Genomic DNA, 144,179 nt, shown 5'->3' with positions numbered 1-144,179 from the left:
GGTTTATAGTGTTTCCACCGTAAACACAGGCAGCCACTGTTCTGAGCACATTATTCTCACTTGCTCATTTATGCCTCAGAGCAACCCTTGGAGTTGGAGTTACTATTTTTCCTATTTTGTAGCTGAGAAAAATAAAGTTCAGTTCAGCTCCCCAAAGGTGGCAGAGGTGTCTGGGTGTCTGTGGGTATGTTCCAGTACAACTTGGTTTATGGACACTAAAACTTGAATTTCATATGACTTTATGTGTTACAAACATATTATTTTTCCTTTGAGGTTTTTTTTACAGTTACTTTAAAATAATCACTTTCTGATAATAGGGCTGTATAAAAATGAATGGTGAGCCTGATTTGACTTGCTGGCCACACTTTGCCGACTCTTAGTATAAAGTTAAAAAAATTCTCAACACAGTTCGAAATGAAGGCTTTTTGTTTTTGTCTCTTATACCTTGATCAGCAAGGATATTAGTGCCAAACAACAAAATTCAAATCATCATCAATTTGTAGGACTTAATTTTGAATCTACAATTGACCCTTGACAATACAGGAATTAGGAACACTGACTCCCGGGCAGTCTAGAATCTGTGTATTGCTATTTCTGCCTCAAAAATGAAAGAATTGATCAATGACTCATGCAAGGGCAGGAACCTGAAACAGTTTGAATAGAATCAGGCCTCAAACTTTAGTTCTTTTGATACTACATATTGGGCTCCAAAATCACTGCAGATGGTGATTGCAGCCATGAAATTAAAAGACGTTTACTCCTTGGAAGGAAAGTTATGACCAACCTAGATAGCATATTCAAAACCAGAGACATTACTTTGCCAACAAAGGTCCATCTAGTCAAGGCTATGGTTTTTCCAGTGGTCATGTATGGATGTGAGAGTTGGACTGTGAAGAAAGCTGAGCACCCAAGAATTGATGCTTTTGAACTGTGGTGTTGGAGAAGACTCTTGAGAGTCCCTTGGACTGCAAGGAGATCCAACCAGTCCATTCTGAAGGAGATCAGCCCTGGGATTTCCTTGGAAGGAGTGATGCTAAAGCTGAAACTCCAGTGCTTTGGCCACCTCATGCGAAGAGTTGACTCATTGGAAAAGACTCTGATGCTGGGAGGGATTGAGGACAGGAGGAGAAGGGGACAACAGAGGATGAGATGGCTGGATGGCAACACCGACTCAATGGACGTGAGCTTGAGTGAATTCCGGGAGTTGGTGATGGACAGGGAGGCCTGGCGTGTTGCAATTCATGGGGTCGCAAAGAGTCGGACACGACTGAGCGACTGAATTGAACTGAACTGAATGGCAAGGGCTTCCCTGGTGACTCAATGGTAAAGAATCGGCCTGCCAATGCAGGAGACTTGGGTTTGATCCTTGAGTTGGGAAGACCCCCTGGAGAAGGAAATGGCAAGCTACTCCAGTATTCTTGCCCGGGAAAACCCATGGACAGACGAGCCTGGTGGGCTACAGGCCATGGGGTCACAAAAGAGTTAGACAACACTTAGTGACTAAACAACAAGGAAATACAAACTTTTCCTCACACTCAGTTAATTTAAAGATCTGAAAATGAGGACACAGGTACTATTATTTATTGAAAAAAATCTGCATATGAGAGCACCCACACTGTTCAAATCTGTGTTGTTCAAGGACCAATTGAAAAACTTGAAAAGGTACCACCTAGGTGCTGGAGGTGGAGAAAGGACCTAAGAAACATGAATAAAAAGATTGGTTTGCTCTAAAGACTCTTACAACCTAGTAAAGGAGATAATAGTTGTGCCATGGAAGATGTTATTCCAGATGAAACACAGGAAGTCTCATAAAAGAAGCACAGAGCTCTCTTTAACCAGGAATTCTTTTGGTTTCTGTTTGCAATTTTGTTTGTTATCATTATTGTTTTTAAATTAGACTATATCTTGCTTTCTAGTATTTGTTCAGTTGCTCAGTTGTGTCCGACTCTTTGTGACCCCAGAGACTGTAGCCTGCTAGGCTCCTCTGTCCATGGAATTCTGCAGGCAAGAATTTTGGAGTGGGCTGCCATTTTCCTCCTCCAGGGGATTCTCCCTACCCAGGGATCAAACCTGTGTCTCTTGCATCTCCTTCATTGGCAGGCAGATTCTTTACCACGAGTGCCACCCGGGAAGGGCTTTCTAGAGAGACCCACAGACCATTGCCCAGGTTTCTGGTTCTTATTTTCTCCTATCCCAATTAGAGGGCCCAACAGGAGACAGAAAGTGACAGAAAGAGAGGGTAGAAGAGTGGAGGGCTGTTGGAAATGGATGCTGTGCAAGAGATCAGGCAGGTGGCGCATGTCCCCTGCTTCCTTGACTGGTAGGCTGCTTGGCTGGGGGAGGTGGGTGAGTGCAGGGACAGGATGGGGCTCTCCCGGGCTCTCTTCTAGTATCAGGCAGCTTTGGGGGACTAGGGGACCTGGCCAATATAACTTGGCCCGAAGCATTCAGAGGGAATGGTCCCCATATGGAGGTGACCCAGGGCCTGTGGTCAGCACTGAGCTAGGACGGAGCATACTGGAATAAACAGTCCACAGTCCAGCATGCTGGAGTGACCGTGGTACCCTGGGGATCACTCGGAGAGCTCCAACCCCTGGGCTCTTTAGCATCCTCTCTGGCCTTTGTCACCAACCTGCTCCTCGGAGTGTCCTAGGATCTGCGGAGACTCTGGCTGGGCCTGAGATACTAAGAGACAGAGAGACAGAGAAGGCAGAGACCTGGAGAGATTAAGGAAAGAGAGAGATTCAGAGCAACCAAAACAAAGTGAAGAGGGTGGCAGAGAGACTGGGGGAGGGAGAGAGGAGGAGGAAAGGACAGGGGCTTTGGGAGAGAAAAGGAAATATGAATCAATCATGGAGGAGGAGAAAGAGAGGGAGGAGAAATTCCAGGAATAGAAATAAAAATGAAAGAACGGTCGTGTTGCTAAGTTATGTTTCAAAACAGTGTCAGATGTTAAGTATTATTTGTCAGAAATATGGGGGCCAGAATTTGGGTTGGTATCTCTTCCCCCTCATTTAACACGTTTTTGAGGGAAGATGTCAGTGGTTTTCAAGTTCAAGTTCCACTTCACCCTCCAAGGTCTCTCTGCTGTGGATGAAATGCCACTTCCCCTCTCTTCTGTAATTCCTCCTGTCTGTGGCCCTGTATTCCGAATCTGAGTCTTGACAGTTGTTTCCAAACTTTTCGGGCTATTTCTCTCCCTGGGCCTTTGTTATGCTCAGGCATTCTCAGAGGGGGGCGATAATGCTCCCAAAAGGGGCAAAATTGGTTCTTAGAGGCTGAAAAAAAGAATCCAAATCTTTTAATGTAAATGTAACTATGTCTATACATAAGGAACATAAACAGATATACAATGTACGCTGTGTTAACGTTTCTTGGAGGGGAGTAAAGATTAGGAAAAAATGAGGTCTAAAAAGGCTCCCTCGTGCGGGGATCGCTAATTTTAAAAAGGTTGGGAAACCTTGTCTGGTACTGATGTGGTTTTTGTGCAGAATTGTGCTTTGGGGGTGTGTTTAAGGAAATAAAGGCCTAACTCAGGAGTCTGGAAAGGACTTGCTAAGGCTCTGCTGCTGGGTGACCTGTTGCCAAGTGAAAGTGTTAGTCACTCAGTCGTGTCCAACCCTTTGCAACCCCTGGACTGTAGCCCACCAGACTCCTCTGTCCATGGAATTCTCCAGGCAAGAATACTGGAGTGGGTAGGCATTGCCTTCTCCAGGGGATCTTCCTGTCCCAGGGGTTGAACCGGGGTCTCCCACATGGCAAGCAGACTCTTTACCATCTGAGCCTTTACCATCCTTAAAAAGGAGCTGCCCTACCCAGACCAGCCCCTCCAGGTCCCTTCCAGACACCGCCCTAAGCTCTCCGGAGGCACCGATGGCAGAAATAGAAGCTGCCGACTTCCCTGGTAGTCCAGTGGTCAAGACTCTGCACTTCCACTGCAAGGGGCATGGGTGTGATTCCTGGTCCAGAAACTGAGATCTCACATGCCCCACAGTGCAGGAAAGCAAAGATGGAAAAGGAAAAGACATAGAAGCCACTATCGTTATTGTGTTTTTATGAAAAGAAACCGACTGGAGCACAGCACAGTGTCCTTCCACAACGTCTGGGAAAGCAAGGGCCATCTCTGTAGATACACCCTTAAAAAAAGTGATCTGTTGATGACCTCTGTGGTGGCAAAACAAGAAGGTGGAGCCAAATGCGTCTTACCTCAGCCCGGGTCACAATGATGTCAATGAGGGTCTCCTCGTCGGTGCCCGCCCCCTTCATGGACTTGTACAGACGGTCAGCGAAGTAGCCCTGGAGGTCCCGGGTGCTCCTCACTGGGCAGGACAAAGGGAAAGAGAGCATGAGGCGGTCACATCTTGTTCAGTAACAGGGAGACGCTGGGGAGGAACAGAGCTGGCTTGCCCTCGGAGCGGATGGAGTCATAACCTTTGAAAGGAGCAGACTTCACACTGTTGATAAAGCGTCTGGAAGATTACCCTGGGGTCAGGGCACCCGACTCTTCAAGCAAGTCGCCTTCAGACACATAAGAACCTCTCCTATTCTCTGAAGACCCTGGGGAGGAGGAGGAGCTTTGTGGGCACCCTCAGGCTCTCCCTGCAACGTTCACGATTCTCACCAGCAGAAATGCCTTCTCATCTTTAAGAGAAATCTCTGATGCCAGAGTCAGGTGTGGAGGGGAAACACAGTGGTGGTTTAGTCTCTAAATCGTGTCCGACGCTTGTGACTCCATGGACTGTAGCCTGCCAGGCTCCTCTGTCCGTGGAATTTTCCAGGCAAGGATACCAGAGAGGGTTGCCATTCCCTTCTCCAGGGGATCTTCCTGACCCAGGGATCAAACTTGGGTCTCCTGCATTGCAGGTGGATTCTTTACTGACTGAGGCACCGGGGAAGCCCCCGAGGGGGAACACAGACTGGCCTGCAACCTCTCCATAACAAAACCTGGTAATCTTGAAGACTGGCTCAGTCGCACTGTGATCCTCCTGCCTGCGGTGCTAAGCAAACTTCCTTCCCTTCATTTTTCATCACTGGGTTTTAGGTGTGAGCTTCATCTCTGAATCTTTTCCGAAGTCTCCACAACCTTCATCGTGTGTGGCCTGGGATGTGGGCTTGATGAAATGTCTGGTCCTGTCTACACAGCATCTTCCTGTGATGCTGCTAATTGCGCTTTTCGAGCCCTGCCCCAGTCAGAAATGAATGAAGTATGAGCTAGTCCACAAATTAACAAAGTATGGTCTCTCATCACCACTCAGGGGATGGGGTGCACCTCTGCTCCTGGGGATAAATCTTGGCTTGTCCTCCCTCCTCCCAGGTTCACAGGTGTCTAACACTTTGGGGGGAATGAACTCTTTTCTGTTTATGTTGTTGATGTTTTGCCTAGAACAATGAACATTTTTTATGTTAGGGATAAGTAATAAATTCAGCATAAGTGTGGAATGCACATCCTTACCATGTCCTGTAATGAGAACTCTTGTTTTCTAGGTAATTGCCAATGGGATTGATGCTTACAAGCCAGAGGCAGGAACAGAACTGGGGAAGCAGAGTCTAGTTTGGGGGTCTGTCTCCTTATTTTTTAGGTTATGTGGTAGTCACCAGAGTGTCAGTGGAGAAGCCCAGACCCAGGTGTCTGAATCCACAAGCTGCTGAATTGGTGGTGGTTTGGGGGGTGAACCTGGCAATTTGAGGAGCAACATATCTGAGACTCACTGTGGTACCCCCCTTCCCAGGCATTCTGAGCTGGTGACCTCACAAGATTTTCCTGAGGACCTTCTGCCATGCATTTGTATTAATTGATGTTGAAATAATCATCTGCCTGATGTCAGTGTGTTCTGAGACTCACTGTGGTACCCCCCTTCCCAGGCATTCTGAGCTGGTGACCTCATAAGATTTTCCTGAGGACCTTCTGCCATGCATTTGTATTAACTGATGTTGAAATAATCATCTGCCTGATGTCAGTGTGTTCTGAGCCTACACTAGGGGTGACTTCTCCCTTGAATTCCTTCTTCCTGATATTTTGGGGAGAAAATTCTCAACTTTGCTGCTGTATACAGGCTATGCCTGGTGAACAAGCTCTGCTGGTCACAGCTGCAGGAAGGCCCCAGAAGTTTGGATGGGGCTAGGAATTCCCAGATGGCTCAGTTGTAAAGAACCCACCTGCAAAGCAGGAGTCATAGGAGATGCAGGTTTGATTCCTAGATCGGGAAGATTCCCCGGAGGAGTACATGGCAACCCACTCCAGTATTCTTGCCTGGAGAATCCCATGGACAGAGGAGCCTGGTGGGCTATCGTCCACAGGGTCACACAGAGTCAGACATGACTGGAGCGACTTAGCATGCATGCTCACACAGCTCAGGAGGATATGGGAATAAAGCTGTTTGTCGCTGTGGGTGCAGGGCAGCCAGATGCTCTGCTGTGTCCCCTGCTCCTCTGGGCATGCAGAGCAGGGATTCTCAAACTCCAGGGAAAGTAAGACAACCACTTGGGGAGCTTGTAAAGGTGTGGCTTTGGGCTGAATTCCTGCAAGTTCTAAGTGGGTGGCCTGGACTGGGACTCGGAAACTGCATTTTCACATCCCCTTCCCCGGGGTGCTTCTGATACAGGGGGTCGTCAGACTCCAGTTCGAGAACTGCTGTTCCAGAGACTGTGAGCACTGAGAACCATTTGGTCTCATAAACACCTCCTCCTCAATTTTAGCTTCACACTGGCATCTTTACTAGTTAGGTAGGAGCAGGGTGGGGAAGTGTCTAGAGAATTTAGTTATGGAATCATGTTCCACTCTCTTTGTGGTTCATTTTCAAGGTCTTTTCTGATCTCTGTTTAATTTACTACCAGGGGAGTCCACTTCGCTCCTGCCTTTCACGGTCCCCCAACTGCAGGGCCGGGCCCTTTCTTCCTCTGTACTCGCTTTGCTCTGATTGCTTTTATCTTTGTGCATTTGTGCTTGTGCGTGCATGCTCAGTCGTGTCTGACTCTGCAACCCCATGGACTGTAGTCGGCCAGGCTCCTCTGTCCATGGGGATTTTCCAGGCAAGAAGACTGGGAGGGGTTGCTGTTTCCTTCTCCAGGGGAATCTTCCTGACCCTGGGACCAAACTCGTATCTCCTGGGTCTCCTGCTTTGCAGGTGGATTCTTCACCTGCTGAGCCATCAGAGAAGCCCATTTTATCTTTACTATAGCTCAGTCCATTGGTTTGTGTGTTTGTCCTGACCTTGACGCTTCTTAAGAAGAGGAAATGGACCTGTTTCCCACTGATTCCCATGCCTGGCACAACCCCTGGCCCAAGCAGGTGCTAAGTAAATGTTACAGACTTGAATGGTTTTATTACCATTAATACTTAATATCAATAAGGATTGATATTAACCTTTTGACTGAATTCTGGTGTTTTCCTAATTCTTTACAAATGCGAGTACAGAAAGGATATGGAGCCTTGTAAATGGGCCGTGAGTAGATCTCTCTGTTTACTTGAGACAGTCATCCTTAAAGCCCCAAGGACAGACATCTGTGTATCCATCTTGGGACAGGGGCAACATTAAGGATGCTCAGGCCTCTGCACTGGATCACAACAGCAGAGCTGCTAGTTTGAATGCAAAATGTTGATGGATTAAAAAAAATAATCAATTGCTGACATTGCTCCCAAAAGTCCCATAAAAAAAAAAAAAGAAAGAAAAAAGGCAAAACAAAAGAGTTTGGCAGCGAGAGGACATTTTTTAAGCTTCCAGGGGCTGCTTTTTTGGTTCTTCCTCTTCTTCTGGGGATATTCTCTCCATTTCTTGTGCCATTTGGGATGCTGCCCTGGCCTCCGCACCACTGGAGTGTGGACAATGGACAATGCCTTCCTTCCAGGACTTGCAAAAGTGAGAAAGGAGCCTGCCAGTCACAGCCCAGTACCCATCACTCTGCTATTTCCTGCCTCACGGGCAACACCTGGAGAGAAGGGCCTGGCGTTTGCTTGGCATGGCCATGATCTGGTCTCCTCCCCCTTGCTTTCTAAACAGACCTCATTCATTCCAATGTCGAAGGGAACCAAATGGAAAAGGTCACCCTCGAGCCATCAGGCACCTGCGAAAACTTGTCCGTGGATCCAAACCTGAGTGCTTTCGAGTGTGTGTCACGTGAACCCATGCTGCCCTGGGACTAGACAATGGCCCCAGGCTGTTGGTGGTTGCTGCTGGGGACCCACAGTCTTAGTGGGACTGTAGTGGATGCTGTGATGTGTCCCCAAGCTTCTGTCTTCAGGACCATGGCACTCAGGCAAAGTGTTACGTGCTGGCTGCTCACAGCTGAGTCACTTTTCAGGAGGGAGGGAGTGACTGGGTCATGCACATTAGGAGTCAAAGGAGGGAGCTGGCTTCCCCAAGGTTGCACATGCCCTGTGGGTTCAGCCAGCCAGCTGCTTGATGAGGGGTGCGAAGGCCTGGGACCCTTGCCTACGCTTCAGACATCTCGAGTTCAGGGCTTCCTGGGGACCAGAAAAGCTCCTGTTGCAGCTGCATCAGACCCATTCTCTCCCTTCCCAAGGCTGCTTAGATGTGTTGTGGTTCTCAGACTATTACCTGAAGTCTTCCTGCACACAAACCTCTATTTCCGAGTCTGGTTCCAAGGAGCCTGGCTGAAGTCAGGGGCTCTCCTGGCTTTACTCACCAAGCGTTAAGTAGGCCTTCTGCAGGTCTCCTGATGTTTCTGCCTCGATGGCCTCTTCGATGTCTTTGCCGATGAGCTAGAGAGAGAAAGTCTAGCTGTTAGTCCAGCTTTTGCTCTTGGCCATGGTGCCCTGGAGGCTTGTTCCTCCACAAAAAGATTCATCCAGATTTGGTCATGCAAGGACCAAGGAAACTTTGAAACTCCCACATGGCCTCATCCCTTGCAGGGCTGGGAGTGGTACCCCCCCCCCCCCATTTGAGTGGGGACTCTCGGGGCCCAGGGAGTTTGACCCCTGTTGGACGTGACCGCAGGCAGGACTACCCCCTAGGCCTCAGTTTCCTCTTCTGTAAGAATCAGAAAGTGGAAGAACAATGAATAAATACCGAAACAACATTCTTTGTATTTCTATAGTACTTGAGTTTCCTATGTGTTTATAAAAATTCTTTCCATTTCCAGTTTTTCAGGAGCCTGTGGTAATAATCATCTCCTCCGTTGTAAACTGAGACGGGGAGCTCAGGCGGCTACAGTCTGGGCGACATAGGTAGAGGCTGTGAAATTCACGGCAAGGACTTGGTCTAATGTTTCTGATACGATGGGGCTACATGGGCTAGGAGCAGGGTGGGGGTTGTGTAGGGGGCCTGACCACGTCAAATGCCAATTTCCTTCCCTTTGGGGAGACTCCGAATGATCTTATATTCACCCCCAGCTCGCCTATCATTCTGCGTAGCATTACACGTTAGGTGTCCTTCCGAATATTTATAGAAGCTGAAGTTTAGAGTAAATTGTGACCACAGTTAGCACAAGTACCGCCTGGGCTGAGCTCAGAGCAGGCATATAAAGAGAAAGGAGAAACTTCAGGTTTGGGAAATGCAGTTAAGCATTAGAAATACTGAAACTTCTTCCTTAGAAATTATCTTTTGAGGCTATGACACAACTGTGAGTCTATAAATAACTGGGGCCTTTGAGGACACAGCAGGGGAGTTTATTCTGAAAATCCTGGTAAACAACATTTTCTTTGTGGTGGGAGCACAATGGATGCAGGGGGAGGAGGGTCTGAATTCAGTGAAACCCGTCGCTTGATCTTCTCATCATAGCTGGCCCATCTAGAGGTCTGGTGTGGAATGGACCTAGATAAGATGGGAGTTGGGTTGGGGGGCTTTCAGTCCTGTCCCTTTCTTAGCTGTCCTCAGTTGTTTAGGGGTTGGATGTGGAGCTAGTATTTCAGAAGAAACTGCTCTCCTTTTCAACCATGAACAGGGTTCTTGTTCTGTAGACAGAGGTTGTGTTACAAAAGGAGATTGTATTCACATAGGTCTGTGTTTACTTAAAAAAAAAATCCTCACACTAAACCACTTTCTGTTTTTATTGTTAATACTGGGCTAGAACAGTATTTTTAAATTTTCTATAGCATCTCACTCTACATGACAGATAAAAGCAGGAAAGCAGAGCTGTTCTAGGGAGGCAGGAGAAGGCTGACCCCAGCCCTAGACGCCAGGCTCCCCTCCTCTTAGAGTCTCATCGCTGCCCGTCTCCAGGGGGCGCTATTTATGAGCTACAGGGAGATGGCATTGTCCTTTCTTCTCTGCCTGTCTCTTGACCCTATCCCCTCCTGATAGCTCCCAAGTCACCTCCAGAGGCTCCACTGAACACAAATGGAAAACAATCCACTGGCCCAAGGTACTAGGACTCTCCTTTGCAAATGGCATGCTCCCCACTGGAACACTTAATTCTCAGAGAGCTCTTTGAACAAAACCAGGTTTTGTGATCTCGGTGCAAAAACACATTGCCAAGGTGGATTCCAGACAAGCCTCAAAGGCTTCTAGTTTACCAGGTAGCATTGTCTGTGGAGAGATTATTAGAAGAATAGGGGAGACATTTCTTTCTTTTAAAACCGATGCCCCTGATTGACCACATGCCCACAGCAGAACCATAGGCACTCTGGTTTTAGTTATAACAGCTAAAGGGCTAAAGGCTCTGGAATGGGCTTAGAAAAACTTTGTAAGGGGAGGGGAGAAGTGATGAGGGGTGCAGTGGGGAGAAAGTGACCTGGGGCTGAAGGTATGTATAGCTACAATTTATACTGAGCCCTGTTTGGGAACATCAGAACTCTATAAGCCTCTCATGTTTGGTAGACTTGTGGAGAGTAATAACTTTTCACAGTGCGGCACAGTTGGGAAGCTTTGTTGTTTGGGCTGGGATTTCTGAGAGTGTCAGCAGTTAAGATTCAAGTTTAGAGGACAAATCAAGGGCAAAGTTTTTGTGCCAAAAATTAAAATTCAACTCTATGCCAGCAAAACCTATGTCACATAATAGACTTCAATGATCTGACTCTAGCATCTTAGTGCTTTTAGCCAGAGACCATGAGGAAATTTATGGAGCCAGATTCCCAAGATCATGGTCATGGTGAACCCTCAAAATCAGTGATAAAGATCAGGATGAATAACGTCCCACCAAGGTTTTTGGAATAGATGAATAGGTATTAATAGCATTTTAAAGCTGGTTTCATGTAAAGAATCCTCAGATCAGTAGATTATCTTGTTTTCCATTTGAGTTTCAGCTGTTTTTTGTTGCTGTTGGTTCACACAGGGAGACTCCTACCAACTGCTAATGTTAGCTGAGCACCCACTGCATGCCAGGCAGTGCTTTAAATCTGTTATTCATTTAATCCTTACTAACTCTGTGAAGCAGGTACATTATTATCCCTGTTTTGCAGTTGGGGAGACTGAGGCACAGAACCCTTAGTAATTTGCCCAGGGTCATACAGCCTAGAGCAGACTTCTTAAACTTCCACATGCATCAGGATCTAGAGGACTGATTAAAACACAGATTGTAGGACCCCAACCTCAGGGAATCTGATTCAGTTGATCCAGGGTGGGGATTAAGAATTCTTGTTTTAAGCATGTTCTCAAGTGATACTGATTCTGCTGATTCAGGATTAATTTGAAGAACAATTGGCTTAGGGAGTATCCTTAGGTTGTCAGTAACTCATGTGTACACACACGCACACACACACATGTATGTGTGTTTCTATAGTGATGCCCAATGACAACCACCCCAGAAACTCCATCCATGGCCCCTGTCTAATGGGAAGAGGCTCTAGGTCATAGAGAAGGCTTCCAGCTCAGTCTACTCAGCTCCAGGCCCAAAGGCCAGGGGAGTTCAGGGTGAGCTGCCTTTGATCAGGACTCTGGGCACGATTTGAAAGCAGAGGGCCCTAAAGGCTTATATACAGCAATGATAAAATTCCAAAGCTTTCTTGTCTTTTCATCTGCTGGCAACACGTCGGAAACGCTATTCTGAGTGAGGAGCGGCCAGCTGTAGCCGAGGTAGGAGCTCAGGCTGGGGAATCTTGGAGCTCTCATCCACTTTCTGCTACTGACTTGCTGTGTGGTCCTGATAAGTAACAGATGGCTCCTTACTCATAACACACTTCCCTTGTCCAGCAGTTGTGGGTAACAATGGCTGTTCAGCCTACATTCGAGTTACAGTATTGCTGTGAAATTGAAATGAGACACAGGGTACAGATGTGCTTTGAATAGTTAAAAGCACTCCACAAATAAAAAATACTAGACAAAAGAATATCTGATAGTCCACAAAAGCCTTCCTGAAATCAAAGACTGATTTTCAGGGAAGGACTAACTACTAAGTGTCTTGAAATAGCTAACTCACCTTGTTGGCTTAAAATGATCATCAGATTAAAAAAATAATTGTATAAAAACAATTTATACACATCTTTTCAGGAATGTATCTCTGAGGTGTTATTGCATCTGTCTCAGGCACTGTTTAGCCAGTTGTCAATTGGAATGAAAATAAGGGCAAACATTTGTATGCTTACTACAAGCCAGATACTGTCCTGAGCCTTTTATATTCATCTTATTTAACTCTTAAAATAATCCCTTGAGGTTGGGAAGATGATGTTCAGGGTCTTTTTTTACAAATGAAGATGGAGACATCTGGTCACTTGTTACAGTAAAACCAGGATTTGAACCTGGGCCCTCTGACTCTAGGGCTTTGCTCGCTCCTAAACTTGACCTGCTGTCCTAGCCTTTGCTGCAAAGTGGGGTTTCCCAGCCTCAGCACTGCACTGGGGCCGAATGGTCGCCTGTTGTGGGGAGCTGTCCTGTTCATCGTGAGATGTTTAACAGCATCCCTGGTCTTGACCCTCTAGATGCGAATAGCACTGCTCCCCCCAACACATCTGGTTGTGACATATTTCCAGGCATGATCAAATAATCCCTTGTGTGTGTGTGTGTGTGTGTGTTCAGTCATGTCCAACTCTCTGTGACCCTATGGACTGTAGTCCACCAGGCTCCTCAGTCCATGAGATTCTCCAGGCAAGAATATTGGAGTGGGTTGCTGTGCCCTCCTCCAGGGAATCTTCCCAACCCCGGGATCAAACCCGAGTCTCTTCCATCTCCTGCATTGGCAGGAGGATTCTTTACCACCGCGCCATCTGGGAAGCCCCAGATATCCCTAAGGGTGTGCAAGATCATCCGTGATTGAGAACTGCTATTGTAAAAGACACCCGCCGCCCCTGCTCCCACCGCTCAGTTCCATATCCCAGATCTCAGCTTCTTTTGGAGATAACTTGAGACTGTTCCTGTGTGAACTCCTTGCCTTAGTGCTGGGTCACTTACAGTTTGGTAGGCTTCAAAGGTGGCTCGTAACTGCTTGTGGCTTCTCTTGGCCAGGAGTTCATTGAAGGCAAGCTCGTCTGTGCCCCAGCGGCCTTCCCCTGCCTAGAGAACCAAGTGCAAACATTTTGAAAATGACTTTTGCAAAAAGACCAAATATACACAGCTGTGACCAGGCCTCACTTACAGGAAACAATAAAACATGAGCCGAAGAGAAGCCAAATGGATTGACCTAGCGCTTTCAATTTCTAACCCACAAGTATACCTCACCTATCTATTTATATTATTTATATGTCCCTTTATTTCAGAATGGATCTGAGGTGGTTAACACGAGAGTAAAATAATAGAATAAGCAATTCTTTTAGGTTCATGAAGACAGTATGGATGAAAAATACTTTCAAGATCATACTTATTTCCCAAGTAATTCCGATTGACATAAAAGAAAGACATAATTGTTGAAAATCGTGTTAAATAACAGAAAACCATTTGCAGAGACTGGCACACCCGCATACTTACATCATACAGCTCTTTGGCATCCTGCCCAGCTAGATCTTTGTCCACATTATCTCCTTCATCACGATTAGCCTAGAAAAATCAACACGTTGTTATTAACTTGAGTTCCTGCTTGAGCAAAGAAAACAAAAAAGGGAAAGTCCTTGAAAAGCGGTGATTTCAGAGCAGTGGCCTGAAAATTAGGCTCAGCCTGGCAAAGGGGCAGCACTGCTCTTTGCTGCCATCTTTTGGGCACAACTGATAAACAGAGTAGCTTCTGTGACAAAACATTTTTCCTTTTTTTTTTTTGTAGAATCCAAGGTCACTCACAAACCCCTCTGACCTCTAAGAAACCTCATGATGTCCCCTAGAATGAGTCTGTTGGGAAGGTATCTCTTTCCTTCCAAAATATCAAGTTGTACCTCTCAGGGTCCCTGTCCTAAAGAATCCTGGATGTTGGTCATGGAAGGTCTTGGAGGTCTCACTTAAGCCCTTTAGTGGCAGGTGGAATTCTAAGGTGACCCTGATGGCCCACACTAATCTCCTCCCTTTGAGTGTGGACAAGACCTGTAAACATGGTGAGGTGTCACCCCTGTGATCGTGTTATGTTTATGTGGCAACAGGGATGTTTGCAGATGTAACTAAGGTCCCTAATCAGTTACCCTGGGTAGGTCTGACCCAATCAGGTGAGCTCTGAGAGGTCAGAGATGGAAGAAGTCAGAGAGATGAGCTCATACTGGTCTGGAAGAAACCATATAGCCATGCTCTGAACTCTCTCTGGGGCCACATGACAGGGGACTGTGGGTAGCCTCTAGGAACTGAGGGTCTTTTTAGTTAGCAAGAAAACAGGAGCATCAGTCATACAGCCCCAGAGAGCTGAAATCTGCCAACAGCCAGTGAGCTTAGGAGAGGACCCCAGGCCTCACAGGAGATGGCAGCCCTGGATTCCAGCCTATAGAGATCCTGAGCCAGGGACTCAACTAACCTGTAACAGGAGCCCCGGCCCGTGGAAACTGCTGGGTCATAGATGTGTGTTGTTCTAAGTCTGCAGCAATTTGCTACGTAGCAGGAGACCATTCGTATAGTCTTCCTGCTATAGCTCAAGCTTATTCTATGTGTTCTCTGCTGTCAGTCTATCCACATGGAAAGTAATCAGAGGAAACACACAAAGCTCAGAAAGACGGGTGTGTCAATGAGAGGGCAGATGCCATCTGGCTGGAGGCCCAGGGGCTGCATCCTCGCAGGGCCAGTTCTGAAAACCCTGCTTTCCTGGCCAAGAGGTTCCTACAGGCCTAGACTTAGGGTGAATCCTGGAAGTTAGTTGTATCATGAGAAGGACCCTATTTGGGGTCAGATGAGTTGGCTCTTGCTCCCGTCCTGTATGTTACTGTGTATACCCCTAGAGGTTCCTCACTGGCAAAGTGAGATGGCAATGCTTAATGAGATGACTCCCTAACAGAAAGGGATTGTAGACTGCTAATGACAAGGCAGATTGTTACAAGGGGGGAAATCTCCAATGAATAATTTCAGAAGAGCTAGATGGATGGAAGACAGGTTGGTGGTTCCTCAGTAGCAATTTAATAAGAGAAGGAAATGTTTATTATCTACACTGCCTTTTACAGCATGGTTGCACGTTGCCAAGGGCTGTTTCTCAGGATCATGAAGCAGGTGAGGCCTCTTCACTCTTACCTGTAGCAGGGAGACCAGAATTCTTTTTAGGCTCCCACTTGTATCCCCTTTGACATCTGATTCAAGGCTCTTGTCAAACACTTCAGCGGAAGAAAGGAGGAGAGGAAGCAGATTTAGTTTCCCAGAGGTAGTTTGCAAGAAGCATTCTTTAGTATCTAAAGTCAGAACAAAAGGTCACTTACACCTTTGGTAGGCCTCTTTAATGGCAATGATTTCCTAGGAAAGATAATAAAAAAAAATCAATCCTTCAAGGCGGGGTTTATTGATAAGATAGGCAGAGCCTGTTTCTGGACACAGGATGCCTTCATGACTTCCTCCAAAGGGGGCAGTCCCTGCAGCTCAAGGTCCAAACCTAGAGCAAGTCAGCAAGTCCCTGGCTGTGTGGAGATAAGGGGTTTCCCTGGTGCTTCAGGGGGTAAAGAATCTGCCTGCAATGTGGGAGAGTTCAATCTCTAGGTGGGAAGATCCCCTGGAGAAGGGAATGGCTAGCCACTGTAGTATCCTTGCCTGGGAAATCCCACAGACAGAGGAGCTGTTGGGTCAGTCTATGGGGTCGCAAACAGCTGGACACGACTGAGCGACTAACACACACACAGACACACACACACATCCTTAGTTAAAAGTGAAAGCATTACAGCTAAGCTGATTTATTTTTTAAAGATTCCTCGATGTAGATCATTTTTAACGTCATTATTGAATTTGTTACAATACTTTTTCTGTTTTCTGTTTTGGTTTCTTGGCCATGAAGATCTTCGCTCCCCTACCCAGGGATCAAACCCACACACCCTACACTGGAAGGCAGTCTTAACCACTGGACCACCAGGGAAGTCCCTAAGCTAACAGAGTCATTCACTACCTTCTTGCTCCACCTCACTCCCCATCCTCCCCACAAGGGAGCCAGTTTTAGAAATTCTGTGCGCATTTTCCCTTTGCATTTGTACATATATGTTTGTGCTACTGAAAATATATAGAATTGTTTTGTGTATGTGTTTAAAAACTGGAATACTATATATATTTGTTCAACTTATTTTTTTCACTCAGTAATAGGTCTTTAAGGTCCTGCTATGCTTATGTACTATTAGTCACCTAGCATTTTTTTTTAATGGAAACAAAATGTTCCATCCTACAGTAAGCCCCAGTTTATTTAGCCAGCCTCTGACTGATGAACATTTAGGCTGTTTCCAATTTTTCTCTACTTCAAACAAGGCTGCACTCAGTCAACAATTTTGCTATGTGCTGCAATGCAAGTCTCTCTCTAGGGTGTGTGCTGGGAAGGACTGCCTTACAGGCACACGCCACCCTGATAAAATGAGTGTCGTAATAAAGTGAACTACATGAATCTTTTGGTTTCCCAGTACATACAAAAGTTACATTGATGTATATGTACGGTTGAGTCCCTCTGCTGTCCACCTGAAACTATCACAACATTGTTGATCAGCTATAATCCAATATAAAATAAAAGGTTAAAAAAATAAAAAGAAAGAAGTTATACTGACACTCTACTGTGGTCTGTGAAGTGTGCAATAGTGTCTAAAAAAATAATGCACATACCTTAATTTAAAAATACTTTATTCCTAAAAAATGCTAGCCATCATCTGAACCTTCAGTGAATCATCATCTTTCTTCCAGGGGAGGGTTTGAAATATTATGAGAATTGCCAAAATAGGACACAGAGACAAGAAGTGAGCAAACACTGCTGGAAAAATTATGCTGATAGACTTGCTCCAAGAAGCATTGCTGCACACACTCAGTTTGTAAAAATGCAATAAAGTGAAGTGCATAAAGCCATGTATGGCTATATGTTTCCCTGGCTCGTCCCGAGGGGGCCGCTTGGGAGCTGCCTCAGTCTACACTTGACCCAGCAGCATATAAGAGCCAGTGTCTCCCCACGGTGTCTCCCACAAACTGTTTAAAATGAAGGTCATGAGGCAGCAATGGGGAGAAGCGAGTGGGGCTGATGGAAGGTGAGGAGCCAGGCCCGTGTTGCTGCGGTGGGCGGGAAGGGGGTAGGAGGAGATGGGGGCTGAACACCTGTGGCTCTGCAGCCCCCTCCCCTTTCTCCTTCCAACCCACTACCAGGATCTGCCTGAACCTGTTGCCTGCTCCCTCCCTGCTTTTCTCCTTTTTACTGTCAGATCTATTTGATTGGGAAAAAAAAAAGTCTTGCTCATTGTTCGAGACCAGGACCCAAAAGAAACTAGGTTGAGAGTGAGCCACATGGGGACAAATGTGATTAGAAAAAGAATGACCAAATTAACCTTCTGGCCAAGGGAGGCTGCCCGGATACTGGCTGCCGGGTCACTGGCACTTTGGTGCTTCTGGAAAAGACGGGGATACTGAGTAAGGAGAGTTGTGTGGTTATTGGACAGAGCCAATGCCATCCGCCTGTGCTAAGGCTCCTCTAAACCACTATCCTAACCCCAAATAGAGGGGTTTTATTATCTGTGGGAAGAAGAGGAGTCCAGGGATGTTCAGGAGAAGGGTTTGCTCCTGTAGCCTGGACGCCGGTGGTGCCTCGGATAATGGGCTGGACAGCACAGGCTGAGCAGAAGGAACAAGCCTGGGTTATCGACATTTGAGGCCTAAGTATTAATAGCCCAGCAGCATCAGAGCGCCACGGTGGTTTTCCTCGCCATCTGCTCCAGGTGCTGCTTCTGTTTCCTCCCTGGAGGAATCAAAAATGTTGGGTTTTCTTGGCACTTTCCTTGCTGGACCTCCCCACTCTACATGATGGATGTTGCAGAAGAAGAGGACATTTCCAAAGAATGACCTGGGGACCCTCTTTACTCTTGATGAAGTCCATGGTCCCTGGGCTTCCCTGGTGGCTCAGATGGTAAAGAATTTGCCTGCAATGCAGGAGAGTTGGGTTTGATCCCTGGGTCAGGAAGATCCCTTGGAGAAGGGAATGGCAACCCACTCCAGTATTCTTGCCTGGAGAATTCCATGGACAGAGGAGCCTGGCAGGCTACAGTCCGTGGGGTCGCAAAGAGTTGGACATGACTGAACAGCTAACACGCACACATGGCCCCTATGGGTTCTGGAACCAAATATGAATGGGCCTTCACAAATGCCCTTTTTAGCTCCTGACATGATGGCATGTACCCAAGGGACAAGGGGAGAGGGCTGCTAACAGAAGGACATGGAAACCTCTGGGGAGGTGGTGGCAGCCCCAGATGTTTCCTGGGATCCCCTTGGCATTCCCACCCGCCTGCCTCATTCCTTTGCTCCCTGCATCCACACTTGGATTGCTAATTGCAGTATTGGTGCTAGGAGACCTGCAAAGTCAGGCTGGGCAGGTAAAGTAGGACTCGTATCCCACATATGAAACTGCATCTCTTTGGAAAAATAAAGCTGGATTGACACAGCTCTTCTGGAAGGCTCTATCCTGTCAAGCCAGGGGCAGTAACACTACAACCGACCATCAGAATATTGGAAGAGGCATCTCTCCAATGTGAACCAAGCGGGCAAATTGCTTGCCCAGACACTTGCTCACCACAGGGTGGAGGGCTAGGAGGACTTTCCCTTCTGGCTGCTGTAACCCTCTCTGACAGGCATGTGGACGCTCCCTCAGGGGCTCGGCTGGGACTCACCTTATTGGTTCTTGTGCACAGGACCTCGATGAGTACTGCCTCACTCGTGCCCAGGCCCTTCATGGCCTTCTGCAGCTGCCGGGCAGCATACTCATCGGGGCGATCCAGAAGGGCCAAGGCTGTCTTCTCAAAGTTTCCACTCAGCTCACTCTTGAGCACCTCCTCCAGGTCCTGTGGGAAGATGGCAGGAGTCCTGACCGAGAAGGGCCTGAGGGCAGGGGGACAGGTGTCTGCTTTCCGCGCGGCACGGCCCCAGGGGATATTGGACACTTGCCGTGGATGCCCAGGGCACGCCCTAGACAGGAGCTCTACAGGGGTGAGTGACCTTCTCTGGAGGACCGTGGTCACCCGACTGCCCATCCATCTGCTGGGGACACTGAAGATGAGTCACAATGACAACAAGCATTTGCAGAACACTTTAGGGTTCAGACAGCTTTCTCATTGATCCTCGAGACAGCCCCAAGAGGAGAGGTATTTATTGCTTTATCCCCATGGACTGAACCTTGGTAAGATAAAGGACTCATCTGCAAACACTTGGCTAGAGAGAACTAACACAGGTTTGTCCTCTCCAGGAGACTGGCTCATTCACTGGCTGGATGGGGGTGCTTTGAGCGTGAAAGCACATGCATGCTCAGTTGTGTCCAGCTCTTTGCAACCCCGTGGACTGTGCCTACCAGGCCCCTCTGGAATTTTCCAGGCAAGAATACTAGAGTAGGTTGCCATTTCCTTCTCCAGGGAATCTTCCAGACCCAAGGATTGAACCTGTATCTCTTGTGTTTCCTGCATTGACAGGCGGGTTCTTCACCAGCTGAGCCAGCAGGGAAGCCCTGAGAGTGGAAGGGGGGCACTACCAATAGTCGTCCCCTGTTGTCACAGGGGGATGACAGGAGTAACGTGAGACTGTCCTGGGCAAGCTCCATGGACAGCCACTTTGGTGTTTTGTTAAATCCTGAAAGGGACACACGTGAGAAAGAACTCAGGTAGGGGGAGGGAAGTTCATGAAATTCTCCCTGGCATCGGTTTTCGGCAAGCCCCCTCTAATCGCGAGTAGACTCCCTGCTCCCACCTGCTCCCTCTGGCTAGATGGTTTAATGAGAAAAGCGTCAAGAATGAACGTTCAGTCCAGCTAGAGCTGTCCACATCCCAACCAAAATGAAGGACCTCAAAGAAGGACTTCCATGCGAGAGATTGCTCCGTGTGGGTCAGAATGGAAGCCAATAGACCAAGCTACAGCACGGAGTGGGCCTGGCTACTCAGCTCCACGCATGATGGCTAACAACACAGCCACGGAGTTCTGTGACCTCGGAAATGCGCTTAATTTCATCATCTCTCGGTTTCCTTTCTTGAAGAATGGGGAGAATAGTAAGACTTACTTCCTAGGGTTGTTGGGAGAATTAAATGAGACAGTCCTTGTAGACACTGAACACAGTGCCTGGTACATTTTCGATGTTCAGTAAGTGATTATTATTGTTGCTGTTATTATTATTCTATGTTGGTGAAACTTTCAGAGAGAAGGCAAATCAACTATTCCTCAAATGAACCTTTGAGTTCCAGATCTGGGAGAAAAACCCAGAAGATTTTTGTCCAAGGCCCTGGGATCTGCTGCCTCAGTAGTGGGTTGTGATGTTAATATTAGTAGCTTCATTCCATAGCAGCTGCTGCATCTAACCCTGACCTTGTGAAGACAGGCCTCTGGTCAGTGCTCTGGTGTGGATCCGCCCGAAGACTGGAATCTTTTTTCAAGTCAGATGGGCATTATATAGAACTGCAGAGAAGAGAGATTCCAGCTGCCTGCTCTTAGAAGCCACAAGCATGAAAACAAACCCCTGTGTGTTTACATTCTATTTGGACATAGGAGCCAGCTCAGGATACCTTGGCTCTGACCCTGGTTTCCTGCTAACTAGCTGTGTCACCTTGGGATGCTTATTCTCTTTGGAGCTCAGTTGACTTGAGGATTTAGATTTGTTTATCTCTAATGAACTGAACTGAACTGAACTGAATGTCTTCCAGGGTTTCTGTGATGGCTCAGTGGTAAAAAATCTGCCTACTGATGCAGGAGATGCTGGTTCAATCCTTGGGTCAGGAAGATGCCCTGGAGAAGGAAATGGCAACCCTCTCCAGTATTCTTGCCTGGAGAAACTGCATGGACAGAGGAGCCTGGCAGACTACAGTCCATGGGGTTGCAAAACAGCTGGACATGACTGAGCAGCTGAACAACAATGACAAGAGATGTCTTCTAGCTTTGTAATATGATTCTGGAGGTCTCAGTCGTCTGATACACAGCTGAGAATTGGAAAGTAAAAAAAAAATGATTGGCAGATGTAGGTATTGCAGATTTTGTGCTATAGAGTGCCCACTTTAACAAAGCCCGAGGGTCTGGCTTTGAACCCATTTTCTTTTATTTTACTGCTTCCTAAGTGGTGCAGTGATCAAGAATACTCCTGCCAATGCAGGAGACACAATAGACACAGGTTCAGTCCTTGGGTCAGGAAGATTCTCTGGAGAAGGAAATGGCAACCCACTCCAGTGTTCTTGATGAAAAATCCCATGGTCAGAGGAGCCTTATGGGCTACAGTCTGTTGGGTTGCAAAGAGTCAGACATGACTTAGCACACACACACACACACACACTCTTATTTTACACCAAAGCTCAAGAAGCCTGTGTCTGACTTTCCATATTAGCAGGATAGAAGTAGACACAGTGCTTGAGGGGCTGCTACAGTCAGGCACACTGACAAGGATGAAAGTTCAATGTCATTCAATTAAGTTTAAATCAGCTAAGCTGAAGCTTCACTTATCTTGCCCAGTGTCATCAATGAACGACATTGACAAGCCTCATCGTGAGGAGAGAAGCAGGAAAAACTACAAAAGCACAGCTCCCTGGGCCACTTAATGTAGAAATAAACTGCTCCTCCTCTTATGGCAACAGGTTCTCCAGAAGTGATGGCTGGCCCTGGAGGTGGAAGGCTTAGACTCGAGGCCTGGTTCTTTTTCTTAGTAAGTGTGTGGTTTTGCATCAGTCATTTAAATAGATGAGCTCCACTTTCCTCTCTGTAAGATGGAAACAGCCATCCCTTATTAGGGCTTCCCTTTGCTGGAAGGTGCCAGCATTCCCCTGCCTGATTCTCCCAGCAACCTGAGAAGGGAGGCAAATTTATCATTGTATTTGTGAGGAGACCAAGCCTGGAGAGATAGTTGCCCACCCAGTGAGAAACCTGTAAGAAAGTCCATTTCTATCTCTCTATCTAATTATACATAGGATTATTGACACTGTAAAGATTTTCTAAATTTGGAATTAGAATGCAGCATAATTAATATTTATTTTGTAAACTGATCATTCTAATGACATTAAGAAAATGTTAAATTTCGTTCATGCTATATTAATGAAGAAAATACTGTAGAAAGGCTAGTGTATTCTTAAAGATTTCTGTACATAACACTATCAACAATAAGAATAAAAGAAATGTGTAAAGAAAGGAAAAGGTATAGATGCTTAATGAAACAGAGAGTGTTTTCACTTTTTGGTTTTTAAATTTTTGTAACAGTCATTTATGAAGAATAAATCATTATTGAAGACACCTGAATAAATAATTCTTATATAAAGACCCTCCCGCAAAAACTGATTTTCAAATTAGTGGCCTATCTATACGTTAATGTGTGAAAATAGTCTAAAAGAATGGGGAAAAAAATGACTGAGGGATTAATTTATAAAGAAGTCAATTTAAAAAGCAATGAGTTAATATTGATTTTACAGGCTGTTAACAAGGCCATTTCAGTTTTTCTGAAGTCAATTAAAGCTCTAAATAGGTGTCTTCTTTTGTTTCTCCTGGGCTAACTAGATAAAGCTTTAAAGGTATCTGTCACTGTCTTGGGAACATAAAGGAAACGGAAGAGACAGTTAAGGCCAAGGCCGTGTGCGCGTGGCTGAAGGCCCTCGGGATCACCTTGCCGTATGTCGTCTTGTACTTTTGTTTTATTTGTTGCCTCTCACTTGATGTCCTGCTTGATAAGATTTCGATGATGGCGGCTTCATCAGTTCCTAAAGTGCAAGAGAAAGAAACAAAACCACGGTGAGCAAGAAACAAGCTGGAAGTTTATTTTAGTCCAGCTGGAGAAAGCAGGGTAGAGGTCACAGACTTTGGTGTAACCTAGATGGACCATTTGACTTTAATATCTTGTGCTGATAATTGTATTCTCCTTATTCACTTAACAAGTATCCACTGAGGTCTCACATTGCATAAAGCACAGTACTAGGCATTGCAGTGGAAGGAGGAACAAATACAGTAGATCCCTTAATTTCACTGCTCAACATAAACGTAAGAGAAATGAAAACTTATGTCCGCACAAAACTTGTATTCAAATGCTCACAGCAGCATCATTCATAATGGTCAAAAGGTGCAAACCACTTGAATGTCCATCAGTGGATAATGGAAAAATGAACCGTGCCATGTTCATTTCGTGAAACGTTACTTGGCCAGAAAAAGAAATGGAGACCGATACATTTGACGATATGAGTGGACCTTAAGCACACTATGGTAAGTGAGAGAAACCAGTCACAGAAGATGAAGTATTATGATTCCATTCATATGGAAGCCCAGCACAGGGAAATCTATATTAAGACAGAAAGAAGAACAGTGGCTGAAGGTGGGGTGGGCAGAGAGGCGATAGCTCAAGTGTAGGAGGTTTCTTTTTAAGGTGATGAAAATGTTCTAAATTGACTATGGTGATGGTTTCACACATCACCACATTAAAAACAATTGAACACTTTAAATGGGTGAATTGTATGGTGTGTCTTATACCTAAAAAAAAAAAAAAAAGCTGTTTAAAAAAAAATGGTATGTTCCTTGGCCTCCAATTACTTAAAATGGAGTAAAAGAGGTTAAGACAAAAGGCCCAAATTGCTGCAATATTAGGCCCATTCATAAACTTGTTAATTTCAGAGAGAAGTCCTAATCGGGAGCTTGAGGGGTAGTTACCCCTTAAACTCCTTTGAACCACACTTTTCCCCTGATGCTCAAAATAATCCTTGTTCATCATAGGTGAAAGTGAAAGTTGCTCAGTTATGTCCAACTCTTTGCCATCCCATGGACTATACAGTCCATGGAAATCTCCAGGCCAAAATTGGAGTGGGTAGCCTTTCCCTTTTCCAGGGGATCTTCCCAACCCAGGGATCGAACCCAGGTATCCCATATTGCAGACGGATTTGTGATCAATACTGAAATGATAATGACGAAGAAATAAGGGCAGCTTATCATTTTTAGAACCTGGACGCAGGATGGGAAGGGGCTTCCCAGGTTGTGCTAGTAGTCAAGAACCCTCCTGCCAATGCAGGAGACATAAGAGATGCAGGTTTGATCCCTGGGTGGGGAAGATCCCCTGGTGGAGGGCAACCCACGCCAGTGTTCTTGCCTGAAGAATCCCATGGACAGAGGAGTCTGGTGGGCTACAGTCCATAGGATCGCAAAGAGTTGGACATGACTGAAGTGACTTAGCATCCTTGCATGCACAGAGTAGCAAAGATGTCCCAGGGGTTGCAGGTATGGGAATGAAAAAGACTCCTTGATCAACAAACCGTGAATTCAATTTCTTCAGACTGGGTTCAAGTCCTGGCTCCACCCTTAAACCACACAACAAATCATCAGATTCTGGAGTGTTCCTGCCTGTTCCTAGACCTCCTCTCATGCCTGCTGCCTGTAAATAGTGTGCGCTGGCAAAGGCTTGAAGTGTTTGGCCCCAGCCCACATCGCTTTATTTGGAAAGTCAGTGCTGGGACTTAGAAAGACTGCGCTGACCCAGGGGTTGGAGGGCTGTGCGCTGCTCCTAGGAAAGCCACAGCTCCATGTCTGTGGACTGTTCGTTTGGTCTCAAGGACTAGTTCCACCTTTACAATTCCAGGAAGATCTAGCTCTTTGATTCCAGCTGGAAAACCAGAAAATTTTAGGATGAGCTCACTTGCAAAAATAACGTCCGCTGCCTGCCTCATTCCAACTCACTCCCAAAGCTATTTCTGCTGTCCCTCCTCATTTCCTCCTGCAGCCTCGCCTACGGAATCTGTATGCAGTTACTTCCTCTGCGACATGATGTCTTTTTAACCTCTGAGTGCCGGAAATCTCACCTCAGAAGGGATTTTTTTTTTCTCATAAAAAGAAATCTCTGAATCCAACCCCTTCCTTTTTTTTTTTTTTTCCCATGTGGGCTGCTCAATGGGGATCCTGCCTTACTCTCACCTTTTCTGGTCAGAATTCGCTGTCCTCAGTGGCCTTTCTGCTGAACAGATCAGGCTGCTCATGCTTCTGCTTCAAGCCATTCCATCTAGGCCCCTTTAGATCCAGAACAACAGCCTGGACTCTTCTCTGCCCACAAGCCCTTCTGTTAGCTTTGCGCCCCTCACCTTCCCTCCCATTCCTCCTTCAGGACTCAGCTCGCTGGACTCTCCTGGGAAGAGACAGACACTCCTTCCTGGGTCCCTCCTATTGCCCTTCCTCCTCCTCTGCCATCCCTCACTGCAAGTTCCATGGGAGCAGGAGGCACTGCTCATTGCAATCTCCACACAGAAGGCTCTCAGTATTCATCAGACCTGACTTGCTGAGTGAAGGAATGTTTGAATGCATGGGGCCGTTTGCACTGCCTTTTGACGGCGCTGGTCTCTGCATGGATGTGAAGCTGTGTGCTCTACTCAGGCGCCCTGTTCATAGCAGGTGATGTGATGTGTGTGTGTGTGTGTGTGTGTGTGTGTGTGTGCTTGTGTTGGACTCTTTTCAACCCCATAGACTGTGACCTGCCAGGCTCCTCTGTCCATGGAATTCTCCAGGCCAGAATATTGGAGTGGGTTGCCATTTCCTCTGCAGAGAATCTTTCTGACCTGGGAATCAAACTCGAGTCTCCTGTATCTCCTGCATTGGTAGGCAGATTCTTTACCCCTCAGCCCCCTGGGAAGCCTGTATGTAGCAGGGACCAACAGGAAATCCTCTGCTCCGATGCTTCAGTCAACCTATATCTGCATAATTCAGGACGATTGAGTTAAAAAGTTAAAAGTAAGGCTTTCAAGACTTTGCTTCCTGCAATACTTTTTAAAAGGAGAGCAGAGCAGTCTGGGGCTGGCCCAGCAGCAGCCTGGAGGTGAGAGGGGAGCAACTGGAAGTGACTTGATTTCCCTCAAGCTCTTTGAGTCCAGGCATCACGTTTATGTGGGGAACTGTTTCCACTACTGGACCAAGAAGCGATTTACTGAACAGTGACCTCATCTTATATTTCACAGTATGTGTGTCATATAAGCAGTCTGGGCAGGGGAACCATTTCCTGTAAACATTTACAATGGTTTGAGGATCAGGGCCAGTCACCAGGGATTCTGGGAAAGACTTTTTTTAATGAGGAAAGAAGGAACCTCAGCCTTGACTGTGCATAGGACGCAGTAATTACACAGTCGAGGTCAGAAGCCGGTGACCGTCAGCCTTGGAGGGCCAAGAGCTTCCTGACTTTGGCTTTTCCAGCAATTTCCTGGGAAGACACGGAGCTGAGTTTCAGCAGGGTGGTGGGGAGCTGAGTTTCTGCTGGGTTTGAAGCGACCTCCCTGGTACCCTCCCTGATGAGTGACCACTTCTCAGCAGGCCCCAGAGCCAGCCAGAGCCACCCTCCAACAGTGCCATGGCAGCTTCTCCAAGACCAGTTTCTGTATTTTTCAGGAGGAATGGCAAACCTCCTTTTGCATTTCCAGAAGGATAATGAATGTTGGGGTCCATGCGCTATCAGATTAAGGCATTATCTACAGGAGGGATCTGCTGGGATGGGGGTTCACAGAGCCCCGAGAGGAAGGCCTAACGGGGGTCAGTGTCAAGGGATTTGGGTTGACCCAGACCAAGGGTCCAAGGTACTTAGGAGCTAGGGAAGCATAAGCACCAAAGATGTGAAAAGGAAATTTGCCAGTTTAGCGTTATTTGGAAAAATCAGTTGTTATTTTATGGTATAGCATTCTTTTTTTTTTTTTCAATTGGGGTACAGTTGTTTTACAATTTTGTATTAGTTTCTTTTTCTGTATCAAAGTGAATCAGCCATACTTATACACATATCCCCTCTCCCTTGGATTTCCTTCCCATTTAGGTCACCACAGAGTCCTGAGTAGACTTCCCTGTCTCTGCAGTAGGTTCTCATTAGCTCTCTGCTTTGTACTGTAGCGTATATATGTCAATCCCAAGTTCCCAGTCCACTCCACCACCCCTTCCCTGCTTGGGGTCCATATGTTTGTTCTCTATGTCTGTATCTCTATTTCTGCTTTGCAAATAAGTTCACCTATAGCGTTTTTCTAGAATCCATATATATGTGTTAATATACAATATTTGTTTTTCTCTTTCTGGCTTGCTTCATTCTGTATGACACACTCTAGTCAATCCATGTCTCTACAAATGGTCCAATTTAATTCTTTTTTTATGGTTAAGTAATATTGCATTCTTATAAGTTTGACTTTCATAGTTGGGTGAATGAGTGGGAGCCCACATAACCTTTTTGATGCCTAGGGCCTCTAACCCCTCTCTATGCAACATAGTGGATGCATGTGGTTACTGAGGATGCAAAGTGTGGCTGGTCCAAGTTGAAATGTTCTGTAAGTGTAGAATATATATAGTCCTTTGATGACCTAATGTGAAAAATGGGATGTCAGGTATCTCATGAATAACTTTGAAATTGGCTATCAGTTGAAATGATATTTGCAATACAGTATTAAGTTAACTAAAATATATTGTTAAAATTAATTTCACCTGGATTTTAAAATATAGCTTCTCAAAAATTAAAAATGATCCGTATGTCTCACCATGATGGCTATTGGACAGCATGGCCCTAGAAATTTAAATCCAGCCCTGGCAGGGATGGTATAGCAATAAGATAAGTACGTGATCTTACAGATGAGTTTTGCCAATGATACCATTTTGCTTGGACTTACTAATAGAGGTTGGAATTCTAGACCTTTATCTAAATGATAGCTTTTCAAGATAGCTCTAGGTCCAATCACCCCATCCTCATTTCATAACTTTTTGACTTTGGACAAGTATTTAACCTCTGAGCCTTGGCATTCTCATCTGTTAAGTCATTACAGTACAACCTTACAGGATTGTCAGGAAGTTACAAAAGATGATGTGTGTGGTACCCAGTTTAGTACTTGGCACGTAGAAGGGACTCTCCAACAGTCACCAGCGCAAGAGAGGTTCCACCTCGTGGCCACACCCAATTGGAGGCGGGAGGAGAACACAGCATGACTTTGACATTCAGTAAGTGCTGCATCTGTGCTTGGCAAACTAAATTCGTGTGGTAGCTAAGAACTCAGGGATTTATCATAAACCACAGCTGACTCATTCCACACCCACTTCAGCCCCTGTCTCCAGCCCACATCCAGATGTCAGGCCCTCATTCAGGAGGCAGCAGGGAAACACCTGTGAGGCTGGCTCAGACCCTCAGAAATATAAACATCCTGACACTCACAGGCAAGCGTGCCTCCTGATCAGCCAGCCAGGATGTAAGCAAGGACCAGCTCCTCTCTGCTGAGCTCACCTCTGATGCCCCCAAACCGAACAACCTGGTTGTCACCCTTCATTTCCAGCCCTCCCACCTCTGATTTATTCAACAATACTTACTATGTAGAAATCCCTTCTACTTCCCACCACGTTGTCTTCAACCCCAGCTCCTTTGGGATTTCAGCGTTTCTTGGGCAAGGTAGACTATGCTATAGTTGGATAGTTCCTTCTACGGAAGCAAAAGATGTCTTCCTAGAACTTCCACTGTGGATCCCAGGTCTTTCCCCTGGACTCACACAAAAAGTTTAAATGGCCATCTTCTACCACAATACCCATTCCTAGGAAAGTAAATCTCCACTGATTTACCTCTAAGTAAAATCTAGCACTTGTCTTCATAAAACATCATGCCAAGAGAAAAAAGCCAGACATAAAAGGCCACAGATTGTATACAGTGCGTCCCCTACAGATGAACCTTCATGTGTCGAACTTTCCAAGATCCGAACGTGCGTTCTGTTGACACCAGCTGTGAGTGAAACTGCAGCCTGCCCTCCAGGCTGCACTCCGGGCTCCCGCCTCGTCTCCCTCCTGCAGGGCACTATCTCTTCTATCCTGTTCACTCGGTGCCCCAGTCCCTGTGTGTGGGCTCTTGTACTGTACTATTCTGCTTTTCAAAGTACTGTCAGATTAAAATGATTTTCTTTATTTTTTGTGTTTGTTTTTATGTATTATGTGTGTGAAAAGTATTATAAATGTCTTACAGTACAGTACCATGTAGCCGACTGTGTTAGCTGGGTGCCTAGGCTACTTTGTTGGACTTAGGAACAAATTGGACTTATGAATGCACTCTTGGAATGGGACTCGTTTATATGTAGGGGACTTAATGTAATTCCAGGTGCATGAAATGTCCAGAATCAGCAAATCCATAGAGAGAGAAAGTGGACCAGTGATTGCCTGGACCTGAAGGTGGAGTGGGAGCAGCTATGAATAGATGTGGGGTTTCTTTTGGTTGATGAAATTGTTCTGAAATTAGAGGTGATGATTACAAAACCCTGTGAATATATGAAACCCCATTAAATTGAACACTGCAAAAGGGTGGATTTTATGATATAGAAATTATATCACAATAAGAAAAAGAAACATTTAGTAAAGCAGCTTTTGGATTCAGATGGCTTCTACCAGCCATGTCTTCTCAGGCCTGAACCCACCCATGGCCATTGTGTGGCCGAGGTGGCTTAGCTGTGATGTCTCTAAATTGTTGGCACTTGGAGGCAATGACAGAAATTGGTTCAATCCCAGGGCTCACGGCTTACTGGTGTCATGTCTTTGGGCACGTTACTTAACTTGTCATGCCTTTCCTCTCATCTGAAAAATGGACTTTTGTGAGAATAACTTAATGAGATCTTATATATAAAGTATTTGGCTCAATGTCTAGAATATTAAAAGTTTCCCAATAGGTATAAGAAAGAAAATTGAGGAAATTCATCAACCTCGCCCCTCCTTTTCCTCCCAAGTTATTGCCATTACTTCCTTGTTTTCCTGGAACCCTTGATCAACAAACCCAGGATCAACCCAATGACTTCCTTGGGTTCCAGAGCCTCTGTTTATGGCCCCAGCACTAGGTGCTCTTTCCCTCATCCCACTTTGTTCCTGGGTTTACCTTTCTCTTGATCTCTTGCTTGTTGTTGCTATTTAGTTGCTAAGTCATGTCCGACTCTTTTGCCACCCCATGGACTGTAGCCTGTCAGACTCCTCTGTCCATGGGATTTCCCAGGCAAGAATACTAGAGTGGGTTCCCATTCCCTTCTCCAGGGGAATCTTCCTGATCCAGGAATCGAATCTGCGTCTCCTCCATTGGCAGGCTGATTCTTCACCACTGGGCCAACAGGGAAGCCCAATCTCCTGCTTAGACTCCCATTCTTGGCCGTACTTAGGCCTGGATGTAAATAGCTGCTTCAGTGTGGCCCCTTGATTCTTGACCTTGGTCATAGTTTTGTCTTCACTTGTTCAGCTTCCAGGTGAAGTGCCAGGTCCCTAATTCAGTTCTCATCAGCCCTGACTCCCCACCACCCCCCATGAAAGACATCAGAGGGTTTAATGACATTAGGATTGTAGAAACTACACTTCTCATGAAGCTTCCCCCAGCTCAAGTTCAAATTAAATGTCATAATTTTCAATCTCTAGCTATTATGTTGAATCCTGAAATGTAATAGGATCTGATAACTTTGAGAGCTTTTATAAAGGGAAACTTAAAAATGATCAGTTTAGCTTGGAAGATATTAATACAAGATAAGTCAGAGGTCATCTTCCTGAGATCATGGGAAAGTCAGACGTGAGATCAAGTTTAATCAGTGTCAGGAGTGAATGAGAAAACAAAATATCTTTCATACCCATTCCTTTGCAGGCTTTGTTCAGCTTTTTGGCATCTCGATCAGCATCAAAACGCTGATGACTTTTTGCTTTGGTGTCTCGACCAGCATCCAAGCCCTGATGACTTTTCCCTTTGGCCTAGAAGAAAAAATAATTGCAAAGGTGAGTGGACAATTTGTTGTTGTTGTTGTTGTTGTTGAGTCATTAAGTTGTGTCTGACTCTTTGGGCATTAAAAATGATCTCTGGCTGAAATTGGCAGCTAAAAGGAAGACCAAGCAGACACCCAGATGAGGGAACAGCTGCCGCTGTACACATGGATATGTGTGGAAATCAGCTGGGGAAGCTCTGGCTGCAGAGAGATGGCTGGTACCTCCTGGAGCCAGCTGGACTCGGATGCCCACAGAGAATGGGCCCCTTTGTTCTCTGGGACAATCAGCCCGGTCAGCTCTGGGAGGAGTGATTTTCTCATCGACTCTTCCTCTGTGTGTCTGTTTCTGAAACAGAGAGTAATACAGTGGGCCAGTGTCTTGGAATGCTGGTTTTTCCCCTTTGCCTTGAGACACAGCCTGTCTAGGGAATAGTTGCTGCCTGCCAGAAACTGAGGATTCTAGGATCTTATTACAGATCCATTTTGTAAGCTGGGCTGAAGCTTTACCATTCACACAATGAGAGATGTACTGTTTAATTTGTTGGAGATAAGAGGTATTGGTTTTTACTGGTCCTTGGGAAGAGAAAGTTCTGTATGTATACTAATCTAATGTTTCCCATATTTTAGTCATTCGCATAGTACATCCACTAAATAAATGTCCACAGCTATCTAAGTCTACATTATTATTTGCTTATTATTTTTCTCTCAGTTGACCTAGTTTGTTTTGCTTAAAGTTATTTTCCAGAAAGAAACTTTCTGTTAGCACTGAAGTGAAAAACCAGTGTTGCTTGCTTAAACAGAAGGCAAGCATAAAAAATCTGCACCACTATTAAAAATTTAAAGACGTGAGGTTAATTGCAGTTATGCAACGAGTAGCTTTGAACACACTCTGGCTTTTCTCAGCTCTTTGTCTCTCCTCAGAGACCTTCTTTAATGACAAGTGTCACTTATTTGCCATCCTTCTGGGAAAGTTGGCTCAAGTGTTACTGTCTACACTCCCAGATTCTCCTCTCCCTCCTTTCATTTCTGTGGGCGCCTATTGGGAATGAGCAGTAAACCACATAAAGCACAGAGAAGGAGTTTCATTCATTTGCCTGGCAGCTCTGTGTCCTCTGAGGACATCCCCTCCCCTATTCCACGCGGTCTCACTGGGGCTGTCAGTCATGAGGCTTGAGCCCTGTTGTCTTGCCCTTGGGTGGACACGCACCCTGTCACTCAGGCAGTAGTGACTGGTTCCGGAGTGGGGATGTAATCCAAGCAGGATCAGTTAGAATTTTTCCTGCTTTGATATATAGATATTGGGAGAGAGATGTCTCTCCCTGGTGGGTTTGCTAAGCTCACTGAGCGTGAGTGTAGTGTGTGTTGGTGGCCATGTGGTCCACTCCATGAAGGAAGCATGGGTTCAGTATGAAGCAAAGCAGAGGTAATAAGAGTGGAAATACGGAGAGAGAGAGAGAGAGAGAGAGAGAATATAACTAGGGACTGGAGGAGGGCTGACTTTTAGGTTTTGGTTAATGGAGGATCATATAATTTTAGAGCTGAAGGGATATCAGGACCCCTCCCTGCCATTGCCTTTTGCAGTGTAGTGTATAGCCCATCTTCCCCGCCCCCCTCTATTTTTTGACCCCGTGTGACATAAGGGATCTTAGTTCCCCAACCAGGGATCAAACCCACACTCCCTGCAGTAGAAGCACCGTGTCTTAACCCCTGGACCTTTAGGGAAGTCCCACCTGGCCCATCTTAAAGTATCTATTCCTGAAACAAGGTGGAGAGGGACTCATATTTGTTGAGCACCTGCCACATGCTAGACGACTCCTTCACTGACAGACCTTTCTTCACGGGGAAGAGTAGGCGTTAGTCACCTGATTTACAGAGGAGGAAGCCTGGGTTCACGCAGGTCAGAGCACCTATCAGTGTTCTTGCAGGATGCGTGTGTGCGCCAGCTCAATTTGTCTCCTAAAGCCCATGCTTTTGTGTTTCCTGCACCATCCTCTGTGTGTGCATGCTCAGTCACTTCAGTCGTATCCAACTCTGTGCAACCCTATAGACCGTAGCCTTTCAGGCTCCTCTGTCCATGGAATTTTCCAGGCAAGAATACCAGAGTGGGTTGCCATGCCCTCCTCCAACCCATGGCATCTCCTGTGTCTTCTGCATCGCGGGCAGATTCTTTACTGCTGAGCCACCTAGGAAACCCTGCACCATCCTGCCTCACATCTAATTATGACTGGTACCTTCACATTCAGTGGAGGGATGGTGTGTCCCATTTTCCTTTCCCAATCTTTTGTCCTGTAAGAAAACTATCTGGGACTTAGGAAGGCTTGTTGGCAGGACCAGAAATATGATTTGTGGAGCTCAGTGCAAAATGAAAATGTAGGGCTCTTTGTTCAAAAGTGATTGAGAATTTCAAGTGCCATCCAAGCATTTAACCAAGAGCAGGGCCTTTGTAAGTGCGGGACCCTGTGCAGCTGCGCAGGCTGCACACTGACCAAGCTCACCCTGCTCTTTGATCACATTCTCAAAGGGCTGGTTCTCTGGGTGTGGGAGTGTGGGAAGGAACAGTCTCAAAGAAGTAGACTGTGTCTCTGCTTTTCATCAGGAGTATTATGGGTGGCTCAGGAAGTGAGATGGAGTTGAACCAGAGCAGCAGAAATCTCCTAGTAACAGGCTGATTCATAAACAGTTCTGTAGGTCACTTTAGCTTCATCCATGAAAGAATTCAGTGGAACTCTTATTATCTATCCCACTTCCCAACTGACAAGTTGAAACAGAGATGGGGGCCCTGTGAATGGTTTTGGTTATGCCTGGGGGTCCTGGCTGAGGGGTGGTGAGGGTGGGGAGGGGTCCAGGTGGGTTTACGCTTGCCCAGTTCTGTGCTGGCAGTCTGCTTCTTCCCCAGGGGGAGACTTTTTTCCTCATTGGCACAAAGATGCTGCCAGGGCTTGCAGAAGCCATGAGGAGACTTGTTCAAGATCCCCGGGCCAGGTAACTGCAGAATTGGAGCCAGGGCTTTAACCAGGACTGTCTGGTAGTGAGCTACAGAATGCCATTCCGTCTCTGTTTTAGTAAGACGGTTCCATGATACAAATATCATGGAGTTGTAAGAGGGGAGGGGTGTGGAAAGGAACCTCTGAACAGGGGCAGTTTGTTTATCCAAGACCAAAAAAGTACAAATAAGTGTCCTTTAGGCCAAAATAATATTGATGTCTGAGCAAGGTGGCGGGACCATGTTGGGGGGAAAGGAGGCTGGTGGAGGGTGTGCATTGGGAAAGGGTTGAGCCACATGTCAGGAATAAAGATGATGTTGAGACTTCATTTTTTCGTTTACAACTAATGCAGCGTGTAAGTCTCTATCAGACGTACGACTCTCAGCAGGGCAGGATAAAGTAACTGCCCCTTCTAGGAATGAGTCTTAGCTGTCTTGGTTATCTTTCCTTATCAGAAGAGAATTCCATCTTGTTGCTAGTTGTTTAATCACTTAGTCATGTCCAACTGTAGCCCGCCAGGCTCCTCTGTCCATAGGGTTCTCCAGGCAAGAATACTGGAGTGGGTTGCCATTCCCTTCTCCAGGAGATCTTCCCAACCCAGGAATCGAACCCGCATCTCCTGCATTGGCAGGCAGATTCTAACAGCAGGATATTCGATGTCAGAGGGAAGGAATTGTGTTTTATGATTTTAAAAAGAAAAACAAGAAAAAGAAAACAGTCTGTTTGGAAGGAATCTTCCCCTCGGCACGGCCGGGACTGCGTCTACAATGGCTGCATTCATCAGCCAGGGCCAGTGTTGATGCAAGGGCTGTCCTTGGCTTGTTCTGATGAGCCGGGTAACAGCTTCTCCGGAATGCACACGGAGCAGACATTCGTCCTCCATGGTTCATTGTTAATGGGCTGGGCAGCTGACTCTGGGGCCTTGGGCCAATTTGCTCATCAGAAGATTTTGTTTTGAAACCTGAGGCCACTGAACAGAACTTCCATACAAAGCAGGTCTGCAGGAATGTGAACCAGACACAAAATGGCAATGCAGGAGACCCCAGGATGGGGACGAAAGGTTGCGTTTGCGACATGGTTATTCTATCTGCTTTCTACTGCTGCTGCTGCTGCTGCTAAGTCGCTTCAGTTGTGTCCGACTCTTTGCGACCCCATGGACTGCAGCCCACCAGGCTCCTCCGTCCATGGGATTTTCCAGCCAAGAGTACTGGAGTGGGGTGCCGTTGCTTTCTACTACAAGGCATCAAAGAGCTGGGGCAACATTCCTTTTTTTTTTTTTTTTTAAATAGCGTTTGCACTGATACTCAGGAGACACGTAAAAAGGACATGATGCTAGTTGTTAATAAAAATGATTACAGAGTCCGGGTTTGAGGCCACACAGATTCAAGTTTGAATGTGGTCCTGCCCCTCTGCAGCCATGTGAACCTGAGCCAATTAAACTCTAAGCCACTATTTCCTCATCTGTAAAATGGGGGCAGTGTCTGCCTTCTGAGATCAGAGACTTACTTGAAATAACATTTCCAGTGCCAGATAATTAGACAAGCCGCAGACATGTTAGTCTTGTCTCTGCTACTTTGGGCAAACTCTTTTTTGTTGTTGTTTCGTAGTGACAGTTAGGCTTTCAAGTCTGTATTTTGACTTGGCAAATTTGGAAGGTATACACGTATTTTCTAAACTTGAAATTATGAGATTCTATTATCTATCTATTCATCCATCTATCATCTATCTATTATCTAGCTATCTATTCATCCATCCAGCTATTATCTATCTTGCAGTGCCCCAGAAGACATCATGTTTATAATAAGTAGCCACTGAAGATATGTTAATGGGCTTCCCTGGTTGCCCAGTGGTGAAAAATCCTCCTACAATACAAGAGACACAGGAGACACGGGTTGACCCCTGGGTTGGAAAGATCCCCTGGAGGAGGGCATGACAACCCACTCCAGTATTCTTGCCTGGAGAACCCCATGGACAGAGGAGCCTGGTGGGCTGCAGTCCATGGGGTCGCAGAGAGTTGGACAAAACTGAAATGACTTAGCACACATGTACAGGGATATAATAGTCAACTTTAAGTACACACTTTTCTAGTCAGACTGCATTTGAATCCCATGGGGACTGCTTATTTCCTCTGTGACCTTGGGCAAGATTGGGAAACTCTCTGTGCTGTGGCTTCCTCATGGCGAAATGTAGATAATATCGCCTATCTCATAGGTTTCCTGTGAGAGTTCAAATAAGTCATTCATGCAAAGCATCTGAAAGGAAGCCTAGCAGAAGGCATGTGTTAAAATAAATGGAAAAAATATTTGTTGAAGGCAGATTAGCTCTGACCTTTCTAGAATATTCGAAACCTTTCCTGCTTGAGGGGTTTTCACCTTGTAAATGGCTCTCTAAAGATCAGTTTTTCACTCATCACCTGCAGCGAGGCTCGAGTTCTAAGCATGCACTTCACTGCGGGCAGTAAAGTGGTTAATAATTCAGGCTGTGTGGAGTCCAGATGATCTGGGCTGACACTACAACCACATTCTGGCCAGCATGACAGTTCGCACCCGCTGGGTGTGAGGGTCCCATTGAGATTCAAGGCTGGTGCAAAGCCAACCATCGCACTGCTCAGTCCAGGCTCAAAATGAAGCAAATACTTCCAACACTACAGAGAGCACTGCCTGGTACATGATTCCTCTGGGAGATTTTTGTTTTTTTCTTTCTTGTCTACATGTCATCTTTCTGTGTTTTCATGTCCTTGCATCTCAGGATCCATTTTTCTGGAGGAAGGACGCAAAGAAAGTAAATCGATTCCAGGAGCCTAGGAAGCAGTGTCACCTAGGCAGAAAAAGGGTTGAGAACATCACTCTGAAATGACTCAGGTTTAGCACATTGATTGTCCAGGAGGAAAGGTAGCTCTCTGTTGAGTTCTGACATCTTTATCGAGTTTTGATATCTTTATCGAGTTTCGATACCCCCAGCCAGGAGGATGAAGGGGAGGAACAGACACCCAAAGGCTTCTGACTCCATGCAGTTCAAGCAAGGCTTAACTCTTAGGATCAAGAGGGAATATTTTACAAAATCTTCCTCCAGCTTCCAGCAAACTCTGGCGATGGTGTGTGTTGAAACAAAGGATATGGTTTGCAAATTCGTTGCTCTATGCATTACATCATAACTAAGATTTTCCAGATAGGTCATCCAGCCCGAGTACACGCATATTTAAATACACTCCTACTCATCAGTAGGTGTAACCTGCTTAGGTGACCTGATCGTCTACTTGGTTAACATCGAGACTGGAAAATAATACGCTGTCTCGTGAGAGACATGTGAATTCATTGAAAAGCAATGCCCTGCAGGCAAATTAGACTATCCTCTAGCAGTTCCTCCCCCTTTCACCTGCTTTCTCGCCTCCCTTCTCTTTTTCCTTTTCCTTCTTCCCCTTTCTCCTTCCTCCTTCTATTTTTCTTCCCTCCTCTTCCTTCAACAAACAAGCATTGAAGATCTATTATGTGGCAAGCACTACCCCAGGTGAGGGGGACTCAATGGGTCTATTAATTGTAACCCTTGTCCTCAGGGAAATAAACACGGAAATAGATCAATGACCATTGCGTTAGGATATAGTAAGCACTTTGGCTCCAAACAGCTGAGAAGAGAAAGAGGAATTTCTATGGAGAAGTTGACATTTGTGCTGGCTCTTCAAAGATGCATAGGAGTTCAGTCAGTTCAGTTCAGTCACTCAGTCGTGTCCAGCTCTTTGTGAACCCATGAATTGCAGCACGCCAGGCCTCCCTGTCGTTCACCCACTCCAGGAGTTCACTCATACTCACGTCCATCGAGTCAGTGATGCCATCCAGCCATCTCATCCTCGGTCGTTCCCTTCTCTTCCTGCCCCCAATCCCTCCCAGCATCAGAGTCTTTTCCAATGAGTCAACTCTTCGCATGAGGTGGCCAAAGTACTGGAGTTTCAGCTTTAGCATCATTCCTTCCAAAGAAATCCCAGGGCTGATCTCCCTCAGAATGGACTGGTTGGATCTCCTTGCAGTCCAAGGGACTCTCAAGAGTCTTCTCCAACACCACAGTTCAAAAGCATCAATTCTTCGGTGCTCAGCTTTCCTCACAGTCCAACTCTCACATCCATACATGACCACAGGAAAAACCGTAGCCTTGACTAGACGGACCTTTGTTGGCAAAGTAAAGTCTCTGCTTTTGAATAGGAGTTAGGCAAGTGCAAAAAAGGGGGAAGAGGAAGGGTGGAAATGGAAGAAAAGGGACAGTCCAGGGAGAAACTATAGCATGATGCTTCCTGGGTCTGTGTGCATGCGTGCTTACTGTGACCTGTGACAGCGCTGCTGCAGAACAAGCATGATCTGAATGTGACATAAAGGCAAAATGTGAACTTGGGAGTTGGTCCCACTGTGTTCAGTTACTCTTTGCCCCCTGCTGGTTGTAGGCCTGCAAGCAAGCTGACCCGTCTGTCCGAGCCTGTGCTGTCTCATCTTCACAGCAGGGCGGCACCAGCTCGCCGCAGCGTGCGCTTTGGCTGTGGTCATGTTCAGGGTGCAGTCGCACCATGCCAGGTTACAATCAGCACACAGACGGTGGCACGTAGGCCGTGGGGTGCTGGATGACAGGAGGAGGTAAGGGTCATTTGTAAACTCGGAAGTATTATCAAAAAGGAATGGGAGTGGCATTTGGATTGTTTGCTCTTTCCAGCGCTGGTCTCCAGAAGCTTTCGCTGTCTGCAGTCTGCTGGGTAAATATTTAAAAGTGGTTGCTTGGTATCCAGACTCTGAGACAGGAAGTCTCCGAGGCAGAGCTGGGGAGCAGAGGGCAGAGGGCTCACTGTACACTGATCTGAAGAGGCCTGCTGTGTGAGCTGACGTGGAATCAGGAGGGGATGGGGAAGACTAGTAACAAGGGGCGGGATTAGAGCTAAGCAATGGCCTAGGCTTATTAAACAGGAGCAAAATGAAGGCTGGGCTAGGGAGACCCTCAGACACACCTGCACTCTCCTCAGCGTTAGCAAGACCATTGCCATGCTGGTTTGTGGTACCTTGAGTGAATGTTGGTCATTTGGGCTAAACTTGCCTTGTATAGAGTTGGGGCAACTGAGGTTCACTTTGGGCCAGAAACTTCGTTCTGATCACATAGGTAACCATCCCACCCCACACCCCTCTTCAAGATATCTGCCTTTGAACTTGGTGTGATGCTGGTTCTCTCACCCTTTCAAAGTCTCTGTTTTCCCATCTGCAAGATGGTAATAATAGTATCTCTCTCTTGTGGGTTGTTATAAGGATATGGGTCAAAAATGCTTAGCAGGATACTCGGCATGTGGTAAGGGCTCAGGGTTATTTTTAGCACTTCCTTCTATCTTGACCTGATTCCGGCTGTGTTGAACAAGCCCCTGACATGGTGCCTTGTATGCCAGCTTTAAAATAGCTCATTACATAATTTTGTCCAAAAACCATTTTTTACTTGTAGCTAAGTAGTAGCAGGAGCTAAGAGTTTAAGAGAAATTTATGGGAGAAACACTTCAAATTGAGAATGACAGCTGAATATAACACATTTACTACATGCCCGGCACAGATCCAAACAATTGACATATATTCACTCAGTCTTCACAATAACCCTATGAAGTAAGTATGAAGGCTGGGCTAGAGAGACCTTCCTATTTTGCAGATGAGAAAACCAGAGCACAGAGAGGTCACAGCTAGTAAGTGATGGAATTCAAACCTACAGAGTCTGGATCCAGAAACTCTACTGTTGACTTCTCATCAACCAATTTTTTGTCCCTGTCAAAATTGTTTATTTAAAAAAATTTAATGGTAGAAAAGTTCATTTCAACTCTTAAAATGCTAGTTTTTAAAAACAGAAACATCAGTGGAAACCTGTGACTGGTCTGCTGACCAGGGAAGCTGAGGACCATGTGCATGGCCATGGGGTCAATAAATGTTCCTGATGATGAGTCAATAGGAACTGAAATGAAAAATAAAGGCCAGTTATCACTATTTGCAAGGCAAAAGGGAAAGCCTCTCCCAGGGCAAAGTGTGTGTGCAGGGAAGACGTTACTGTCGAACTCTGCTACCAATATTCCTTCTGAGTCAAATGAAATTGTATTTTCAGCTTCTTTTCTGTAAAATGGGACTAATACCTACTGTACCCAGCAGAATCTCAGGAAGATAAGATGAATGGTGTTCGCAATGACAATGTGAATATCATTCACCATAGCCAGGATTTAGAAACGACCTATGGGGCTTCCCTGGTGGCTCAGCTGGTAAAGAATCTGCCTGTAATGCAGGAGACCCAGTTCAATCCCTGGGTTGGGACGATCCCATGAAGAAGGAAATGGCAACCAACTCCAGTATTCTTGCCTGGAGAATTCCATGGACAGAGGACCCTGGCAGGCTACAATCCATAGAACTGCAAAGAGTCGGACTTTACTGAACGACTAACACTTTCACTTTTCATGTATCTGTCAATGGCTGAATAGACAAGGAAGATGTGGCAGATAGCTAGCTAGCTAGATAAATAGACAAACAAACTTGAGATATTATGTCATATATATATATATATATATATATAATGGAATATTATTCAGCCATGAGAAAGAAGGAAATCCTGCTATTTCCAACAACATGGATGGATCTTGAGGGCATTATACTAAGTGAAATAAGTCAGAGAAAGACAAATATTATATGATATCACTTATATGTGGAGTCTAAAAGAGCTGACAGAAACAAACACTGAAGTGGCGGTTACCAGGAACCAGGGGAAAAGGAACGAGGTTAGCTAAAGCATACAAATTCGCAGCTGTAAGATGAATAAGTTCTAGGGCTCTAATGTATAACATAGTGCTTATAGTTAAATAATACTGTATTATATACTTGAAAGCTGCCAAGAAAGTATCTTAAATGTCCTCACCACAAAAAAGAAATGGTAACTGCATGCCACGCTGCAGGTGTTAGCTAATGCTATGCTGGTAATCATTTCGCAATATGTAAGTGTATCAAGTCAACACGTTGTACACTTTAAACTTACATAATATTATACATCAGTTTATTTCAATAAAGCTGGAGGGACTTCCCTGGGGGTCCCATGATTAAGACTCTTGTGCACCCACTCCAGTGTTCTTGCCTGGAGAATCCCAGAGACGGGGGAGCCTGGTGGGCTGCCGTCTATGCGGTCGCACAGAGTTGGACACGACTGAAGTGACTTAGCAGCAGCAGCAGCTTCCATTGCAAGGAACACAGGTTCAGTTCCCAATTGGGAAACTAAGGTCCCACATGCCACTATGGCATACACATAAATAAATAAATAGCAAAGATTATTAAAAAAAAAAAACTGGGGAAAAAAGAGAACATGTGAGGACTGGGGAGAATGCTTTCATTACAGTGATCAGAGTTGGCCAGGGAGGGACTGACTTTTCCGACCTGCTCCAATAGGCTTTCCAGACTCTTCCTCCTCTCCCCATCTGATCCCAAGTCTTCCAGTTACCCCTTTTCCTGCTACTAAGACATCTTGCCATAGGGATCATTGTTCGAGGACCACAGTGCTAGGGAACTGAATTTTAGCAGAGGCATTGTGAAGACTAAGAAGGCATGAGGCCAGCTGCAGGACCAGTTTCTGATGTTTGCCTCCTTGGGGTGACTGCTTACCAGCCTGATGAACTGTCCAACATTTTCACAGGTAAAAGGTCACTTCTCTCTGCCTGACAGAATCTGTGCAAAAACGACTGCTGGTTTGTCTTACTAGCCAGAGACCTGTCCATGTGAGGCAGGGGAAGCAGAGGGCGGATGCTGTGATGGATGGATTCCTCCCTGTCCTGCCTGAGTCTGCACAGGGCCAGAGGGGCTTAGAAACTGACAGCATGGAGCCTCATGTCCCTTTATTTTTTAAACACCTGGTTGCCCACCGTTGGTTCTATGGGCAACAGAGGAGAATGGATCTACTTAAGGAAATTTACTGAAGCTTCATCTTCTGTCTGAAACTGTCCTGACCCTCCTGGAAAGAAATGAGGATTTTCTGCCAGTGGTGGGCTGGCACTAAGGTGAACAACCACTGACTGCCCAAGATGGAGGGTTTCCTGGGAAATCCTGGGTTTCCAGCGCTAACACTGGGACAGTCCAGGTGAACCAGGATAGGTGGTCACCCTAGCTGAAACTGACTATGCAAGTTTGCAATAGCCAGCATGTGCACACACAAATGACTGAGTCCTAATAAATCTGAATCATTAAGATATATGGCGATGGCACCCCACTCCAGTACTCTTGCCTGGAAAATCTGCGGATGGAGGAGCCTGGTAGGCTGCAGTCCATGGGGTTGCGAAGAGTCGGACACGACTGAGCAACTTCACTTTGACTTTTCACTTTCATGCATTGGAGAAGGAAATGGCACCACACTCCAGTGTTCTTGCCTGGAGAATCCCAGGGACAGGAGGGCCTGGTGGGCTGCTGTCTATGCGGTCGCACAGAGTCTGACACGACTGAAGTGACTTAGCAGCAGTAGCAGCAGCAAGATATATGTATATACTAGGTATGGGCTTCCCAGGTGGCTCAGTGGTAAAGAATCTGCCTGCCAATGCATAGGAAACGTGGGTTTGATCTCTGGGTCGGAGATGGAAATGGCAATCCACTCCAGTATTGTTGCCTGGATAATCCCATGGACAGATGAGCCTGGCAGGTTGCAGTCCATGGGGTTGCAGAGTCAGACAGGACTAAGTGACTGAGCATGCACGCAGATATATGAGGTATAGGTATTTTAAAAACTCTCCATATAATTCTAATGTGTAACCAAGGATGAAAACCACTGGTCTCATAAAAATTAAGACATTTCCAACTGATATTTCAATGAATGAGAAAGGTTTAAAAATATATACACTGAGTGTTTGTACAAGTAAGAAATCCTAGACTTTATCCAGGGTGTAAAAGATAAAGGGAAGAGTTTTATCAGAGATTCTTAGGGTAGAAATTCAACCAAGTGAATTTTGAAACCAAGTTTTCAAAGTAGATAACATGGAACACTGAAGATGTTAAAACCCACTGGATTTCCAACTGGGAGAGGAGGTCCTTTTAAAATTCTCTCTAGATTCTTGTGAATAGTCAATCTTTGTCTGGTAATATGTTTTTCACACTTTTCCAGTCCAGGAGCTGGCAAACTATAGACTGGGGCCAAATCTAGTCCATCACCTGTTTTTGTAAATAAAGTTTTTATTTATTTAACATAACGAACATGGGACATAATCAACCCACTCATACCCATTTGGTCAATGATTGCTCCCACACTACAATAGCAGAATTGAGTAGCTACAACAAAGGTTGTAAGGCTTCCCTGGTGGTTCAGTGGTAAAGAAATGGCCTGTAATGCAGGAGGCAGTGGTTCAGTCCCTGGGTGGGGAAGAGCAACCCACCACAGTATTCTTGCCTGGGAAATCCCATGGACAGAGGAGCCTGGTGGTCTATAGCCCATGGTGTGGCAAGAGCCGGGCACGACTTAGCATCTAAACCACTACCAACAGCAAAGACTGTGTGGCCCAGAAAGCCTCAGAAGTTACTCTGCAAACACCTTCTCTATTTTATGCAAACTAGTGTTTTTTAATCAGAAAACAAATGACAGAATCTGAGCCTTTGGCTGGCAATAGTATTTAGATTGAGTTTAATACACTCTTCTCACTTTTTGTATTTATATCAACTGATACTAGTTTCCCATTTATGGTATTAATACATGGTTTCTTTTTAAGATAAATTTGTGTCAAAAAGATGAGTGGATTCAAAGAAAATAATTAGGACTATTAATAAGACATGTGGCACAAGTATTTGGAAGCATTCCAAAAGGTCACACTTAAGTGTGAAGTCTGGGAAACATTGTTCAATGTATTCAATCACCTCATTTTACAGATACACTGAAGCTTGGTGGTGAAGTCATCTGCCCAGAGTCACTTACTCGATTATGGAAAAATACTGGATTCCTGTCTCCAAGGACAATGTTCTCTTACCCCTAACTGGCCACTCATTTGTACTTTGAAACCAGTTAGCATGAATGCAAAGTATTGTACTATTTAAAGTCGATGAATTTAGAGCTAGATACTGTCCTGGTGACATTTCCACAGATACATTTAGTAGACACTGAGAGGCAATTTGAAACACAACAGAGGGGTCATTCACCTCTTTAAACATGAATCTTGGGTGACTAGTGGCATATTGTTTCATTTAGTTGATTGCTTCTTGGCCATGGTTTCCTTGAAACAATAAGTTTGATTAAACGTCTTGCTTTTTTGGGTTTTAAATCAAAATCCACTTAAATGCTTGTCAGAACAAAAAGCTAAACTATTAAATAGAAAAAAACACATATAGTAGTATATTCTGCTGAGTATATTTAAGCACAGTTTCAATCTTACAAGAATATTTGGTAGTTTTTGCCAGGCAACTATCCCTCCATTTTAATTAGGACTTACCATGGTCACATTGACTAATAGCAAAGCTGATTCCTCTGTTCTTAGATCCTCTTTCCACTTGGATCAGCTTTTGAAGTCTGTTAGCCAAAGATGTGGACCAGATAGCTAGGAAAGCATGTTAGGAAACCTTTGAAGGGTGCTGAGAACCAGGGAGCTCTTTGTTTCTATTGATTCATCCTTTCAAAGATGGAGTTTTTACAGTGACAGGTGTGCCTATTAAAGGTTTGGCCATCACTCTGTTAGTGTTAGTCTCAGTCGTGTCTGACCCTTTGTGACCCCATGGACTGTAGCCCGTGGAATTCTCCAGGCAAGATACTGGAGTAGGTAGCCATTCCCTTCTCTGGGGGATATTCCCGACCCAGGGATTGAACCCAGGCCTCCTGCATTGCAGGCAGATTCTTTACCATCTTTACCATCTGAGCCACTAGGGAAGCCGTCACTCTGAATGAGTACAAATATTTGCAAGACTGGGCAAATAAGGCTGAACATAGAAAAAGCATCCCCTTGGATCAGATCTCAAAATGATATACTTACATAGGCTGTGTGTTCTGAAAAGTAAGTGCAACTTTTTAGATTTTAAAAAGTGATCTTTCTTTTAAATTTGGGGTTTCTGTAAATTTAAATTTTATAGATTAGCATTTTAAGAACAACGTTTGAAGAAGATTGGCATTGTTAGGTCATTTTCCAGAAAGACACAATTTCTTAGGCTATGCTCTTTGGGTTATACATCTCAATGTGGTATTTACCGTCAAAGGTGACTATGAGGTTGAGACTTGACCTTAAGGAGATGTGAACTTAAGACTCATCAAAGTGGTGGGTGCCATTGTTTCCAAAGATACTAGCGATACACTCAGAAACACAAACAATGTGAGAAGCCTACCACACCCTGTCTCTGGTCTTGAAAGTCTTGCTTTTAAGGAGTTTTAAATCCAAATCCACTTTGATGTTTGTCAGAGCAAAAAGTTAAACTATTATTAATAAATAGAAAAAATACATTGCAGTGTACTCCATTGGGTATATTTAAGCACAGTTTCCATCTTATAAGAATATTTAGTAATTTCACCATGTAGCTACACCTCCATTTTAACTAGGACTGGCCAGGGTCACATTGACCAGTAGCAAGCCTGATTCCTCCATTCAGGGGGAGATTGACTGGGGCAAGTCTTTGAGGGGGCTCCACCCAGAGGAGAGGTGAGCAAACTGACTCCTGATTATTTCAGATAGTGTCTTTCCAGATAAGCACTGTTCATCTAGGTAGGAAAACCAGTAGCTCGGCAGGCTTGTCCCTGGGTATTTCTGCAGGAAAGCTCTTTGCATTCTGGCTATCAGAACTTAATTAATGAGCTAAGGACTTTTGGGGTGGGGGGAACCACTGCCTCTCAACTGCCGAGGTCATCAACAGGAGGACAAGGGTCAAGGTTCAAGATGAGTTGGCTTTTGCCCTGTGATAAGAGAGGCAATCAGTGGGAGAGAGAGCCTGGGCCAGAGGGGCGGGAAGGCATGATTGCTGGTGGAAGCTCAGCCAGATAAGGACATTATCGGGACTTCTCCTGCCCAGTGGCCTTGCTTTCCCATTTAAGGTCTGTGCCTCATGAAGTGGTTCTCAACTGACAAGGAGTGATTTTGCCCCTCTAGGGACATTGGGCAATGTCTAGAGAGTTTTTGGTTGTCACAAATAGGGGAGTGTTGGTGGTATCTAGTCACACAGGCCAAGGGACTCTAATAAACATCCCACCGGGCACACAACCACCCCCTGCAGCAAAGAATTACCTGGTTCCAAGTGTCAGTAGTGCTAAGCTCTGATCTGTAAAGAGTCTACAGCCCTGATCACATGGCTGTGACTGTTCTGTCAACATGTTACCTGCAGGTGTTGAGAAGGCCAAGCTTCTGGTGGCAAATGACACCTAGGTAACAAGGTCCCCAGTCACAAAGAGGGCATTGCTGTGGTTACTTAAAAGAGGGGATTAGAAGTGGACCATGGTGTCTTTCTCTTTGATTCTCTTTCAAAGGAACCTAGATGAAACATCTGAAAGATGAGTACGGGGATAAGGTAACTAGGAGGAAGAGTTCAAGTTCAAGTTGGTCCCAAGGTAAAAGCTTGTCTGAATCACAGCCTCAGCTGACAGCCCCAGTTGGCAGCTCCTTTGGGAGGCCTTTCAGTACTGTGTTGGGCTGGACAACCCCGAGTTTCTACTAGAGGCAGAAAGCCATCAGTATCTCAAAACCAGATTTTGTGTCCTGGGGGAAATGTCTGCTTTGAGGTTGTCCACAGATTGTTTGGGGATTTAGAGGCCTCTGAAGAGTGTTAAGCCTTCAGGTAGTCAAATGACTGCTGTATTGCCTTAACAAAAGTGCACTTGGAGGATGAGGTGGTGATGGGGTGATGATGGCTATTTCTCAGCTATGAAGGGAGACATGCTCTCAAGAGTGATGAAAAATGAAGCGCTCTTCCCATTAGAGAAGAATTGTCCATGTCCTTTTTCTATTGCCAAAAACTGTTTTTTCTCCCCTTCCAATTCAATGAGCGTATAAACTTGGGATTCATTGCTTACAGGAAAAAAGGAAGTGAGTATACTCTGGGATCCTCTGGAATCAATGATAAGTGGGCAGATGGAATTGAAAATTGAAAATATTAGGGGCTGAGCTGAGCCATTGCAGCACTGAATAGTGCTGTGTATTGGGGCATAACCAACATTTTATGAACAAGTTCAGATTTGCTGAAAAGGAAACAAGGTGAAAGAGTGAAATTTGCTTTAAGCAGATTTTTGTCTCCTCTAGAATCAAAACAATGAATGCAATTCTTTCCCCTGGTAAGAGAGTTGAAATATGCATTGGATCCAAACTTCTTAATTATTTCTCTAAAATTCTTTTCATCATTTTTGTCTTCCTTTTCATTCCCACCACAACCCAAACCCACATCATCGGAAGGGTGATTTATTCTACTGCCTTCCCATCTGATCTTCAAATCTTCCTTCTCTTTCTATTTCAATCGTAGTCATATTTGCAGTCATAGCTGGGGGTGGGAGGGAGGCTCTAGAAGGAGAGGATATATGTACATATATAACTGATTCCCTTTGTGTGCAGCAGAAACAGCATTGTAAAGCAACACAACATTGTAACGCACATATACTCCAATAAAAATAAAGTAGTAAAACTATGACTCTACATTTAAAAACAAAAAAACCAGTAGTTGTAAGAAGGTAATACTGACCAAGCAATGCCACCCATCCCTAAGAATAGGTAAGGCCAACCTTGGCTAAGGTGATAGTCCAGGAAACAGGTACATACCCAAGTCAATCAGAATTATCCTTGGCATTGAATGTATGGATGCTTAGAGAAAACTCTTTTCCTTAGGGTAGTTAATCTGGAGCTATGTGAGGCTGTGGAATTCTCTGTGGTGCCTGAACTGTCTGTGACCAGGTCTCCCTCTCATCAACTCCTTTTGCCTTCCCCACCATTCAAAAGGCAAGGTTCATTTTCGATAGGAGAGAATGAGGCCAAGACATAGAAAGAAGGAGAGAGTGAGAGAGAGAGAGGAGAGGGAAAGAACACGTACTGACAAGATGATTTCCCCAGCGCTCGGGATGAATCGTGATCCATCACCGTGCCCTTCATCTTTGTCCGTCATTGGTCTTGGAGTGGGCTTTTGACCAATTCCGGCCAATGTGACAAAGGCATGTCTGCCTGGGGTTTCCCAGAAGATTTTCCTCACTGACAGGGGACTGTTTACAGGAAAAGAAACTCACTTTTTCTCTACCCCTTTCCTTCTTGCCTGTGACCCTATGCTGTGAGATCGCAAACCTGAGCACACACGTGGCCATTCTCTTGCATCCATGAGTGGAGATGTTGCCAGTACCTCGGGGGTGGCAGAATGGAAAGGCAGAGGTACCCTGAGTCCCTAGTGATAGGACTGAACTGCTGAACCAGCCCTGGAGTTCCCTGCATTCAGGCTTCCGGTCAGAGTTAGTAACTTAAGGTCTTTGTTATTTAAGCCACTGTCAGTCCAGTAGTTTGTGAATAAATACATACTCACTTAAAAACAAAATGAAACAAAACCCCAGAATTTATACTTACAAACCACCTCAACCCCAGACTTGTCTCTTGAGTTTCAGATCCAGCTATGTTAGGTATAATACCCAGATATTTCAAACCCAACAGATCCCCAAACCAAATTCATTGTTTCGCCTTGCAGACTTGTCCTCACTCCCAGGGTGCGCCGCTATCATCCCGCATTCACAGCCAGGTACCGGGGGTGGGGGGGGGCTCTGTGGAGTCTTTCTTGTCCCCCACCTCCCATATCCTGTCAGTCAGCAAGTTATGTCCGTTTGACCCTCCCATCTGTCCTTTTCTCTCCAATCCCACTGTCCCTGTTTCAGTTCAGGGCAGGGGTTCATCTTCTTTCTCCAGGGCCACTGTCTTTCAAGGGCTGTACTCGCCGTTGGTCATGTTTCTCTCCAAACCTTTCTCTACCAGCTTCCAGCACGGTCCATCCATAATGCCCACCTTGCCATCCCCTTGTATGAGATTGACCGGGACTTCTCTGTTGCCTAAGATAGTAGTTCTCCAGGTGTGGTACCTAGACAGCAGCGTCAGCATCACCAGGGAACTTGTCAGAAATGCAGATTCTCAGGCCCCACTATAGAGCATCTACTGAATCAGACTCTTTGCAGATGGGGCCCAGGTCTCTGTTTAAATAAGTCTTTCAAAGGAATCTGCTATGCAACGTTTGAAAACCACTACTAGCTTAAGGCAATGAAACCCAATTTCCTTGGAGTAGTGGGTTGACTAGTGGCCCTGAATTCATGTCTACTCAGAACCTCAGAATGTGACAGTATTTGGAAATTGAACCTTTGCAGATATAATTAGTTAAGGAGTTTTAGATGAGTTCAGACTGAGGGAGGGTCCTAAATCCAGTGATTGGTATCCTCATAAGAAGAGGAGACTCAGGTTCAATCCCCGATCCAGGAAGATCCCACATGTCACAGAACAGCTAAGCCCATGCACCACAGCTACTGAGCCTGTGCTCCAGAGCCCAGGAGGCGCAGCTCCTGAAGCCTGTGCCCTGAAGCCTGTGCTCCACAGCGAGAGAAGCCGCTGCAACAAGAAGGCTATGCACTGCCACTAGAGAGCAGCCCCCACTTTCTGCAAGCAGACGAAACCCCAGCAGCAACAAAGACCCAGCACAAAAATGAATAAACAAATGTAGTGAAAAAAAGAGAGAAAATGCAGTGAACTGATGAATTCATTCACATTTGCTGTGCGCCAGGTATTGTGTCGGTACTGGGGAAGCTAAGACAAATAAGACACAGTGCACCCCCAGGGCAGTTGGAGCCGTCCATCCAGTTCTGTCCAGTGATGTATAAAAAGTTCCAGAATCACCTGGGAGAGAAGTGATGGCATTATACACAGAATATTATGGAAGCACTGCAGAAAAGCATCTATTCCAGTGTGGGGATGAGGAGAGAAGGAGAAAGCTCAAATGGAGTAAAGACATCATGAAGTGATAATCCAGTTCCATAGTTGTATACATCCCAGTTGGTTAGCTTCTAGTTAGTGTAATAGGAGCCCAAGACATAGTGTGAAGAATTTCTACTCAAACCTTAATTCATGTTTACCTCTTATTCAGTTTAGTTCAGTTCTGTTCAGTCGCTCAGTCGTGTCCAGCTCTTTGCGACCCCATGAATCGCAGCACGCCAGGCCTCCCTGTCCATCACCAACACCCAAGTTCACTCAAACTCACGTCCATTGAATCGGTGATGCCATCCACTCATCTCATCCTCTGTCGTCCCCTTCTCCTCCTGCCCCCAATCCCTCCCAGCATCAGAGTCTTTTCCAATGAGTCAACTCTTCGCATGAGGTGGCCAAAGTACTGGAGTTTCAGCTTCAGCATCATTCCTTCCAAAGAAATCCCAGGGATGATCTCCTTCAGAATGGACTGGTTGAATCTCCTTGCAGTCCAAGGGACTCTCAAGAGTCTTCTCCAACACCACAGTTCAAAAGCATCAATTCTTCGGTGCTCAGCCTTCTTCACAGTCCAACTCTCACATCCATACGTGACTACTGGAAAAACCATAGCCTTGACTAGATGGACTTTTGTTGGCAAAGTAACGTCTCTGCTTTTGAATATGCTATCTAGGTTGGTCATAACTTTTCTTCCAAGGAGTAAGCATCTTTTAATTTCATGGCTGCAATCACCATCTGCAGTGATTTTGAAGCCCCCCAAATAAAGTCTGACACTGTTTCCACTGTTTCCCCATCTATTTGCCGTGAAGTGATGGGACCAGATGCCATGATCTTAGTTTTCTAAATGTTGAGCTTTAAGCCAAATTTTTCACTTTCCTCTTTCACTTTCATCAGGAGGCTTTTTAGTTTCTCTTCACTTTCTGCCATAAGGGTGGTGTCATCTGCATATATGAGGTTATTGATATTTCTCCTGGCAGTCTTGATTCCAGCTTGTGCCTCTTCCAGCCCAGTTTTTCTCATGATGTGCTCTGCATGTAAGTTAAATAAGCAGGGTGACAATATACAGCCTTGACGCACTCCTTTTCCTATTTGGAAGCAGTCTGTTGTTCCATGTCCAGTTCTAACTGTTGCTTCCTGACCTGCATACAGGTTTCTCTAGAGGCAGGTCAGGTGGTCTGTCATTCCCATCTCTTTCAGAATTTCCCACAGTTTATTGTGATCCACACAGTCAAAGGCTTTGGCATAGTCAATAAAGCAGAAATAGATGTTTTCCTGGAACTCTTGCTTTTTCCATGATCCAGCGGATGTTGGCAATTTGATCTCTGGTTCCTCTGCCTTTTCTAAAACTAGCTTGAACATCTGGAAGTTCACGGTTCACGTATTGCTGAAGCCTAGCTTGTAGAATTTTGAGCATTACTTTACTAGCATGTGAGATGAGTGCAATTGTGCGGTAGTTTGAGCATTCTTTGGCATTGCGTTTCTTTGGGATTGGAATGAAAACTGACCTTTTCCAATCCTGTGGCCACTGCTGAGTTTTCCAAATTTGCTGGTATATTGAGTGCAGCACTTTCACAGCATCATCTTTCAGGATTTGAAATAGCTCCACTGGAATTCCATCACCTCTACTATCTCTTATTAGATATATTAGTACAACCTCAGACAAATAACCTAACTTCTTTTTGCTTCACTTTCCACCATTTAAAAGAGGACTAATAATAATAGTACCTTACTATTAGAATTGCTGTGAGGACTGACACTTGTATATATGAAGTGCTCTGTAAAGGGCTCAAATTTCGTGGACCACTGTGCTCAAAGCTATTCACTGTCTCACAACAACTTAAAAAATGTCTGTTTTCATTACCATCATCATTTCAAAAGGCCCTTTTAAACCTCCAGTGATGCCCATTATTGCTGGGCGTTGGGGTCATGTTGCTGTGCTGTAGAGCAGAGATGCTTGGCTATGTTGGGATGTGCTCAAATCCATCCTCTACTCAAAGCGCCCCAGGTTCCTACACCTTTCAAGTTCCTGGGTCAAGTTTGTCCTGGGTCAAGTTTTTAGTTGCATGCTCTTCTTCTGTGAGTGTATTTGTCCTTGCCAGTCTTTATCCTGCACCTCTTTTAAATGACTGTTTTTAATCTGTTATAGCCAAGAAACCTCCAAAGCCAAGATTGTGTAATTTTGCCTAAAACATAGCTAGACTTCACATGGGAGAGTTGTCATTAAATAAAGCTTGCTTTAGTGCATGTCATGTTCTGATGGCAGAGGCCATTTTTGTTTCCTCTTCTGGATGGTGATGATCTAAAGGACTAACTTTCCAGGATAAAAGTTTTCCTGATAGAGATATTCCTGCATAGTCTAGGCTGGTTTGTATTTGGGGGTCACTGTGATTCTTTGAGTTTGGGGATCACAGTGTAAAGCACTCTTGGTTAAAGCCATACGTACTTTTGTCTCAAATTCCCCATCACATTTCGGCTGTCTTTAGAGCCTCGCTGCTTTTCTCAGGAATCCTGACCTAGGCCCCACCTGTCATGTATCTCTCGGGTGTTCACGGTCCACCACGTAGTCCCATTTCAGACAATATTTGTGTTGGCTAAATGTCAGCACAAGTGAGTCATAAATGTGGCATCTTGACAAACACCCTGGGGACCACTGAGCAGATGTTCTGACATTTACAAGTTGGTTTTCATTTCCAGGCACTCACAATGGCATTTTGTTCATCAGCAGTGTGCTGAGCTGGTCTTGCCAGGATCGTGGTGTGCGGGTCACCATTTCTCAAACTCTGTGCTCATCAGCATTGCCTGGGGGAGCATTTAGAAATCCCAACACCCAGGCCAACAACCAGACCAATTAATTCAGATTCTCTGGGGGTGGGACTCAGGCCTCGCTGGTTTCTAGAACCCCCAGGTAACTCCAACATCCAGGCAAGTTGAAGTTGTTCCCCAGTCTGGCGCTTCTCGACTTCAACGTGCATGGGAAACACTTGGGGACCTTGTAGAAGCCTAGGTTCTGATGAAGTACGTCTGGGTGGGCCTGAGAGTCTGTGTTTTTTTCTTTGTCTGAGTCAGGTCTTAGCTGTGGCACCGGGCCCCAGAGTGCAAGGGCTTCAGTAGTTGCTGCAGGTGGGCTCTCCGTTTGCAGTGTGTGGGCTTAGTTGTTCCTTGACCTATGAGACCTTAGTTCCTTGATCGGAGAAGGCAATGGCAACCCACTCCAGTACTCTTGCCTGGAAAATCCCATGGACAAAGGAGCCTGGTAGGCTGCAGTCCATGGGATCGCTAAGAGTCGGGCATGACTGGGCAACTTTACTTTCACTTTTCACTTTAATGCATTAGAGAAGGAAATGGCAACCCACTCCAGTGTTCTTGCCTGGAGAATCCCAGGGACGGGATTGCCGTCTATGGGGTCATACAGAGTTGGACACGACTGAAGTGACTTAGCAGCAGCAACAGCAGCAGTTCCTTGATAAGGGATAGAGCTCATGTCCCCCACATTGCAACTGGATTCTTAACCACTGGACTACCAGGAAAGTCTCAGATTCTGTATTTCTAAAAGCACCCAGGCCATGTGGACATTGCTACTAGCCCAGGGTCCATACTCTGAGTAGAAATTCAGTAGTACTTTTTTAGCACCTGTTAATTAGTCTCGAAAAAATTTTCCAGAAATCAGTAGTCCTCTTGAGTTTGTGATGACTTCCACATTTATCCATGGCATCCCTAGATCTTGCTCCGTGTCTATGACTCTGCCCTCTGCAGCCATACTCTTGTGACTAAGTCATCTCTCTCTTTGTCACAATATTCTATTTTCCTCGAAATGGTTACTCTCTTGAAAATAACTCACACAGAGGAAGAGTCATCTGGCTGAACCTAAGCTTTTTTCATGAGGATCTATTTTTCTGTCTCTGCACAAAGCTCATTGAGCAGAGACATGGCCTCTAGGCTAAGCAGACTCTGAACACTGTGTTTCAGCAAATGATAATAATATACTAGTGTCAGTTCTTACTGCTCCAAACAGGTTAGGTAGAAACACTATGTCTAGAATTCAGAAAAATCAGTGATGATGGCGAAAGCATTGGAGAAAAACACAAAGGAAAAAAGTAAGTTTCAGTTTTCAGAATTGACTAGGATTCCATATCAGAGTACCTTGGAAAATATGATTTCCAACTTTCAAATGTCTTTAGACCAATATTTGTCAAACAGTTATCTGTGGACTCTGCTTTATGGACATATTTTGAGAGATTCAGCTTTCCTAGTAGGTTTTTGAACTGTGGTTTTGGAGAAGACTCTTGAGAGTCCCTTGGGCTGCAAGGAGATCCAACCAGTTCATCCTAAAGGAGATCAGTCCTGGGTGTTCATTGGAAGGACTGATGTTGAAACTGAAGCTCCAATACTTTGGCCACCTGAAGCGAAGAACTGACTCATTGGAAAAGACCATGATGCTCGGTGGGAAAGATTAAAGGTGGGAGAAGAAGGGGACAACAGAGGATGAGATGGTTGGATGGCATCACCAACTCGATGGACATGAGTTTGAGTAGGCTCTGGGAGTTGGTGTTGGACAGAGAGGCCTGGCGTGCTTCAGTCCATGGGGTTGCAAAGAGTTGGACACAACTGAGCAACTGAGCTGAACTGAACTGAAGAACTAGTATGAAGCATGCTGGATCATCAGGTTGAGTAGGCGCTAGCACATGATCTCAATGCTTGTGTTTGTGTTTCTATTTATAAAGCATGCCAAATAACATACTTTAATTGTTACAAGCTCATGATAAAAGAACAAAGAACAGAAAGAGGTTTAATGTAAAAAGCCTGCATTTTGGCCAAGAGAATGCCCAGTTGTCTTACAGGGAGTCTTATAAAGAAAAGTTTCTCAGTAGTTAGGATAGAGAAACGTGATGGGAGAACTAAGAAGTCACACACCACATCATATTTCAGGGATGCTGTAACTCAGAAAAACCACATAATAGCTATCAGTGCCATTTTTGCATTGAGCCCAGCATTTAACTTCAGCACAAGAACATTATCTATTACGCTAAATCAACAACATACTTTTGTACATCATGGACTTGTATTTTGCTAACATTTAGTTTCCAAATGTGTTTTGGTTGAGTGTGTGTGTGTGTGTGTGTGTGTGTGTGTACGCTCAGTCGCTCAGTCGTGTTGACTCTTTGCAACCCCATGGACTGTGGCCTACCAGGCTCCCTGTCCGTGAAAATTTCCAGGTAAGAATACTGGAGTGGGTTGCCACCTTATTCTCCAGGTGATCGTCCTGACCCAGGGATTGAACATAGTCTCTTGTGTCTCCTGCATTGGAAGGTGGATTCTTTACCACTAAGCCACCACCAGGAAGTATAGCTGCTTTAAAACTATAAGCATCTTAGTTTTAAGTTTGTACGTATTCAAGTCATTTTCTAACGCAGTCATTTGTCCTTGTAAGAGATGTTGCATTTACTTATCTAGAAACACAATCTTAGAACATATCATTCTTTATACATGGTAAATTCCACTAATATTTTCTATGGTGTCATAGGAGCAGAGTGTAGGGTCACATTCCCTGTTCCCGGGCACTATTAAAGGACACTGTTGGGAAGGGAAGCTCAGTTCCTAGATTAAATTTTCACCATAGCTGCAAAGATGGTAACAAACATTTTCCAGGGAAAAATGCCCCTGCTTGGAAGGAATGCCTCATGGGGATCTTTTCAGATTGGAGGGTTCAGCATGACAAGTCATTGGTGAGTAATATGGGGCCCATGAGAAAGCCTGGTCATACTTATGATTTGGAGGGAAAATAAATGCTTACAGGCTGGTGGGACTCTGGCTCTCCACTCCCTGATGGGTGGCTGAGAGGCTGCAGGTCTGCCGAGGGTAAGGCCTGCCCTTTGGGCAAGTGTTGACTGCCTTCTGGCAGGGAGTAAGATTGGCTCTGAAGATTCAAAAAAGAAATACATAAAATGCTAGACTACTCACACAAGCCACGGCCCCATGGGGTTGACTTTCAAGGGGTGAAAATATCCTCTGAAGTAGCTAAGGCAGGAGCCAATAATTTTTCCTGAGGTCCTCTGCACAGATCAGAGTATCTTATTTTATTTATTTTAAAAAATAGTAAAAAAATTTTTTTTCTTTTGGCCACATCACACAGTTTATGGTGATCTTAGTTCCCCGACCAGGGATCAAACCCAGGCCACCTGTGTTGGAAGCTTAGAGTCCTAGTGACTTGCCCACCAGAGAGTTCCCAGGATCAGGAGTATTTTTAAAAGTAGGTTTCAGTTTCTCTGAAAGACCCACTAAATGGAAGCCTCATAACCTTGGCTAGTATGATAATGGTATTTACAGATGACTTTAAAAATAATGCCTCTCTGAAGACAATGCTTGTAGGTTTGCAGCCATCTGAGTGCAAGTCTGATGTAGGCCAAAGGAGAAATATCTTATAAATAAAGTTCTACTTTACGGAAAATTTTGGATTTTTATTCTCTTCATTCCTAGTGTACACACAATAAATCCTTCTTCCTGAGGGAAGTTACAGAAGATGCAGCAAAACCTTATTAAAATTCTTATTGCCATAGCTTTGGGTATACCTTTTTCACTGTAAAAAAAAAAAAAAATCAAGATTTAACTCCAAACTGCCTTGTGCCTAGTTAGTTCCAAATGGTAGTATTTTCATCAAGTTTTAGCCATTTATAGTTTACGGACATGCTATTCACATGAGCTTAGACATTCAGAAGAAAAGTAAAATATTAAATCTATTTTGTGAGTATTTACAAATACCTGGTTGTTTGGTACTGGGATATTTTCACCTTTCAATCCAAGCTATATAGGCTTGTGAGAATCCTAGTAGCTTTGTCTACTAGGATATTATCATGTCTGATATTTACAACATGAACCTGTAGTCCCAAAACATTGAGGGTGACATCTATGAAGCTTTGTGTAGCTTTGCTACAAACTAACAGCTTTAATCACACATTCCTTAAATTTGTAACCACTTGCTCTCTGCAAGGCATTGTTTTCCACCTTGTTCCAAATACTTCTCATTCATCCCTCCTAAGATATTTCTAATGAAAAAAAAAATACATTTCAAACGCATTTTCAAAGCATAGTTTGCTGTTGTGAAAACCAACAATTAGGAGTGATCACAATGATAAAGTATGAAAGCATCAATCATGATTTCATAATTTAAATTTCTCCACATGTTAACCAAAATTAGAACTTGGTTTGAGTCCCGAGAGCAATAAATACTTACATGACGATTGCCCATTTTCGTTTCTTCAGAGACAGTTGCTCTGTATTTCATGAAGAGATCAGTTCTCCTAAAGGTCAAGTTTATAATGGTTTTCCCAGGGCATAATATCTCTTGAGTTTAATAAGTAACCATTGCCATTGCATTTGAATACATTGCTGGAGATGGGTAGGGACTGACTCCAGCAACAAGTGATCTTAACCTGCCCATGCTGCCTAGGTTGGCCATCTTTTTAAAAGTAAAATATATTTTTTAATAAATTAAATATAGGCTTTTAAAGTTGATCTTATTCACAGCTAAAGGGCTAAACCTGTCTTACTCTTGAACTATTGAAAGCATTACTCTTTTTTTATTTTAGGTGTTCATTTAAAACTTTGTACTTGGAGTGATAAAAGCATTAACCAAACAAGACTGAAAAATCTTTTTATTTTACTAACATTGCCATTATTATTACAGAGGATCTTTTTGAAGGCTGCACTGAGTTATGCTACCATCATTTTTTATAATCTAGCTAGCTTCTAAATTTAAAAATAATATGTGCAGATGGTACATTTCCCCCCAATAATATGAAAAGGCACCATGAAAAGTAAGCCTACTGACCACTCAGCCCCTCGCCTCTGAGCTTTGAGTCCTTACAGAGATGGTATGCATACACAGCCATGTTTATCTATCTATCACTGGCTTCTTTTTCTCAAAAAATGGGTTTGTGCATTGCCTTTGTCCCATGCCTTGTGGGCTTCACTTAGTAAATAGACACAAGACACTGACACATTTCTTTTTTGGTGGCCACATGTTAGTTTACTGTGGGTATGAACCAAACCTTATTTAATCAGTCCACTGTTCAAGGTTGTTTAGATTATTTTGGTCTTTTGCATGACTGTCTTCATTTATGCATATTTGCATATGTGTGCATGTTTATCTGTAGAATAAAATCTTAGAATGCAATTGTTGGCGTAAAGAGTTCTGTTGCTTAGTGGTGTCTGACTATTTGCGACCCCATGGACTGCAGCCTGCTAGGCTTCCCTGTAAATTAGGTATTGGAGCTTCAGCTTCAGCATCAGTCCTTCCAATGAATATTCAGGACTGGTCTCCTTTAAGATGGACTTGTTTAATCTCCTCACAGTCCAAGGGACTTTCAAGAGTCTTCTCCAACACCACAGTTCAAAAGCAGCAATTCTTCGGTGCTCAGCTTTCTTTATAGTCCAACTGTCACATCCACGTGCTTTAAAATTCTGAGAGATGCTGCCAAGTTGTCCTACACACAGACATAAAAATGCTGAGTGACTTTCAAACACCTGACTTTCAAGACAATGTGTATACCCTTCTACAGTTCTATGCCAGTGCTTCTGTCTCCGTATCTTGACCAGCACTAAAGATGATCAAACTTCTTCATTTCTGCCAATTTCAAAGATAAAAAATGGCTATCTCATGATTAATTTACATTCCTTTCCTTGGTATTCTTAAAATAATATATCCTGGTCCTTAAAAGCCATTTGTATGAGTTTTACACTGTTCTGCTTGTTTATGTCCTTTAATTTTATTTTGAGTTACTAGAGTTTTTATTATTTACTTGTAAGAACATATATAATAAAATCCATGTTTTTGTCAAGTATGACAATTATAATTCCCCAATTTATCTTTTGTCTCTATTTACGTTTGGAACGTGTATATATGTGTATATGTGTGTGAAGGAAGTGTTAATTTTTACATATTTAAATATATCCATCCTTTCTTCTTTGACTTGCTTAGAAAAAAGTCTCTGCAGTAAGATTATTAAGATTTCTTGTATATATTCATCTTCAAGTGTTTTTTTTTTGAATGGCTTAATTTTTTTAAGATTTATATCTTTGACTCATTTGGAATTGATTTTGATGTAGAATAAAGAAGAAATGGATTCTGCTTTAGTTTTGGTTATTTAATCGATCATAGATGGTTATTAATTAATCCATCTTTCCTACTCTGGTCTAACATGCTGTCTTTATTTTATGCCACCTGCCCATGTAACTTAGGATGAAAATTCGTATAGGTTTATTACCTCTGCTTATATTCTTGTTCTTTTGTTCTTTAACCTTTATCTATTGAGACTCTTGGATGGGCTGGTCACTGGGACTACAACAGTGAACAAAATGGATATGAATATTTTCTCTTTCTGGAATGTACAGCCAAGCTGAGGAAATGTACAAAGAATTATTACAAACTGTAGTATGGACTGTGGTGGAACCAAACAGAATGCTATGATGGAAGCAAATGTGTGTGTGCACACATATCCATGCATATGTGCAAGTGTGTCTATAATTTACTCTAAATAGAAATGGAACTCTTTAAAGAGCTAGCTAGGCTGTGAACCAAAGGATGAGAGGCAGGGCATCATTGAGAAAGTGAGAAAGTCTTCCAGATCTGATGTTTTAGTTTATGCAACGGCTCTAGAAACAGGAAAGTGAAGTCCTTCAGTTGTGTCTGACTCTGTGACCCCATGGACTGTATAGCCTACCAGGCTCCTCCATCCAAGGAATTTTCCAGGCAAGAGTACTGCAGTGGGTTGCCATTTCCTTCTCCAAGAAACAGGAAAGAGCTTTGCAAATGGAAATGAAAGATGGCCAAGGAGACTGGAGTCTATCGGGTGTCAGGTGGGATGCTGGGTGCTGGAGATGCAGTGGTAAGCCAAACACTGACTCTCCTCTGCGTACCACAGTGGAATGGGGTGGAAGGCAAGAAGACTTAAGTTAACAACTAACGTTTTGACTGTCCATGATGATTTTGTCTTCAGTGTCTAATGCGTGTTCTATCATTCACTGCGTCCTTTTCCATCCGCGTATTTCTTGGGGTCAAGTCCTCCTGCCCCACCTCTGTGCTGGCTTTGGAATCTACCTCTGTGTCACTAACCCCTCCTAGAACCCTTGATCAATGACAGTCTCCCTCCCTCCCTTCCTCTCCCACCCCAGGCTGTTGAGGCTCAAAGTTCAGGAGGAAGAGGGCAGTTTGACATGTGCTGCTCAATGTGGAGATAAGTTCTGATCAAGGGTGCCCAGTCACAGAGCACAGGAAATTCATCAAGAAGAGATATGGTTTATGGCTGCAGGCAGGTGAAAGATAGTAAGCTTGGAGGCCAAAGAAGAAACCGACACACCTCATTTTTCAAGATCACCACCACTGTGGCCATCTCTGGATGATTTAACTGCATCCACAGTCAAGTTTGGTATGGGCTGAATCAGAACTATTTCTAGTATCATCTCATCCTTTTCTCCTTCCCCAGCTGGATGAGGATGTGGAGAGGTGGCTGGGATAATCCCAGGCGATAGCAGCAGTGGGTGGAGAAGGCAATGGCACCCCACTCCAGTACTTTTGCCTGGAAAATCCCATGGATGGAGGAGCCTGGTGGGCTGCAGTCCATGGTGTCGTGAAGAGTCACGACACGCGACTCTTCATCGTGAAGACATGATGGAGCATCTTCACTTTCACTTTTCACTTCTATGCATTGGAGAAGGAAATGGCAACCCACTCCAGTGTTCTTGCCTGGAGAATCCAGGGGACACGGGAGCCTGGTGGGCTGCCGTCTATGGGGTTGCACAGAGTCGGACAACTGAAGTGACTTAGCAGCAGGGGGAAAGGGAAGGGAATTCCTATAACCCCAGGCCATTTCTGGAAGAATGTCAGAGCTGGAGGTCCAGAGGGCAGAAAAAGAACAGCCTGGGAAAGAAGAATGATCGGCCTTGATAAGGGGAAAGAGGGCACAAGTGGCATGATTGGAGAGGTTTGGGGATTTTTGTTTTGTATCATAAATACTTAGTGATTCTAAATTTTTATAGGCACTGCATCTTTCTTGGCTAGACTGGGCCTGTTTATTTACATCACATATTTGGTGGTTCTCAAAGTGGCGATGCCAGCCTAAATTATAATCTCCTAACTTTACCAGAAAAAGAAATGCAAAAAAGCAAAATGGCTGTCTGGGGAGGCCTTTCAAATAGCTGTGAAAAGAAAAGCAAAAAGCAAAGGATAAAAGGAAAGATATACCCATGTGAATACAGAGTTCCAAAGAATAGCAAGGAAATAGCGAAGAAATAAAGGAAAACAATAGAATGGGAAAGACTAGAGATCTCTTCAAGAAAATTAGAGATACCAAGGGAAAATTTCATGCAAAGATGGGCTCGATAAAGGACAGAAATGGTATGGACCTAACAGAAGCAAAAGATATTAAGAAGAGGTAGAAAGAATACACAGGAGAACTGTACAAAGAAGATCTTCATGACCCAGATAATCACAATGGTGTGATTACTCACCTAGAGCCAGACATCTTGGAATGTGAAGCCACGTGGGCCTTAGGAAGCATCGCTACAAACAAAGCTAGTGGAGGTGATGGAATTCCAGTGGAGCTATTTCAAATCCTAAAAGATGATGCTGTAAAAGTGCTGCACTCAATATGCCAGCAAATTTGAAAAACTCAGCAGTGGCCACAGGACTGGAAAAGGTCAGTTTTCATTCCAATCCCAAAGAAACGCAATGCCAAAGAATGCTCAAATTACCACACAATTGCACTCATCTCACATGCTAGTAAAGTAATGCTCAAAATTCTCCAAGCCAGGCTTCAGCAATACGTGAACCATGAACTTCCAGATGTTCAAGCTGGTTTTAGAAAAGGCAGAGGAACCAGAGATCAAATTGCCAACATCCGCTGGATCATGGGAAAAGCAAGAGAGTTCCAGGAAAACATCTATTTCTGCTTTATTGACTATGCCAAAGCCTTTGACTGTGTGGATCACTGTGTGGAAAATTCTGAAAGAGATGGGAATGCCAGACCACCTGACCTGCCTCTTGAGAAACCTATATGCAGGTCAGGAAGCAACAGTTAGAACTGGACACGGAACAACAGACTGGTTCCAAATAGGAAAAGGAGTGCGTCAAGGCTGTATATTGTCACCCTGCTTATTTAACTTCTATGCAGAGTACATCATGAGAAACGCTGGGCTAGAAGAGGCACAAGCTGGAATCAAGATTGCTGGGAGAAATATCAATAAACTTAGATATGCAGATGACACCACCTTTATGGCAGAAAGTGAAGAAGAACTAAAGAGCTTCTTGATGAAATTGAAAGAGAGTGAAAAAGTTGGCTTAAAGCTCAACATTCAGAAAACTAAGATCATGGCATGGGTCCTATCACTTCATGGCAAATAGGTGGGGAAACAGTGGCTGACTTTATTTTGAGGGGCTCCAAAATCACTGCAGATGGTGACTGCAGCCATGAAATTAAAAGACACTTACTCCTTGAAGGAAAGTTATGACCAACCTAGACAGAATATTAAAAAGCAGAGACATTACTTTGTCAACAAAAGTCTGTCTAGTCAAGGCTATGGTTTTTCCAGTAGTCACGTATGGATATGAGAGTTGGACTATATAGAAAGCTGAGCACCGAAGAATTGATGCTTTTGAACTGTGGTGTTGGCGAAGACTCTTGAGAGTTCCTTGGACTGCAAGGAGATCCAACCAGTATACCCTAAAGATCAGTCCTGTGTGTTCATTGGAAGGACTGATGTTAAAGCTGGAACGCCGCTACTTTGGCCACCTCATGCAAAGAGCTGACTCATTTCAAAAGACCCTGATGCTGGGAAAGATTGAAGGTAGGAGGAGAAGGGGACAACAGAGGATGAGATGGTTGGATGGCATCACCGACTCAATGGACATGAGTTTGCGTGAACTCTGGGAGTTGGTGATGGATAGGGAGGCCTGGCATGCTGCGATTCATGGGGTCGAAAAGAGTTGGACACGACTGAGGTGTAGCCACCATTACACCTCAACAACAGAGTAGCGCCCCCCTCCCAGCACGCCACACCCCCGCCACTCAACTGAAGAAGACCCAGCGCAGCCATAAATAAATAATAAATAAACACCTGTTTTTAAAAAGGAAAGAAAATAGGGTCTTTGCAGATGTAACCAAGCTAAGAGGAGGTCATTAGGATGGTCTGGAACCCACTGTAAATGGTGTCCTTGTAGGAAGAGGGAAATGCCACGTGAAGACTCCATCACACAGGACAAGGCCCTGCGATGACACGGACAGAGGCTGGGGTGACTGAGCTTCGAGCCAAGGAGCACGAGGGACTGGTGGCCACCACTGGACTCCAGGAAGAGGAAGGGAGGGATTCTCACCTACAGGTTTCAGAAGGAGAGCAGCCCTGCCAACATGCTGATTTTCAGTGTCTAGAGTCCAGAATTCTGGGAGAGTATATTTCTGTTGTTTCAAGCTGCTCAGTTTGCGGTACTTTGTCATGGCAGCCCCAGGAAATTAATGCAATATCTTAGAAAACAAACAAAAGAACCTCATCAGTTGCTACAATCCTCACAGCAAACACATTTGGCTGGAAAATTTGTATTCACTAAAACGTCCATTTAGAAATACCTTGGGAAAAGCTCATGTGATAATAAGACCACAAGTATTTCAGATAATTTTGTAGCCATACAGTATTCAAAATAAGAGAAATACACAGATGCTGATTTTCTAAATGTAATAGTCAAGATGAGCACTTGCCTAACATCTATTTCTGCAGGGAGAATTAATAGTATATTCTTTATTTAGTGTCATTTCATTAGGACCCAAAAACTATAGTTGATTTTTGGACTGATGACTTCTTCCACATAAACAAAAGCAAAAATGTTAATATTTTGTCATATTTGTTTATATTTTTTCTCTAAACTAAATCATAAATGTAGATGTTAATAAACATTGCTATATTAAGACAATAGGACTGAAATCTGCAGGAAACGACTATGGTTTCTGAAAACAACTGTATTTTCATACTTCAATATTTTTTCAGTAGTAAAAACCCTGCAAGTAACACATTTCATCTTTCAAGCATAAAATTAAAAATCTCACAGAAAAAATTACCTTCTTAACTCACTGATTGGTTAACAAGGACATATTGCATATTTGCCTCATGTAAGACATGATGCTAAGGTGCAGGGCATGTGAAAACCTTAGGACACAGCTCCCACCACTGCCCTGCCGGATGCTTGTGTTCTGGTTGAAGAAATAAAACATCTACCTGAGAGAAAACACCTTGATTTAATGTAGCATTTTGTGGCAAAACAAACAGGACAGAATAACACAGGGATTCCTCCAGTGGTGCAGTGATTGAGAATCCACCTTATAATGCAGAGGACGTAGGTTCGATCCCTGGTGGGGGAACTAAGATCCCACATGTTGTGGGGCAACTACTGAGTCCATGTGCTCTGGAGCCTTCAAGCCAGAACTAGAGAAAAGCCTGCCCTTCGTGCCACAAGACAGAGTCTGCACACCGAAACAAAATGATGCTACATGCCAGAACTAAGACTTAAACCATAAATAAAATAAATGTTTAAAATGAATAAATATTTTAAATAAATATTAAAAACCCCCATAACTCTGGGAGAACAAAGACTTGAGTTTTAGGTGGTCTCTGATACAACTATCAGAATTACCGTCTCCACTTCTTGGGTTTTAACTAAGTTAAAAGAAGAGTTGGACTTCCTCTCTACATTTACTTCCAGACATAAAATATGACTGAGCACATGTGCAATGGGGACACAGTGGATACTGAGTATCTATTGTGTGTCTGGTGTTCTGCTCAACACTGGAGGTTGGTGGTGATGAGACCAACTCTGGGCCCTGGTGGAATTCACACTCTATTGCTGCTAAGTCGCTTCAGTCGTGTCCAACTCTGTGTGACCCCACAGATGGCAGCCCACCAGGCTTCCCAGTCCCTGGGATTCTCCAGGCAAGAACACTGGAGTGGGTTACCATTTCCTTTTCCAATGCATGAAAGTGAAAAGTGAAAGTGAAGTCGCTCAGTTGTGTCTAACTCTTAGCAACCCCATGGACTGCAGCCCACCAGGCTCCTCCGTCCACGGGATTTTCCAGGCAAGAGTACGGGAGTAGGGTGCCATTGCCGTCTCCATCACACTCTATTGGGGAAACATAAAGACTGGACAGTGACACAAACAGTGTCATTTACAGACTGAAAAGTGCAAGGCTGTGGGGAAGAAACAGGGTGAGATGAAAGTGAGCAGTTGGGGAACCACCTCAGGGACAGGAAGGAGAGCCAGTGTGAGGGGAGGACTGGGTGCTGAGCCCTGAAAAGCAGACACAGCGTTTGGAGGACAAGGGGAGGTGATTTCAGGCCAAAAGAGGCCTCGAGGCTGAAAGGCTTTGGTACAGTTGAGTATACTCCCCAAAGCAATCCATAGATTCAGTGCAATCCCTATCAAGCTACCAATGGTATTTTTCAAAGAACTAGAACAAATAATTTCATAATATGTATGGAAATACAAAAAAACCTCGAATAGCCAAAGCACTCTTGACAAAGAAGAATGGAACTGGAGGAATCAACCTGCCTGACTTCAGACTATACTACAAAGCTACAGTCATCAAGACAGTATGGTACTGGCACAAAGACAGAAATACAGATCAATGGAACAAATTAGAAAGCCCAGAGATAAATCCACACACCTATGGACACCTTATATTTGACAAAGGAGGCAAGAATATACAATCGAAAAACAACAATCTCTTCAACAAGTGGTCCTGGGAAACCTGGTCAACCATTTGTAAAAGAATGAAACTTGAACACTTTCTAACACCATACACAAAAATAAACTCAAAATGGATTAAAGATCTAAATGTAAGACCAGAAACTAAAAAACTCCTAGAGGAAAACATAGGCAAAACACTCTCCGACATAAATACAGCAGGATCCTCTATGACCCACCTCCCAGAGTAAAGGAATAGAAGCAAAAATAAACAAATAGGACCTAATTAAACTTAAAAGCTTTTGCACAATTAAGGAAACTATAAGCAAGGTGAAAAGACAGCCTTCAGAATGGGAGAAAATAATAGCAAACAAAGCAACCGACAAAGAATTAATCTCAAAAATATACAAGCAGCTCCTGCAGCTCAATTCCAGAAAAATAAACAACTCAATCAAAAAATGGGCCAAAGAACTAAATAGACATTTCTCCGAAGAAGACATACAGATGGCTAACAAACACATGAAAAGATACTCAACATCACTCATTATCAGAGAAACACAAATCAAAACCACAATGAGGTACCATTTCACGCCAGTCAGAATGGCTGCTATCCAAAAGTCTACAAGCAATTTTTGCAAAAATTGCAAATAGAACTGCCTTATGACCCAGCAATCCCACTGCTGGGCATACACACCGAGGAAACCAGAATTGAAAGAGACACATGCACCCCAATGTTCATCGCAGCACTGTTTATAATAGCCAGGATATGGAAACAACCTAGGTGTCCATCAGCAGATGAATGGATAAGAAAGCTGTGGTACATATACACAATGGAGTAGTACTCAGCCATTAAAAAGAATACATTTGAATCAGTTCTAATGAGGTGGATGAAACTGGAGCCGATTATACAGAGTGAAGTAAGCCAGAAAGAAAAACACCAATACAGTATACTAACACATATATATGGAACTTAGAAAGATGGCAATGATGACCCTGTATGCAAGACAGCAAAAAAGACACAGATGTGTATAGCAGACTTTTGGACTCAGAGGGAGAGGGAGAGGGTGGGATGATTTGGGAGAATGGCATTAAAACATGTATGCTATCATGTAAGAAACGAATCGCCAGTCTATGTCCAATGCAGGATACAGCATGCTTGGGGCTGGTGCACGGGGATGACCCAGAGAGATGTTGTGGGGAGGGAGGTGGGAGGGGGTTCATGTTTGGGATCGCATGTACACCCGTGGTGGATTCATGTCAATTTATGGCAAAACCAATACCGTATTGTAAAGTAAAATAAAGTAAAAAAAAAAAAAAAGTCTACAAGCAATAAATGCTGGAGAGGGTGTGGAGAAAAGGAACCCTCTTACACTGTTGGTGGGAATACAAACTAGTACAGCCACTATGGAGAACAGTGTGGAGATTCCTTTAAAAATTGGAAATAGAACTGCCTTATGACCCAGCGATCCCACTGCTGGGCATACACATGGAGGAAACCAGAATTGAAAAAGACACGTGTACCCCAATGTTCATCACAGCACTGTTTACAATAGCCAGGACATGGAAGCAACCTAGATGTCCATCAGCAGAGGAATGGATAAGAAAGCTGAGGTACATGCACACAATAGAATATTGCTGCTGCTGCTCAGCCATTAAGAAGAATGTATTTGAATCAGTTCTAATGAGGTGGATGAAACTGGAGCCTATTATACAGAGTGAAGTAAGTCAAAAAGAAACACCAATACAGTATACTAACACATATATATAGAATTTAGAAAGATGGTAATGATGACCCTATATGCGAGACAGCAAAAAGAGACACAGATGTAAAGAACAGTCTTTCTTTACAGTCAGACTCTGTGGGAGAAGGCGAGGGTGGGATATTTGCAAGAATAGCATTGAAACATGTATATTAACATATGTGAAACAGATCACCAGTCAAGGTCTGATGCATGAGACAGGGTGCTCAGGGCTGGTGCACTGGGATGACCCTGAGGGATGGGATGGGGAGGGAAGTGGGAGGGGGGTTTCAGGATGGGGAACACATGTACACCCATGGCTGATTCATGTCAATCTATGGCAAAAACCACTACAATATTGTAAATTAATTAGCCTCCAGTTAAAATAAATAAATTAATTTATTAAAAAAAAGAAAAACATCCCTAAAGGTCAGGAGAAAGGGCTGAGAGAAGGGAGAAGTAGGTCGGATGGAGCAGAGCCTTGAGGGCTGTGGTGAGGGATTTGGAATTTACTCAGAGAGAACTGCAAAATCACTAAAGAATTTAAGATAAGAGTAAGATAAGAGAGATTGATTTAGTGTTTGAAAGATGGCCCTTGCCGTGTACATGATGGGACTCAGGGAGGAGGAGCAGAAGAGTCAGGCAAAGAGGTTTTTGCAGCTGAGCAGGTGAGTGACGCAGGTGGCCTGGATGCAGAGGTGGGGTTTAGAGGTGGGTGCCGATTTGGAGGTGGAGCCAAGAGAATTTGCTGATGGACTGCATGTGCAGACAGAGGACGAAGGGAAGTTGAGGTTATCTCGTCCAGATTTGAGGCTCAAGCCCCTGGATAGAAGGTGGTGCCGGTAACTGAGGTGAGGAAGGCTAGGGTGGAAGGAAGAGATCTCCCAGCAGGAGATCAAAATTTTTGGCTTTGGTCATGTCGAGTTGTGAGATGCTTATTAGACACCTAAGGGGTGATGGCAGACTGGCAGTTGGGCATGAGTGCTACCTGGGTTAGAGAAAACTTCAGGAGTCGTTGGCATGCGTGAAGTCATAAGCTGGGTGGCGATTACTCATAGAGTGTGAGGATGAAGAAGAGGAGAGATAAACGAAGGCCCAGGACTGAGCCTTCCCTGTGCCATTGCTTACCTGCTGGACAGAGAGAAAGCACAAGGCAGTGAAGGAGCCGTGAGTCAGAGCAGAGGAAAACTGGAAGAATGTGGTGTCTAGAAGGCAGGATAAGAGAGTGCTTCGAGGAGAAAAGCAGTTAACTGAGCTTAGTACCCCTGGGAGTCATGAATCAAGCAAAGTGTCTAAATTACGCGCTGTGCTTAGTCACTCGGTCGTGTCTGACTCTTTGTGACCCCCATGGACTGTAGCCCACCAGGCTTCTCTGTCCACAGGGATTCTCCAGGCAACAGTTCTGGAGTGGGTTGCCATGCCCTCCTCCAGGGGATCTTCCCAACCCAGAAATCAACCCGGGGTCTTCCACATTGCAGGTGGGGGTCTTCTACATTGCAGGTGTATTCTTTACCAGCTGAGCTACCAGGGAAACCCATCTAAACTGTATTTGATGGTAAACACTAACCCTGCAGGTTTTCAGGAATATACTTATCACATGAACAGAAACAATCTTTTCTCAGATGGCTTTATTTTTTTCATTCCAAAATTAACAATAAGCAAATTTTATTTAATTAATTTTTTGGAATTAGTAAAGTTAATTTCATTTGTGTAAAGAGATCTGATTAGAGTCAGAGTCTGCCTGATCGCCATGAGTTAGATAAGGTCGCAGTGTACAAGGTCACTGCAGGACGTTGGGGTCTCCCTGGCCACCTCAGCCCAAGACGCTCCACACCGTCTCATGTTTCTGTAATTAGCAGATGACCATACCCAGGTCCCTTCCTCTTTATGTGCTTCCATTACTTATAATTCTACAGTGAAGGGGGTTAGACCAAATACCCTGTAAAGTTCCTTCTGTTTTAAGATGACTTGGATTCTATGGCTCCACCTAGGACCATTTATCCAGACCTCTTTTATTACAATGTACTAACATCAATAAAAAGTTTTTTCGATATTGTTGTTCCAAAAATTTCCCCAAGGCTAACATTGCCTGTGTTAATGTGCAAAAGAATACTTTTATTTCTGACTTCTCATTTCGTGATTCTGGGCAAAGCAGAGTCAGTAGCAAGATGCAAAATCCCAAATTTCAAATTCCTAGTGCTTTATGGCATCTTAAAGCCTGACTCATATATTCTACTTTTTAAGGGTACACTATGACTAAGATGCCTGAGATAAGAGTTCCAAGCCTTTTGAACACCCCCACGCTTTGGCTCTCTATTACTGGCAGACTTCAAGGCCTGAACTCTCTATAAAGAAGGTACACACTGAAAGTTATTTTTTCTGAGGCCTTTGCTCTCCCAAGGAGCACAGCATGTGTGGGCTCCTCTCAGGAGTCTGATTAAGCGTTCTTTGATGAACCACACATGGCAAAATGTAGACTAACTTCTGCAGTTCTGTAACAATCTTTTTTTCAGACCTCATGAATATTCCCAAACTGTCTTTAAAGAAAGGCTGCAGCAAATTGTAATGTAAGTCATACATACTGATAACAGAAAAATAGTTACTACAACAGGAAGTTAATAAATCACCTGCTGACCAGTATGCTATTGAAAATGTAGTTGCCAAAGGGTGAAGTGATGAAGGTTATGTGTCATATTTTAACAGATTACCAGGCTGCTTTATCTTTCCTGATAGTTAAGACTATTTTCAGAGATAGGGTTCTTAAAGTAACAAATGGCATTGAGCATTACTAGGAGTTTAATTCATGATTTAAAGACAGTGACTTATTTCATTTCCCACAATTTATGTTTTTAAATCCACCTTTTAATTCCGTTCTTATATTTTTCAGCCCCTGGAGAAGGAAAAATTGGAGATTTGGCAGTTGACTTTTGGTCAATGGCTAGAAAACAGGAAGCCTTTTAAAGTATCAGTGAGTGAAGTGTCTAGCTGGGTGCTATGTACCCAGATCTCTAATAAATAGCTGAGAAAACAAGCAAACACACAAAGAATCGTTACATAGTAAGTGGATGCAGAAAATGACAAATGGAAAAAATTACAAAAGGCAATTTTTCCCCCTAAAAAATGCAAAAAATCCCATACAGATGGAGACTCCTTTTCTATATAAAAATGCTCACTTGTTGATTCAGTATCATCAGGGAGATTCTGGAGGTGGAGAGAAACTCTACTGGGGAAAGTGTTGAAAACTACTTAGCATGAGAGAGACCGTTAAAAGGAACATTTTTTTAATTTGGTTGAAAAAATACACAATAACTTTCTTGTAGAAAAATTAACTCTATTGTTTAGACTTGTGAACATCACTCAACAACCACAAGAATAAAACGCCTATAGTTAATATTATACACACCGCAGTGGTTTTAATTTGGTGGAGATTTGTCTAGAGCAACCATCAAAGGCAAGATAGTCCTGTGGGGCCTGAAGAGAATCTAGGTTCCTGAAGGGCCAGAGTGGGTGGGAGAGGCCAGAGGAAATAGGATGGAGAGCATGGCCAGAAGTCCATACACCTTGGATTGCTAAGTGTGCTGGTTCTCAGGTGGGGCTAGTGGTAAAGAACCCGCCTGCCAGTGCAGGAGACATAAGAGACTTGGGCTCAAACCCTGGGTCGGGAAGATCTCCTGGAGGAAGAAATGGCAACCGACTCCAGTATTCTTGCCTGGAGAATCCCTTGGATAGAGTAGCCTTGTGGGGTGTGGTCCATGGGGTCTCAGGGAGTTGAACACGACTAAAGCAACTTAGCATGCAGCACACACACTGGTTAATTTTATCTGTCAGCTTAACTGGGGAAGGGGATGCCCAGGTAGCTGGTGAACATTCTATCTGGGTGTGTCTGTGCGGGTGTTTCAGGAAGAGATCATCATTCTGTTCAGCAGACCAAGCAGAAAAGATCCACTCCCACCAATGAAGGCAGGTACCACCCAATCTTGGAGACCCTAATTGAATGGAAAAGGCAGAGGAAGACTTTATTCCTGCTCTCCGTCATCTCCTCCCACCCTGGGACTTCAGAGCTCCTGGTGCTCAGGCCTTTGGACTCAAACTGAATTATGCCACTGGTTTTCTCTGTTTTCCTGCTTGTAGACTGGACCCCCTGATAAAGGGTTAGTGTGGAAGCCTTGTCCACCTGTTTTCTCAAGATTTGGGATGAAGACATTTTAAAAACATGTTTGGAATATTATCTCCGTGTATTATGGGGTACCTAACCTCAGATGGCTGTGTGGAGGAGGAGGAAGCAAGAGAGGAAATCAGGAGATGCTTCCAGAAGGAAGTGAGCCTTGAATAGGGTTTAGAAGGAAATGTAGTCAGGCAAAGACGGGCTGGTCAAGGAAGATGAAACAGCGTGAGCAAAAGTACAGAGACAGGGAACTGTGTTGTATTCAGGGAGTAAGGCATCTATGGCGAAGGCTAGTAGAAAATATGGAAGTCTTGCAGTCTTGCTAGTATTACAGTTGCCTGCAAATGTGCTTAGACATGTCCAACTCTTTGAGACCCTATGGACTATACCCTGCCAGGCTCCTTTATGCTTGGGATTCTCCAGGCAAGAATACTGGAGTGGTTGCCATTTCCTTCTTCCTAGGATCTTCCCAACCCAGGGATCAAACCCATGTCTCCTGCATTGGAGGTGGATTCTTTACCACTGTGCCACCTAGGATATTATAGTTATTTATTATTACTACTTAATAATATTATTGAGTAAATCACTTGATATTATTATTATATTTTATATTAAATAAGGTTATTATCACAATAATATTAAGTGATATTGCTTAATATTATTATTATCATTATTAATGATGTTATAACTTAATATTATCAGCTACTTGAAGTCTTACAAATACTACAGGGATAGAGAGAGGCTGCTTAAACCTTCCTCTCCATTAAACTTTCCACGGTAGGCGAGGTGAGAAGTGAGAGGACTTAGGAATAGCCTGAAATTTGTGTGTAGGTGGCCTGAGGACTGAAGCCGGCTCATAGGCACATGCCCGTCAATGATGACTTGTATTAGGGGTCCCCAATCCCTGGACTGCAGACTAGTACCAGTCCATGGTCTGTTAAGAACTGGGCCACACAGCAGGAGGTGAGCGGTGGGTGAGCAAGCAAAAGCCCCATCACATACGTTACCACCTGAACCCTCCCACCCTTCCACCACCCTCTCTCTGTCCATCAAAATTTTTTCTTCCACAAAACAGGTCCCTGGGGCCAAAAAGATTGGGGACCACTGCCCTACATGGTGAGTGTCTATTTGTGTGTGTGCATTGGTTGGCCATCAGTTTCATGTGAAATTCAGAGTTCCTGTTTCACTTGAAGAATCATATCTGGTAGTACAGGGCTTCTACCTCCACAAATAGCTAGAATGCAGTAGTGGATGCTCAAGTTAGAAGAAGTTGTGAGACCTCAAGATTGCATGGTACCCCCTTCCCTTTGACCTAGCTCTTGTTGGTCATTTATTTGCCTAGTCCCTCCTGCGTTTGAATATGTAATTCTGGGAATTTACTCAATACTGGGTCATCTTGGGCCAGTGAGAGAATCTCTGCCACCTCGGCCTGCCAGGGCAGCATGTCACTACAGCCGCTGAAGCTCATCTTGTTGAGACTGAAAGATTGACACATGCCTGCTCCTTCTGGTCACCAGCTCCGGATTCACACTCTGGCATGAGTATGTCTGATTGGTGAGGCTGAGGTCACATGCTCATGCCTCAGCTGCAAAGGCAGCTGGGAAAAGGCATCTTGGCATTTGTAACGTCCTTGATGGCAGGTGGACTCTGCCTCCAGCAAGATTAATTAAATGTTTAGAAGCAGACCAGCCAAATGAATGACAAAAGTCCACCAGAAGGGGGTTGGCCATCTAATTGCAGTGTGTTTACCAATGGGATATATTGATGATTTCATGTCAAATGCAAAATCTTTGCTTTGATATATGTGTTAGTCATTCATTCGTGTTCTACTCTTTACGACCCCATGGACTGTAATCTACCAGGCTCCTCTATCCATGAGATTCTCCAGGCAGGAATGCTGGAGTGGGTTGCCATATCCTACCCCAGTTTGCTGCGATAGCATGGCATTATTTTATGTGCATTAGGAAAATACAGTACAGTTAAGACATCAAACAGCAAAGGACAGGAAAAGTTTATAAAGAGTATGAAGTGTGATGATTTAAAGAAAACTCTAAACAGTAGTTAAGGTTTAATTACTTTAAACTATTTTAAGTAGTTAAAAATCTAAACAGTAGTTTGGATGATATTGGAAATAATAAAATTCTTATTCAAATGACTGCATATTTGGAAATTAGATAAATACAAATCTCTATATTTTGCCTTGTTCCAAGTAATGATGATGGTAAAATTGATACTAATAATACAAAATTTTACAATTATTTAGCATTCTGGGTAAGACTCTGTTCTAAAAATTTTCCACTTGTTTACTTACACATCATATCAACTTTATGAGATAGTTACTATTATTTTCCCAGTTTTACAGATAGGGGACTTAAGCCCCAAAAGGGTTAAACAATGGGAGTTTAGTCAGTAAACAGTCAAATGAGGATCTGAATTCAGGCCACTACTCTCTACCTGACGACTGTGCAATTTAGGGTGGATGTGGATTCCTGTACAGTGATTGCACCAAAAAGCTGCAGAACTGACCTAGGATTTGGAGTCAGAAGTTTGGGGATGAGTGCTTTTAGAGTACTCATTTTCATGCCAAAGAGACTGCTCAGCCTTGGCACTATTGTTATGCTGAGCGTTAGTTATTGTGTGTTTGTGAGAAGCTGTCCTGTGCATTTTAGGGCAGCATTTCAGGCTTTCACCCACTAGATGCCAGTATTATCTTCTTCAGTTGTGACAACCAAACATGTCTCCAGACATTGTCCAGTGTCCCCTGGAGGCAACATTGCCCCTAGTTGAGAACTCCTGGCCTAGAGAATTCTGAAGTCTCTCAGCGAGAAGCCTAGGAATCATGACCAACATGATAAAATGATGTGACTAAGTTGCCCTGGCATGTTTTTCCTGGGTATTCTTCCACAGTATCATGTCATTATTTGTTAATAGCAGGTGTGTCTCATTTCTCATATCAGAAACAAATACACAGTGCCAGCTTGTACCAGCTATTGGTTTTTAATGCAATAGGTGGTAAATCTTTAACTTTGTGGTTTACGTATAAAATGAACAACCAGCTTCTCATTTTCTAGAATCCTGTGGCTGTACATTTGGCAAGAAATGACAAGTGAACTCAATCTTTTAAAATATTTAAGCCAGTACCTGTTTCTTTCCTTGACTTGTTTGGTCACATCAAGAATTTGTGTGTGTGTGTGAGAGAGGGTGTTCTATGTAAAAATGGGATAGACTATAAATTAGGTCCATTCTCTGTATTTGAATATGGTTGTTAGGATTTTCAGGACGATGATCAATACTATGTTCACGATGTAATAATGCATCGTAAAACATTGAAGAGCTATGAAAGGACAAATCATCTCTCAGGTGGGGCTTTCTGGTCATTAAATCATCAAATCTTACTAGACACCAGAGTCTAGCAATAGCATCATCTAATTCTTTTTATTTTACTGTGCCTTGGCCTCCATGGTGTCTCCCACAGCCTTCTCTGCCAGCCGAAACCGTCCTTCCAATCCCTTCAGATCTATTCAAGCATCAAAGCCCAGCAAAAGTCACCTCCTCCATGATTGCCTCCAGAAGCTGTAATCAGAAGAGCCACTTCCTTCCCCTGGACCCACATGTTATCTGTTTCCCATCTTTGTATTCTTTATATTCCATCCAATTAAGTGAGGGACTAGCCTTCCAGTTCAGTCTTGCTCCTTATCTCTTCTGTGCAGAAATAAGTGAGCTCAAATTAAAGCTGGCAGTTATTTTGGGGTTGAGAAGGTTCATACATGACCATTCATATCGACAAATACTGTAGCTGCTTTATTTTTGAAGGTGGATCAGTTCATCCTGACACTCTCACCCTACTGGGTAGTATGTGTGCAGGGGGTAGGGTCTTAAATCTACCAGTTAAGATACTCTTCTTTAAAAAAATTATAGTTGATTTATGATTTATTTATGCTAATTTCAGGTATATATTACTCCTGATTTGGTCTCTTTCTGTTTAAATGCCGCCATCTGACACGGGCTACGGTTTCTATTCAGCGATCCTCCACATGGAATATTTCCTCTCCCTATTCCGTTTCTCCTCAAGATATGCCAGTAGGAACTAAAATAAAAATAAGTCAGGAAACTCTTTCTCAACAAAACTTGTTTTTCAAGACTGTTATCTTATTTGGACTCAAAAATCCCATTTTTAAAAATTTCAGAAAATGAATCTTGACTTTCTTTGTAATCATCCTTATTTGCTCAAAGGCAAATGGATGATCTTGACTTTTTGATTAATTTTTTTTTCCTGAATTTTGCTTTCCTAGGCCTACCTTTCACCAGATACCTGATTCAGTAATATCTTCCAAAAGAAAAAGAAAGAAAGAAATTACTATGCATTGAGGCTTTACAAATTCTAAGACGTTATGGTCACTAATGACATTGAATTCAATCTTTGCAAATTTTTAAAGAAAGAGAATTTACTTCTGTAAAGTGAGAGAACAAAAGCTTGCATAGCCCTGGGCCAAGAAAGAACCAATATCCATTTTTCCTGGGATCAGCTATAATGGGAGCCAAGAAAGTATCCTATCTCACACTGAGGTCTCATTTACAGAGGTCATGAAACGGTCATATTATACTTAATCTGATCCTTGATCACAGATCATATTAGTAGACAAACTTGTATTTCTCGTTGGACAGTTAGATTACGTGTTGCTCAAGGTGTAAAGTTTGAGTGACACCGTGTAGAAGGAAACAAAAATATTCCATTTCAACCAAGTTCTAAGCCATTGTGACAATATACCCAAATAAGCTAAAAAGATTTGAGATGGACACATACCATATATGGAACAAAAACTCAGATAATTTCCATATTAGTCCAATAGCAAGAAATTCTTCATTTATCTCATGGCTCTCCCAATGGCTAACAAGGGGTAGAGAAATTATTTCCCTGATCTTGTTTATTCAGTTGCTAAGTTGTGTCCCACTCTTTGTGACCCCATGGACTGTAGCCCACCAGGCTTCTCTGTCCATGAGATTTTCCAGGCAAGAATACTGGAGTGGGTATGTTGAATAGATGCTTACTTATTTCTTGTATGGAAAAGTCTAGAATGGGGGGATTATTTTGTGTATGAAAATATTGTATTATGATTGGGCATGGGATTACTGAACTGTAGAGTTAGAATGGACATTAGATGTCATCTTTGTTATCCTCTTCATTCGACAAATTTATTCTAACATGTGCTTATTGAGTGCCTGAGGCCCAAAGAGGCCTGAGAAGTGGTTGTCAACATTGTGCTTTGAGTCACCAGGGAATATTTTTTAAAAACATGCATTTCCTGCAAATCAAAACCACAATGAGGTACCACTTCACACCAGTCAGAATGGCTGCGATCCAAAAATCTGCAAGCAATAAATGCTGGAGAGGGTGTGGAGAAAAGGGAACCCTCCTACACTGTTGGTGGGAATGCAAACTAGTACAGCCACTATGGAGAACAGTGTGGAGATTCCTTAAAAAATTGCAAATAGAACTACCTTATGACCCAGCAATCCCACTGCTGGGTATACACACCGAGGAAACCAGAATTGAAAGAGACACATGTACCCCAATGTTCATCGCAGCACTGTTTATAATAGCCAGGACATGGAAACAACCTAGATGTCCATCAGCAGATGAATGGATAAGAAAGCTTTGGTACATGTACACAATGGAGTATTGCTCAGCCGTTAAAAAGAATTCATTTGAATCAGTTCTGATGAGATGGATGAAACTGGAGCCGATTATACAGAGTGAAGTAAGCCAGAAAGAAAAACACCAATACAGTATACTAACACATATATATGGAATCTAGAAAGATGGCAATGACGACCCTGTATGCAAGACAGGAAAAAAGACACAGCTGTGTATAACGGACTTTTGGACTCAGAGAGAGAGGGAGAGGGTGGGATGATTTGGGAGAATGGCATTCTATCATGTATACTATCATGTAAGAATTGAATCACCAGTCTATGTCTGACGCAGGATACAGCATGCTTGGGGCTGGTGCATGGGGATCACCCACAGAGATGTTATGGGGAGGGAGGTGGGAGGGGGTTTCATGTTTGGGAACACATGTAAGAATTAAAGATTTTAAAATTTAATAAAAAAAAAAAAGGAAAAAAAAAAGTAAATTAAAAATAAAAAAAAAATAAAAATAAAGACTTTGCCCCAAACAAAAAAAAAAACATGCATTTCCTGGGCTCCAGCTGAGGAATTCTGATACAATTGCTCTGGCCTGAGGTCTGGATGTTGGTAAATTTAAAAGACTTCTCAGGTGACTTTTCATGCTCATAAAACTACATTCTCCCTCCATTAAAAAAATGACATTAAAATTTTTATTCTGTATCTTATCCACTTACTTAATTTGCTGTCAGATGAAGGGGAAAAAAATGAGAGGAAACTCTCTAGATACTTCCTCATTTCTATCGGCTTTATGATCTTGTCACTTTTACCTCTAGAGTTATTTTTGCAGCTAGTCCAACCTCTTTGGGGCTTCCCAGGTGGTACAGTGGTAAAGAATCCACCTGCCAATGCAGGAGACGCAAGAAACACATGTTCGATCCCTGAGTCAGGAAGATCCCCTGGAGTAGGAAATGGCAACCCACTCAAGTACTCTTGCCTGGGAAATCCCGTGGACAGAGGAGCCTGGCGGGCTATAATCCATGGGATCACAAAGAGTCAGACATGACTGAGTACACACAGTCCAAACTCTTAAAAAAAAAAAAAAAGTTGAATGCCTATTGAGAAATTCAGAAATTCTATTCACTTGAAATGTGACTTTATTCCCCATCATGGATATTGTGAAAGTATTTTCAATGAAGGATAAACCGTGTCTTGTAGCTGACTGACTTTACCATGTCTACCCGAGGTATCAAGGAACACAAAACCTGAGGCTCAGTGGTGACCTTGAGACTGTACAAACCTCAATTGGACCACTGCTCAGCAATGCGAAGTCCATCAATTTCCAAGGAAGTATTTGGTGCTATCAGATACTGGAGACAAATTAGAGAAAGAATTGCAGGAACTTTAAGGCCTGAGAAAATGGTTTGCATAAAAGTCAACGGTCAGAAATGGGGAAGTATAGAAATTGGAGGTTGTAGGTGTAGAAATGTTGTGTGAGATCAGCCCCTAGCGGGCACCTTAATGATTACAATGGTTCAGCCCTGGAGTTGAGATGATGTGGCTTGATGCTGGAACAGTATTCATGGCCACGTCAGACCACAAATATTCTAAACACAGACTGCAGATGGCAGAAATATAACATTCTATTTTTTATATATAAACATATAATATTAATCTTTCACAGGGTATGTGGCAAAGGATCTCCGTGCTTCTCTCTAAAACAGACAGCTCTTGTTTTCCATCACTTGTAGAAGAGAATGCTAGAAACTTCAATGCAGAGAACAATGGTCCCATATGATGGTGCTTCTTCCTACCTCTCCGTCCTCACCTCCTGATTCTCCAGTGTTCCATTCACAGTGTCAGGACGAGAAGGTTTTCAGGCAGAGAAGGAGGAAAAGCATTCTAGACAGGGATAGTCTGCATGCAAAGACCCAAAAGGAGTAAGTGGCATGGCATGTTTAGGAAATTCTAAATGTCTTGGTGTTTCTGAAGTCTATAGTGCAGATGAGGATGGACAGCTGGGCTTTTAAGTCTAGCGTTCATTTCCTTCACTTACCACTTGCAACAGAGACAAGGTTAGAGAAGTACTTCTCTACCCTGAGATAACGTACAAGCGGGATGGTTTTAGCAACTGACAGCTTCCTATCAGAGGCAGGGGTGATGGAGAAAGCCCACATTCTGTCTCAGCCGGGAAGCCTGTCCTCAGCTTCACTGACTGGTGTGGGAATGGGGGTCTAATGCTCTGGGATTTACCACATTTTAGAGAGAATCCCCCAATTTTTTTTTTTAATGGGATTTCTACTCCCTAGGCCATATTTATTCATTTATTCAATACTAAGTGCTGTTCTAAGCCTGAGGACACGGCTGAGAACAAAGCAGATAGAAGCTCCCACCTCTGGGGTGCTTCAAGTTCTAATTGAGGAGACAATTTAAAAAACTTATTAAATATATTAAATGATAATAAATGTTATGGAGAAAAATAATGTAAAATGTGGCTGAGGAGGACTGGAGATTGGTTGTTATCTATTTATTTATTTTGGTTGAGTAACCACTCATAGGGTCTAGGTCTTTTCAGCCTCTGCTTGTTTATTTTTTAATTTATTTTTGATTGGAAGATAATTAAATACTTTACAATGTTGTGTTGGTTTCTGCTGTACAACGTGAATGAGCTGTAAGTATACATAGATCCCCTTCCTCTTGAGTGTCCCTCCCACCTCCATCCCCATCCCTCCTCCCCCAGCTTATCACAGAGCACTGAGCAGAGCTCCCTGTGTTATACAGCAGCCTCCTACTAGCTGTCTATTTTACACATGATCATCAATCCTGCTCTCTCAATTTGTCCCACTCTCTCCTTCCCTCATTGTGTCTACAAGTCGGTTCTCTATATCTGCATCTCTATTCCTGCCCCGCAAATGGGCTCATCAGCAGTGTTACAATCTTAAACAGCGTGATTGGGGGAAGACTTAACCGAAAAGGTGATATGGAAGAGTTCAGATGTCACATAACTTATTTACTCATTCAGTGTATTCAGTGACATTTATTGAGTGCTTCTTATGTGTGAAGCATGAATCTACATATTGGGGATAGACTGATGAACAAGACAGACAAGCTTCTTTCTTTCACAGAGGTTATATTCTTGCTGGGGAGACAGACACTAAATAAGAAATCACACAGAATAATGTCAAAATAGCAATTCTTTGCATCAAAGAAATAAACCAAGATAACACGTTGGAGAGACAAGGGGGAGAAGTGGCTAGGTTGGACAGAGAAGTTGGCGAAGGTCACTCTAAGTGACAGCGGGTGGAATGAAGGGAAACTGCTGAACAGAGGTCTGGGGAGAGGCATTCAAGGCCAAGGGAACAGCAAGGGCAAAAGCCGTGGGGTGGGAACAATCTAGGCCAGGGGTGATGCCTTGGTTCATAGAACAGAACAAAGCACATTCAGGAGGCAAAACCATGGCCAAGGCCAGGCTCAGACAAAACTGTGAAGCAGAAAATGTTCACAGTGATTTCCTCTTTCCTTTCTTTAGCTACTTTGTCCTCCTCTACTGGTGGTTCCCTGGCCTCATTTAATCCTCGGGCTCTTTCTCTTTCAGACTGCCTCTGAGAAAAACATGTGACAGGGACTTCCTTGGTGGTTCAGGGATTACGAATCCATTCTCCAGTGCAGGGGACGTGGGTTCAATCTCTGGTCAGGGAACAAAGCTCCCACAGGCAATAGGGCAACTAAGTCCATGTGCCACAACTACTGAGCCTGCACATCACAACTAGAACAAAGCTGACACGTGGCAACAAAGACTCGAAGCTGACAATAAATAAGTAAATAGATAAGTAAATATATATATATATTTTTTAAAGATGTGATAGCTTGTCCATAATAAAAAACGATAAGGCTAAAGAGGTTTTATTCCCACTAAGAGTATGTATGTGTGCCTGTGTACTCAGTCATGTCTGATTCTTTGCACCCTATGAACTGTAGCCCACCAGGCTCCTTCGTCCATGGGATTCTTCAGACAAGAATACTTGAGTGGATTGCCATTGCATCCTCCAGGGGCTTCCTGACCCAGGGATTGAACTCGCAGTCTCTTGCATCTCCTGCATTTGTAGGCAGATTCTTTACCACTGTGCCACCTGGGAAGTTCCAAGGGTATTTATACTTCAAAAAAAAATGATTTAATTATGAAATTTGATGCATCAGCTATTTGAGTGTTGGAGTACTTGATTGGTGTGGGAGGATATTAATTTCCTATGGATGTGGTAACAAATTATTGCAAATGTAGTGGCATAAAACAACACAAATGCATTATCTTAAGAGTTCTGGAGATTAGAAGTCCAAAATGAGTTGGCAGGCCTAGGATTTTTTTGGAAGCTTTGCCAGAGAATCTGTTTTTCTTTTCCAGACCCAAGAAGGCCCTGTGGCTCTGTATCACTACATCCTCTGCTTCAGCTGTCACATCTTCATCTCTGACTCTGGCTTTCCCACCTCTCTCTCCTAAGGACCCTGGGATTACACTGAGTCTGCTCGGATAATCTGGGATAACCTCCCATCTCAAGATCCTTCGCTTAATCACATCAGCAAAGTCCCTTCTGTGAGGTCAACATATTCTCAGGTTCCAGGGATTGAGACATGGGCATTTTGGGAGTCATTAATCTGTCGGCCACAGGGAGTAACATTCTGGAGACCGTGAAATTAGACCCCCAGATAACTCCCTACTTCCAGGTTGTTTCTGCTCCTTATTTTTGTTGTAGGAATGAAATAGTTCTGTAGTCTTTCTGAAGGGCAGCTGCTCAAGACACCTGAGTAATTTTCCTTAGTCCACATTGGGAAAGTCAGAGAAGACTGAATCTCATTGCACTTGTAATTTTAAACATATTTTTTACCCATAAGGTTAATTTGAATGGTAGCTTCTGGGATGGGGCTTCCAACACTCTGTAGTTTCTGACCTCTCTGAAACTTGAATAGCAAAGTCCTACTGAAGCAGAAATGACCAGAGGCCTGGGTCAAGGACCTTAAAGGATGGACATTACTGTTTACCAAGTCTCCATGGGGACTTCCCTAATGGTCCAGTGGCTGAGTCCGAGTTCCCAATGCAGGAGGCCTGGGTTTGATCTCTGGTTGGGGAACTAGATCCCTTATGCCACTGGCAACCAAGAGTCACATGCTGCAACTAAAAAAAGATCCCATATGCTACAATTAAGAAGACCCACTTTATGCCTGCATGCTCAATTGCTTCAGTCATGTCCGACTCTTGACTCTTTGTGACCCTATGGACTGCAGCCCGCCAGTCTTCTCTGTCCATAGTATTCTCCAGGCAAGAATACTGGGGTGGGTTGCTACTTCCTCCTCCAAGGGATCTTCCTGACTCAAGGATGGAACCTGTGTCTCCTGCATCTCCTGCAGTGGCAGGCTGATTCTTCACCGCTACGCCACCTGGGAAGCCCATTTGTTTCAACTCATCAGACATACTGAGGTCCCTCCTATGTGTTGGACTAGCCAGCTGCTGAGCTGTGCCCTAGGCATCATAAAACTTTCCAAGTTGTATATCTGGCATGTGTGTAATAGAATATTTTTTAAAACCATTGTTTAAAACTGAAATGTAGTCACAAAAATACTGAACTGGTCTGTGGCTACTTGCCAGTAGCAAAGGTCATGAAATTGCTAAGCCAGTGTAACAAATTCTGGATGAAAGTGTTCGCAAAGATCTTCCTAATTGAACTGAAATTAAGATAGGCTGAATTTTTGCTTCTTAAAAGTGACTCTGGAGACATTTGTAAGGAGCAGAGCAGCTGTATGCAAGAATGTTTATCTTAGATTCCCTCCGGGCCTCTCCCACATCAGCACCAGCTGTTTAACATTCAGTTCCCTGAAGTCCTGCAGTGTAAGAATCTGGACCTTTGCGGGAACTGCTTGGTGGTCCAGTGGTTAGGACTCTGCCATTCACTGCTTAGGAGCCAGGTTCAATCCCTGGGTGGGGAACTAAGATCCTGCAAGCTGCAGGGCAATCCACAAAGCAAAACGAGCATTTGGACCTTTGAAGGAGAGCCCAGTTGTTTGTCTTGCACAAGATGCAACTACCAGGTGGAGATGAAGGATCACTAGCCCTTTGCTCTACCACTCCACTGTGGGGACAGCTGACTTACCCATTCCTTTATGAGTTTGGACCCCTTCCCCCTGGCCTCGGTACAGGGCTGGCTATTGGGGGGCCCCCGGGAACCTCACCGCTCTTGCACTTTTTAAAATCGACTATGGCCCCCATCCCAAGTCATTCCTTCTAGGTATCCCACCCGAATGCCTGTAGCCGCCTGCTCCAGGGCCATCCGGGCTCACATTTGGGGAAAGTGGGTCATCCAGCACTGGCACTACAAACCCAATTGATTTATCCAGAGACTAACAGAGGGATACGGGGCGCGCGGACAGGGAGTCACTATCCGGGTACCACCGGCTCCACCTGCCTGGTCCACTCGCATGCAGGGACCTAAGCAGCGGGCCAGCCCCGGCCCCGCCCCTCGGCCCCGCTCGGGCGAGCGGAAGTGACGCACACCCTAAGCCACTTCCGGCCAGCCCGAAACTAGGAAGAAACTTGGAGCCGCCGAGGTGTCCGGCAGCCCCCTCTCCGCTGCTCCCGTGCCCCGTGGCCCGGGCCGCGCCGAGCTGTCGGGAGCCCAGGCCATGGGGCAGCCCGGGCCGTCCGCCGTGTGAGGCGCGGGGCCTCCCGCGGGCTCCCTGGACGGGCCGAGGGCGGGCAGGCGGGAGGCGTCGTTCCAGCGGCGATCCCGGCCGCTGCCGCCCGCCCAGGCTCCCGGCATCATGAACATAGACGTGGAGTTCCACATCCGGCACAACTACCCCTGGAGCAAGCTGCCGGCCAACGTGAGGCAGGTACGGAAGCTGCGGACCTGGTCCCGCCCCGCTGCCACCTGCTTGCGCGCCTCTGGGCTCACTCCCGGCCTTGCCCCCGCTAAGGGTCTGGATTTAACCGATCCCAAACCCGCGGCTGGGGAGGGGGTGGCCCTGGGGCCAGAGAGGCAGGATGGGGCTGTTGCGAAATGGGATGGAAACCACAGGACTCGCCTGGCGCCTTCGCACGCGGTCTTCGTTTCACCAGGCACTAGGCTAGACACCTTCGAAACAAATTTGAAACACAGCTCCTGATCTTCAGAACTTGGGGATGGTGGCAAAGGGACGAGAAACAAATGACTGCGTTACAGGCTGATAGCTGCTCACACGAACCAGCATCATAGTGTAGGGGCGCGCACAGAGGAGGGACTCAGAAACTGGCAATGGAGCATCAGGAGAATGTGTAAGAGAGGCATTTAAAATGCGTTTTTAAGACAAATAAGAGATAGCTAGAAAAGAGGGGGATTAAAGATTTTCCAACGAGAAAGTCATTTTGAAAAGCTTAGATGAGCGAAAGCGTGCTTTCACAATCTGGAGGTGGGGCTTGGTTAGTGTTTGGGGGTGGGAGCTGTCAGGGCTGGATTTTGCAGAGCTTTCCTACTTTCTTTTGTTGGGCTTTAGCCTCCCGACGAGGTGGGTTTATTAGAGATGTTGCAACAAGAGAGTGACAAGGAGGTTTGGTCTTTTTTTTCCTTAAGAAGTAGTTCTCAAATGCTTGAGAGTCATTTTTACTCAGTTTTGCGGATATCTATTGAACACCTGCTGTGTACTATGCCTTGTTTGAGGTGCAGGTAATTTGCAGCAGTCAACACAAGGAAAGCCCTGTCTTCATGGAGCTTACATTTGAGAAAAGAAAGACAGTAAACAAATGAGTAAATACATGATACGGGGAGTGGTGGTGAAGCTTATGAAGGGAGTGATGAGTGCTGTATAGAAAGCACTGTTTTTCTCTGGCCAGTGGTTGACCTTTAAGTTCCCACCGCATTACTTGGTTGGGAGTGAAATTCTATTTTCCATTGGTTCTGAACACTGGCATATTTGGAGGTTTTGGGATGGTGGTGGTGATGGTATACAGATTGTTACTTTGCCGCAGCTCTCAGCTTGGGGTCTTAGTTCCAGGCAATGAATAATTTAAGGTTCTGGCAGTGTATCATGTGGCAGAGAAAATGCTTCACTTCAAGATACCAAAAACACAAGTGGAAAGATAGATTTAAGGAACTACGAATTCTTGGGTGGCAGTGGCCGCCCTTGTGACATTAATCTTGAACAGGAAGAAGAAAGCTCTAAAGCTGGAGGAATCAGCTTCTCTTGTTAAGCTTGAATGAGGGCCTTGATGGACACTGTCTTTAGAGTTTTGTGGCATATGGCAAGACAACTGGAAGAACCAGTAAGCCTTTGTTTCCATGTTTACTCTTCCTTTCACAAAAATAAATGTAGCTTGATAGACAGGAGATGGATGATTCCATTATGCCCAACAAATAATCGATCTTAATTAGTGTTGGCAAAGCCTTTCTAAACCTTAGTCACAACTATTAAAAATAATCTCCAAACAGTGTTATAATCTGGTACAAACATGACATTAAATTAAAACTTCTTTTGGTAACATCAGTTAAAAGAATTGATATTTTCGCTTAGGATAAGCTTCCACTTGTCGAAGGTGTCGCAAAACCCCTCTGTACAAGTTATTTCATGGACTTAGCCTTGCTCTGTTTTCCTAGGTCAGGCTCTACCTTGGTTTACTACATCAGCCTTCTCTCTGGTCTCTTGCCTTCAGAAAAAGACCCTCCTATCCATTCCTCATACCCTATTGGGGTGAGGTTTCTAAAATGCAAACCCAGCCCTTTCACCACTTGTTGCCATAGATTACTTGTTGCTTCTTGAATCCAGATATTAACTCCTCCAGGAAGGTTTCCCCGATCTAAATCTAGAGTAGTTGACCCCCAGCACTGTATTTCTTGTGTATAGGGCTGTAGTTGTCTTCCAGTAAATATTTTTGGAGTGAAGGAATGATAGCATCAGTTTGAGATTTTTTCCTGGAGGTAAAGTCAGTTTAAAAGTGGGAAATGGTCCTTGTGTGAAAAGAATTTGTGTGTGTATGTGTGTGTGTGTGTGTGTGTTAACAGATACTAAGTACTTTGATAAGAGTTTCCATTAAGTTTTGAGGCATTTAATTTGGAAGTGATTGATTTCTGACAGCTGGGGGAAGGTGATTCAGATTTTTTTTTTAATTTTTAAAAATTATTAAATTTTTAAAAATGTAAATAAGATGAAAGGTTTTTTTATTTGTTGTGAGCTATACTTGACTTCCAAGAATATATTAAAAAGTTGTGGATCACACCATTGTTTGAGGATTTGGGGGGGATTTTTGAGGATTTGAGGATTACTGGTAAAACTATAGGTTTACCAGTATTCATTGTTCAAAACAATTCATAGTTGTTTTATTTGAAGGGAGATTTTATGGTGTGGTTCTGTGTGATCCAAGGAGGGTCAATTAAAAAAAAATACTATGTACTTCTTTGAGGGGGGTGCATATTGGGACAGGATTTGTGGAGCAAAAGCTTTAGAAAAAAATGCGTTTATGCTAATCTGATGCACAGTGGATGTTTTGCAGCCAGTTTCTGTGGCACTCCATCTGTTACAGTTCCTTTTATGTGCAGCCCAGCTTCATTTGTCAGACCTGGTTGGAATTTCTGCAGGGTCAGCACTGTCTCAGAGTAAAATGACCTTTCTTTAGTTGCTTCCTATAGAGGCAACAGTGTTTTAAAATGTGAATGGTGGGAAATTTGGGGTAGGAGTGGAAGAGAAGGCAAAGAATCTTTGTGAACATAGCAGTTAATATTTTATGTACCAGGGTAGTGAAGAATAGAATCAGCTTTTAATGTAGCTTTTAGTTATTTGTGCGAGCACACATGTATTGATTAGAACCAGTCATCACTTAATGACTATGGCAAAGACTTAGATGTTTAATAGCTCTGTTCTCTAATTAGCTTACAAATAACAGGGCCCTTATATTTTATGTAAGTGGTTTGATTTACACTTTTTATCCTGGAGTTAACCAGGAACAGAATTTTAAAGGAGGAAAATGGTTGTAAGTTAGGATAAATTAAGGGACTTATTTTGAAACAGAAGAGCAAATCCTCAGGTTTGAGAGTTGTTAAGATTTTAGCAGATTGTCTGCTGTGTGAGTGAGTGAGTGAGTGTGTGTGTGTGTGTGTGTGTGTTTTGTGTTCCTTGAGAAAGAGACTTTTATTTAGCAGTAGAGCTAGAGGAGATCCTGTAAAAGTTTTACAGAAAGCCTGGTATTTTGAATCCCCTAAATATCTTCAGTCCTGAGCTCGGCTTTGGGGCTGCATCAGAGACAGGAGAGCAGTTTCTCTGTGATAAACTTGAACTTCTAACTACCTGTAATGTTAAAGTGGATGAAAATAACGTAAGCACATACATTTCAGCATTTTAGTTTTCTCACATTATGCCCCTTTTTTCTTAAAATGGTACCCACCAATAGTTCCAGTTATGTACCAGTTAGATGTGTTTCATCTGCCTAATGAAGATGGTCTTAAATGAAAGTGTGTATGTGGACATTTACCTTGGCTCTCAAAAACCTACGAGTAAGAAGTATAGTCACTGAATCCTCTAATCTTTTCTGTCATTAATCTCTTCAGTTCAGTAGCTCAGTCGTGTCCGACTCTTTACGACCCTATGGATTGCACCACACCAGGCCTCCCTATGCATCACCAGTTCCCGGAGCTTGCTCAAACTCATGTCCATCAAGTTGGTGATTCCATCCAACTATCTCAGCCTTTGTCGTCCCCTTCTTCTCCTGCCTTCAATCTTTCCCAGCATCAGGGTCTTTTCCAGTGAGTCAGTTCTTTGTATCAGGTGACCAAAGTGTTGGAGTTTCAGCTTCAGGATCAGTTCTTCCAATGAATATTCCATTAATCTCTAAGATGTTTTTTATAGTATATTGGAACGATCATGGCTAATAATTAGAAGGGGAATAGCAGTCACATATTAAATGTAGTTTATGGTCTCACATTGAATGTAATGTTAACTCTAATCAGACCAGCTTACACTTTGCTTTCATGAAAAACCAATTTTGAACTTAAAACACTAAGCTCACAGCTAGAAAGTATTTTGCTCATTAAAAAATATATTGGAAATTTAGACAACTCTATTTTCTAGAATTGTCTAAATGTTTTCTAATGAGACCATTAGATGACATTTTTAAGAAATAATCTTACTTAGAGGTACATTTGAAATATATATTCCTCAGAAATCTTAATTTTTAATAATCATAGCCTTCACCTGTAAGTAGTTATCAGACAGGGATCTGTTTTTAGTGGCCATTCTTAAATTTTAAAAAATGTAGGTGCAAGAAACCATCCATCCCCATTCACACAAATTGGAAACCGGCAAGAAGGAAATTTTTTATTAGTAAAATTTAGTTTTTTGTTAACTTAAGTGCAGTTATGCTTTCTGACTGCTCTGTAGAGATATGTGTATATATATATATACACACACACACACACATACACATATATATAAAATACTTTAGATAGTGTCAGTAAATCCTTTTAGAAAGGCAGATTGAAGATAAACACATTGTTTTTTTTGCTCTAATACCATTGCAGAAAAGCTTGTATGATATAATTTAAGAAAACCTTTACTCCGTTCTTGAACGTAGAGATTCCAGGATAAAATTAGGGGGCATGGTATTGAAATTTTAAGGACGGAGAGTACTGTTGGTTTAGTTATTTTAAATCTTATTTGAATTTTTTTTTTTAGAGTCTTGGAAATTCACAGAGAGAATATGAGAAGCAGGTTGTCTTGTACAGTATCCGCAATCAGTTACGATATAGAAACAACTTAGGTAAGTAGAGCCATTTTTACATTGAGATAGAATTGACTGTTACTGAGTTATTATTTTCATAAATCTATCTTTTCACCATATTTCATAGTACTGAAATCATTTCATGTACAGACTTTGTGGAATTCTATAATGACCCATTACACGTAACAATAATTTGCATTAGCAAGTAGATTTTTCCTTTTAAGTCCAATGAAAATTATTTTTTAGAGTCTTGTTTATAGGTTTATTTTACCTGCAGAATACTAATTTTGATTCAGATGACCTCTTTTTTACTTTATGTGAGAAAATATGCCAGAAGGAATTGCATTTCTTCTTGATTTTTGACTTTGAGTTTTTTGTTTTGTTTTGTTTTCTGTAAATTTTCCAAATAATGTAACTTTAATGAAGCCTCTTTCTATAATAATTGGAACAAATTTTAGACATAATTGGTTCCTTTTTTTTTAACTTCTCTTTTTTAATGTTTGCCTTTTTTAAAAAAAATTTTACTTTTCTTTACAATACTGTATTGGTTTTGCCATACATTAACATGAGTCCGCCACGTGTGTACACGTGTTCCCAATCCTGAACCCCCCTCCCACCTCCCTCCCCATAATGTTTGCCTTTTATTTGTCAGATTATTCTGTTGCCCTGCTGACCTTCCCTCCCATCTGTTGCTCTTATTTTAAACATAGTATTTCAGAGAGAGGTTTTCTATGTGAAGTGTGTATTCTGTGGAACTCAGATGTCTTTTTACATTTAAAGCACAAACACCAGCAGATAATTTTTTAAAATAAACTTGATTTCACAGAAAGCTGCCAATCAGATTGGCTATTTTGTAAAGTATCATAGTAAGGGATTGGACAGTTTATAGCTTATGTTTTGGCCGGGGGAGACAGTCCATGCTCGCTTCTTTGCTTTCTGATTTGTTAAGAATTTCTTTTGTACTTACCTGTCCCGTTATGCACTTTACTTACATTCTGTGACGTCTGTTCTTGTGCTGTAATTGATTCTTTGTTCCAGCTTAGGTTGTTTTATTTGTTCTCTTTCAGTTTACATATTTTTAATTAATACCAGCTTGTAAAGAATTTAACATTGCATTTACTAGTAAGACATCAAATAAAACTGGAGAATTTCCCTTTGTCTCCCTCCCAGTTAAGCATGTCAAGAAAGATGAACGCAAGTACTATGAGGAACTGTTGAAGTACAGTCGAGACCATCTCATGCTGTACCCTTACCATTTATCAGACATCATGGTAAAAGGCCTAAGGATAACACCATTCTCATATTATACTGGGATCATGGAGGTGAGTTTGCAGGATGTGTGAATCTAGGGGAGGGATGAGACTTCACGTCACGGACACTTTGTGGATGATGACCAGCTTTGTGGCGCCCAGCCACAGTGGACATTGTTTCTGAACTGATAGTGTGAAAAGGACAGTCGTTTATAAGGTAACTGTTGTGCTACAAGTAGTTGTGCTTAGCAGTGTTTTCACAGTGGGAGGGTATCTGTTCTTATTCTGTGTTCTTGAAGATGTTGTTGACCCCTTGTGCTGTTGTAGGTTAATCAGTCATTTATGTTAGCACAGTTTGTATAAAATTCATTGCTTTTAATGCATGGTTAAGGTTGAGAATGTGGCTGACAATTGAACATTAAGCTTTGAAGCTTAATGTATTTAGGTATTTGCTAACTGTAGAAAGAATCATTGATGATATAGACTCAACATTATATAATGCATGTGTCAGAAGACTAGAAATATATACTGGTCGTGGCTGCTAATCTTTCTGTGATTATTAACTTTTAGATGTTAGCCTTTTTCCAAAGGCAGTGTTTAGGCTTGTGTTGAACAGCCTTAAGTACTAGTTCATATACTGCTTTTAAGGGAGCTTTATGTAAAGATGGGCAGTATTTATCTGGTATTCATTGATGATTTAATTCTGTTTGAGTGCTGCTGTTCTGGGCTCACTAGCCCCTTGAAGAGCAGAGGGCACATAGAACTGAAGAAGCTGGGTGCCTGCAGGATAAGGCTGCCTTCACAGGAGCTCCCCCTACTTGTCTTCTTAAGCCCCCTTTTCAAGGCACTGATACCGCCCCGTGTCTCCTGTGTGTCCCTGTTTTGGAGGAAATACAAAGTAAAGGTTGAGGCCTGGCAGCTGAGTTTCTGTCAGTCCCTTTCCCTGGAACCAGTGCAGCATAAAGAAAGTGGAAGCTGAGCAGTGTGTAGAATAGTTGTTGCTGTCTCTCTGATTATTTTCCTGGTGTTGTCCACAGGTTTAGGGGAGATAACAGAGCGAGATTTTGTCCCAGTTTCCAGCTCTCAGTTGCATCCATATGCTTGCTGTTCTCTGGTTTCTGTTCTTAAACCACTGGGTATAACTCCTGGGTTGAAAACGGGTCTTATCCCCACAGTAAACAGCTGGTTTATTACTGGAGAAATAGATGAGGGTTGGAAGAAGCCAGATACTGACTGTGTCTGAGTTGCTGGTTGTGACTTGGAGGAGCAAAGACTCCTTAGTCGTTAGGTCTTTGTTGGCAGCGCTGTGACCCACTGTCAGGCCTTCTCTTGGGATTCTCTCTTGCCCTGGGGTAGGAGTCTAGGATCAGGTTTGCAGTGTGGAGAGTCGCAATCCTGAGCTCAAAGGGAGGTATTCCTTGCATAGCCTCTGCAGGGCAGAGGTTGCAGGGCAACTGTCTAGGCTTCATAGCGCTGTGAGGAACCCAGAGCTGAGAGCCTGACCTTCAGTTCTTAGACGAGACCACGTGGTCTGTGCCACTGTGTGACCTGTGTGCACTGGGTTGCCAGACTCTGATCTCAGTGTTTTGTGTAAGGACATTTGCATTTATCATTTACTTTTTTTTTTTTCTTTTTAAAAGGACATTATGAACAGTGAGAAAAGTTATGATTCATTGCCCAATTTCACTGCTGCTGACTGTAAGTATTGCTCTGAGCCAGGTAATGGTTAGTGTCTGTGCGCATGTGTGCTCTTGTCTGTGTTGTAAGGTGTGCATTTTAACGTGAAGGATGAGAACATAAGCAAGATTCTTGATAATTTTATCAGGTGGTTTAAGTCAAGCATGAGATTTAGTTTTAAATGTCTAAGAGAGGGATATTTTGGAGTGGAAGAATCAGACAAATGGGACTAGTCTTTTTCTAGAGAGTCAAGTTCCTTTTCATACTTGGGCTATGGTGTATACTAAATGAGGAAGAAAATTCACTCACAGTATTTTTGCAGCACAGTACATGGTTTTTACTAACAAAATTCGCTGCTTTTTAAAATTATACTTGTTTTAATGAAGTGTGTCTATTTGAAATGTGACAGTTCTGTTGTGTTAAGAAGAAACTTTTGCTGAGAAGTACATTTTGACTTCCTGGAATTCGGAGGACTTCTGCTTTGAAATCTTTTTCTCATTTAGCATTGTCAAAAGTGTCAGCATGAATTTATCTCTCCCAATTGGTTCTTCTGTATTTCGTTTGAAGACTTCTTTTTAATTTGATCCTAATTGTCAGTAATAATCAAAAGAAAAACAAAAGTCAAAAGGTTTTTTCCTAGTAAACTTGTGTGTGTACTGACTTTTCAAGATGTATTAAATGATTTTAAAAGAAAGACTCTTTCTTTTAGGTCTAAGGCTTCTTGGCATAGGAAGAAACCAATACATTGATCTGATGAATCAGTGCAGATCATCAAAAGTAAGCTAGTTGTTTCTCTTTCTCATTTCTTGTCCCTCTTATCACACAGTCTTGTTAAATTTTTAAGTAGTAGAAATAATGAATTGTAATTTTTTTGGATCAAATAAAGTATGCTTAATATAGAAATAATGCAACAACAACTCATCAGTGTCTCTAGGTTATAGCTTAAGTGCTTATTGAATTTAAAATCTTTAAGGCATAGGACACTTCATTTATTTTTAGAAATCTGCTCCATTGATCTTCTAACCTAAGTCATTCCACCCCCAGGGTTCAGTTTATGAGTGAAATTGATACACATTTTCACCTGGGTTTCTTTTGGATATCTGGATTTAGATTCAGATTTAATGATAGTGTTTTGAAGTAATTTATTTTGAAATAATTTAAGAATGACTTTCTCCATTCAGTATATCTAAAATATGTTAAATTTTAAAACATGAGAATTTTAAAAGGTATTTAGCCTGTTAGAGAAGGAAATGGCAGCCCACTCCAGTGTTCTTGCCTGGAGAATCCCAGGGACAGGGGATCCTAGTGGGCTGCCATCTATGGGGTCACACAGAGTCGGACACGACTGAAGTGACTTACCAGCAGCAGCCTGTTAGAAATGATCTTGTTATAGTATGATTAATAAAAAAGAAAATAGTAATTTTAGATTGATTGCAAATTCTCAGATATTTGAACCATTGCAGAAATTTTTCAGAAGGAAAACGGCACGTGATCTTTTACCAGTAAAGCCAGTGGAAATTGCCATAGAGGCCTGGTGGGTGGTGCAGGCTGCATATATCACGGAAGATGACATCAAGGTAGGTATCTTTAAAATATTTTTATTTTTAAAAATTATATTTAACTATAGTTGCAGAAGTCTTTTTGAAACGTGACACTATTTAGTGTTCCTGAAGGAAATTAAACTTAAATTCAAAATTGTAAATGATCTCAGTAGGCGAGATTATTGGTACGTGTCGAAAATACTCTTTATTAATGAGGGAGACTTGTGTGGTTCTTGTACGGTCATCTGGGGATTTAATTAGATGGACGTTTCATGTACAGTTGACGTGATGCTGCAACCACCAGCGGTAACATTGATAACACTTTTGAGTGCTTGGTGTGTGCTCAGGGTGCCAGGCACTGTTCCAGGTGCCTTTTATACTGTCTCATTTGACTCATAACAACCCCAATGGTGTGGGGTTGTTTGTAGCCTATTTCTCATGTGAGGAAAATGAACACAGAGAAGTGAAGTAATGACTCCAGTCACAGTAAAGTCCAGGGTTTTAAATCGGACAGTTTGCTGTGCTCTTAAATCACTGTTGAAATGCTATACTCAAGTGTTAGGTGCTTGATAGAGCACTAAGGTCAAGATCAAGGGAAATGCTGTTTGCAGTGGTCAGACCACATTTGTCACAAGCTGTATACGTTTAAGAAGAGTTGTTGATTTAGAGGAAGGAGGTGGAGCAGTAGATGAGGTGCCTAGAGACCAGTCATATCCCTGTGGTTGAAGGAATTAAGTGAGCATGTGGACTTCTTTTTAATTTGCATTTTATTTTGCTTCCAAGGACAGGATAAATCCAGTGAGAGCAAGGCTTAGAAATTCTGCTTCAGTACATTTACTTCCAATTAAGATATCAGATTGTTTCATAAGATAGTGGTCTTGTCACTGATGATAATCCTGTGGCATGTGAATTAGCTTTTGATTTGAGAGATTCAGAATCAGTATGTGGATCAGATTCCAGTTCAAAAAGGGTGAATGAATATTAGTATTTATTAGTGAACATGTTACTTATCAGCAAGTATTAGCACTTAAAATTACTTTGTTTTGTGAGTTCCGTTGGTAGCATACTTTGGCACCTTAGTTGATGGTTATGTGCATAGCCTTTTCTGTTTGAATTCTAGAGTAAAGAATGAATATAACAGGTAGTTCATATAATTAATGACATAAAATTGTTGGTTTAAATGTCAGTAGATTTGAGGAGACTTATCAATTAGTTAATTTGGACAGAACTTAATTGAAAATATTTTGCTTTTCCTAGATATGCACTTTGCCTGAGAAATGCGCTATTGATAAGATCATTGATGCAGGCCCTCAACTCTCTGGATCACTAGATTACAATGTAGTCCATAGTAAGTGGTTAGTAGAAATGGTCTTCTGTCAACATAAAAACTTATTTTAAGCCATCAACAATTAGCAACAATTATTTATCAATTAGATAAGAATAGTAATGTTTCCTAAGGCGTGGTATTGTTTGAAATGTGGCCTTTGTCCATTGTTTTCCAGTGTGGCTGTAATTAGTCACACAGATTAGAAATTTATGTGAATGAATCCTAAGAAAAATTTTGTAGTTCTGAGCATTTGAGGGAAACCAAGATTTTGAAAGCTTTGATAATAATTTTTTTCTTCTGTCTTGTCTTTTTCACATACCATTAAGTTGTAAGAATCTTTATGGAAAATCAAGAATAAAGTTTTTATTTTACTTTTTTAACTACTAATGTTTACTGTTTCATCTAAAACGAGATACTTTTGTTTCTGTAGGTTTATATAACAAAGGATTTGTTTATCTGGATGTACCAATCTCTGATGACAGTTGCATAGCAGGTGAGTATGTGGTAATATTTCTCAATGTTTTTTGAATGACTGCTAGGTGCTGGGCACTGTATCACCCTAATAAGTTAGACACATATCATCCTGGGATCTTTGTGTTAGAATTTTTCAAAGAAAACCGTTTCTTCCTCATTACGTTACAGCACACTGTGGTGATTTTACTTTTTATTTTTATCTTATGGTGTAAACGCTGTATTAAAATAGAAATCCAAGGTAAATTTCTTAAAATCCTAAATCAAATCTGTCTTTATAAATTTATGTCACCTTTTAAACCTTGTTCACTGCGTAAGTTTCTACAGGTATTCAGTAATATCATAGAGTTATATGTTGTTCGTTTTTACCAGACATATCTGTGTCTTATTTTCTCATGTAATGACTGTCTTTTTTGGCTTATCTCTTCCTCCCTTCTTCACTCCCTCCCCAAGTTAAATCAATATTAAGACCCTTGTATATTTCAGTTTGGGGCTTCCCAAGTGGCTCAGTGGTAAAAAATCCTCCTGCCAGTGCGAGAGACACAGGTTTGATTGGAGAAGGAAATGGTAACCTGCTCCAGTATTCTTGCTTGGGAAATCCCACGGACAGAGGAGCCTGGTGGGCTACAGTCTGTGGGGTTGCAAAAGAGACACCACTTGGCAACTAAACAAACGAACAAGAACAGCAGTGTTTCAGTTTACTAAACCGTTACTCTGTTGCTGGTTATTTAGATCATTTCCTTATTTATTTGTTTTGGTGATGTGGTTAACATCTTTGAACACAGTAGAGCTTTTTTTCTATAGGTTAGATTTCTTACCAATTTGTGGAAGCACTTGTTACATTAAGGTTATGTGTTGTAAATGTGTTTTCCATCATATCTTTTAGCTATTCTTGTTTGTGATATCATCTGCATTCTAAGATATTTGTATAATCAAATATATAAAGAGTCAAAAAATTTCAGGAACCTTACTGTTAACCACTGAGGGATAGGGCTTATTACAGAAAGACTCCCTCACATCAAGTGGTCATACTCCAGTGTGTCCTGACCTTTATGTTTTATTTGTATTTACATGTGTTTATGCCCAGGCCTTCCTTGTCCTTTATTTTTTTAAAAAATAATTCTTTGCTATTTTCAGGTATTTTTCTTTATTTTTATTAATGTCTTTTTGATAGGCAATAATTAGGATTATAAAATCTTAAACTTACAAAAGAGTATAAAAACACCTGCTTCCGATGCCTGCCCTGAGTTACTCAGTTTCTCTTGGCTACTACTGCTAAGTTGCCTATATACTCTCTCTAAAACATACTATGCGCAAATATATATATATCCTTTTTTGTGTGATTTTATTCTTATATAGATGGTATATCCAACGCATGCTTTGCTTTTTTAACTTTATATATTCTATATCTCTTTATTGAAGACTATTTTATATCTCTTTATGTAGAGATAAAGAATTTCTCATTCTTTTTGCCCAAATGTAAATTGCATATTTCTAACCTCTTAATGCCTTGGTTTCTTCATCTCTAAGATAAGGTATAGTTTTTAACAACTCTTGATATTAAGAGGATTAAGTGAATTTGTATATATAAAGCAGCTAGAAGTATAGTCTGGCATTTAGTAAGCATTCAGTAAGTTTTGACACTTCTTATTCACCTAGTTGATAGTGTAGGAAAAGAATTAATTATATTGAAAAAATGGTGAAATATTGCTGAAATATTTCTAAAAGGAAACTTTTAATATGGGTAGCACCAAACCAGAAAATGCCATGAGACAGAGCTGTGACTTGGGTAGCCTACTCTGATGTGTACATTGTGGTTCTTCACAGTGTCTTCATTTTGCTCACTTGAGTTTTGTCTTAGAGCTCTCTCTTGGGAATACTTTTAGGTTTTGGGTGCAGTGAGGTAGTGTTAGGGTCAGAGGACACAGGGACACCAAATCCTCCTGTGATCTAGGCACACATCTTCCCGAATGCTTTTAAGGAAAGTGTTCCCACAGGGGAGACTGGCAAAGGCAAGCACAGTGCCTCCTCATTATGGTCAGGAAGAGCAGCCTAGTAAATTGGAGGAGGGCATCTGGACCAAAGAGATGGAGAGAAGTGAGTACACACTGCCAGGTGGAGAGTAGTGACTGGGCAGCCTCTTGTGCTGACAAAGGTTTTGACCCTCTTCCCCATTAAGGAGGATATAAAATAGAAAGACCCAAAGAGCAGATTACATCAATGATAAACGTGGCAGTCACACATGGGAGTTTCTCCTTTTGTCAGGATGGATCAGGGATGATGGGAGGAGGACGAGCTGATACTTCTGTCCCCCTGGTTTTGTATAGCATGGCAGCTCGCAGCCCTTGTTTCTCTGCTTCAGACCAGGCATCCTGCTGCCTAAGACCGATCAAAAACATAGCCTTGGCAGGCTTCCCCATTTTGAAGCAACCACAGTCCCCAACCACAGTCGCCCTTGCCTTTCTACTGAGTCCACGCCTGTATGCACTTCTCTGCCTGAGTAATGCTGAGCGGTCCCTGGGGGTGAAATTACTTTTATGGATTTATGCTGTGCCATCAGAGTCTACTAAGTGTAGATAGCATTTGTATATGACCTTTACTTTGGGAGTTTTAGAAAAACTTGCAGTGGAGTTGATACGAGTCAAAAGCTGAATTCATTTCCTAAGTTGGAGGTCTCTTTTTGAATATATATTTGAATTGAACTTTCTTCTTTTATAAAATTAAATCGCTGAGAAACATCTATTTTGTTCATTTTAGTTCCTCCTCTTGAAGGTTTTGTAATGAATCGAGTGCAAGGTGATTATTTTGAAACTCTGCTCTATAAGATATTTGTGTCAATAGATGAGCATACTAATGTTGCAGAGGTAAGTGTGACAGCATCTTATGAAAGAGTTTAGCCTCAAGATTATAAAATAAGTTTGTGTAAAGTGGAGAAAATTATTTAATGATATAACTAAAATATTTTAAAAATCCGTACATGGTTAGATCTTAGACTATTAAGTTACTATTCTTAAGTTACTTCCTGCATATATATATAGTTATAATTTGGTTGAATAACTTTATATGACTTTATAGTAAAAGCATTGTAAACGATCTAGAATTTTTTCATTTTAAATGAGAAAATTAAAGCTAAGTAATTCTAATTAAAATTCTAATTAAAGTAGCTCAAGTAATTATAATTCATGCTAAGTTGTTAGGGTCACTGCCTGGATTTGTACTACTCTAAGTATCTTAAAGATATGGAAAGAGGAAAATTCTGCTACCAAATTTATTCAGTATTTCCATTATTAATAATTTAAATTTTGCTGATGATGGAGAAGTTATCTGTAACTGTTTATTATGATATACTGGTAATTCTTAGGATGTAAAATAATTTTTAATTTTATTTTCCAGCTTGCAAATGTTCTTGAGATAGACCTGTCTCTGGTTAAGGTATGTAATTTTCCTATTCTTTTTCACTTGTGTTACGAGCACTGAATGGATTATAGATTTTTGTCTTGATATTGAGAAGCGGAAGCAGTGAGATGCTTATTAGCTGTCAGAGGAAGTAGAGCAGAGCAAGACCAGAACCCTGAAGCAGTATCCCACCCCAGGGAGTGAAAGCGGTCCTCACCTGTCTCTGCCCAGCAGGGAGCAGCCTGACCAGTGCCTTGTAATGAAGTCACAGTGTCTTGCAGTGACATCAGTTAAAGCAACAACTCCTGCTTCTTGCGGGGTGGATCTAGGGAGGGCCAAGCCAGAGGTTGGAAGCTTTCCCTCTCCTGTCTATGTGGAGATTTTAGGGGAAGACCAGGCCTACTGAAATATTTTTTCCTGGCTATGGGATGAAGATATTTGAGGATCTCTATAAATGTAGTCCATAATAGTTTTTTTGTCTACAGACATTCTGACGTCTGGTTTATTTCAGATACTTGTTTCCTTTATATTCCTTTTAGAATGCTGTATCAATGTACTGCCGATTGGGGTTTGCCCACAAGAAAGGACAAGTAATAAATTTGGACCAGCTTCATTCATCGTGGAAGAATGTTCCATCTGTAAACAGATTAAAGTAACTCATTTATTTAGTATGAGAATTTTTTGTTTTGGGGAAAAAAAAAATTTTATGTACAAAATTTTATTTATTCAGCAGATTGAACCCTGTGTATTAGTGGTATTTAATCTTGTGTGTTTTGGAATTTTTTTAAGAATCTGGTGAAAACTATGACACTTGCCCTAGAGAAAAGCTCATACTATATGTTACATATAAATTTAAAATGTTCTCAGATTCTCTGAAGCCTGTCCATGGGTTTAGTTAAGAACCTTTGCTGTGGGTGCAGAATATTTTAGGGCTACATCCCAGTTTGGGGTCTGAGTGTAAGAGTGGATTTAGGTGAATGTTTGTAACCTCAGTACAGACTTCGGTGGCTGTTTTGTATATGGTCATCTATGTGGTTTTTCAGAAGTGACTGTTTTCTTCATCAATAGGAGTACTTTAGATCCACAGAAGATGCTCCTGTCGTGGGATGGTGGGGAAAGTAGGAGCCCTGTACAGGAAGCTTCATCGGCTACTGACACGGATACAAACAGTCAAGAAGACCCAGGTTAGCTGTGACTCAGCAGGAGCCTGTCTGTAAATAAGCCGTGTGTTTGCACATACACTCATAAAGCTAACTCTCCAGGCTTAACGGTTAATTTGTGATTTGGTCTGGATTTTCCTCACTCAGTATGTATCTTTGAGTACTTACCTATATGCTGCTAGATCTTAGGGGTATAAAATTGGTAGGAAATACAATAATTTCCTTCTAAAAACTGAGTCTGGAGAATGTAGCCGTAAGAACCACCGCGGTGTGGGAGGCACTGTGGTGTTTGTGGGGAGCAAAGAGGAAGAACCCTCCTTCTGCCCAGAGGGGCTTAGGGAGCCTTTGTGGAGAAGATGGTGTTGGGGCTGAGAACGACTAAGAGAGTGCCAGCTGGCGAATGCAGGAAGACCATCACAGGAAGGCCTCTAGGTACAGAGGGGGACAAAGCATAGTGGACGAGGGGCTTACACGTGCTTGTGTGGGGAGAGAAGGGCACAATCAAGTGGCTTCTATTCCTGCCCTTGGTAGCTCTGTTCCCTGGGCCTGGCGACTTGTCTACAGAGGTTAAGCTAGGTAGTCATTTGATCTGACAGTGATCAAGTCTTGGTTTATTATTGACTTTCAGAAAATTTACTGCACAAGTGAATGGCTTAAAAAAAATTATTTTTTTCTTTCTCTATGTTGGAGATAAGGTAGAATTGGGACCTCTTATGACTTACAGTATTGCCTATATTATGTACTTTTGATTATTAAATAAACCTGAAATGAAATACATTCTCACTCCAAATGATAAGTAATGAACAGTTTTCACTTTATTGATTTTTAAACTATGATTTTTATCCCCCCAGCAGATACAGCCAGTATAAACAGTTTGAATCTGTCTACAGGATACACAAAGCGTATCGCGTTCCTATTTGACTCAACACTTACTGCCTTTTTAATGATGGGAAACCTTTCACCAGTAAGTCAGATTCTTATTGAAATATGAAAATGTTCAACAGTTAGATACATAATAATTCAGTGTTCTTATATCTTTTTTTTAGTACTAAATTTATTCCTGAAAATGCAGCCAGCTTTGTTTTATATTCTTCAGAGGAGTGTGGCAGCTTTTTAGTGAGGGCTGCGTTTGTAATTAGAAGAATCAACTCTTTATGCACACTTGAGGTTAAATATATTGGAAAGCATAGTATCAAGATAAGATGCTTAGCATTCAGAGGGAAAGCTGGAACATATTAATAAATAAAGTACATTTCAGTTTTGTTTTTGTTTCTTTATTGCAGAATTTGAAAAGCCATGCAGTCACAATGTTTGAAGTTGGCAAACTCTCCGATGAGTCTCTGGACAGCTTTCTTATTGAACTAGAAAAGGTAAATCTAGGTAGCTTATGGGATGTCAGGGTGTTTGGACTCTTTTCTTGCTAGATAAAACATCAGTTGTTGGTTATGTAGATTTTTGGTATATTCTTGCTCATTCTTACCTCATTCCCACCCTAATACTGTGGTAGTCATTTATTTTTAAACATATTGAGTGGATGAATGAATTTTGTGATTTTAAAAGAGTCATTTATCTCATCTAAGCTCTTAGCATAATTTGACTTAATGAAGAAATGGGGTACAGAAATCATAAAGTCTATGTGCAGTTTTTATGCACTTTTCTGAAATAGCCTTTATTTATTTATTTTCTTTTCATCATAACTTTAAAAATCTACTCTTAAGCAATTTTATTTGAAATTTTTGTTCCACTTAGTCTGGAACAATGTCCCTGGGTATCGTATTTATGTCCACTCTCACTATCCATTTTAGCATCTTGAAGACTTCAGCCATATTTGTTTTTAACCATCTTTTCCCCGTGAGTACAGCCTAGTTTTCCTTAACTCTAAATCTTGATCGCCTTTTCGGTGTGTTTCATTCCCTAAGTATTTTATTCTGTCCTCTGTGCTTCTTTAAGCAAGTAGTTTGTGTGTCTAATCTCTTCCTTGACTAATAATTTCGGTACCTTCCTTGCTTTGGTGATGAACTCATGTATGTTTAGAGAATGTTTGGTAATTTTGTACTTTATATCTCAAAAAACAAACAAACAAACCCCAAAAACCACCAATGGCATCTTTTCCTCCCCACCTTCTCCATAGGATTTTACTTTTTTAGTGCCTGAGATGATCCTTGTTATGAATTTATGTCCTTAACTTTTATCTTTATATTTTCACTATTTTCTCAATGCCTTTAATATCTTGTTTAGCCCCATTTCTTATTGTGTATCATCTTTTCCAGTAAATTTTTTACATTCTAGCACATATTAACATGTTTTCCAGATTTTTATTTTTCTCACCTCAGCTGGTCTTTTGTCAAGTACAGCAAATTGGAAGATCTCTTTTACGCTTTATATATCTATTTTCTTTTTTACCGCATAGACATTCTTAGAAAAGCCCTTCAGTCTGAAGTTTAGTTTTTAAAAGTAGTTTCTTAGCTGTTTTTTAAGAAGCTTCATCTTGATCAAACTTAATTGGCTGATCTTGTTAATGTTATACAAATATAATTAGTTATTTCCCCCTGTAGACCTGGCCTTCTATTTTCCCTGCTGCTTCTGGAATGTGTGTGCTTTTACATATTAAACAGGTGACTGACTCACTGTCAGAAGAGCATGCATTAAAATGCAAACCCAGTGAAGGCAGGAGTTCCGTCCACTCCTCTGTCCTTGCATCCTAAAGCGGTCATAGCACAGAACAGGGGCTCAGTGACTCCTTGTTGAGTGGTTTAAAGCTGTGTGTTCAGCGATACGGAACAGCTGTATTGAGTCACATGCTCTGTTGTCCCTTGCAGAGTTGTGAACAGGGTGATGAAATAGTGGCATCATTGGTGACCATGGATTAGACTACTTTTCGAGACAAAGCAGAATATACAGATCTTAGAGTTCTTTGAGCACCCTGTTTGAATCATATATGGAACATATAATGTTATGATTTGGCATTACTTTGTTGCGGAAGTTGTTTTACTTGTTGGGGTAATTTCTGTCACCTTCCAAAGTGTAGTCAAATGGAAACTCAGCCAAGATTGAGGTTAATATGTGTTTCAGTATTGCCTGGGCAAATTTCTGATTGGCTGATTTTTCAGTTCAGTTCAGTCGCTTAGTTGTGACTGACTCTTTGTGACCCCGTGGACTGTAGCACGCCAGGCTTCCCTGTCCATCACCAACTCCTGGAGCCTGCTCAAACGCATGTCCATCGAGTCGGTAATGCCATTGCAACCATCTCATCCTCTGTCATCCCCTTCTCCTGCCTTCAATCTTTCCCAGCATCAGGGTCTTTTCCAATGAAACAGTTCTTCACATCAGGTGGCCAAAGTATTGGTGTTTCAGCTTCAGCATCAGTTGTTCTAAGGAATATTCAGTACTGATTTCCTTTAGGATTGACTGGTTGGATCTCCTTGCAGTTCAAGAGACTCTCAAGAGTCTTCTCCAGCACCACAGTTCAAAAGCAGCAATTCTTCAGTGCTTGGCTTTCTTTATAGTCCAACTCTCACATCTGTACATGACTGTTGGAAAAACCATAGCTTTGACTAGCTGGACCTTTGTTGGCAAAGTAGTGTCTCTGGTTTTTAATATACTGTCTAGGTTGGTCATAGCTTTTCTTCCAAGGAGCAAGCAGAAAACTAATTTCACAGTATGAAAAGGCTGATTTTTTAATAATGTCTAAATATTTCTACTTTATGGTTGTAAACTAGCATGAATGGCATGGGAGTGGTTTTTGTTGCAACCCGTACATTCTCTTGTTTCAGGTTCAGAGCACTGGTGAAGGGGAAGCACAGAGGTACTTTGACCATGCGCTCACTCTGAGGAACACAATACTGTTCCTGCGTCATAATAAAGATCTAGTTGCTCAGACTGCACAGCCAGACCAACCCAATTATGGTATGATAAATATACTCGATTTTGAAGACATGATCTTATGGAACTTCTTTCTAAGAAATTAAACAAGTCATGCTCACTTATTTCATCATCACTTATTTTAAAACATTTCTTGTTCTGTGAATTTCTTTACTCGTCAGCCATTTCTTATATTACTTTCTCTCTTCTCTTGTGTGCCGTTCACATTTGTAGTGTCTAAATTTGTTTAGCTATCTGCAAGAAGAGTGGGAGTGTTAATTTGTTTAAGTAGCTGGATGGGATGTAGGCATCTGTAGATACCTATCTACAGATGTGAAACAGGCATCTGTTTTGAGAGGTGCACAAATGACAATTTATTTAGGAAGCATGAAGCATCAAGAATGAAGAATTCATTTTATAAAGATAAGAAACAGGGCCTTTGTGTTCAAATGCTGCTGTAATATTTACTGAAGTATTTTACTTGCTGCCTTGGTGTTCCTTCTCAGTTTTGTGATAGAAAGGGGTTCCCAGACTTGAGTTGAGTTGATGTAGTAGCTCCTGAATTGAGGAGTAGCCCCAGGAATGTGCTTTTAAAAAGATGCATCAGCTTGGGCACCAGTGTAAGAACATTACACTGTGAATGTAATTGCATCCTGTAGTCCTTGGACATTCATGGGAGTTGCCTTTTGGAGGCCTTGTGAATTTTGGCACCACTATCACATTTGATTTCACTCATTCTTTCATTTACCTAAAAGTTCTGTTTTCTGGCCAGGAACCATCATTTTCTTAGTCATACCATTTTCATTCTACTTCTTTCACCAGCGTCTGGCTTTCTTTTCAGCTCAGTTAGAAACACTTAGGGTGGAATCATTTGTCACTTTACAAGAGTTGTGGAGGGGAGAACAAAAACCCTGGGTAGTTGAGCTGAGTGAGGCTAGACACTCAACAGGTGGTGACCCACTGCCTCAGCTCAGGGTGTTTGGTTCCGAGTCATGCTTCAGCAGGGTTATAGATGATTCCATGCTGGAGGCTATTCATAAACGGTTGGAACTGAGTGTTAAGTCACCAAATACCAAGAGACTAAAGCTCTTTTTGATAAACATTTGTTGATAGTAATCATTTTTTTGTTACCAAATAAATATTAAATCATGTGACCTAGCAGTGAATGCCACAGTCTTGAATATATCTCTGGATATACAAACCCTGGAATTTCTTGGACTTTTAAGTGATTTTCAGAGATAATGGGTTAGAATATTTGAAGTGTCCTCCTGCCCATCATAGAATCCAAGAATGTTACAGAGTGCTAGTGACCACCCAGGGGTAACTCATTTTATAGACAAAGAAATTCAAGCTTTTCTTGGTTAACTCTCTTGTGCATTTAGTCATTAAAGCTCATATGATTAGTAAATGAAAGAGCTGGGGCTTGAATCCATGTCTCTTGAATATTTTCCCTTTGCGCTGTCCCTTACATTATCTTCTCTTGAACACTGAGGTTTTTATTGATTTATTCCTGAACAGTCTATTGCTTAAGGGGTTGCGCTCAACTTTTTCGCATGAATAATAAATAGTCTATGTATCATCAACGAACTGGTAAACCTAAACTTACTCTGTGTGAAAGTAAAGTATAAATTTAACCTTTAAAGCAGATTTAGTAGGTGACTGTTTCTGGAGCTTTAATTGCTTAGAATAACTCATGTGGCTGCAAAGTTAAAATGTAAGTAACTCCTCCCTCCCCTTGAGACCAGATCGGCGATTGTTTATGAAATTTCATTCTTCTAACCATCCTTTCTTAACTGGGGCTACTCATTAGAACCACAGAAGATGATTTAAGTGACTATTTTCAATGTTTCTAATAATGGTGTATAACTAGTACCATTTCAGATTCATAGAAAAAAAGGCCATTCATTCCAGATAAAGAATTAACTTTTTATTAGGGCATTAAGGCTTAACACCCTCCATGTTAACAAAGTAGCTTTTTGTAGGTGCCAGACGGGATAACTCAGTCTTACTCCTTTTTAAATAAGAAACTCTGTAGTATTGGTGTTTAAGCATCTATTTTTGAGTAGAAACAATTTTCTTTTTATGTCATTATCAATTTGTAGTTTGAGTATATTATGTAGTTCTTGATATTCATTGTAAAGCAAAAAGCCTTGTGATGCTATCAGAGAAGCAAACCTCTGATACTGTGACAAGACTAATTTCTTAGTAATCTTCTGGTTTTAGACAGCTTGAGGTGCACTGCTTGAAAAATGAAAACAATGTGTGGTCTAACTTAAGTTAAGATCATAGGCACTCCCCTTATTTGTGAGAGGCCAAACACAAACACCCTCCAGAATCCCTTTGCCGCATATGCGGTTAGGTGGACTGCTTGTCCCGCCGCCCCGCCCCCACCCCGATCATGCAAAACAAACTGTGATTAAGCATCTGTCCTTGTGATATTAGGAATTTTGACCACCCAGGTAGTGTGTTTTCTGACTTCTACATTGTTTGCTTTAGCTTACTTCCTCTCCATCATGGCAGTGCCATCTTATGAAAGCCAAAATGCCAGGGGAAAGCTATTTCCTTCCCTCGCCCAATTTTCAATCTCTATAAAACCTTCACAGCCAAATTCTGAAGTGACCAGAGGGGTCAGAAAATTATGGTTTCTTCTGTATTATTCCCCCCACAGCTAATAAGCAGTCTGTAGAGGGAGACACTTTACGACCATGCAAATTCCCTGCTCTGTCAGTGTTTCCTCCTAGATTTAGCATTCTCTGTTGGTCCTTGTCTGAACCATTCTTGTCTGTGATGGCTGCGAATTGAACTTTTTTTCCCCCAACTCCTCCATTTCTTCCTCATTTAACGTTTGGGACCAAGTTTTCTCTTTTATTCTCAGTATGGATTTATCAGTTTTTGTTTTTTCAGCGATTTATAACCAGTCATTATTGTCCCATTATTTTTTTGCTACATTGTCTCAGATTTTGCCAGTGGGACTCCTCTTGTCATGCTGTGCCTCTGTCTTTTTTTTTTTTTAATTTGGTAGGGAGTAATTCCTTATTTTCCGACAGAGCTATCTTTGTGTTTCTGCTCCAGCCTTGGAACCAGCCTCCTCCCCTAGGAGCCTGGTTTCTTTTAGTGGTGAATGGTATTAAAGACCAAGATCTTGGGTGCCAGTTGTACTCAGGGCTTCTAGGCTCTTTTAGCAAGCCATATCCTTTGTTAGATTCATTTTTGCTTAGAGGACTAACTTGATCTTCTGAAGTTTCAATGAACTCTTTTTAGAAGCAGTAGAATTGGAATTTTCCAGAAGGATTAAAAGTGGGAACACTTAACATCATTTGCCTGCTTAGCTCATGCTTTATGGACCCCAGTTTAGGGCATGTGTTTCTAAATAGGAATTCTTGCCCCTCTGGTCAGTTCAGAATTTGGCTGTGAAGTTTTTATAGAGATTGAAAATTGGGAGAGGGAAGGAAACAGCTTTCCCATGGCACTTTGGCTTTCACAAGATGGCACTGCCATGATGGAGTAAGCAAACGTATTTAAAGTGAAAGGTTAGCTCGAAGAAACACCAGTAGACAGTTACCTTTCTGGATCAGAATAAAGACTTTTATCTTTAAATCTTAGAAAGTCTTAATTGACCTCCTAGGAAATAAAGTGCTTTTAAAAAAAAATTCTACCTTATTTTTTTAAAATTTAATTTTTATTTAAAAAATTGAAGGCAATTCTCAATATTTTCATCGTCGACATTTTTGTTTCATGTTGTCAGTCTTTCATTCTGTGTATGTGGTTGATCACAATTCAGGTTTTCCTCTGGATCTCTTGCGCTGTGAAAGCCTTCTTGGGTTGGACCCTGCAACCTGCAGCAGAGTTCTAAACAAAAATTACACATTGCTTGTTTCCATGGCTCCTCTCACCAACGAAATCCGGCCTGTCAGCAGCTGCACCCCTCAGGTAAAGAAAGACCCATTGGGAAGCCTGCTCTGCCACTATTTTCTTCTTCCTCAACTTGAAGGGGAGGTTTAACAGTCTCATGTATTGATTCTCAAATTGTAGGCAGCAGATACTAAAATCATCAGCTCAGAAAACAGTTTTGTACGTATTGCTGTTGTAAGATGTTCAATTTGTGAGGTATAACTGGTACTTTTCATATATATATATATATATATACGTGTATACGTGTGTATATATACACGTATATATATATACGTGTGTGTGTGTGTGTATATATATATAAAATCTAGTGCCCGTAGGGAAGGAAATGGCAACCCACTCCAGTATTCTTGCCTGGAGAATCCCATGGATAGAAGAGCCTGGTGAGCTACAGTCCATGGGGTCATGAAGAACTGGACACGACTGAAGTGACTAAACCACCAACCACCGTTGTCCAGTGATTAATGATACATTTGATTATAGTTTTCTTCTTGAAAGCAGAATTTCAAAGAGAATGTTTTTGAATCCTCTAAGAAGGAAACCTGGATTGCCTTGAAGGATAAGATGACTTTAATGAGGAAGAAACGAAGTGTTTAGGAAGTGGGGCTGTGGTGCTGAATAGCTGACAAGAAAAGATTATACTTGAAAGATAGAACTCTAGTTGCCTTTAAAATTGTGAAGATGACTTCTGGTCTTTTATTTTTGAAAATAAATCAGTTTCATATATTTGCATACTTAGCAAGGCATGTACCATGTGACGTGTACCATTTTCAAAGCGTGAGGATTGTGCTACATCCTGCCTGGTTTCCTCGGTGTGCTGGGTTTCATGGTGTAGGAAACAGGAAGGGATTCTGGTACATGGATGATTCTGTTGCCTGTGCAAATCTAGCTGCTTCGTGAGCACACTCCCCACTTAGCCCAGTTTTGTCCTCTGTTCAGTGGGAGTGGGTATAGATTTACATTTACTGATCTTTGTTTTATAATTCTTTGTGTCCCCTCCCCTCTGCCACACATACATACTTCCTTCTACTGTTTAACACAGCCTCTGGGCATAGTAGGAATCCATCAATTGAATGAGTGGTAAGATGGATGCAAGGATAGATAGTCTCTCTTTTGAGAAAAATTGTTAGTGGAAATAATTAACACTTTGATAGTGCTTATCATGTGCTGCCAGGTACTGGTTTAAACTTTTAGCAATGTCCTGAAGAGGTATTTTGTTACCGTGTTACAAACAAGCAAAAGGAGGCACAAGAGACCTTAAGTAACCTGCGGCGGTACGGCTGAGGGGATGAAGCCAAGTTTCAGACAGAACCTGACTGCTCCAGAGTCCATTCTCTTAACTGCAGTGACAAAAACTGCCTTCTCAATTCCAGTATATATATGAAACTGCTTGAATGGATCATTTAACATTTGTCTTCGTAAGGCTAAGAACAGTTTAAGCACTTCCATGAGGCATTAGCTGTAAGAGTATACTTAGTCCCTTGTGAAATGTGGCTTCGTTAGGTAAGTATTTACAGCTTTACTTTTCCTGCTCTGTGACTTTAGCACATTGGACCAGCTATCCCAGAAGTCAGTTCTGTCTGGTTTAAACTGTACATCTACCACGTCACCAGGCAAGGCCCACCATCTCTTCTGCTGTCCAAAGGGACAAGACTTCGAAAACTGCCAGATATGTTCCAGGTATGTTTTTGTGGGTTTTTTAAAAATCATTTTTGAGGAAGATAGAAACTGGTAAGCACTATTCTAGATAACTTAAGTTTTTAAAATTCCTAAATGCCTTGGTATGTATTATTTATTTCTTGTCCCTAGGGTTATGATCGATTATTAATCACATCTTGGGGTCATGATCCTGGGGTGGTTCCTACGTCAAATGTGCTCACGATGTTGAACGATGCCCTGACACATTCAGCGGTTTTGATTCAGGTACAGTTACCTTATTTCAAACAATCAGTTTTGGATTTTAGTTTCAAAGATTGTGATTTGTTTGACTCTCTGCTGAGTCACAATCAGACGTCAGTAATTAGACATTTGTCAAACTGACACATAAAGAACCAGAGATCGGGATTTTCATCCTGGCCTTTGTCTCGCAGATTGAGAGTGGTGGAAACGATGTGGGCTTTGAAGGCAGACTCAGCTTTGAGTTCCAGCCTCAGCTTTTGCTACCAGTGTGGCCCTGTTTTTTTCTTTAATAGCAGCTTTAAAGTTTAGACGTGCTTCATATACCATATTCCCCAGTGGAACTGTGTGATTCAGTGGCGTCTAGTGTATTCACAGATGTCTGCAGGCAGCACCACTCTCAGTGCTGCAGCATTTTCCTTTTCCCCTGTGCCGCTCTGACTGCACCAACCCCCCACCCCCGACACTTGCTGTCTCCGTAGAAGGCCTGTTTGGGGCATTTCAGATACATGGAATCATATACAGGCTGCTTTCCTGTTGTCCAAGTGGCCATGTTGGCACTTCTTCGGGGTATATCCTTAGGAATGGAAATGTGGAGTCATGTGGTCGCTTTATGTGTTGTCTGTTTAAGGAACTGCTGGGCTGTTTTCCAAAGTGACTTTACATTCCCTCCAGCCCTTGGTATTACCTTATTTTTTCATTATAACCACCCTAGCTGGTGTGAAGTGGTATGTAACATTTTAGAGATACTCTTCTTAAACTTAGTTTCCCCCATCTGCAGAATGAGGATGGTAATATCTACTGTGTAACAACAAAAATAACAGTAAGAGCTAATGCCAAAGGAACTATTTTTAGCTTTAGAATTGTTGAGAGAATGAAATGAGGTGAATGTGTGAAGAATACAGCACTTTTTCTGGTACATAATAGTTTCTCTATAAAGATCGCATTAATTCATTGAACTGGCTATTGTACTTGCCATATTCTGTACTAATTAATGTGGGTTTACAAATGAGACATGGTCCCTGTCTTCAGGGAACTTAATTCTGATGGGAAAGGTTGTGTAAGCAGTTGCTTCCAGTTTTTAACTGAGGGTTAGAGAGAGTTTTAGGGGAAGTGTTAAAGAGAAATACCTTCTAGCTTTGGGGCAAGGACAGAGGCTTAGGGAAAGCTCCTTGGAGAAAATGAGACCTGGGCTAGGTATAAAAGACTGATTTAGAGGAGAGTGAGGCCAGGCAGAGAGGTACAGTTAGCATGAATAAATCTTTGGGTAGAGAGTTTTTTCTTCTTTCTTCATAACTAGTTCCCTAGTGCTTGGAATAGTGCCTGGCTCGCAGAAGTTGCTCAGTGAGTGTTTGTTGAATAAATGAATAGGAATATGAAGCAGTAGCATGTTCTCGGACCTGTGAGCTGTTACGTCATTTTGAGGGGTGGGCTGCAGTGTGATGGATGGTGATCAGAGACACGTCTGGAGCAGTAGGCAGGCCCTGCCCTGGAGGGCAGTGCACCTTAATTGTCCTATCGTAGTGCTTAGACTTTCCCTTTAGATCCATGGTAGCCAGTGAAGGGTGCTGAGCAAGGGATTAACATGGTCAGTTGCGATTTAGAAGATCAGCCTGAAGACTGTTGAGAATGACTGGGTGGGAGAAGATAGGATTAGCGTGCAGTCTTGGAGGCCAGATAAGAGATGAGGACAGTCTAGCTATAATAAGAATGAAAAGGAAGAATTATTACAAATACAAAATAAATAGAACTGATCAGATATCTGAGAAGGAGGTGGGAAGAGGAAGAGGGATTCCTCAGGAACCTGGCTTGTGAAGGTGGAAGAATGGTGGCATCACATTTGAGAACACAGGAGGAAGAGCTGGTTTATGGGAGCAGATGAGCGTGGCGTGTTTGGGGCCTGTGGGACATTTGGGTGGTAGAAATATCTAGGAGGTAATTGAAAATATTCTGAGATTCAAATCAGAGCTCAAACGAGAGAGATTGACTTGAGTGTCAGCATCAGCACATGGGCAGTAGTAGAAACCGTGAGAGGATGCGTTAGCTAGGAGGGCAGACATGAAGTGTAGGGGGGTGGCGGAGGTAACGGAGTAGGATGGGGCTGGACGTGAACTGAGGGGTCACACCGCCCAGGTTCATATCTGGAGTCCACCACGTATTGGCTAAATTGGATAAGCTAACTAACTTCCTTCAACTTCAGTGACTTCACCTGCAAATTAGAGATAATAAAAGGTCTTACCTTTATATGATTGTTGAAAAGAATGACTGAGATGGGAGATTCAACATAAAATGCTGTGTGTTTAGTACATCAGAACATCTCAAAAAAATGTTCACTACAGTGGCAGTGAGTGGTGGAAGCAGAGTGAGAGGAGTTTTAAACTGTTAAGGAGTTGTGCCTTTTCTAAAAAAGAATGTCTCTTTTATTAAATTTTATGGAAAAATTTACCTTTACTGGAACTTAAAACAGGAAAATTAAGATTTTTGATTAAAACTATGTTCTTGTAAATAACCATCTTGTTTAGGATTGGAATCATAAATGTATCAATAGAATAGAAGCAAGATATTAGAAGCATATTCAAGTTGTTATATGAACCAAGTAAATGAATATGATTTTGTTCCCCCTGAAATTATTTTTTTCTTTTACATCACAGTATCTTGAATTTGATTAATGTGTGGATCTTCTTTAAAGGGAAAGAATGTATAGATCCCCAGTGTTAACTTTTCTATTAAAATGATTCTATATAAGCATAAAGTGAAATACCTTATGCTTATCATTCGCAACTGTAATTATTTGAATGTGAGAAATCAGTTGTTTGTAACATGGGACTGAGGTGGGTTAGATTGATAGATTTTTTTCAATTTTGCTTTTGAATTGATAGTAAGTTCACGTTTCAAAAATAAAACACTATTAAAAGATACACAGAGAAGAGTATCACTGTCTTCTTAACACTCTGTCCAGTCCCCACTCCCTGACTCTCCTCCAAATTAGACAACCACATTTGTTTCTGCTGTACCCTTCTAGAATTTCTTTATACACATGCAAACAATTACATACAGATATGCCCCATGCTTTTTCCACTTAGCAACTGGAGACCTTTGTATTTGATTTCGTAGAGAGCGTCCTTTTTTTGCAGCTGCCTTGAAACTATGCACATTGATTTATTTCATCAGCCCCCTGCTGACAGGCATTTTGGTTGTCTCTGATTGTATACAGTTACAGTGCTGCAGCAAGTCATTTTGAATATGTGTCCTTCAGTGCAGGGTTTTGAGATTTGCACTCCTAATCCACAGCGTGCCAGGGAACTCAGGGATCCTCCGCCACTTTGCTTTCTCAGCACTACGGCTAACCCTCATGAATGCACAGGATCTCATTCAGGCTTCACTCAGCAGACACCTGATTGACCAGTTTTTTCACTAACCCGTACCCTCACTTTAGACACATTGCCTTAATAGGTTAATAAAGATTTAAGATTATGTTTACTTGCTAGAGAAAAGCAGAGAATTATTGAGAGCATTTCGATGGAGTATTAAGGTGGAATACACCATCATGAGGCACAGTTTTAATTATCATTTTGAGTATCTACTGTTGGAAATACAGGTTTCACATATACCTTTCAACTTGTGTTTTTTCATGTTTAGGGACATGGTTTGCATGGGATAGGAGAAACTGTCCACATACCTTTCCCATTTGATGAGACAGAACTACAAGGAGGTACCTTACTTTCAAATTGTATCCATTTGGCTTCTTTATAATTAGTCTTGTCAATCAGTGGAAGCATAGCAAGAAGTAAATTCTTAAACTTTTTAAGTTCTAGGGTCTTAAAATCATTCTGCTTTTAAAGAGTATTGGGAAAGGTAGTTTTCTGTCACATGCCTTTTCCCACAAAGAACTAATAGGGTTAGACTCATTTAGGACCTAGGACTAGAAGGAATACTAGTCTGTCCTGCAGACGAAGAAGCTAAGTAGGCAGCTACTTAGATGGAAGACCAGCTTTTCTGTATGTTTAGCCTTTTAGTTTCCTTTTATTGTTTATTTGTTTGTAGGTTGGCAGAGAATACAAGTCACAGGGAGGATTTTATGCTTAGAAAGTTGATTTTTTTTTCCCCCGATGTTATTACAGTCCTTTTATTTAATTATTTTTGTGGGGTTTCTATGGACATTAATGAACATTTGTAAATTAACTTATAGTTTACAGAGAACTTGTGTATTATTTCCTGTTTCAGCATTTGTTTTTAGCAAAAACAAATTGAATTTTTTTTTATTAATGGTCAGTGTGTTTTGATTTGTTTGTTCTATAGTATTAAAAGTTCCCAATCTAGAGTCCTTAGAGAAAATGAGAAAACATTTTAAACAAAACCTAATTTAAAATGAATAAATAATTTAAAATTGTTTTTAAATTTTATTTTTCCTGCTAGAGAGGACTTGAGTGAATTGTAGAGTCGGAGCTAAATTAAGCTGATTCTAGGTTGAAGGGTGAAAAGGTCTGTTTAATGTTACTCCTTTCTAGAATTGTGAGCTGTAACACATTTGATGAAAGATGCTCAGGGAATTTCTATAAAAGCAAATTCATTCTTCCTTTTGTTTAATGTAAAACATCTCTCCTCTGTTAATTATTAAGAAAGTGTCTTCAGCACCTATGTTTCCTGCTCCATTCAAAATTGTCATTCTAGAATCTATTTTTCTTGTTCTTAGAGTCATATTGCTTGGAATTTTAGAGAGCAATGAATCATTCAAGTAATTTAACTTTTGTTAATTCATATAAGAACTTTTCTTCCAAAATGTTAGTCACCATTGTCCCTCCTTCCCTAAAGCAGGGAAAAAAGAAGAAGATTTACATAAGTATTTTTTTCCTTTTCACATGAGCAGGCTTTAAATGCTTCACATTTGAAATTAAGCACTCTCTTTTGGCTGTTGTGAAATAAATGTGTACAAAATTTGAAGAGGAGAGTTTTCTCCTCCAAAATAGACCCCCTATTCAGAAATAAGTATTTCTCTGCAACTAAACTTTGCTAGTTAATCCTCTGGTACTTTATACATTCTGTGGACAAATTAATTGTTCAGAAGTTACAGGATAGTGACAACAGGATCTTAAAAATCATAAAATCTCGAGAACTGATCAGTTACTCTCTTGCCTTTGGAGATTATTGTGAAAATTCTAAAAAAGAGAAATATTCGTATTTGGCTATAGAGCATCTTTCGCTTTTGTAAGTTCACATACTTATGAGAACTTGAGCTGATACTTAAATAATTTATTAGGGATATAATTTCAAGTACATTGTTAGCTTTAGTTTCAATAAGAATACTTTCGCTTTTCTTAAAAAATAAAAAATGTGATTTAATATGGAATTTCCTGGTAGAACCCCACTTAAGGCAGAATGGAAGTACAAAGAGAAGCCTAGAAAATTTGCCATTGACAGGCCATGTTTGTTTACTTAGAGGGTAAATTGTTTTGTTACAGCAGTTGCCTTCTGAGGTCTGTAAAGTATGTTGTAAATGTACAGCATCCTTTTACATTTACAGATATTTATTCATTGGAATCAATTTTGATAAAATATGAAAGTAGTTCTGAGAATTGTTTGATGTTAACAAAAGGAAAGTATATTTAAGTTTTGGGTGTTTTGTTGTAAAACTATTGACTCATAATTGATGTCAACTCTTTGTTCTTAGAGTTTACTCGTGTCAATATGGGTGTTCACAAAGCATTGCAGACATTGAGGAACAAGGTGGACTTGCAGCATTTTTGTGGATATGTCACCATGTTGAATGCTTCTAGCCAACTTGCAAACAGAAAACTCAGTGATGCTTCTGATGAGAGAGGTTAGCCAATAGTTGTGTCCTTTGAGTTAAGATAACTGGCATTGAGTGTATCACAAACTTAATATTTAAAAAGCATGGGGACTTTGTAGGGATGTTGACTTATTTAATACTTAATGTTTTTCCACTGAAAATACTCTGTGACGTCATTGGGACAATTATCAGTTATTCAAATGAAGAAAATACTAAGTGCATAAGTAAAGAAGTGATGACCTGGGGTTGGAATACAGAATGGTTATTGTGTTTTAGCCCTTTACTGTCATATTTCTGTTTATAGGCTTTAAGTTCCTTTATGGGGTAATGGTTTCAAAACTTTAGTCTCTTTGTAAAATTATTTTCAAACCCGGATGAATAGTTTTCCCTTCAGCTTTCCTCTGTCAGAGGCACCATTGTCTCAGTTATGCAGGCCTTAAAAATCATGTGTTTGTCTCATCCTTCTCCTCTCCCATTCAGCCTGGTTAGTTCTGTGAGTTAGTCTTTAGAAATGTCTTATATTCATTTCTTTCCCTCTCTCTTTAATTCTCTGTAACTACCATTCTAGTCTGAGTCTTAATATTTTACACGTTTTATTGCAACTATTTCCCGCTTAGTCTTCCTGGCCTCATTCTTCTTTCTGTCTCCAACTCATCTTGCATATTGACAATAGCTAATTTTCCTTAGATACCTTTCTTTTTAAAGATTCATTTTCAAATCACCTTCTCATTACTAATTGTTTTCTGCTCTGGCATAATTTTGGCTTGTATGTGGCTTTGGTTGCCATGGTGTCACCTTTGGTGCACAACTCTAGGGAATTTTTAAATTCAGATCTCTGTATCGTCGATTATATTCACTGAACCTCTTCCTTTGAAATGCTGAGAGAATATGATTAATTGCTAGCCATCTAGTGAATTGAACTAGGTATTCACTCCTGGTTCATATATCTTTGGCCAGAGGAGTTGGGTAACTTTTAACAGTTGACTGCCAGGAGCATTTTTAGAGAAGAGGGCTGTGGATTAGTCATTTCAAAGAATGTTACTAGAGCTGTCATGTTTTATTTCATTCATTCTGTGCACATTTACAAAATACCTGCTTAGGTGCTGGAGATATTGCTATTACTAAGACCTAAGGAGAAGGAAATGGCAACCCACTCCAGTATTCTTGCCTGGAAAATTCCATGGACGGAGGAGCCTGGTGGGCTACAGTCCATGGGGTCGCAAAGAATTGGACACGAATGAGCGACTTCACTCTCTCAAGGAGTAAAAAACCCTGGGGGAGAAACAAGCAACTGAATCAGCCTACTGTGTAATGTTAAGAGACTAAGATACAGGGGTCTGCTTCAAGTGCTAAAGCAGGATGGGAAGGCTTATCTCAGCCCAGCTGAGCTATCAGACCCTCTTAGAGAGGGTAAAGTTTGAACTGAATTTTGAAAAACGAGGTGTTATCTACACATAGATGATTGTTGTTTATTTGGAGGGTAGCAGCTTTAGGCAGAGGGGATCAGGCAAGTGAGTAGCTTATCTTGGCCAGAAGAGTTTGATGGGCTGTTGTAGACGAGAGTACGGAAAAGGCAATGGCACCCCACTCCAGGACTCTTGCCTGGAAAATCCCATGGGCGGAGGAGCCTGGTAGGCTGCAGTCCATGGGGTCACTAAGAGTCGGATATAACTGAGCGACTTGACTTTCACTTTTCACTTTCATGCATTGGAGAAGGAAATGGCAACCCACTCCAGTGTTCTTGCCTAGAGAATCCCAGGGACGGGGGAGCCTGGTGGGCTGCCATCTATGGGGGTCGCACAGAGTCGGACACGACTGAAGTGACTTAGCAGCAGTAGCAGTAGAAGAGAGTAGAGAAGTAAGAGGTAAGATCTAGAGGATCTCAGGATGTATTATGCTGAAAGATACAGGGAGTCAAAATATTTTGAAAGGGAATGATGTAATCAGACTGCATGTTTCCATGGGGACAGAAATGACTTTAGTAGTGAAGTGAAGGTCTACACTTGTGTTCTGCCTTGTGAATCTTGTTTTTTTTAGGCCAAAGCTTCACAACCTCAATACTATTAATGTTTTGAGCTGGGTAATTCTTTGTTCTGGGCGACCGTCCTGTGCGTTGTAGGATGTTTAGGATCCTTAGATATCAGTAACATCCTAGTCCCCATTCATGGTGACCAAACCTTGTCAAAATTGCCAAATATTTCTTGTGGGACAAAATTGTCCCCCACTTAACAACTTCTTTAGGCTAAAGACCATTCACTATATTCCATTGTTATTTCTGTTAGGACTGACTTATCAACAATGTATACCAACTTCTAGAGTCCTAATATTTATTGTGTTTGCCCTTCACTTATAAGGAGAACCTGATTTGGCTTCAGGCTCAGATGTGAATGGGAGCACAGAGTCATTTGAAATGGTCATTGAGGAAGCAACTCTAGATTCAGCTGCAAAGCAAAACTCTGGTAAGGCTTTAAAAATTATTTGCAATCTCTGACTAATTTCTGAGATTTAATCCTTTTGCAAATGATACTGTTTGGATATCATTTGCTCTTATTGTAATGGACCTTTTCATAAGTATTTTCTAGGAAACATTTTTATATATTTAGAATAATTAAAATATTATAAAATGTGACATGAAAATAAAAAATGTTTCACTTTTCCTATGTTAATTTTCTCATCTTGTAGATGTTTTGAATTAGATTTTTTTTTTCTGGTGTAAAAATCCACTTTGAGTGTCTGATGAAAGCTGTGTGCCTTCTTCCCAGAAGCATGTACATACTCAAAAAACATTATTTCCCGTTTCAGAGATTCACTGACACCCCTCTGAGTCCTCTCCCCTGCTAAACCCACGTGGGTGTCAGTGGAAGCAGGAGGAATCTATGAAAATCTCTGGATCTCTGACCAGAGATCAGACTGACCAGTTAAACCCTGGTCAGTCATAATACATGAAATATACATGATTAATAACTTTGTGTACCCTTTTGTAGTTGCCACAACAGAAGCAGATTGGGTTCCTCTGGAGCTGTGCTTTGGGATTCCACTGTTTAGTTCTGAATTAAACCAGAAAGTCTGCAGAAAAATTGCTACCCATGGCCTTTGCAGAAAAGAGAGGTGAGGGTTTCTGTTCGCTGTCCTCTTTTCATGAATGAGACTTTTTAAGCTCTCAGTATTAGTTGCTGTACCTTACTCTCTCTTATTTCACACATGCTTGTTCATTGATTGAATAAAGATGGCTCATTTAAAAGTTTTGCTGTGTATTTTAAAATTAAAGTTCAGTCCCTCAGAAATTAGGCACATGCAGATATTTTGGACACGTTTTGGTTAATGATACTGAATTACTCAGATTTGGTGAGAGTATGGATTAAATGGGCATACTTCTATGACTGTGTGCACCTAGCTTTTTTTAATATGTAAATATAGAAATATCTCCTGTGCAGTTCTCTCTTAATATACACAACTCAAGTTATGTTAGTAATGATTATCTCCTAAAGTAGAATTATGGCTGACTTTCTAAATTTTCTTCAGTTGCCACATTTTCTAAATGAACATATGTTACTCATCAGTCATGACAAGTAGGTTTTATCTTGTATGCTCACTCCGATTGGTTAGGAGCAGCTGCTGAGAGGCAGCATGGTAAGGGTCCTGAGTCTGATTAGCAGAGAAGAGTATCACTAAATCTGATGATCATGGTGGGTGGCTTAGAGAAAGGCGTTATCTACAGACATCCTTGACATTGTTAATTAGGAAAACAAAGTTGGAGAATAAATAATTTAATTGGCCTAATGTAGTCTGTATAAGAAAATTTAAGGTATTTAATTGACATAATTTTAATAACTATCTTGAAAATAAAATAATATACATGAATAAAAAGGTAAAAATACTATATAGCTTTAATGATTGCCACTATAATGGTTACCAGTTTACATATGTTACCAATTTACAATTGAAAATGTGTTCCTACATTTTTATTTTTAAAGTGTTCTTGCATTTAACATTTATATTTGGTAGTAGTTTAAACTTTTCCTTTTAACAGTACTTTTCTAATTTTGGTTGTACATGATGTTTTATTTTGAAATGGTCTTTTTAGTTCATCTTTACTCCATATTATTAAAACAAGCAGAAATTTCATTGATGAGAACCATTGCAATTGTTTTTAAAAAATTATGTGATTAATTGAGATGTATATACATACATTAACATGTTTATTGAAATTAAACTCTTATAAGATATTAGTTCTTATTATATTTGTTTTAAACTTTTTCCCTTTTTTTCAGCCTTCAAAACCTCTTACATTCCAGTAGAAAACTGTCTCTACAAGTCCTTAACTTTGTTCACTCATTCCAGGTAACAAAACCCAAAAAAAAACCCAGGGTGTATTTGCATAGAGCTTTTATAGTGTCCAAAACACTTCAGTGTTTGTGCTGAGTCTCCACAGCAGTAAGACATGAAATAAGTTGTAATTTCAATGTATAAATGAAGATACTGAAATTCAGAAAGTTAACTGGCTTATACATGGTTTCACTGGCCAGGTCTTTAGGCGGCTTGAACTGTTTGTTCTAGTGGGGGTGCTTCATTTAACAGAAGTGTTTTAAGCATCTGCCATCGGCCATGTGCCATGTTAGGGTCTGGTTCTTGGGTCAGTTGTTTAGTTGCTAAGTCATGTCCAACTCTTTGTGACCCCAAGGACTGTAGCCCGTCAGGCTCCTCTCTCCAAGAGATTTCCCAGGCAAGAATACTAGAGTGGGTTGCCATTTCCTTCTCTTGGGGATCTTCCTGACCCAGGAATTTTACCTGTGATTTCTGCATTGGCTGGCAGGTTCTTTACCAGTGAGCCACTAGGGAAGTCCCCTCTTGAGTCAGTACACTTCCATTAATAACTGCAGTGATTCCCCAGTGCAGTGATTAATGAGATGGGACTGACTGTTACGGTAGTGAAAGCCAGTGCTCTAGACCTTCTGTCTTACCCCCAAGGAAAGAATGGATACCGTAGACTTGATTTGCAGATAAGCTTTTAGAATGGAATATTTTTTATTTGAAATATCTGTTCTAACATTATGAAATTAGTATTTTGGAATTTGGCTTCATTCATTCTCTCAGTAAATACTTGAGTCAGTCTTTACAAGGTGCTGGGGAAGCAGTATGCTAAGACACTAATGGAGCTTAAGTGTTGTGTGAGAGCTAGTCAAGGAAACCCTGAAATATACAAGTAGTTGCTGATTTCAATATGTGCTCCTTAAAGGAGCCAAACCCCTTCAGATTTGATAGAATCTAAAGGCAGACCAAATTTAAAAAGGTAGAGATGATGTATAAGCTGAAATCTAAAGAACAGGAAAAAGTATTCCAGGCCGAGGTTAGTAGGTATGTCAGTCCTGTGTCAGGAAGGCACTCAGCCTGCAAGGAAACGAGAGGACCAGTGTGGCAGAAACCTCGTGAAAGTGGGGTAGGGGCAAGAGGCGAGGTGGATGAGGAGCGGAGGGCCTTCTAGAGTATGTGAAAAAATGTGTTTTATGCTTACTGCAAAGAGAGACTCTTAGTATTAAAGACTTATAACAGGGAATGACATTTCTAATTGACTTTTTAAAAAAGATTAGTTACTGTTTAGAGAATAGATTAAAAACAGAAGCTTAGAAATAAGACAGGTTTGGAGACTGTTGTAATAGCTGTAGTGAGAGATATTGATAGATGAACACCTTTTTCATTAAAAAAAATGTATCTGCAGGAAAGGTTTGTTTATTACTGCTTTACCTGTAATATAAATTGTGTATATTATAAAACACACAAAAACAAAAATTTTATTGGATGCAATAAATAGATAAAGATTTTACAAATTTTCACACTCCTGCACCTCACTGTGGTGTGAGGACTGCACTTCAGTGGAGACTGGTGGCCTTGGCTGTGGTGAATGAATCAAGTAAACTCCTTTGGGATACCATGCTGGAGGTATATTGAGGGAACGTGGTGATTAAATAAATGTGAGGAAAGATCGAGGCTGTGGTAAGGAAGGGAAGAATGAAGGTAATTTTCATACTTCTTGACTAGCTTGATGCATGGAGTAGGGGAAGGACCTGGTGGGGCAAGATTTAAGTTCGGTTATGGACATGTCAAATGTGAAATTTATGGTGAAAGATCCAAAGATAGATGTTGGATAGGAGGAGACTGGATCCTGGAGTTCCAAGAGGTCTGTGCTGAGTGTGTGAATCTGAAGCCCTGGGGGTGGATGGGTTGTTCTAGTGCTTAGTGTTGCCTGAGGGTTTTTGTAGATTATCTAAGAAATGCTTCTTATTCTCATAGCCTGTTACTTCTCTTTATTTCAAAGTACTTATCGTCATCTGAGTGTATTTGTCATTTCTGCATATGTTAACACCAGTCCTTGATTATTTGGGGTTCGTGAGGTACATCTTTGCATCTCCTATAGTGCTCTGCATTCCATAAACATTTCTTAGGTAACCATTAGCTGAATTAAGTGGTTTGGTAAAGTGTTGAATAGGATTTTTTTTGTCTTGTTTCTCACTCTCTCTAGGAAGGTGCTTCAACACTGGATGTTCACACTGAGGCCAGTTTCCCAAGTTTGCTTTCACAGTCATCCTGTGCTGACATGGGAGTCCCCCTTCCTGCAAAGAACTTAGTATTTAAAGATGGTATCTTAACGGAGTGGAGTGGACGATCACCCTCGTCACTTCTTATTGCTAATCTCCATTTGCAGTAGTTTGGTCACATCATTTGTTGCCCACCCTTTCTGACTTTTTTCTTTCTTAACGTTAGCTTTATAGTGCCAGCCACTAAAAAGCTTCCTGCTGCTGCAGTGCAATTCATGCTTAACTGATGTTAAACTTTGGGGAACTTGTTCATGTTTTCAGAAGTTTTCCTCATTCCTGCACCTCCTATTGCAACAGAGCTTTTTAGCAGCCTGCACTGTATTTTTTACCTTGAGACAATCTGCGTTTCTTTTATAAAACTGAGGATATACTTTATAGGCTTTATGATGACTGTTATGTTTATAAGCAGTCACTATGAATATTGCAATGGTAATTTTATATGTTAGTTTATCAAACATAAATCTTGTTTAATTTTATATTTTGTTACTTACTCTTTAAGGGATCATGGGAAGAGGTGGAACTCTTCTTCTGAAAAGGCTTCTTGGTATTTAAAGTAGAAAAACTATAAAACTGTTAACATCCATTATTGAGAGATGATCTGATGGGGCATTGCGAATTGCTGTGGATGTTTGTAAATTATGTATATCAATTGAACATTGTTAAAGGTATGCAAATCAGCATAGTTAGGTATGGCTTAACGTTGACTTAGAAGATCTTAACACAGACTATGACTATACATTGACATCTCATAAGAAGCTTGGGAAACATTCTATTTTTAAACAATGTTTATATGTGGACTTGCGTTGTTGCTCATTTGGGGCTTTATATTTTCATAGAGTCTTTATGGAAAAATAGAATTTATTTTCCACTCTTGTAGCTGTGGCTGCTGCATGTTTTCTCCCTGACTCATTTACCCATGAGTTGTTACGGAATTGGATTTGAGGTTTCAAACCAAGGATTTTGATTTTAGCTTAGAATTACATTTAGAGGCATTGAGGCTATGTCTTCTGATCAAAACATTTTAGTGACAAACCTGCTGTGAGGACACATTGTTAGGCAATTTGGATCTTAAATTTATGTGACTAGTTTTAGACAAAATGATAAAGAAAAATCGAGTAATTTCAAAATGTTTTTCTTGAGTTCTTGATTCTTTTAGTATCTCAAATGTTAATTAGAATAATTGGAATCACTTTTTAGATTTTTCGAGTTACCTTCCTTGGGAAGTTTGTGCAGTGTTACAGTTTAGCTCTTCTCATAGAATAACGGTTTGCTAGTTTAAAACTGTAACCAAACTAACTGGTCAAACAGCATATATCTAAAATATTTAAAGCATTAGAAAATTTGGGAAGGTTAAACCTGAACATTTTTGCTGATAATTGTTGTTATTTATAGAACTGACATTTGTGTATTTAACATACTTCTGGAAATATCTGTCTTTCTTAAAACTGTTAGCATAGCCATGATTCAGTGCCATGTCCTGCCTATTCATTGTTTCGAAGCAGGTTACCTGTGGCACAGTCACTGCTGGGTTTGGGGTAAATGCAGTAACGTTTAGTATTCTCCTTTGTCTTATATGAGGTGGAAACCAAGTGTATGTTATAAATGTTTGTCTATAAAAGGAAAAATACTAATATTAAAATAATTTCTTATAACTGTGAATCACTCATTTATTTTTCCAATAATTGATACTGTACATTCCTAGTGCTATTAGGTATGTGTGTAACTTTTATAGTTTTTCACCTGATTGTTGTAAGTATTTCATTTGATCAGGGCTCTTTAATCTCATTTGCTTTGTTCAGATTAACTGTAGTTATTTTATTTATTTCTGTATTAACAAGCTAAGCCTATGGTGATGACATGTACACTAATAAAGCATTGAATGTCTGTAGTTGGTAGTGAACCCTGTTGTTGGTGAATTTAAAACTTAAAATATGGGGGTGATTTGCTGCTATATTTCCTTTGAGGGATAATAGAGGAAGAAATGGAACCTAATACTCATCATGAATTTTAGGGAAAGTACAAGAGAAAGCATGTGGCCACCTCTGGTCTCTCATGTGTGTGAGGAGAGTCTCCTTCCAGCTGAAGGCCTCTTGTACTTTTAAAGACGGAGAATCTGCATTTTCAGAGCTGTTAGCAAAATGTGAAAGCCACTTTTATGCTTTGCTTTGTGGATTTGGTTTTGTTTCATTCATACATTTAACTCATGTCGAGATGCATTGCTTAAATCTTATGTGTTGATCCTATTCAACAAAAAAGGTAAAATATAGAATTTATTATTTGCCAAAGAAAATTTATGAAAGAATTTTTATCCAGTTTTTCTGCAGACATTTAAATTTCATTTGGCTTTGTGCTCCCTCCTCTCTTTTTTTGTCCTTAATGTAGCTTAAACCGTTGGCAAACTTCAGAAACCAAGAGAAAAAAGAAATATAAAAAAAAGACATAGAATTTAGAATGGTACAATTTCACCTTTCACATAGGCCTGAAGAAATGTAACTTTATGTTGTTAAGATCATCTTACTTCCTTGATTCCTTTTTTTCTTTTAAAATTGTAATCAGATAATTCTGTTTTTTTTTTTTTTCAGGAATAGTGCTTTCTTTTACCTGTTTCCACTTTTCTCTGCCATTTGTGTTTCTCTTTTATGTTCAGTGTTTCAAATACAGTTTTTATTTAAAGATTTTAAAATACCAAAACTGTAACTGAGTACAGTGGATTTTTTTCTGGTATGATGTTAATATTATACAATGAAATGTATAAAGTGTTGTCAATTTGATCATTGACACTATAATATGTTTACAAATAAACTGTGGTGTTGATCAAGTTGCTGTGAAAATGTGTATAATCTTCTGTTAAGTCCCTTTCATAATTTAAAATACAAGCATGCTTTCAGTGCTGAGGCTTTTATACTTTAAAAGAAAAAACAAAAGCAACAACAACAAACTAATTTTACAATAATTTCAAATTAGCAGAAAAATTGCAAAGGTAATCTGGAGATATTCCCTATACCCTTCCACAGACTTCCCCTAATGTTAACACCTTATATAAACTATGACGCATTTGTCAAAACTCAGAAATTAACATTGGTACCATACTATTTACTAAAATACAGATTATGTTTGATTTTCACCCATTTTTCCTCTGATGTTCTCTTCTGTTCCAGGACCATGTCCAAGGTTCCATGGTGCATTTATTTAGTCATCACTGCCTCCGTCTCCTCCAGTCTGTTGACAGTTTCTCAGTCTTTCCTGACCTTGAGGCTGTGAAGAGCACTATTTGGTTATTTGGTGGGCTGGCCCTCACAGTGGGCTCATCTGGTGTTTATCAGATTGGAGGCTGTAGTTTGTTGGGGAGGGTGGCACAGGTGCCATGTGCCCTTCCACAGTGCCTCATATCAGGGGTCGCATAGTCAACAGACGTTACCAGTGACGTCTCTTCACTGGTCACAGTGATGGTGTCTGCAGGTTTTTTCACTTGCCATACTCTTTTTTTTTTTGAAAGTGAGTTACTCAACCTAGCCCACACTCAAAGGGAAGGAGCAGTATCTATATTCTTTACAAATTTTCTTTTAAAGATTTGTTCTATATATATATATATATATATATATAACATAATATATATTTATATATATATTTATTATATATATTTGTTCTATATATATATATTGTGTGTATATATATATATACACACAATGGAGTATTACTCGGCCATTAAAAAGAATACATTTGAATCAGTTCTAGTGAGGTGGATGAAACTGGAGCCTATTATACAGAGTGAAGTAAGCCAGAAAGAAAAACACCAATACGGTATACTAACGCATATATATGGAATTTAGAAAGATGGTAACTATAACCCTGTATGCAAGACAGCAAAAGAGACACAGATGTCTAGAACAGGCTTTTGGACTCTGTGGGAGAGGGAGAGGGTGGGATGATTTGGGAGAATGGCATTGAAACATGTATATTTTCATATGTGAAACGAATCACCAGTCCAGGCTCGATGCTCGGGGCTGGTGCACTGGGATGACCTGGGGGGGATGGGGAAGGAGGTGGGAGGGGGAGTTCAGGATGGGGAACACGTGTATACCTTTGGCGGATTCATGTTGATGTATGGCAAAACCAATACAATATTGTAAAGTAATTAGCCTCCAATTAAATTTATACTAAAAAGATTTGTTCCTTTCCTTTATTTGGTCATTTGTTTATATTAGTACATAAACATGATTATTTTATACTTTTGAGTCAAAGTTCAGTATACCTGTTATTTTGTTGTGCAAATTGTTTAGCTTTGCCTATTGGGAGCTCTTTGAAGCTGGCCTCTAAATCCTTTAACTTTTTGTTTTTTTTAAGACTAATCTTACTTTCTAGCACTGTAGTTGTTACCTGGAGCCAGCCCTAGAATTAGCTATTTCCCCAAGGAGCCTTGGTTCCTTTCTTGCAGAATGGCATTTAGAAAGCAAGATGGGGGTTTAGGTGTGCTTGCCTTTGCCTTTTTGGTGAAATGACCTAAGGGGTATAAATATGTATACTGACCAGTATATGGGCACACATGTCTATGTTTAGATCTGGGATATTCAGTTAAACTGATTCTCATTCAGCACCGTAAGTTTCATTCTGAGAAACCTGGCTCCTTTTATCTACAATTTATCTGCTTATTTGTTGAACCCTGGAAATCTTATACAGTGGTTTCAGAATAACTATGTTGTACCCCCTGTGAGAAACAGATTGACCAACTAGGGTATAGTGTTCCTTTAAGTACTTTTTTTTTTGTCTTTAACCTTAGATGCTGCTGCTGAGTCACTTCAGTCGTGTCGGACTCTTGTGCGATCCCATAGACGGCAGCCCACCAGGCTCCACCGTCCCTGGGATTCTCCAGGCAAGAACACTGGAGTGGGTTGCCATTTCCTTCTCCAATGCATGAAAGTGAAAAGTGAAAGTGAAGTTGCTTAGTCGTGTCCGACTCTTAGTGACCCCATGGACTGCAGCCTACCAGGCTCCTCCACCCACGGGATTTTCCAGGCAAGAGTACTGGAGTGGGGTGCCATTGCCTTCTCCATTAACCTTAAATAGTACCCACTCAAAACATTTTCCAAAGTAACTTAGTACAGCTCATTGTTCCCTTCATTGAAGTTATAAGATACATTTGCAAAACATTCATTTGTCACACTCATTGTTCGCTTCATTGAAGTTATATATTTGCAAAACAGATTTGTTTGTCACACACTGCATTCCATCTGGGATCCCTTGACATCACAAACCCAAAGTGCAGAGTTTTCATTTTCTCCAGAAAGTTTTACATTTTTCCCACATAATAAAATTCACTCTACCAGGTCTTTGACAAATGCATGGCATGTGTTCACCCACCATCCCTGTACTATCCAGAATGTCTGTCACCCTAAAAATTCCCCTTTGTACTCAACCCCTTACCCTACACCTCACAACCACTTACCTGTTCCTATAATTTTGCTTTTCCAAGAATGTCATATAAATTCATGGAATTGTACAGTTTGTAACCTTTTAAGCCTAGCCACTTATGTATAACAAAATGCGTTTTAAATTCATGTGTTGTGTGAATCAGTAGCTCTGTTTCTATTGCTGAGTACTTGATTGTATGGACATATCAATGTCATTTAAAATTCATGTGCAAATTTTAATATAAACAATTCATTTTGCTTGGGTAAATACCTAGGAATGGGATTGCTGAGTCATTGGTAAGTGTGTATTTAACTTTATAAGAAACTGCCAAACTTGCCAAAGTGACTATGACATTTTACATTACTGCCAGCAATGAATAAAGGTTCCCATTGCAATGGTATCTTATAGTGGTTGAAATAATTCATTTTCCCAGTGAAAAATTATGTTGGGCGTCTTTTCATATGCTTATTTGCCATACATGTGTCTTCTCTTGGTGAAGTTTCTGTTCAGATCTGTTCCTCATATTTTAAAAATTAGGTGTACTGAGTTTTAAGAGTTCAGTGAATGAGTACAAGTCTTTTATCAGATGCATGCTTTGCAGGTGTTTTCTCCCAGTCTGTCTTATCTAGTCATTCTCTTAATAGTGTCTTTTAGGGTAAAGAACAAAAGTTTTAAATTTTGACAGCGTCTGATTTGTTAGTGGGTTTTTTTTTTTTTTAATGGATTGTGCTGTTGATGCTGTTATCTAAAAATTCATCACCAAACCCAAGATGGAGCATTTTCATTTTCTTCTCAAAGTGCATAGTTTTATGTTTAGGTCTTTGACCCATTTGAGCTAATTTTAATGTATGAGGTACATGTTTATCCTTTCTTTGCTGCATCACCATAACACCTTTGTCAAAAACCAGTTGATGGGCACTCCTCTGGTGGTTCAGTGGCTAAGACTCCATGCTCCCGAAGCAGAGGCCTTGGCTTTAATCCCTCATCAGGGAACTAGATCCCACATGCCACAACTAAGACTCGGCGCAGTCAAATAAATATTGAAACAAGAAAATCGGTTGATAGACCTGTAGAGACAAAAGCAGATCAGTAGTTGCCTGCGGGGGACATGAGAAGTGGCTGCGGATGGGCATGAAGCATCTTCTTGGAGTGCTGGAAATGCTGTAAAAGAGGGTCGTGGTGATTGATGGTGGTTCAACTCAAGTTTTCAGAAAAATGCACTGTACACTTAAGTAAATTTTATCATGTAAATTGTACTTCAATAAAGTGGTTTTAAGAAATCAATTGACATTTTTTTTGGTCTGGGTCTATTTCTGAGCACTCAAGTCTGGTTCATTGATCATTGTGTTTGTCCTTTTAATACCATGCTGAGATTGGATACTGTTAGTCATCCAAATTTGCAGGGTTGTTTTTTTTTTTTGAATTGATTTTGGCTCTTATAGTTCCTTTGCCTTTCCATATAAATTTTAGAATCAGCTTTTCAACATCTACACACAAGCCTGCAAAGATTTTAATCAAAATTATATTGACTCTATAGATCAAATGGAGGAGAACTAACCTAACAAATCTCTGTCACTTCTTTGATTTTTGTTGGGTCACTGTTTTGTAGATTTTCTTTCTCTGTTTTTTATTTTGGGAATGTTTTGAGCTCCAAATTAAATTTCTATAATAGGTGTATTCACATTATGTCTTCTTGAGTGAGTTTTGGTAGTTTATATCATTCACAAAATTGGTCTGTTTCCTCTGTATTACTGAATTTAAGGGTATTTATTTTTCATAGTGTACTCTTGCTGTCCTTTTATCTTGTGAGATAATACAAAAAGATGATGTGAGATCAATTCCAAAGAGAAAATGGCCAGGAATGATCTGCAACAGATGAAAGATGGGAATCCAGAGATACAGGAATCCAGTGCATGGTATTTATCGATAGTGTTAATCAGTAATGAACTCAGAAAACAATTCAATTACATCATTAAAGTACTTAGAGAAAATGACTGTGGACCTAACTATTGCGAATCCAGCAAAACTATCTTTCAAGAACAAGTGTGGAAAAGACATTTTCAAATATAAAAAGACCAAGTTTATCATTAGATCAATCTTAAAAAAATAAAAAAAATTTTCACAAGGAATGTCTGTTTATGAGAGGAATGCTAAGCAAAGATACTGATTAACCTTAAATTTCTTTTCTGAATGAAAATAATAGATTTAATTTGGAAGAGTAAATAAAATAGGACTAAAATCCTAAAAAAGTTACGAGAGCTATGATGACACAGAGTGAAGCACTCTTAGCTCACTATCGTTTAGAGGGTAAATATTCTTTCATGTGTACATTCATCACTTACTGTAGATTTACTAAATGGCAGACATGGTACTAGTTTAGGAAAGGGATGGATCAGTGAATAAGAAATTCTGGTCTTCGTGGAGTGTACATTTTAGTTAGTGGAGACAGTAAACAAATTGCATAGCAGGTTAGAAGGTGGTAATTGCTAAGGAAAAAATAGTAAAAAGGATGGGAAATATTAGGAATTGGAATTACTATTTATCAGTAGCTGGTCGGAGAAGACCTTAATGAGAGGATGACATTTAAGCAAAGGCTTAGAATGTGGGCCAAACATCTAGGGAAGAGTGTTCAGGGAGAAGAAATAGTCTGTGCAAAGGCTAACTGGTAGAGGCATGCCTGGCATGCATGTCAAAAAAACATAAAAAATGATGGGACTGGGGTAAATGGAGCTAGGGTAAATTGTGTTAGATATATCAGAGGGCCCCAACCTCTACATTCTAATACCTGATGATCTGAGGTGGAGCTGATGTAACAATAATAGAAATAAAGTGCGCAATAAATGTAATGTGCTGGAATCATCCTGAAACCATCCCTTCCCCCTTCTTCCCCCCACTCCCCTACCAAACACGACTCACTCCCTGGTCCTTGGAAAACCTGTCTTCCACGAAAGCAGCACATGGTGCTAGAAAGGTTGGGGACCATGAGCGAGAACGGCAGCAGTCTGCTTTCATATGTTTTGCTCATGAGGAAAAAAAGTATATGAATGGCTTTCGTTTTCCGGGCAGGCATCTGCTGAATGCCGGGCAGGACAATCAAGTTGAAACCCACATTTAGGCCTTTCCTGCTATCTTTTGAAAACCACTGAAAATTTAGAATACCCAAAGGGAACAGCTGCCCAAGTAAACTTTTCGTAACTTCATCTCTCTGTGTTTTTATTGCTGGTATTTCAAAAGTCACTGTCCGGGTCCCTGTGGGCAAAGAGTGGGAGTTGTGTGTAAAGTTCAGGGTCCAGGCAGTTGAGGGCTGGAGTGGTTTCAGTAGCTTTGTTTGCCTGCAGGCTTCTCTCTTCCAGTGGGTGGCAGTGTCTCACTTTTTAACCCTCCTTCCTCTGAGGGACTTCACTTTATGAGGACAATAGAGTAAGCGGAATTCATTTACAGCCCCCCTCGTCACCCACTGCTTCCAGCCCCGTTAAAGGACTGGGTTCACGTGGATAACTACTTTGAGGACGTCGGGACTTACTCCTCCCGGTTGATTGTCCTGCAGTTGGTCCTTAAGTGGCCGTGTGACCTAATTCTGGCTGATGAAACAGCATGGAAGGTCTGTTGGGGAGGGCACCCCTCCCAAAGGGAAAATATGAAAAAAATACTGAACAATGAGGGGAAAGGAAACCCCATCTATGGTCTTTGGATGCTATCTCATTGCTTTTCTGAGACCTTCTAGGTCTGAATCTTAGTGGTTGTGTAATGGTGGCATGTTTACATCCTTAAGTTAGGTCCATTTGGTTGATAAATGTGAGACCTCATAAGAGTGTCGGAAGAGAGCAATAAGAATTCAGTGAAGCTTGGAAGATAATGTGGGAGATCTGTTACCAAAAGATTGTGGGGTGGGGCCGGGGGTGGGGGGAAGTTCCGGATGTTCGCCCCTCGAAAGCCAATAAACAGGCTGGGATGGTGGAAAGGACCAACATGCAGAAAAAGCAGTCATCTCTAACAGTCATCTTCAGATTGGTCATCAGCGGTCTGACCAGCATCATCTTGGTTGTTTCAGTTCAGTTCAGTTCCTTTCAGTCGCTCAGTCGTGTCCGACTCTTTGCGACCCCACGAATTGCAGCACACCAGGCCTCCCTGTCCATCACCAACTCCCAGAGTCCACCCAAACCCATGTGCATTGAGTCGGTGATACCATCAAGCCATCTCATCCTCTGTCGTCCCCTTCTCCTCCTGCCCCCAATCCCTCCCAGCATCAGGGTTTTTTCCAATGAGTCAACTCTTCACATGAGGTGGCCAAAGTACTGGAGATTCAGCTTCAACATCAGTGCTTCCAATGAACACCCAGGACTGATCTCCAGTTGGATCTTGCAGTCCAAGGGACTCTCAAGAGTCTTCTCCAACACCATAGTTTAAAAGCATCAATTCTTCATCACTCAGCTTTCTTCACAGTCCAATGCTCACATCCATACATGACTACTGGAAAAACCATCACCTTGACTAGACGGACCTTTGTTGGCAAAGTAGTGTCTCTGCTTTTTAATATGGTATCCAGATTGGTCATAACTTTCCTTCCAAGGAGTAAGCATCTTTTAATTTCATGGTTGCAATCACCATCTGCAGTGATTTTGGAGCCCAAAAAAATAAAGTCTGACACTTTCCACTGTTTCCCCATCTACTTGCCATGAAGTGATGGGACCAGATGCCATGATCTGAACGTTGAGCTTTCAGTCAACTTTTTCACTCTCCTCTTTCACTTTCATCAAGAGGCTTTTTAGTTCCTCTTCACTTTCTGCCATAAGGGTGGTGTCACTTGCATATCTGAGGTTATTGATATTTCTCCCGGCAATCTAGATTCCAGTTTGTGCTTCTTCCAGCCCAGCGTTTCTCATGATGTACTCTGCATATAAGTTAAATAAGGAGGGTGACAATATACAGCCTTGACGTACTCCTTTTCCTATTCGGAACCAGTCTTTTGTTCCATGTCCAGTTCTAACTGTTGCTTCCTGACCTGCATATAGGTTTCTCAAGAGGCAGATCAGGTGGTCTGGTATTCCCATCTCTCTTAGAATTTTCCACTGTTTATTGTGATCCACACAGTCAAAGTCTTTGGCATAGTCAATAAAACAGAAATAGATTTTTCTGGAACTCTCTTGCTTTTTCGATGATCCAGTGGATGTTGGCAATTTGATCTCAGGTACAGTTAATCTTCAGTTCCAGGGTCCACATGTTTCCATTTCTTTGTGGCCAGTTCTCAAGTGCTTTATTTCAGATGCTGGCAACTAGGGATGGGGAGGGTGGCAGACATCCAAAGGCCGATTCCCGCCCCCCTCTCCCTGCCGACAAGCAGAGGGTGAGAGCTCTTATGGACAGGGTGAGGGGGGCTACATGCAGAAACAGCCGTCCTCTCTGACAGTCATCTTCACATTGGTCATCAGTGGTCTGACCAGCATCATCTTGGTTGTTTAAGGTACAGTTACTCTTCAGTTCCAGGGCCCTTTGTTCCTGTTTCTTTGAGGCCAGTTCCCGGAACTGTGGCAGCTCATGTCCTGGGTACAGGCTGGTCAGCATGTAATTAACTTCTCCACCTGGTGTTTTCGTGTCGGTAAGACAGCTCACAGGATATGGCTCAGAATATTATCTATAGTCCTTGAGAAAGAACTAAAGGTCTAAATTATTGTTATTTATTCTCCTTTGACTGTTTTCCTTTATTTCTGTATTTCTCTTTTCTCTGGTTAAACTTCTTTGACTAGAGTTTTCCACGGACAAAAGGCAGGCCGAGAACACGGTCGGGGGCAAGGACCATAGAGTCCTGCTCCATTTCAAAACTACACAGCTGGGAGCAAGGGAGGAAATGGTGAGACAGCCCCAGCAAAGCCCGTGCTCCTGCAAAAACGGTATAAGTGGGGAAGGCGAGGATGAGCCGCTAGCTTCTAGTAGGCAAATGTGAGCAGATTAGATTGGGGCCAGGGGACATCTGACACAATACTAATGACTGTATTGTTAAATATCAGGAATAGCAATAACTATTCCTATTGTGCGGGAAGGGTTTCTAATTTTCTTGACTCCTCTCATTAGACACAGTGAAGGCATTCAAAGAATTCTTATTAAATGAATTATTCTCTTATTAGCCCGGGAAAACTAAGGTCTTTTTTCTGAGGATAGATAGAAATACAGGTTTGGTTTTTCCAGAAATGGAGCAATTATCCTTAGGTTATGTGTACAATAATTGGACAAGACACACTTCTTAAATTTCCAGAGGTAGAGAATTACATAAATGCAAGACCACTAATAAAAAACAAGGTCATTATCCATGACTTGTGCAGAGGACCCTGAGATGAATGGGGCTGTGTGCTCCCAAAGGCGTTCAGCCAAGAAGAGAAAGTACACACAGAGCTGACCATAATACAATGAGGAAGGGTGGTATCCTACGGCTACTTAGAAAGAGGTGCAGAGCACAGAGGAGGGTGTTGTGCTGAGAGGAAAGAAGAGAGTCAGGGTGGGGTTTATGACAGGCTGCTGTGACAGTTTAATTGGAGTGGGGCTTCCCTGGCGGTCCAGTGGGTAAGACTCTGTGCTTCCAATGCAGGGGACGTGGGTGGGATCCCTGGTTCAGAAACTAAGATCTCACATGCCTCAAGCCCAATAAATAAATACAACACCTAATGCTGGTTCTGAGGCTCTTTAGGAAACAGTAAAAAAAGAAAAAAAAGAATAGGAGTTTGCCAGACGGGGAGTGCAGGAGTGTATATCCTATGCAAAGGATGGACACACAGGAGCAAGGCAGTGTTAAGCATTTTAAAGTAATGGCAAGTTCTCTGCGTTTGTAGAGCAAACAATACTATAACAATACAATAACAAAAGGATAAAAAGAACATTGCTTTCTGCAATCAGGAGAAAGCTGAATGCCTCTGGTCATCTGGAAATAAGCTGAGTCACCTAAGTATTCTGAATGTCAGTAGAATCTTTGTTGCTTTTGCGTTCTCATCACCCGATTAAGGGCAAAGTTTTTGGGTGAGTCTTGCGCCTTTAAATCTTGACATCCCGCGGTAGCTAGAAACAGTGTGGGTAGATTGCTCTTTGAGCTCTCGGAAGGTAAGCCTGAAATGAATCTTATTCATTCGAAGACTGTGTGGGCTCATGGTGGGTATGACTCATGACTGGTGGTCAAAATACAGGTGTTGACTTGATTCAAACGCTGTGGATTACTGTGAAAGCAAAAAAGATGATAAGTCCTGTCTCTGAAAAGGGAAAGTATGACATCGGAAGTATGAGTCTCTTGGAGAAGAGAATCATATCTTTTTTTTTTTTTTTTTTTTTTTGCCAAATGGCATGTGGGATCTTAGTTCCCCAACCAAGGATTAAACTCGCACCCCCTGATTTGGAAGCAGAGTCTTAACCACTGGACTGACACAGAGGTCCCAGGAATTGTCTTTAATTACAGGGAAAATGAAGTAAACGGCTTGGATTGAGAAGTATTTTGAGTCTTCAGATCCTATGTTCTATATTCTTTCTTTGTCCTTGCATGATTCCTGCAAGGACTCAGGCAGGCTACACAAAGAACCTACTTTATGAATTAATCAACTTGAGACAAAGTTCTTATAATTAAGCTCAACCATGTTTTTTTTTTTAAATCATTTTCTTCTTTATTTTCTCTGACATTTTCTCTAAAGAGATAACAATTCTCTTGTCAAATTGTTTCCTTTCAGAGTTCATCTCCTATCCCTCTGAAATGTAAACTTCTCTGCTTGATGGATAATCTAGGTCTGTGGAGAAGAATTCAGATGTTAAAATCATAAAACAAGCCTAGTGTAAGAGATAATAATCGTGACTATATTCTACCCATTGTCAATCTCTTCAGTTGTATCTAAATAATGAAACTGGACATTTGGTACAACAAGAAACTAATTTTCTTTCTTTTTTTTTTTTTACTTTTTTTTTCTGTTTAATCATTTGCTTTGTGTGCTTAATAAAACCTCTGGTCTTTAAGAGACATATTTATAATTGCTGCTTCATCCTTCAGAGGTTTTCAACAAATTTAAATTATATAAAAGTGTTTTGGACAGTTTCTAAGTTTAAACATCTTGCCAATTGTCGTTCATCTATAGTACTCCAAACATTCTTGCTGAATTTTTATTTGTCTGAATTTGATCACAGCAGCTACAAGAAAGAAAATTTAAAAACTTGATATTTGTGGTTCAACCATAGAAGAGGCTGACCAGAAGAATATAAAATAGCGAATTGAAAAGAAAATCAGGCATTTAGTGTTTGTCTAAGGCTCATTAGGGCTTCCCTGATAGCTCAGCTGGTAAAGAATCCGCCTGTAACGCAGGAGACCCGGGTTCGATTCCTGGGCTGGGAAGATCCCCTGGAGAAGGGATAGGCTACCCACTCCGGTGTTCTGGCCTGGAGGATTCCACGGACTGTATAGTCCATGGGGTCGCAAAGAGTCGGGCACCACGGAGTGACTCTCACTCTCACTAAGGCTCATCAAGAAAACAAAGTAGGGACACCAGCACTGACCCTTGTTGTCATGGTGATGATCTTTCCAAATCTTAAATGGATAGAAGCCCAAGAAGCGCTTCACAAGACACATGACCCAAGGACTCCAGGCTCTCTGAGGCAGTGAAGTGTATGTTTAGGAATCTTGATTCAGGCGAGACAAGTCTTGTTTATCTTTGTACCACTGTCTCCACATCTGCACGTGTTTGCCACCCAAAACCAGTCCTTTGGGTTTTGTTATGGAGTTTTCATTACACAGAGCTTCCCAATGGCACTAGCGGTAAAGAAGCCAGCTGAACACCAGGTCAGACTGGGCCCCCCCAGTGGTTCTGATGGTACAGGATCTGCCTGTAGTTGGGAGGATCCCCTGCAGAAGGGAATGGCTACCAAGTCCATGGGCAGAGCAGCCTGGTGGCCCACAGTCAGTAGGCTCCCAAAGAGTTGGACACAACCGAAGTGCCTTAGCCCCTGAAAATGACTCAAAAGTGAAAGATCTGATTCCTTCCAAAGAAAAACTATTACTGTGAGTGAAAGTTTTTCTTTGAATTAATGTCAGAATGAAGAAAGAACAGAGATAACAATCTATAAGACATACCGTTGTGCATAAGTGTTCCTGCTTCACATTTTTGGGGTTTTATAAAAGCCCTCTTACTTTTTTTTTTTTTTTGTCTCAAAGCATGGCATATGGGATCTTAGTTCCCCCACTAGGGATTGAACCTGTGTCGCCTGCAGTGTGGAGTCTTAACCACTGGGCAACCAAAGAAGTCCAAAAGCCCCGTTATTCTTTTCACCAAATTTAAACCAAGACCCAGGGCCACTTCTACGAGAAGATGAAATTTTATATCCCATATGTTTCTCTCCTCTTAATCTTGGTAATTCTAGAAGTAGGTTTGCCAGATTTAGCACATGAAAATACAAAATGTCTGGTTAAGTTTGCTTTTAAATAAATAATAAATTGTTGGTAAAAGTATATGTTCCATTTACCCCAAAACTCAAATTTAACTGGGTATCTTTTGTTTCACTTGGCAAGCCTATTTAGAAGACATCATGTTACCCTATGCAATAAACTTTTTCTTTGCTGGCATTGAATGACCTGATTTTGTTTGGGAATCTACTCTTTCTTAGGTGGATTTACTTCAGAAGTTAATCCTGATTGGTCTAAGTGAGCCATAATAGTTCCATTCTCCTTGAGAGTGATTGGTTTAGATGTGGTATATGGTTCAATTCTTGACAATGGGATTTGAGAACAAATCTACTGGGGTAGGGATTCTGGGAAAGGCTTCTTTGCTGATTGAAAGAAACATATATAAAGAACTGACCTCTTTCATTCCTCTGGATTTTGTCCTGTCTAAATGTGACACCTGGAGCAGTGGCAGCAAGCTCGAGACCATCACAAGGGCAGACTAGACTGGAGGACAAAGCTAACTTTTGGAAGATGGCAGAGCAGGGAATTGGGAAGAACCTGGATCTCTAATGATGTCACTGATTCACTGAATTAGTTAAGCCTGACATTTCACCTTGGAACTTCTTACCTGATGAGATAATAAAGTTTCCTTATCTTTTAAAAAATTAATTAATTAATTGTTTTGGCCACACCATGCGCCTTATGGGATCTTAGTTCCCCAACCAGGGATGGAATCCAAATCCCTGCATTGCAAGGTGGATTCTTAACTGTGTGACCACCAGGAAGGTCCCAAAATTTCCTTACCTTATAAGGCATTTTGATTTTTGTATTCTATGTAACCCAAAACATCCTAAATAATAAATTATTTATTAGACTGGAAAACCAAAGCACAAATAAATGAGATAAGTTATCCAATGTCACTGATCAAGGAATTACTGGGGTTGAATTTGCACACAGAGCTGTCTGACTTCTCTCCGTTATACCAGTTCAATCGTTTCCCTGGAGTGTGGCTTTGGGCAAGTTCTACTACTTGTCTGAACTTTGACTTCCTTCTCTGTAAAATAGAGATGTACCTTTTCCCTTTTTTTGTTGTTTAGTCATTAAGTTGTGTCCGATTATTTTGTGACCCCATGGACTGTAGCCCACCAGGCTGCTCTGTCCGTGGAATTCTCCAGACAAGAATACTGGAGTGGGTTGCCATTTCCGTCTTCAGGGGATCTTCCCAACCCAGGGATGGAACCCCAGTTGCCTGCATTGCAGGTAGATTCTCTGCCTCTGAGCCACCATGATGCGTTAAAGATTTAAATAGACAGTGTGAACAGAAAGGTCAGCATGAAGATACCTAATAGGTTTCCTCCTTCCTTGCCCAATTTATGTTTTTATTCTCAGGAATATTCCTTTGCTCCTTACTGTGCGAGCAGATGAATAGTCCTTTCACTTGAAAAGGGCTGGTATACTATAAGGAGTTAGATAAGTAAAGTTTCCCATTCCCTGAAAGTACTTAGACTCTTGAGGCTCACTGTTCATTGGACTTAATGACGCTCATAAACTCAATGAGTTCTTCAGACTATGGGGATCGCTCACAATTGTGTCTACATGCTGGAGCATTTCTTTCCATCTTGTAATAGTTTTTCAGTCCAGCCGTCACTCATCTTGAGTTTTCATGCTGTGGATGACACAGTGGGGAACAGCCCCCACTAGGAGCCAGGATGTAATTGTTCTCAGAACCATACCTTTAAAAAAAATTCTCTTATGGATCTGGAAGCCAGAAGTTCTAAATTGAGGTATCAGTAGGACCATGCTCCCTCCCAAGCTTCCAGGGCAGGATCCATTCTTGTCTTTCCTGTTTCTGGTGGCTCTGGGCAATTTCCTGGCTTGTAACTGCATCATCCCAGTCCTCCATCTTCCTGCGACCTTCCCTTCTGGGTTTCCCCCGATGTGTGTCAGGACACTTGTTAGAACCATGCTTTCTAAACACAGAGGCTGGGACACTGGTTTTCAGGATACTGGCTAAGTGAACTTGTAAAGTTTGCTTAATCATTCTGAGCTTTACTTTCCTTATCCGAAAAATGGAAATAATAAGACTTAACTTCAAAGATTGATGCCAGGACCACACAAGGTAAAAAGTGAGAGCTCCTGATATCTAGAAGTTGGACAGAGCATCATCACCCTCAGGGAGTCCTGCCAAACACACACCGCTCAACATTCTGCTACTGCCGTTACCTCTGCAGCGGCAGTGTCACCTGCCAAACTGCTCTCCTTCACAAAAAAAGACTCATGAATTCAGCCTTTCAGTCACACATCATTTCTCTTTAGAAGCTGAGCAGTAATCAAATTTCCAGACCTGTGTGAACTGCAGGGGCATGAATGGGTCACAGCTCAAACAGATCCTCCAGCCACTTCTGACGCCTCACCAGCATCTCTGGATTGAATATAAACAGGAAAAACTATGGGACTCTCTGAAAGCCCATGTTTGGGATTCGAGTAACTTGAAACCTGAGCAGATAATTACATACCCTCTGTTACAGTCCTCCAAATTAACTTGTACCAACTGAGCTCACTCAATCCATTTCAAAGGCTAAGGAAATTGACAAAATAAATTGTCTTCCTAGAATCGATATAAAATATGCTTCTACTGAGAAGTTACAGAGAAGATAGACTAAAAGAACCTTGGCTAGTGACTCAGTCTAGATTCTACCAGCCCTAAATCATTGCTCCAGCGAGGCTGTCTTTATGGAATAGCCCCTCGACACTTCTCCATCTCTGCCCTCTTCATGAAATCCGAAGACTCAAATTTGAGTGTGTGTGTGATCCAAAATAAACATTCCCAAAGCCCTAGGAAATTCTCTTGCTCCTTCCAAGCTAATTCCCTCCCCTGCAGCAGTAACCAGTATTCTGACCTCTATCACCTTACTTTTCTGTGACCTTGAACTTCATATACATGAAATCATGAAGTTTGTGCCCTTTTGTATTTGGCTTCTTTTGCTCATCAGTGTGTCAGTTGCATGATTCGTATTTTTGCTTGTAGCCTTAGTTTTTGGTTTTGTTTTTTTGATTGTGCCATGCAGCATGAGGATCTTAGTTCCCCAATCGGTGATCGAACCCATGCCCTCTTCAGTGGAAGCACAAATTCTTAACTACTGGACCTGCAGAGAAGTCCCTAGGTTTTGTTTTGTTTTGTTTTTAATAGAATTTATTAGTAGTTTTAGGCTCACAGCAAAGTTGAGTCGCTGGTACAGAGATGTCCTATATACCTCCTATATACCGCAAGTGTAACTTCTCCCGTTATCCGTATCCACACAAGGCTGGTGTTTTGTTACAGTAGCCATGTGGTACAGTGGTTTTCAACCAGGGCAGGGCACCATCCTCTTAGGAACCACACAGGAGGACAAGTGTGGTGCTGCCTTAACTGTGACAATCACTGGCTTACTACCGGTGTGCAGTGGGCAGGGGACAGGAATGATAAAATCCTGGACTGTGCTATGCGGCTCCGCAAGAGAATGATTAGCTCCACCTGTTTACTTTACAGGGGAGTTAAAGCCCAGGTGAAAGATGCTAGTCTGGGGTCATGTGGGGCGACATGAGCTAGGAATCCCAGTCCCTGTTCTAGCTTCAGTGCCCTCGCTTCTCTGACACAAGGTGCAACTCTTAAGAGGATGAGCTCTGGAGTTCTGATAACCTGGGTTCAAATCCAAAGTTCAGGGTGTTCTGGGCAAGTTGTGTGATGCTAGGCAAGTTACTTATCCAAGCTTCAGTTTCTTTTATCTGGAAAATGGGAATAACCTTAGTATTTGCCTTGCAGAGTAGTTTTCTGAGGATGAAAATGAGCTAATTTACCCCGTGTGCTCAGAACTGCCTGGTCCACGTGGGATGAACTTTATACGTTGAGTGTCAACTATTTCTCACAGTATTTGGATGCGGTTGTTTTTGTGAAGTTGGCTGTATGTTAAGTCACTCAGTCATGTCCAACTTTTTGCAACCCCATGGACTGTAGTCTGCCAGGCTCCTCTGTCCATGGAATTCTCCAGGCAAGATTACTGGAGTGGGTTGTCAATCCCTTGTCCAGGGGATCTTCCTGACCCAGGGATTGAACCTGGGTCTTCCGTATTCCTTACTGTCTGAGCCACCGGGGAAGCCCCGGTGGGGCTCATACTTGTGAAGATGGCTAGTATTTTCCTTTTTAAAAAAAGTTTTAATGTGGTACAAAGTGTTTATTCACAAGCTGGGACTTCCCAGGTGGTCCAGTGGTTAAGACTGAGTGCTCCCAGTGTGGAGGGTACAGGTTTGATCCCTGGTCAGGGAACTAGATCCCACATGAGTTCACAAGTCACAGCTAAGAGCCCGCAGGCTGCGAGGAAGATGCTGCAAGTGGCCACAAAGATGCTGTGTGCCACAATGAAACAGTCAAACAAACAAAACAAAAAGCTCACACATCACAAGTGTGCAGATGAATGAATTTCTTCCAAATAGACTGATCCTCATAACTAGCATCATGATTAATATACAGGACATATCACCAGTACTCATATAACCCCTTTTGTTCCCTACCTGTCACTACTCCCCACAAAGAGCAAACCATGAGTCTAAATTCTAACAGCTTCGATTCTTTCATGTCTATTTTCATACTTTGTATAACAGAATCATATCACATGTACTTTTTGTGTGTCTGGCTTCATTCACTCAACATTGTATCTGTAAGTTCCATTCTCCCCCACCTTGTCCCCCTCTCTCTGTTTATTGGAAAAGAATAAAGTGCCAGCCCAGAGGGAAAATATATGAGAGGGTGACTTAATAGAAATTTTTAAAGAGGAAAACTTGCTGCCTAGATTAAAGGGATTGGGTGAACTTTGCTGCCTTGTTAAAATCCTGGCACTTAAGAGTCCCAAGTGTGGTCAGAAGAGCCAATTAGTGATTTGGGCTTTGAGGAAAGGATCAAAAAAGAAAAGTAATGATAAATAAAAACTTACGTAGCATGTGCTCTGGGGCAATGACTCAAAGCAGGCCAGTTGCTAGATGAGACATCTGTTCAGTCGCACTCTTTCTAGAATTTTTTCCCAGGGATTTTATACATCATAACCGAGGTTCATTTCTTTACATAATGAAAACACATTCTAAGTACCACATGTTTTCCATTCCCAGAAGTGATCTCTGCTTCCTGCATATGACTGGGGACATGGCCCCCAGTCAGCGCACTGCTTCTTTCCCTAAGCACTGCTGTGTGGACTTGCTGGCATGTCTGTGCAATAAAGAAGTAAGTCTGTTGACTTGAATTGGTATTTATCTTTATTTCTGTACTCTAGTAGGAGTCATTGTCTGCTTAATTTCAGGAGATAGAGGTAATCATTTTTCTCTATCTTTCACCAGCAGAGCTACAAAACAAATTCTGAGCTATCAGTTTCACAAGGCAGAAAGTCACCAAAGAGTTGTCAGACATTTCAAGAGAGGCATAATAGGAAGACATCAGGAGCATAGCTCTTCAGAAAGCACCATCGGAGGGTTAATCAATGATTCAGACAGGGAGGGAGAGTTGTTCCCTGTCGCCTGCCGGGTGAGCCCAAGTGATGCGGGCCCCTATGCCCCACCTCTGTCACTACCGTACTGACCCAAGCTGGTGTGTCTCCTGTCTGTTTCAGGAAGTCTCACTGCTGTCCCCCCATGCTCTCTATAGTCTGGTCTCCATTCAGAATCCAGAGCTGTCCATGAAAATTGTAGGTCAAATCTTGTCTCTCTGCTTCTCAAAGCCCTCCAGTGGCTCTCTCTTCACTCAAAGGGAATATATATATATATATATATATATATATATATATAAGATTTTATATTCCTATGTATATATACATAATCTTTTATATTAATGTATAATCTTATATATGCATATATATAATCTTTCATATATTATACACAAATGCTAGGGGATTTTGTGCATAATGTGTGATAGAGTTTCTTATCATTGTAAGACTTTCTTCTTAGGTGTGGACCAATTCTTCCTTCTCTGCTTCGTAGCCCTGACCCCTACCACAACACTTGGCACATAGAAATGCTTAGTGAGAGACAAAATGATATAATGTATGTGAAAGCAACTGGGCATACCCTCACCCGAGTCATTCATTCATATAATTTTTAATTACAGTTGATTTATTGGACTTGTTTGCAATTGCTAGCCTTCTTTTTGCTCACTGCCATGATTTTATCCAACCTCTGTCTATTTAGCATATTTTTCCCTGTCTCATTTCCTCTGAGCTCCCAAAATAGCACTATAATTTTCTCTGATTGATGCTGTTTGTATCAACTGGCAAAGATCCTGGGTTCACACACCTGAGTTCTCTGGCTCGCGTGGGTTTCAGCAGGACGCTTGGGAGTTCAGCCACCAGCAGCTGGACGTGTCTGGCATCAAATGAGATGAAGTGGGGAGAAACAGCAGAGCACTTTGGAATGGAGGCACGATAAGAGCCATTGTCATCCTGCTGCTGTGACAGGCAGTTTCTGGCCCTGTTCTGTGAGTGCTCATGTTGTTTCAGCCTAAGTCGCTCAGGCTCTGAATTAGCGTTTTCATCAGGTTGTTCCAATGACAGGAAGCACCATCACATATTATGCAAAAAATCCTCTAGCATACGCATGTGAAAAAAAAAGCCTCCTGTAATTTTGTTTTCTTTACCTGTCCCTGCAAAGAAAATGAAATTATTATCTCTAGTGAGATTGATTCTTCCCTATAAAAGTTGTTGCCATCACAAAAAAGAATTACCAGCCATAATAGAGGCCCACAAATTATTATTATTTTGCTTAAGCACATTTTTCATTATAAGTACAGGTGAGAGAGTAAGCTAGGTCTTCATAAATCTTTTTGGTATTGTAAAGAATTTGATGCTCTAATTTTTTATTTTTTTTATGAACACATTTTTGCTACCTTTTAAATTTTTAAATTTTATTTTTAATATTTTAATTAATTAATTTTTGGCTGCGCTGGGTCTTTGTTGCTGATGTGACAAGCAGGGTGTGATGGTGCACAGGCTTCTCACTGCAGCGGCTTCTCTTGTTGTGGGGCCAGGCTCTAGGCTGTGTGGGCTTCGGTAGTTGAAGAGCACAGACTCAGTAGATGGGATGCTTGGAGGCATAAGGAATCTTCCTGATCCAGGGATTGAACCTGTGTCCCTTGCTTTGGAAGGTGGATTCCTACTCACTATACCACTAGGGAAGTTCTCTAATTGTTTTATTTTATTATTTTTAAAATGAAATGGAGCATCTTTTAAGAAATCAGGTTTAAGATTTCTGAGCTATCTTGTGTCACTTTCCCAGAGAACAAGTCTTAGAGAAAATTAAAACCAGCTGGGAGAAGGGGTGGGGTGAAACATGATATGCTCCAGAACAGGAAAGACGAAAGACAGGAAGAAGCTAGCTGTGTCAAGACTGCTGAGAATCAGAGCAGGGGAAGTCAGGAGACTCATTGGTAGCATTCTGCTCCCAAATCCACTCTTTAACCCTTGCATGGCCAAGGGTATGCTGAGTTCCTGGAGTCAAAGTCATAAGGAGAGCCTGGAGCAGTCTTTGGATGGGCGTGAAATACAGGACAGTTGATCAAGACCTGAATTTCACCA

At 41.9% G+C, this 144,179-nt stretch overlaps 2 protein-coding genes across 7 annotated transcripts in view; one reads left to right on the top strand and one right to left on the bottom strand.

The window, feature by feature from the left end:
- The window catches only part of ANXA13 (annexin A13), a 57,757-nt gene extending 532 nt beyond the window's left edge, over positions 1 to 57,225 (bottom strand). The window contains exons 1-11 of one of the 4 annotated variants that reach the window (XM_068983794.1): positions 57,168 to 57,197; positions 55,730 to 55,853; positions 30,935 to 31,009; positions 22,992 to 23,086; positions 19,049 to 19,219; positions 15,641 to 15,674; positions 15,459 to 15,538; positions 13,794 to 13,862; positions 13,281 to 13,382; positions 8,644 to 8,719; positions 4,207 to 4,319 (exon numbers count right to left, since the gene is read on the bottom strand). In XM_068983794.1, the coding sequence (XP_068839895.1) occupies positions 4,207 to 4,319; positions 8,644 to 8,719; positions 13,281 to 13,382; positions 13,794 to 13,862; positions 15,459 to 15,538; positions 15,641 to 15,674; positions 19,049 to 19,219; positions 22,992 to 23,086; positions 30,935 to 31,009; positions 55,730 to 55,853; positions 57,168 to 57,182 (954 nt within the window). In that variant the 5' untranslated portion in view covers positions 57,183 to 57,197. Of the gene's footprint in view, positions 1 to 4,206; positions 4,320 to 8,643; positions 8,720 to 13,280; positions 13,383 to 13,793; positions 13,863 to 15,458; positions 15,539 to 15,640; positions 15,675 to 19,048; positions 19,220 to 22,991; positions 23,087 to 30,934; positions 31,053 to 35,187; positions 35,203 to 55,729; positions 55,854 to 57,167 lie in introns of those variants that run through there. The other 3 variants (XM_068983793.1, XM_068983795.1, XM_068983796.1) reach the window with 3 other exon arrangements.
- Positions 57,226 to 83,956: 26,731 nt separating this feature from the next.
- Positions 83,957 to 128,394, top strand: FAM91A1 (family with sequence similarity 91 member A1). 3 transcript variants are annotated; one of them, XM_068984058.1, is made up of 24 exons: positions 83,957 to 84,066; positions 88,870 to 88,954; positions 90,086 to 90,237; positions 91,806 to 91,863; positions 92,552 to 92,619; positions 93,306 to 93,419; positions 94,641 to 94,731; positions 95,141 to 95,203; positions 97,939 to 98,045; positions 98,575 to 98,613; positions 99,117 to 99,229; positions 99,646 to 99,761; positions 100,589 to 100,701; positions 101,021 to 101,107; positions 103,511 to 103,643; positions 107,380 to 107,528; positions 109,053 to 109,187; positions 109,317 to 109,430; positions 113,043 to 113,115; positions 115,072 to 115,221; positions 117,546 to 117,650; positions 118,176 to 118,299; positions 119,463 to 119,532; positions 126,562 to 128,394. In XM_068984058.1, the coding sequence occupies exons 1-24, from the start codon at positions 83,995 to 83,997 to the stop codon at positions 126,697 to 126,699; spliced, it is 2,469 nt and encodes an 822-aa protein (XP_068840159.1). In that variant the 5' UTR covers positions 83,957 to 83,994; the 3' UTR covers positions 126,700 to 128,394. The 3 variants fall into 3 exon arrangements, with proteins under 3 accessions (XP_068840159.1, XP_068840158.1, XP_068840157.1); XM_068984057.1 differs by lacking the exon at positions 126,562 to 128,394 and adding an exon at positions 121,709 to 124,487 and having other exon boundaries at positions 100,592 to 100,701; XM_068984056.1 differs by lacking the exon at positions 126,562 to 128,394 and adding an exon at positions 121,709 to 124,487.
- The last annotated feature ends 15,785 nt before the right edge of the window (positions 128,395 to 144,179 follow it).

This window comes from Capricornis sumatraensis, chromosome 11 (assembly GCF_032405125.1).
Source record: "Capricornis sumatraensis isolate serow.1 chromosome 11, serow.2, whole genome shotgun sequence".
NCBI lineage: Eukaryota > Metazoa > Chordata > Mammalia > Artiodactyla > Bovidae > Capricornis > Capricornis sumatraensis.
Note: the sequence above shows the minus strand (reverse complement) of the source record. Positions and strands in the feature narration are given on the sequence as shown.

Excerpts from the sequence above, each read along its gene's own strand:
- FAM91A1 (XM_068984056.1), top strand. The coding sequence starts at position 83,995 with ATGAACATAGACGTGGAGTTCCACATCCGGCACAACTACCCCTGGAGC. Across the intron at positions 100,702-101,020 it reads TGATGGGAAACCTTTCACCA|AATTTGAAAAGCCATGCAGT; the intron begins GTAAGTCAGATT and ends TCTTTATTGCAG. Across the intron at positions 119,533-121,708 it reads ACTTTGTTCACTCATTCCAG|GAAGGTGCTTCAACACTGGA; the intron begins GTAACAAAACCC and ends CACTCTCTCTAG.